At 44.3% G+C, this 142,512-nt stretch overlaps 4 protein-coding genes, 1 long non-coding RNA gene, 1 other non-coding gene and 1 pseudogene across 15 annotated transcripts in view; 3 read left to right on the forward strand and 4 right to left on the reverse strand.

Moving 5' to 3' along the window:
- Positions 1–1,522: 1,522 nt before the first annotated feature.
- LOC125355121 lies at positions 1,523–24,077 on the reverse strand. The gene is made up of 3 exons (XR_007211594.1): positions 23,493–24,077; positions 12,133–12,137; positions 1,523–1,533 (listed from the first exon to the last, which is right to left on the reverse strand). It is a non-coding gene; the product is annotated as an uncharacterized LOC125355121 (long non-coding RNA).
- LOC125355119 (cytochrome P450 4X1) lies at positions 12,079–35,798 on the forward strand. The gene is made up of 13 exons (XM_048351250.1): positions 12,079–12,264; positions 13,501–13,642; positions 14,794–14,835; positions 16,785–16,912; positions 20,305–20,432; positions 20,513–20,667; positions 23,934–24,034; positions 25,241–25,431; positions 28,311–28,444; positions 30,358–30,422; positions 31,991–32,073; positions 32,803–32,973; positions 35,662–35,798. Exons 1-12 carry the CDS (start codon positions 12,088–12,090, stop codon positions 32,969–32,971), a joined length of 1,515 nt encoding a protein of 504 aa, XP_048207207.1. The 5' UTR covers positions 12,079–12,087; the 3' UTR covers positions 32,972–32,973; positions 35,662–35,798.
- An 8,501-nt stretch (positions 35,799–44,299) lies between these two features.
- On the reverse strand, positions 44,300–53,384 carry Pdzk1ip1 (PDZK1 interacting protein 1). 2 transcript variants are annotated; one of them, XM_048351252.1, is made up of 5 exons: positions 53,263–53,384; positions 48,729–48,905; positions 46,615–46,723; positions 45,007–45,102; positions 44,300–44,667 (listed from the first exon to the last, which is right to left on the reverse strand). In XM_048351252.1, the coding sequence occupies exons 2-5, from the start codon at positions 48,793–48,795 to the stop codon at positions 44,595–44,597; spliced, it is 345 nt and encodes a 114-aa protein (XP_048207209.1). In that variant the 5' UTR covers positions 48,796–48,905; positions 53,263–53,384; the 3' UTR covers positions 44,300–44,594. The 2 variants fall into 2 exon arrangements, with proteins under 2 accessions (XP_048207209.1, XP_048207208.1); XM_048351251.1 differs by lacking the exon at positions 53,263–53,384 and having other exon boundaries at positions 48,729–48,947.
- On the forward strand, positions 49,914–50,020 carry LOC125355786 (annotated as a pseudogene).
- Positions 53,385–71,145: 17,761 nt separating the features above from the next.
- Tal1 (TAL bHLH transcription factor 1, erythroid differentiation factor) lies at positions 71,146–83,368 on the reverse strand. 6 transcript variants are annotated; one of them, XM_048351259.1, is made up of 5 exons: positions 83,278–83,368; positions 80,374–80,522; positions 76,819–77,274; positions 75,443–75,537; positions 71,146–73,979 (listed from the first exon to the last, which is right to left on the reverse strand). In XM_048351259.1, exons 3-5 carry the CDS (start codon positions 77,271–77,273, stop codon positions 73,531–73,533), a joined length of 999 nt encoding a protein of 332 aa, XP_048207216.1. In that variant the 5' UTR covers position 77,274; positions 80,374–80,522; positions 83,278–83,368; the 3' UTR covers positions 71,146–73,530. The 6 variants fall into 6 exon arrangements, with proteins under 6 accessions (XP_048207216.1, XP_048207218.1, XP_048207217.1 ...); XM_048351261.1 differs by having other exon boundaries at positions 83,302–83,352; XM_048351260.1 differs by lacking the exon at positions 83,278–83,368 and adding an exon at positions 82,120–82,398.
- A 9,468-nt stretch (positions 83,369–92,836) lies between these two features.
- LOC125355856 lies at positions 92,837–92,943 on the forward strand. Its single transcript, XR_007211777.1, has one exon. It is a non-coding gene; the product is annotated as a U6 spliceosomal RNA (small nuclear RNA).
- A 3,034-nt stretch (positions 92,944–95,977) lies between these two features.
- Positions 95,978–142,512, reverse strand: part of Stil (STIL centriolar assembly protein) — a 50,988-nt gene continuing 4,453 nt past the window's right edge. Inside the window, exons 2-19 of one of the 4 annotated variants that reach the window (XM_048351255.1) lie at positions 136,492–137,199; positions 135,816–135,965; positions 135,126–135,212; positions 132,679–132,786; positions 129,932–130,044; positions 129,326–129,513; positions 127,341–127,588; positions 124,854–124,937; positions 122,644–122,730; positions 120,392–120,542; positions 118,827–118,936; positions 115,814–115,928; positions 112,862–113,830; positions 110,207–110,363; positions 105,501–105,732; positions 101,737–101,956; positions 99,747–99,997; positions 95,978–97,405 (exon numbers count right to left, since the gene is read on the reverse strand). In XM_048351255.1, coding sequence (XP_048207212.1) covers positions 96,625–97,405; positions 99,747–99,997; positions 101,737–101,956; positions 105,501–105,732; positions 110,207–110,363; positions 112,862–113,830; positions 115,814–115,928; positions 118,827–118,936; positions 120,392–120,542; positions 122,644–122,730; positions 124,854–124,937; positions 127,341–127,588; positions 129,326–129,513; positions 129,932–130,044; positions 132,679–132,786; positions 135,126–135,169 — 3,858 coding nt within the window. In that variant the 5' untranslated portion in view covers positions 135,170–135,212; positions 135,816–135,965; positions 136,492–137,199 and the 3' untranslated portion in view covers positions 95,978–96,624. Of the gene's footprint in view, positions 97,406–99,746; positions 99,998–101,736; positions 101,957–105,500; positions 105,733–110,206; positions 110,364–112,861; positions 113,831–115,813; positions 115,929–118,826; positions 118,937–120,391; positions 120,543–122,643; positions 122,731–124,853; positions 124,938–127,340; positions 127,589–129,325; positions 129,514–129,931; positions 130,045–132,678; positions 132,787–135,125; positions 135,213–135,815; positions 136,147–136,491; positions 137,200–142,512 lie in introns of those variants that run through there. The other 3 variants (XM_048351256.1, XM_048351254.1, XM_048351257.1) reach the window with 3 other exon arrangements.

Consider the following 142,512-nt stretch of genomic DNA (forward strand, 5'->3'; position numbering starts at 1 on the left):
TTTTTCTTGTCTTTAGTGACCTGCTCTCTCTGTTGGGCTCTGATTATTGTAGTTTATTTCTGTTTCTGTCTGTGTGTCCTGTACAATTTCTGTTGGGTGGGGTTCCCCTCTTAGAATTCGCTGTAGGGCTGGTTTTTTATTCACATACTCCTTTAGATCCTCTTTGCTATGGAAAGATGTGGGTTTCCCCTCGAATATGAATTCTAGCTTCGCTGGATATCTTATTCTGGGTTGGCAATTGTTGGCCTGTAGGACTTGGATGGTGTTCTTCCATTCTCTTTGCGCGTGGTAGATTTGTGTGGATAGGTCTGCTGTTATTTGGATCCTTTTCCCATTGTAATAAATTTCTTTCTGGGGCTGGGGATATATGGCCTAGTGGCAAGAGTGCTTGCCTCACATACATGAGGCCCTGGGTTCAATTCCCCAGTACCACATATACAGAAAATGGCCAGAAGGGGCACTAGCCTTGAGCAAAAAGAAGCCAGGGACAGTGCTCAGGCGCTGAGTCCAAGCCCCAGGACTGGCCAATAAATAAATAAATAAATAAATAAATAAATAAATAAATAAATAAATAAAATTTCTTCCTTCGCTTTGGCTGCATTCAAAATTTGCTCTTTATTCTTGAGATCTGAAGTCTTGATTATTATGTGCCTGGGCGAGGATTTTCTAGGGTCTGGTCTGCCAGGCATCCTATGGGCTTCGGTTACCTGGGTAAGGGCCCTTGTGAGATTGGGGAAGTTTTCTGCAATCACTTTATTGAAAATATGTTGAAGCCCTCTGCTCTGGTATTCAGCTCCTTCTTCTATTCCTTCTTCTATTATGCGCAGATTATATCTTTTGTCTTTGTCCACTAGCTCCTGGATTAGTCTGCCCTGGAGCTTTACCATTTCTTGGAGTGGGGTAATTTTCTGGTCCTTGTTGGCTGCATCATCGTCCAAGAGAGAGATTCTAGATTCAATATGGTCAATTCTTTGTGCTGTGGATTCAAGTGTGGAGATTATGGATGTCAGAGAGCTATTTATGGTTGCCAGATCAGCTCTGATCGTGGAAATTTCTTCCTTTAAAGAGTTTTATTTTAAATCTATTTTTTCGTGCATTTCACTTCTCAGGATGTTAAGGTTTTCTTTAACGGAGGTTTGCACTGTATCCACTTTTGCTTTAATTTCTTTTCTTTTTTTTTTTTTTTTTTTTTTTTTTTTGGCCAGTCCTGGGCCTTGTACTCAGGGCCTGAGCACTGTCCCTGGCTTCTTCCCGCTCAAGGCTAGCACTCTGCCACTTGAGCCACAGCGCCGCTTCTGGCTGTTTTCTGTATATGTGGTGCTGGGGAATCGAACCTAGGGCCTCGTGTATCCGAGGCAGGCACTCTTGCCACTAGGCTATATCCCCAGCCCGCTTTAATTTCTTTCTTGGCTTCCTGAAGGTCATTTGAGACTTCTATTCTAAACTCCTGGAATTGTTTTCTGATTTTGTTCCTGAGGCTTTCCATCATTTCTGCTATCATAGCCTCAGTTGCTTTTTTATTCTCCATCTCCTCTTCAGTCGTACTGCTTTTTGGAGCTGGCAAGTTGGCTTTCCCTTTCATGTAATTTGTAATATTTCTTTGTGATTTGCGCATCTGGAGATCTGTAGGTGGCTTCCTTGGGTTGGCTTTGTGCTGGTTCCCGCTGGTCCATCAGTGGGAGACTTGTTTGTGTCCTGGCTCTGGGTTTGAGTTTGGCTGTTGAACCTTACTGCCCAATGGGTGAGCGTGACCGTCTCGGTTGTTGCCGGGGTGGTCACCCTCACTGCACTTGGGGGTGGGTAGGTTCTGTGTCTTTCTCTGAGGGATAGTGTCCTGCCGCTGTGTTGTGCTGACCCTAGCATGCCCCTGGTGGGGGTTTGCGGGTTGCTGATTCAGCGTGGCATGGAGGCTTTTCTCTTCTTTGGTTCTTTTTTCCACTCGGTACCTTGGTCAGAGGAGCTCACCTCTCAGATTGAGATTTGCCGCTGAGAGGCAGCTCACCCACCTGTGTGGATTGCTCCTGTCGAAGCAGGTGTTGCTGTTGAGGGGTGGGCTGCCCACCTGTGCAGGGTGTGCCTATCAGAGCGGGTATTGCAGCTTGCTTGCTTGTGCGCTCCTGCAGAGGGTTGGACAGGAGATCCTCCTGCTGGAGGGCTATCACGCTGGCCCACACTGGCTCTCCTGGGGGCGCGCACATGTGCACTCTAGTGCTTCCTTTGGGGACTTGCTGCCCCGAGTTGTTGGAGGGTGCTTGTGCCCTCTCGCGAGTTTGCTGTGGGGGTGGTATGCGTGGGCCCCAGCAGGATCAAGTGTCCAGGCACAGGTTGGTGCCCACAGACTCTCTGTGCCTTCGCTGTGAGAGGGGGGGGCGTGTGTTCGGGCCCAGATGTCCCTGCTGTGCTGGTGTTGCACACCAGCAAGCCTGTGACTGTTGTTCAAAAAGTCCATGAGGACCAGGTGCCTCAGGTGGGGCTTCCAATGCCTACCAGTCCTCAGGCCCCTGCTGGGGAGGGGACGGGGCTGGTGCGGCCAGGTTCCGGCTCCTCTGCTGGGGCTTTGTGGGGGATGCTTTGGCGCTGCTCCGCCTCTGTTAGTTCCCGTGTCCTCTCAGAGGTCTTAGCACCACCAGATATGGGGCTGCTTTATTCCCTCAGGGTAGGGAGGGGGAGGGAGGGAGCTCTAGCTTCTTTGTAGGTTTTGGGTCTCTGGTAGAGCTGGTCTCCCGTTTGGGGGGGGAGTGTAATGTGGAACTTACTGGTCCTGGTTGTGTGTGTGTCCTGCGCTGCTGTGGGCTTTTCGGGGCTGTGGTGCTGGGGTGTGGTGATCGGTCGTTTGGTGGTGGTGGTCCTGGCTCTCCCCGTCTGCCCTGCGGGTTCCCCTACTGCTTACATCTGATCCCGGCCGTTCAGTCCCACAGCTCCGGTCCCTCACCGCCGCCGTCTGTCTCGGGCGGTCTGCACTCCATCTGGGGTCTGTGGAGCTCCTGCTGTCTGGACTCTGCGCTCCTGGCGTGACTTTTTGACTGTTGGTTTGCCGGCGCCGGGTCCCCTTTTCCCCCAACTACTTTCTTGCTGCAGAGGTGGCTTGATCATAGAGACCAATTCATGTGAACATCTCAGTGGAAGGCTGCAGCAGCTGGAAGATTTGAAAAAGCCTTTTTTACTGTTTTTGGTTTTTGTTGTTGTTGTGGTTTTGTTTGTGTATTTGCATGTATTTGGGAGAGTAAGGGGAGGAACAAAGGGCAATCAAATGCAGCAATAGTATTCAATGGACACTATGCTGAAAATGAACTATAGAACTTGTGGGTAGGGATGGGAGGGGAAAACTGAGACAGCGTGAGGGAACAGTATGTTCAGCCAATTACTGGGAAGAAGTACTCAGCCCTGGAGTAATCCATACTGGAGAACCAGTGTATGGATGAGCAATTTGCTCAAAGCCTGTGAAAGTTGATTCGGTATTTGACAGATATGCATAATCCTAATCCTAATGACCCTTCTTATTTCTAATACTACAGGGCTTATGGACATTGTTATTCTAAATTGAGCCTTTGTGAAATACAGACCACAGCAGCCCCTTTTGTAGCAGTTTATCTTCTGTTGTTTCATTGAGTACTTTTGTACAACAGGAACAGTTCAAGTGGTTTGTTGCAAATCAAAATAGTGGGTTTTTTTAATACTTGCAATTTCTAGATCATTTTTATTTTTTCTTCTATAACTGGACTACATGGTTCTCTAAGCAAGGCATATAGCACTTACATCTTATATCAAGTTTTGACAAAGGGAAAGTTGAAAGGGGGATATTAACATTAACGCAAAGTAAAAACCAGAGTTAAGAGAGACTGTAAACATCGAGTCCATATATATGTATATATGTGTGTGTATATATATATATATATATATATATAACTTTTTAAAGGGCTAGTATAGCCATTCATGTATCTGACTGAACAGTTGGTATATGCTAGACATCAAGAAAACAAACCCAGACAAACCAACTACTTGCTGCAGTGGTTCTGGGACTATAGACTTTTTTTAACCAGAAAGGGTGATGGGCTGGGTTGAAAATGTATAAAAAGAAAAGTATGTACCATTGAAGAATTTTGGCAGCTGAAAAGCATAACACTTGATATTAAATTTTCATGAGAACATTCTAAAGTCTCACTCCTGGACAATCGATCAAGCATGATTGGCCCAGAGGCTAGCAGAGGTCAGCCTGAAGATGGGGTCATTTTGGTGAAAGGCAGTCTCACACAGAAAACTTCATGTCCTTCAGATCCCATAGATGTAGGACTAGAAAGACTGAAGCAAAACATCAGATAGGATTGCGTACCTTACGCAGAGAGTGGACTGAATAGATTCTTCTTACATCACAGACAGACAACACTGAGGTACGTATCTATCTGTTCTGTTGTTCACATGTTGAAAGAGTTCAGAATCACTTTTATGTAGTCAGTTCACAGACCAGGATAAAGAGATGACTCCTCCATAGCAAGCGAGGACACTTAGGAATTTTTCTACTCATTGTAGCAGCTGTTGTAGTTCTTGGTCCTTCTTTAGAACCATCCTCCTCAGGAAAAAAAAAACAAAAACAAATAATACCTTCCTTTATAAGTCCAATTCTTGAACTAGGATGAATGATTGACTGCCATGGGGTGTGGTACTTAACCTACCTACAGTGTTCAGAGACTCAGACTGTTGGTGATGATCTCAGCTATGGGGAATACTCTCGACTTAAAGTAGATTCTGCCTCCGTTGGGTCATTTTAGGGCCCTCGCTCAGAAACACTCTCCACAGTCTTAACCCTGATCAAACAAGGGCTTGATCACAGTCCAGCACTGAACTCCATGGTGTGCAAAACTTTTTTTTAACAGATTTTTACTACAGTGATGGGTTAATTGTGGTTTTCCAAAGTCATATGTTAAAGGGCTCACACTTTATTCATTCATTCATTTTTTTTTTAGAAAATCTAACTGTAACCCATAATGTTAAAATGTGACATTATTTGGGACAGATGGTCTTTACAGAGGCAATCAAAATAAGATGAAGTCATTAGGATGGACTCTAATTAGTATGATAATGTTTTATGAAGTGAGAAATTTTAGACACAAAGGTATGCACGGAGAAAAGAAATGTGAAGGGACAGAGGGAGAAGATGATCATTTACAAAGCAAGGAGACAAGTCTCCTCTGGAATCTTCAGGAGGAACCAACACAGTAAATACTAGGCCCTTTTGCTCTCCATACTGTGAGACAATACATTTCTGTTATTTTAGCTACTCAGTCTAAGTTATTTTTGTATGGCAGCCCAATCAAACTGGTATAATTACACAACTCTCCAGGTGATGCTGTGGTCAAAGATTGTGAATTTAATCTATTTTATTGAAGAATGAGGAAAGCTGTGTTAAGTAATATAACCATGTAATTGCATTAAACCCAACTCTCCCTGAACTCTCATAGTTGCTATTATCGTATTTCATCTTTTTGTTCTAATCCTTACCTGTGTGTTGGTAAATTTAGCCTTTAACATTTTGTTCTTGGCTTCTAGCCTACATTATGGCTCATGTCATTTTTACAAAGAAATGAAAGTGCAGGAAAAGAATCCATGAGTTCTTATAGGAGTATGAATGGGTGATAGTTCAATTAAAAATCTTTTTTTAAAACAAGGAATAGATATCATCCTGGGATAATGCAAGGGAAAGTAAAAAGAATGTAAGAAGGCTGAGGATACAGGGACATTCCATGAAACCTGAGGTCAGGGAAAGCCCAGGTGTATAAGGGACATAGTAGGGACTCTGAGCAGCTGACCCCAGCTCATGCTGTTCAGGTCACTTAGAGTGTCCTCCCCTAGAGTCTACCTGCACACCCCAAAGGTTCAGGTCAATGATCAACTGATCATCAATGATTTATGCAAAGAACTTCCACAGTCAGGACCTGGGGCAGTGTCAGAAACATAGAACATTCCTTAAACTACTCAATGAGTGAATGAGGAAGTAAAGGAAATAAAGAAGGGGTGATGTGTGTCTTACATACAGGTGTCTGATTTAGTCTACAACCTTTCTGACCCTGTCACTGTGTCAGAAGCCTACATCTTTGTGTTCTAGTTTCAGCCTAGTTCTTGACACAGAGAAATATGATTTCTAAAAATGCATTTGTATCTGAAACTTAATAAAGTAAAATGCAATAGAAAAAATAGATGGTAAATGTTGGACCCGGGTGACTACAATCGTCGTCAGGACACGGGGGATGCAAGGTGAGTGAACCAATGCATACTTTATTTCAAGAGGGCCAGGGGTTTATATATCATTAGAAATCAACTTACAATTTTCAGGGTAAAGGTTAACACAGCATGTTATCCATTACATAATTACAAGAATTTGAGGAACACTATTTCTGGGAAGAAGGAAACTAACACAGAAGTTTATCTACTACAAAAGTTTATTGCTTCAAAGAGAGTTTACTTATTTAGGGCTAAACTATTTACTACCTAGCTACTATTTGCTCAGGACCTTGACCAGGGCTCTATTAACCTAGAGGAGATTTCTCTGTTTATTATGGGAAGAAACTATCCTGATTACTGAGAAGGGAGTTTGTTATTTGCTAAAAAGAAGCTATCCTATCTATAATGAGTAACTACCACTAAAGGCAACTGTGCAAACCAGTCTACTCAGGGAGACTTTGTATGGGGAAAGGGGAGATTCTCCTGACAAAAGGTGGCATCCTTTGGCCCGCAGACACAAAGAAACTCCTAACTGGGAATATGTTCCCAGGGGCCTGTCAGTATGCTAACGCAGCATCGAAGTGACTGTGCCGAGGCTAAGTCTTCCACTTGGTCAAGAGAAATTAATTCTCCCACAGGTAAATATTTCAAGCCAGTAATTGAACTACCCAATACTCTCTTGTCTTCCAATGGTAATAGCATCTGATGGTAGCTATTGACTTTGAGGAAGTGCTTCATGCTAGAGTAAACTCCATTAAGTAAAAATATGCTTGTTTTTAGAAATACAAATTTTGAGCATAGTGACCCCAGTTCTTGTTTAATCATACTTACCAATCCAGAGAACCATACATTTGTACATATCAGGAGACTTTGGGTCTGAAAGAAAAGTAAGAAATTAATAGGAACCTGGTAATAACCCAATAAATCAGTTAGTTCTGAGACAGCTATGGTTGAAGCCTTGGGCTGCCATGAGTTCTTGATGACTCATAATTGGCAGTTTGTCTCATGTTGCCTCCTACTACTTCTCAAGCCATCTATCTCTTTTCTGACAATTGAGCTTCGAAAGACAGGCTCTATTTACCAGCAGCTCCACATTCCTGGAAGTGGAATAACGATTTTCTGGCACCCAAAGGCCATAGGCCAAGAATACAACCTAGCCTTGTGGGTTACTACATTGGGCAGTGGCCTAATCACCCCTTTACTGAGGAGAGAGGAAACCAGAGATTTTGACAAGTCCGTGTGGGTATGAAGTTTGGGTTTCAGATATGAGGCAATATATATGTGACATATTATTTTGGTTTAGCTTGAGATAGAGAGAAAGAGAAAAATTTAGCTGCACCCAGTAGTCTGAAATATGGTTGGTCAATTGATGGACTATGCTCAGAGTATATACTTAGACATGTATGTGTTGTCTTTTGAAATGTCACAGACCCAGGGCCCGAACCCAAGAGGGAAGATCGGCTTTAGGTGGGATGGGGTTCATTCTTACCAGATTGTCCTAGGGCCAACCTCATGCAATCAGGATCATAGACCAGAACACATACTTTGCTACCCCAGAACCACAAATCACTTGGGAATTTCTCTACTCAGGAAAGAATCTGCTGTAGTTCCTGGTCCTTTTTCACTTAAGAGAAAAGATAAATCCTTAAAACTTATATCATTTTTTATTCCTAGCTTTCAGACTGCAGTGAAGGCAAGACAACCATGGGACACAGTTCTTGAACATTCTGCAGAAGTCAGGAACTTGGCACTGCTTCTTATGTTCGTTCAGCATATGCTACCATCCAGACATTGGCTGTCTCTAAGAATAGCCCTGACCCAGGTCTGTGGACTTGTCAAATGGTGCCTCTGAAGAGCTGTGGATGTTAGAGGCTCAGCAAGTCCCACAACCCCTACCCCATTTCCTCCTAATTGTGACCATGCAGAGAAGAATTGAAGCTACTGTTTCTCAGCCCTCAGGCTTTTACTCTTCCGACTGTCACTCAACACTCCTGTGCCAGGCATAATGTTGAGGACTGGAGGAGATAGTGTGTCCAGCTCCCAGGAGCTCACAAGGGAAGGTGTGGGAAGACTGCTGAAAGAGAAGCAGACCCCCCTACTCAACAGACCAACCCAACCTCAGTCTCCCGTGCCTGCTGATCACCGTGCAGCTATCCCTCTCATGTGAGCCTGTGGTCTTTAAGATGTTAACCTATAAGTCATCTATTCTGGAAATTGTCACTGTCTTGGGCAAACCTACCTCCAGCAAGGTGAACTCTTTTCCTGTTGCCTGTCTTCTCAAATTTATAATAACTGTTAATATACATCTAGCGCTCCACAGGGCAGGTATTCTATGTTCCCAAGCAGGCTCAAGGCCAGGCAGAAACAGTGGCATTGAGGAATTGGGGCAGGGAATCATGTAGAAGCCTGATTGTTTTAAGAATAGATGGAGGAACTAGGACTACACAAAACTAGAGAGGAAGGGATTCAGGAAGCATTAGTCACTGTCCTCTCGATGTAGGGCTGCCTGTTTCCCATTCTCAGACTTTCCTACCTCCAAAAAGTGGCCAAGCCACTGTCTGCAAAGATGGTGCTGGGCTGTCTTGAACAGCAGCAGAATCAGGCAGAGCAGAGAGACCACTTGGAGGAATTCATTTATGATCATGAAACTGGTGGGGCTCAGTGAAAAGGCACTCATAGTACAATGGCTTCTGTACCATTGACTGTCCATTGCAGTCACTTACCCTCTCCTATATCTCCTGCCTAAACCCTGCTTGACAGCCCTGTGCACCAGCAGGAGAGAGAAGGGTAAGGGCAGAGTTTGATGTCACAGCCTAGAATTGATTAACTTGAATGAGCCACCTTAGGAAACAGTGACAGAAAAAGTGTTAATGATTGACAGTGGTAATGGCCCATATGATCTGTCCTCTTTTCACATTATTCAGAGATGCTTAATGTGTACCTACATGGTACCAAGAAGAATGTTAAGTGGTAGGGCAGAGAAACAGAACTAAGACCAACTTTATAGGAGTAGCAGTCTAGCTTGCTAAATATTCAATAAGTGTGCTATTTACCCTATTACCATGATCATACTGATGAGAAACCAATTCCAGAGAGGTAAATGATGTCAATGGGAAAGAACCATTGAGAGTCCAATGTGACATTGGAAACCCATGTTTTGTATTCCAATGCTGCCTGCCTCAATTGCTGCTGAAATGTTCCTTGAGGTCTGTCACATCTACAATCTAGCAGCTGTCATGGGTGGAGCACTGTACTTGGACTAAGGAGGTTCAAGGCCCCCATGAGCCTTGCTACCTTGTAGGCAGCAAGTGAACTTCCCTGAGCCTCAGTGCCTTCCCATGTTAGGTGGGAAGTGCTGGAGTGTACTAGGTGGAAGATGCTAGGTATTTGGATGAAGTGCTGGAAAAGGATCCAAAACCCCAAGACTATCATCTAGAAGAATTCTGATACATAAGGGAGGGAAAGAATTTAAATTAAATAGATATATGCATGTATTCATTCATATATAGAGAGAGAGACACAATGGAATAATTTAAAATTCCTACTTGGTGCTTTGAACTCGCTTTTTTATGATGTTTTGCTGTGGTTGTTTTGATATTATATTGGTCCTTATTGATTTCTGTGTATATCTGATTTAGGTAAATGTGAGCGCTCTCTCTCTCTCTCTCTCTCTCTCTCTCTCTCTCTCTCATTTTCTTTCATAGTTCTGCTTTCCCCTCACTTTTTTCTCTCTGTAATCACCATGTGTAAACCATAACACCTATCTTTTAATAATGAATTTTAAATTTTATTTTTTCTCTCTCCTATTCCTCTTCCTGATGTATGTTTTCCCTCTATCTGCAATCAGGACTGCTCTGATTAAAGTATAATATATGCACATCTGAAATACTATGGTGAAACTGCTTGGTATAATTAATACACTCTAAAAAAAATTGAATGACAAGAAAGCAAAGCAGTTCCTACTGAGGGCAGGTATCAGTGAGAGAATAAAAGGTGAACAGAGAAGGTAAATTAGAATGAATATGGTTGAAGTACTTTATTTGTATATATAAAAATAGAACAATAAAACCTGTCAACATTGTTTTAGAAGGGATGACGAGTAAGGGAGATTGGTAGAAAGGTATGATCAGAATATATTATATGCACATATAGAGTTATCACAATGGAAACTCCGCTTTGTACAACTAATATAAGCTAATAAAAAATCCTTTTTTGGTGGGGGGGGGTCAGCTTTTCCAGGTACCTCTGGCTCACATCTGTAATCCTAGTTACACATAGATTGAAGGAAAAGTTGAGAGCACAGGAGATTTGGAGTTGGCTTCACTCGGGGAGAAATTATAGAGGAAAGGTCAGTGAAACAGAGAGAGTATATGCTACCTTTGAGCCTTCCTTAGGCTCCTAAGTAGAGTCAAAATGTTTCCCACAAAAGGACATGGGGTGGGGTGGGATTGAGGCAAACAGGCCCCAATATAGATTGCTCAGGCCCCAGAGAGATTCACACCATCAGCACAAACCTAGGTGGTGCTGAACAGTTGTGTATCTCTAGGCTTTGACACTAGAACTACCTCGGAATTCACTCACCACACCTTGTTACTGTCACTCGGGTCACAAAGGACCCAGGAACCGGACCAGGCTAGATAGCATGAATCAAACAAGCCTTTCCTGCTTGAGTTTGCCTCCAACCCCCTTTATCTTTGGTTTATTTTTTCAAGTATCTTTGTGTTGCCTAGGCCAGCCTCAGTTTCGATCCTACAATTTCTGCCTTACATATATAGGCATGTGCTACCACACCAAACCTCTATTTTAAATCCTCTCAAGATGACATACTATCTAACACAACATAAATGATAAGTTGCATTGTGTGTGTGTGTGTGTGTGTGTATGTGTGTGTTGGTACTGTGGCTTGAACTCAGGGCCTTGCACTCTTGCCTGACTTTTTCACTCAAGGATGGTGCTGTACCACTTGAGCCATACCTCCACTTCCAGCTTAGTGCTGATTAATTGAAGATAAGAGCCTCACAGATTTGTCTGCCCAAACTGGCTTCAACCTTTCAGTCTCAGATCGCAGCCTCCTGAATAGGTAGAATTACAGACATGAGCCACCAGCATAAGGCATATCATTATTATTTAGAGACTAATGACAAGAAAAAAAAGTCTGTACCTCTTCAGTACAAGATTTCTCCAGGCCCAGGACTGAGACTTGTGGGGTAGAGCCTAACTTGGAAGGGCATATGGTTGGTATCATTCTCTGCTGTTATCATCTTCAAATTAATAATTCTTTTGATCCCACATTTTCATTTTGCACAGTGATCTGTAAATCACGTAGTGGGCTGTCATTGTACCTGAATGGGGTAATAACTGCATCTGGTGTGATGTTGTGCATCTCTTCCCAAGTCAGGGTTCATTGTCTTCATACAGAGAGCTTGAAATAACCCAGGGAGGGGATGTAGGTAAAAGTAGCTTTTGTGACAAAGAAGACAAAAAAAAAAAAAATCTCAGTCTGAACGTTATTTCAAAATCTAAATTCAAATCTGCGATTGAGAGAGGTATGACTTAGAATATGACACCCAGCAGGTCTAAGAAATCTGCCTGAAGCAAGAATCAATTAGTCCTCCAATATAGGATTGGAGATCCAGGAGCAGGAGGCACGCCTGCTCCTCCAACCCTGGCTTCAGCTGCCCCTCCCATCGCTCTTCCTCCTTCCCGGGATTCCTGGGGCTTAGAGACCAGAGGGCCCTGTAGGAACCTCTCCCCTCTCCTCTCCTCTCCACCCAGGGTCTGGAGAACGCGCACGCGCCCTGTAGACACCCCCCCACCCCCACCCACTCCCCAACATCCGATTCCTGGCGCGCGTTCGCGAGGCGCAGAGCGATGGAGGCCTCCTGGCTGGAGACGCGCTGGGCGCGGCCCTTGCACCTGGCCTTCGTGTTCTGCCTGGCTCTGGCGCTGCTGCAGGCCATCAAGCTCTACCTGCGGAGACAGCGGCTGCTCTGGGACCTGCGCCCCTTCCCCATGCCGCCCACCCACTGGTTCCACGGCCACCAGAAGGTAGATGGAAAGGAGGGGCCGAGGCGGCTGCTCCCTTCCCTTCCTGGGGACCGGGTCCTGCACCCACAGCTCAGCCTCTTCTTTCTCTAGAGATTCTCTGCATCCCTGCAGGAAAAGGGCACGGGGAGGAAGCAGTGCGCTGCAGGGATGGATCTAGAGGGCCTGGACCTTGAAAAAGAAAGCCAGGTGTATCATTCTAACCGGAGGAGACAGACTATCTCCGGTTGTCTCACCCATAGTTCTGCATGTGCCACATTGCAACATGCCTTCTACATACGTTGTTTAATTTTTGTTTTCTGTGTGTGTCTGTATGTGTTTGTGTGGGTGTCTGTGTGGGTGCTTGTGTCTGTGTGTGTACATGAGCGGGGAGAGAGAGAGAGAGAGAGAGAGAGAGAGAGAGAGAGAGAGAGAGAGAGAGCTCCTGTGTGCCTGTACCCAAGCTTGAACTCAGTCTTACCATCTTGCTTAGCCTTCTTGCTCAAGACTGGCAGTCAGTCAGTTGAGCCACACCTCCACTTCCACCTTTGCCCTGGTTATTTGGAGATAAACTTTTCTCCCATTTGTCTGCAGGGGCTGGCTTTGAACTGTGACTCCAGATCTCAGCTTCCTGAGTAGCTAGGATTACAGGAGTGAGCCACCAGCAAGCACCTGATAGTTCTGGTAGAATGTTGTATTTAACTTTTGTTTTAGTTCTTCAGAACTAGGTATAAGACCATGATTGAAAGCAAGCAAATTGTGTGTTTTTTTAATTTTTATTATCAAACTGATGTACAGAGAGGTTACAGTTTCATACGTTAGGCATTGGATACATTAGCAAATTGTTTTTGCAAGAGGAACTTTAGCAGTTTGGCAGGTACGAGGATGTGAAGGCTGTCACATCCTCCAGTCATTGTCCAGAAGGTTACTGCTGTAGGTAACTGGAGCTTATTCTTACTGGAAAACTCTGTGTACTTCAGAGTTATCCTGCCAAAAAAGAAAGGGAACTGGAGTCACTTTATACCAACTACTGTCAGTCATTCACCACTGTCAGTGGTGTTAAATCCCCAGCACTATGAATGTATGCAGAGTGTACAAATAAGGAAAGTACCTACCCTCCTATAGCAACATTACAGGTACCACTTCAGTATATGTGGGAGTGCAATGTCTCTATTGTTTCCTGACTTACTTTCCTTCAGATAGATACCCAAGAATGGTGTCACTAGTTTTCTAATTCCTCTTACTTTTTTGACATTGCAGCTTCTTCAGGAAGATACAATGGAGAAACTTGATGAGATTGTCGAAAAATACCCTTGTGCTTTCCCTTGCTGGATTGGGCCCTTCCAGGCATTTTTCTTTATCTATGACCCAGACTATGCAAAGACACTTCTGAACAGAACAGGTAAGGAAAGGAGCAAATCTCAGGAACCTAATCCTTTGAGGAGTGAGATGACATGACCCACAGGCAGAATCTGAAGCAAAAATTAGTATTATGTCTTTAAGAGACCCTAGAATAAGTGCATAGATGGGCCCAGTGGAGGAGATTTTCATATGTTCTCTAGTCCCTTGTCTCTTCCTGACCCTAGGGCTCATTATAGCCCAGCCTGGCCAGGAATTTTCCAGCCTCACTCTGTGTTCAAAGGAAATCAGAAGACTCTGCCTCTACTGGCTCAGTACGTCACATTGGCTGCCAGGGTGTTCATTTACCACTCCAGACACACTGGTTTCCCTTTCTGTGTGGTTCTCACCCTGTTCTTTTGAAAGGCATGAATCATCCAACCCAATTTCAGAGCACCTATCATGGCCTAGTTTATAGCACAAAGCTAAAATGGCCAGCTTTTGTTCATAAAAGCCTCATATTCTAATCTTCCTTTCTGTGCATATCCTTAATAAACCCTAGTAAGAGCTAGGCACCAGTGCCTCATGCCTGTAATCTTAGCTACTAAGGAGGCTAATAGCTGAGGACAGAGATTCAAAGCCAGCCCAGAAAGGAAAGTGTGTGAAACTCTTATCGCCAATAAACTTCCAAAAAAAGCCAGCCATGGAGCTCAAATGGTAGAGTGTTAGCTTTGATCAAAAGAAGCTCAGGGATAGCACCCAGGCCCTGAGTTCAAGCCCCAGGACTAGCATAAAAACAAACAAACCCTGGTAAGAGGAAACAGCTTTTCCTTGAATGTCTCCATGTTTCACAGTCCTCCTGACCTGTCTCAAGTTCACCCTCATAAAAATTGTCAGACACTTGCACATTAGGGTCACAAGAACATTACAAAGCAACCCTCCTCTGGAAACTTGGTAGTCTTCCAGCAATCTGATTCTCTTGGTAGAAAGAACAAACAGAGGAGAATCTACCTATGGTCCTCTCTGCCTCCTGGGACTTGCTATTCTCTGGAATTGAACCAAGACTTATGTTTTCCCCCTGCTTCTAAGTGTTGGCTCCCTTTTGCTTACTGTTCATGCTAAATGCAAGAAAATGAAGAAAACCTTCCCTGTCTTGAACTGGTAAAGAATTTTCCTTCTAATACTGCCTTTTGTTTCCTCTGTTTGACTCTGCAGACCCTAAATCTGACCTGCACAAGTTCATGACACCATGTCTTGGTATGTGCCAATGAAACAGGTAATCCACTCTTGTCCCAAGTCCTCTTTCTGTTGAAAAGAATCAGAAGAGACTCAGATCTGAGCTCAAAAGCATCAAGAGTAAGGTAGATCTATAATGAACATCTAGAGGAAGGTCAAAGAGAGCTCAAAGGTCAAAATAGCAAAGCATCCTCAAAAGACTCCTGATCTAGTGATCTCTTCCTAGTCCCGTTTTCAAGGCAGCACATGTGAGGTCCTCCCCTCTTTCTTTAAAATTGTAGCGTGGTTATTCTATTCTGTTTTTATTCTTTTGTCTCTCTTGTTTCCTGAAGGGTTTTTTTTTTCCTTGTCCTTTCTTTTTGGAGTCTTCCTATTTCTGTATGTCAATCAGTGAAACTTTCTCTAAAATACATTTTGTGAGTAGATAAAGTAAGGATTTTGTCAAGTAATTGGTATTTATGTCTGACGAGGACAGAATTAAATGAAAGAATATAAGTTTCTGTCTCTGCAACAGATTCGAATCCAGCCCTTATCCCAATAAACTAATCAAATGTAATTTTTTAATTTAAATTTTTTTTTGCCAGTCCTGGGCCTTGGACTCAGGGCCTGAGCACTGTCCCTGGCTTCTTTTTGCTCAAGGCTAGCACTCTACCTCCTGAGCCACAGCACTACTTCCAGCTTTTTCTGTTTTATGTGGTGCTGAGGAATTGAACCCAGGGCTTTGTGCATGCTAGGCAAGCACTCTACCACTAAGCCACATTCCCAGCCCCTGATTTTAAGGGAAGCAATTTAACCTCTTCATGCCTCAGTTTCCTTAGCTTTGAAAATGGGGATAAGTGTCACTGTTTTGGCAGCTTGAGATAAGTGAAACACATATTTCTAGCACATGCTGTTATGGCTGGCATTGGAAGGGCACTAAGCCATACATCATGAGCCTGGTATATTGTAAGCTCTCAGTGAATGTGTCAATCAAATGTTAAAGTTACTTCAAAGCCAAATTCTTAATAACCATTCTAGTGATTGACGATTGAGATATTTCCAAACTGTGCCATTAACAAACCAGAGCTCTAGAAAGAGAGATCTGGAAACCAAATGGACATCTTTGTCTGGTTCTTGATAAATTTATTTTCACAGTTTGGCTTATGAATTGGTTTTCAGTGAACAAGAAATGAATGCTTATGTGTTTGTCCCATGAACTAGGGAGGGACTAGGTAAAATATCTTATATATACACTTTCATTTATCTTCATAACATGGTATTTATTGTCACACCTGATTGCAGAGAAAACAGCCTCCGGAAGTTTAAGTAACTTCCTCAATGCCTACATGGTTGTAGTTCATGATTTTAGGGTTAGCATTCTCATCTCATCAGGCTAATCAATGCATCAGACTTTGAAACTTTCTCACAGTGTTAAGTATATCCATCCAGATGCAGGCAGTAGTCAAGGCTCTCACCATCTTAATCTGCAAGACGACTGTAGGTTACAGTCACTCCGTGCTGTCTGTGTGCCTCCTCTCAACCTCTCCTTTGTCGGGGGTTTTTCCACACACACACACACACACACACACCCGCGCTCCCCTGTCCTGCGGGGGAGACGGGAAAGCGTACCCCACGCGGGCGGGTCAGAAAGAGGGTGCGGGGGCTGGTAGGCCACCACCCAGCCCCCTTCTCCACAGGGGACAATCAGGCAGCCTGGAAGCCCGTTGGCGGAGCCAAACTCGTTTAATCAGGAAAAGATCTCTTCTTTTACACAGGTTTGGGGGCGGCGGAAGGGGAGGGATACGTGCACCTAAGTAGGCTGTGATTTGATGCCTGAGCTGTCCATCAGGGTGGAGCTCCTAAGGGGCGGCCTACATCTACATCACGGCCCTCAGGACCGCCTCTTCCCCTCAATGCCAATCTGAATCCCCAACACTCCTTCTCGCATAATCAAATGCCATGAGATTTTGTGCCTTTTTTTTTTCCTCAAGGAAAGGGGCTCCTGAATCTCGATGGGCCCACGTGGTTCCAGCACCGTCGCTTACTGACTCCTGGATTCCATTGTGATGCCCTGAAAACATACGTGGATGTAATGGCCCATTCTGTGAACACGATGCTGGTAAGTGAAGTGAGCACTTGGAGCGCTGGGCCACTGCACGTGCTTCCAACCAGGACTGCAGTAGGCGTACTTGCATGAATAGTGAAAATCAAACTTTCTAGAAACGAATCATGTACAAATATTCATTAAGTGTCTCTGTAAGCACTTGCTGTGTTCTTTGGGTGATTTTTTTTCGAAAAAGGAAAAAACAGAAGGCTAAGAGCCAATGGCTCATACCACTAATCCTTGCTATTCAGGAGACTGTGATCTGAGGATTTCAGTTTGAAGCCATCCCTGGAAAGAAAGTCCGTGAGACTCTTATCTGAAGCTAACCACCAAAAAGCAAGAAGTGGAGCTGTGACTCAAATGGTACAGTGCTAGCCTACAGCAAAAGAAAACCTAGGTAGAGCATCTAGGCCAGAAGCAAGGAAGGAAAGGAGGGAGGGAGGGAGGGAGGGAGGGAGGGAGGGAGGGAAAGTAAATCTGACCCTATGTCTAAGATATCTCTGAGATTCTCTGGCAGTAAGCCAAGTACAATCAGAGTAAATGATTTTACAGATTAAAAATCCAGAAGCATCTATTGGAACCTTAGTCTTCAGGAAAGACAATATTTTCATTGTTGTTGGTCATGTGGTGCCATCTCTGAGCTCTTCTTCTCAAGACTAGTGCTCTACTACTTTGAGCTACAGCTCCACTTCTGGTTTTCTGGTGGCTAATTGGAGATAAGAGTTTCATGTGGACTTTTCAGCCTGGGCTGGCTTTGAACTGTGATTTTCATATCTCAGCCTCCTGAGTAGCTAAGATTATAAGCATGAGCCACAGGAACCTGGCTAAGCTGGAATTCCCTACATAGCTAATATAGATGAGAGAATTCTAAGCAGAGTGAATGACCTTTCCTGCTGGCCATGAAAGACTGAGCAAAGGATAAGTGTCTCTGTTAGAGTCACAGATTTGAATTTCTTCTTATAGTAGTTGCAGGATCATGAAGTGGTGACCTATACCTTCCAAAAGAATCAAGAGGACAATGCATAGGACCATTTTTTGTGGATGGCTTCTGATTTAGAAATGAGTTTTATTCCAAAGCTTTATTTTGCTTTGCTTTTTAATCTGTAAATCGCATTTCATTTAAAACCAGACAGTTGGGGCTGGGGATATGGCCTAGTGGCAAGAGTGCCTGCCTCATATACATGAGGCCCTGGGTTCGATTCCCCAGCACCACATATACAGAAAATGGCCAGAAGTGGCGCTGTGGCTCAAGTGGCAGAGTGCTAGCCTTGAGAAAAAAGAAGCCAGGGACAGTGCTCAGGCCCTGAGTCCAAGCCCCAGGACTGGACAAAAAAAAAAAAAAAAAAACAGACAGTTGCCACGCATCGGTGTAATCCTACCTACTCAGGACACTGAGATCTGAGGATCTCAGTTAGAAGCCAGCCCAGACAGAAAAGTCTTCTTGAGACTCTTATTATCTCCAAATTAATCACAAAAACTGAGTTGTGGCTCATCAAAGTGGTAAAGCACTATCCTAGAGCAAAAAGAGCTCAGGTAAAGAACTCAGGCCCTGAGTTCAAACCCCTCAACTGACAATAACAACACCAACAATAATAATACCAGACAATTAATTAATACAGTTTCTTTATAAGCTTCAAATTCCACAAAGTTACACTTCCTTCTCCTCTTATCAGCAAACCCATCTTTGTTCCCCAAGGCACAACTGTTACAGTTCATCAGCTAGGTCCTAAAGCCAAGTTCATGGAAGCAGGTCTAACCCCTTTTTGTTTTATGGTGAAAACATGCATGTAAGTTCTCAAGGCAGAAAAAACCAGAAAGCACCAGGTACAGTCCAGAAGGAAAGGAGTATATCTGTATCCTCTTCTGGTTCTGGTATTGCTAAGTGTTTGGTACAATTTTGTATTTGCCAGTGGCTATATTTGGGTTTTACCTCTAATTTCTAGGAGCCATTTCTGCCCTCCTCATCTCATAGTTCCCTGAGTTCCTCAAAAATGAAAGTTCCTCCTCTACTTTTTTCCAAACTCACTACTTGTACCCATCAGAGCATAGTTTATTTATGGACTGAAATATCACACTAAATCTCATTGATGTATACAACTTAACACGTTAATCAAAATATATGTTAGAGCCAAGCGTGGTGGTACCCACCTGTAAACCCAGCTACTTGGGAAGAAGAGGTAGGAGTTTCTGTGTTCTGAGGCTGGAATGGGTAAAGGCTGGAGACTCTCTCTGAAAAATAAACTAAAGTAAAAAGGGAGCGGGGCTGTGGCTCAAGCAGTAGAGTACTTGCTAGGTGAACCCTACTCAGAGTTCAACCCTTGGGTTCAGTACTGCCAATAAATATAAATAGTTTAAACTTTTCAAATGCAAGCCTTCTAAGAAGTCAGCATTTAGGTAAATGTTTTGTTTGGTTGTGGTGTGTGTGTGTGCACATGCACGCACGCACCATTGCTGGAACTTGAACTCTGACCCACTGCCCCCTAGTATTTTGCTCAATATTGATACTGTATCACTTGAGCCAAAGCTCCATTCCCAGCCTTTTGGTGGTTAAATGGAGATCAAAGTCTACAGACTTTCCTGCCCAAGTTGGCTTTGAACCAGAAACTTCAGATCTCAGCTTTCTAAGGAGCTAGCATTATTGCCATGCATGAGCCATTGGTGCTTGGGTAGACAACATTTTTTAAATACCCTTCACCATTTATTCAGTCTTCAAGTCTTTATCAGTCTTAGTGTAGCTACTATTGGCACTCAATAACTACTAGTTTGAACTGAATTTAAAATTTCAATGTTTTACATAAAATGTTTTTACATAAAAGATACTGACATTTATTATAACTGAGGATGGTGGAGTTTAGAAAAGTCAAGCAAAGCAGCTCAGGCACCATGGAGGTGTGCGTGGAAGCTGGTTGAGAAGTTTGTGCTTGCTGGGAACCAGCTCTATGCAGCAATTCCTCTTCCTTCCTTCTCTTGGTCCCTGATTTCTGAGTCTAATGTGTCATTTGAAGATGTTCAAATCTATTGTAAGTGGGCTTATGGTGGCTAAGAGTAAGGATGGAATACCTAGCATGTTAAGGACTGAAAGAAAACCAAGCCTTTGGGGGGGTCAATGGGGGGGGGAGGAAAAAGAGATGGCCCTTTGTATGGCCTCTGGTCTGTTTGGAAACAGAATTGTGTCATCCTTGACCATTTTCCAGATGTGCAGTTTGTTCCATAGTTTTCTCTTCCAGCTGCATATGCATTTCCCTCCTTCATACCCAGAGTAAGCGCAATGGCTTATTTACTGTCTGACCTTTGATTCCTGTGTGTCAGGGCTTTGTCCTTTAGATCATTCTGGCAGGGTTAGGCAGGAGCCTGAAAACAAAGGCAGACTGCTGATGGCATTGATGTTGATCTTGACCTCCTGCCAGGAAAAGTGGGAGAAGATTTGCCACACTCATGACACAACCGTGGAGGTTTTTGAACACATCAACCTGATGGCCCTGGACATTATCATGAAATGCGCTTTCAGCCAGGAGACCAACTGCCAGATAAACAGGTCAGTGACAGGAGAGCGTGAAAGAATTTTTGATGACCTAAGCCAGTTATTAACACATTGTCTCAACTCTTATCTTCCAGCACCCATGATTCTTATATAAAAGCAACATTGGAACTTGGGAAAATTATGTTTTATCGCTTGTACAATTTCTGGTATCATTATGACATAATTTTCAAATTCAGTCCTAAGAGCTGTCACTTCCAAGAGTTAAGCCAAGTGCTTCATCAATACACAGGTAAATAAACAAGTATTTCTTAGGTTGGGCCTTGACCATTCGCACTGTTGCAAATGCATTTTACCTCTCTGAAAGTTACTAGTTGAAGTCAGTCTGAAAGTCTGAACGAAAAAGAACTTTTCTTTTTCTTCTTCTTCTTTTTTTTTTTGGCCAGTCCAGGGGCTTGAACTCAGTTGCCTAGAGGCTGTCCTTGAGCCTCTCTGTGCTCAAAGCTAGTGCTCTACAGCTTGAGCCACAGCGCCATTTTCAGCTTTTTCTGAGTAGTTTATTGGAAATGAATCTCACAGACTTTTCTCCCCAGGATGACTTTGAACCATGATCCTCAGATCTCAGCCTCCTGAGTAACTAGGATTGTAGGCATGATCCATTGGCATCTGACCAAATTTATATTCTTCATGAAGCTGTTGCATGGACACTGCTCAATAAATTGCAGCTTGAGACCTTTAGAAATAGTTTGCATTAGGAAAATGGAGGAGAAAAGGGAAAAGAAAAAGGAATAGACTGGATCCAATTCTCAGGAAGCTAAGACTGTTTATTGAAGCATAACAGTGAGGGACACAGACCTTCCTGTATCAGTGGTTGTGTGAGAGGTAGATTTGGAGTTGGGCTTATCTGGGTTCTGAGCAAGGAGGCAGAAGCTAATGAAATCATACACTATGTAGTCTCAGACTGACTTCTTCCATCTGGCAATATACATTCAAGGTTCCTTCCATGTGTTTCCACGGCTTGATTTCTTTTTTAACTACATACTAATTTATTATCTGCATTTACCACAATTTACCCATTAACCTACTGGAAACCATCTTGAGTTTGGATAATTATATTGGATAATTATTTTAGTAATTAGCAAAGCTAAAAGCAACACAATACATCTATGCTGGGTTTGTATAGACGTCAGTTTTCAGCTCTTTTGGATAAATAGCAAAGGAAACAATCATTAGATGACATGCTAAGATTTTATTTTGCTTTGTGAGACATTGCCACAGTGTCTTTCAAAGTGCCTAAATCACTTTTAATTCCCACCATGAGTTCCTGTCCCTAGCAACATTTGATATTACTGCTATATGGGAGTTTAGCCGTATGATGACATATGGTGTTGAGCATCTTTTCATTTACCTGTTTGCCATCTATGTGTCTTCTTGGGTAGCATGTCTGTTCATATCCTCTATCCATTTTTTTAGTTTGGGCTATTTGTGTAAGTCTTAAAAAGTCTCACTGGGTGCGAGTGGCTCATGCCTATAATCCTAGCTACACAAGAGGCTGAGATCTGAAGATGGTGGTTCAAAGCCAGCCCAGGCAGGAAAGTCTGAGACACTCTTACTTCCAACTAACCACCAAAAAAAAAAAGGAGCCATAAGTTGAGCTGTGGTAGAATGCTAGCTTTAAGCACATAAGCTCAGGGACAGTGCCCAAACCCTAAATTCAAGCCCCAGGACCAGCATGCATGTGTGCATGCATGTGCGCGCATGCGTGCACACACACACTAATCCTTTGCACATTTTGAAATTTGGGATACTAGTCCTTGATCCAATATGCCATTCGCAAAGACTTCTACTAGTCTGGGGTTTATCTTTGTTGTCTCTTAACAGAATGGTTCTTGGAAAAAAAAGCTCTTAAGTTTTCATAAAGTCCAGCTTACCAGTTCTTTTCTCTCAGGAATCATGCTTTTGATGTAGTGTCTAAAAAGTCACTTCCAACATAGATTTTCTCCTATGTTTTATTCTAGGAAGCTTATAAGTTTGCATGAAAAATTAAATATATGATCTATTTTAAATTAATTTTTGTGCAAGTTAGAAGATTCTCTGGACTCTCTGGATTCTCTTTTTCTGTACATGTCCAGTTAGTAGCCCAATTTGTTGGAAAAGTATATATTTGTCCATCAAATCAAGTCACCTTCATCCTTTTAAATCACAGTTTACTCTATTTGAATAGTTCTGTGTTTTTACTGTGGCCCTTTTATCTATTTACCATTTCCCTCACCACTAACACACCACCTTGATTATTGCGACTTTAGAGTAAATCTCAGAGTTGAATAGTATTAGTCCTCTAGATTGGTTCTTTAATGTTACATTAGCCATTCCAGGTCTTCTCCCAGCCTTATGCCCATAAAGCATTAATAATTAAAATGAAGCTATTAACTAGGTAAAAAAATCATTTAAATAAAAGAACAAGGGGCTGGGGATATGGCCTAGTGGCAAGAGTGCCTGCCTCGGATACACGAGGCCCTAGGTTCAATTCCCCAGCACCACATATACAGAAAACGGCCAGAAGCGGCGCTGTGGCTCAAGCGGCAGAGTGCTAGCCTTGAGCGGGAAGAAGCCAGGGACAGTGCTCAGGCCCTGAGTCCAAGGCCCAGGACTGGCCAAAAAAATAAATAAATAAATAAAAGAACAAAATAAAAAGAGCCCAAAGAGAAAATACAAAAATTACTAAGGTACAATGACAAGCTTGGCACTGGTGGCTCACATCTGTAAGTCTAGCTGCCTCAGGGGGCTGAGGTCTGAGGATCATGGTTCAGAGCTAGCCTAGGAGGGAAAGTCTGTGAGACTGTTATCTCCAATTAAACACCAAAAAGCCAGAAGCAGAGCTGTGGCTCAAATGGTTAGGCACTAACCTTGAACACAAAAGCTCCGAACAGGCTCCAGGCCCTGAGTTCAAGTCCCAGAACCAGCACCAAAAAAAGAAAAGAAAAAAGGCACTAGCTAGGTCTAAACAGATAAAAGGGGGAAAAGTCACAAATTCACAAAGTAAAACTTGACAAGAAGAAAAAACTCTTGATACACAGAAAATGTTTTCATAATATACTACTTTTCTTTTAGTCCTACCTAAATGCTTTTAAAAGCTAGATGAAATGGAAAATTTAAAGTGACAAAAATTCACCCCAAGAGAGAGAAAATTTAGACTACTTCTGTAGAAAGGGGAGTTTCAAATGGTAGTTCTGTTTTGAATTTTTATTTGGTGGTTTCCATGAAGAGAAGATTTTAAACTAGAAAGAAATCAATTTGAAATTGCATTGCTTACCTGATGAATATAAACTATCTGCCTTGTGAGTTCTGTGTGTCTTTGGAACTTTTATCAAATGCCATACATTCGTGCTAAATAAGCCATCTGTAGAAAGTAATCTCTTTAAGTGTCATGGACCAACCCTAGCCTCTGGGAAGTGGGCAAGAGTTGAAAGCTATTCATGGCCCCTGCATTGGTTTATCATTTATCTGACTTTGATTGGCTTTGCTGTCACTTCGGTAATTGTGATATATTCTTCTCAGAAAAGATAATCTGGGACAGAACAAATCCCCACAGGACTGGAATGAAGCAGGATAACACTCAGAAGGATCAGGATATGTTGGATATTGTTCTTTCTGCCCAGGTAAATGTTCCAACTGTCTAAGTCTGCCCAAACAGCTAGTCAGTTGTGTAGAGTTTGGTGTGGAGACAAAAGCAAGACTAGCCAACTAAATTTGACAGTAGTTTGGAGCTGAAGGTGTGGCTCAAGTGGTAGAGTGATAGCCTTGAGCAAAAATGCCAAGCTCTAAGAGAATGAGGCCCTAAGTTCAAGCCTCGGTACCAGCACAACAGCACTATGAATAGAGAGATGCCAATGCAGTTTGAGGTAAACTGAATTCTGCAACTCTCCCACTAGAGGGAGTCAGTGATGACTAAATGATTTATTTGACAGGATTAGAGAATGATAATATAGTACATGGAATATAGAGAATCCCAGGAAGTGGGTCACATACTCAAACATGTAAAATGGGGAGCTTGTATTTTTTTTAAATCTAGATATGTTGGCTGGAAGAGTACCAGTCAGTTCTTAATTAGTGATTGATAGATCCCACATATGTTGCTTTATTATTGAACGTTGGCTTTTTTAGCAAAAAGGAGGACTATTCATGCATTAAGTGATGACCCACTGTCAAATAGTAAAGCTCTAATTGATCTCTGAATGAATCTCTAACCTAACTGACCTTTGAATAAAACATACTCATTCACATGTACTAGGTATTACAATGTCAGTGTTTATAGGTATACAGATATATGTTAGTATATATGTTTATGTGTGTATATGCAAACATATGTAAACTATATGTAATATGTAGTTATACATAAACAATGTATGTATAAACTACATATACCTACATAAATGCATGTACTTACATATGTGGGATTTATTTGTCATTTCTGGGAATCAAACCTAATACTGTGCATTTATAGGCAAATGCTGTACCTCCACATGGAACTGTGCTCATTAACTGTTGTGGAATCACCTTGATCTTTGTGCTATTACATCCAATAAACATGTATTTAACACACACACCCCAAAAAAAAGCTGGAAAATTTTTCCTCTAGATATTTTGATGAAAATATCAAAACCTACTTTGCAAAAGCCTGCTTTTCTTATCTAACATTGAGCTCTAGACAACAACAGTGTGGCTCATTATTGTTTGCTGAACTGAATTAAAATTAAGATTCTTTAAAACTTGAAAAATAATTTCCCTACAACCATTATTTGATTTGTGCTTCCAAGTGTCAGTAAGCTGACATTTCATTAAAATGTCTCCATGGTCCATCCTAGGCTGAAAGTGAAGACAGCTTCTCAGAGGCTGACCTGCGCTCTGAAGTGGCCACATTCATGTTAGCCGGACATGACGCCTCAGCAGCCAGCCTGTCCTGGCTCCTCTACTGCCTGGCTCTGAACCCTGAGCATCAGGAGAAATGCAGGGAGGAGGTCAGGAGCATCCTGGGGGATGGGTCTTCCATCACCTGGTAAGAGCTGTATCCCTGAACATTTTCTATTTTTATCCTTCTCCTTGGATTGTGTGTGTTCGTGCGCACATGTGCGTGCAATGATCTTGAGGCTGGAAGTCAGGACCTTGTGCTTTTGCTTGGCTTTTTCATTCACCTTGCACCACACCTCCACTTCTTTTTGCTTTTTGCTGGGTAATTGGAGGTCAGAGTCTCGTGGACTTTTCTGCCTGGGCTGACTTCCAATTTCAGTCCTCAGATCTCAGTCTCCTGAGTAGCTAAGGTTATAGGAGTAAGCAAAGAGCAGGGCTTGCTTTATTTTTTGCCTGATACCTTAGTGATGGCAGCTCCTCAAGATATGTGTTTGAGGTAGCAGAAAAGGTGGGCTACTTTTCTGTTCTCCCTCAAGAGAACCTTATATCTGTCTGTTGTGTTTTGCAAAAGAAGCACAGTCATCCAGAAATTTTCTGTCATCGTTTTTCCTTTCGCCCAAGTCTGACACACTGGAAGAGAGGAGGTTTGTGTGTCTGTTCTTAGAAAGTGCAATGCTGAGTTGATTTCCATAGGTTTCTAGTACATTGTTAGATCAGGCAGTGCCTCACAAAAGCACTTTGTCTGTGGTTGGCTGTGAAATGACTGTTGCTGTGAGCAGAACCAAGTAGGGAGCCTCTATCCCGCCTAGCAGAGCAATCATTTTTACTCATTCATTGGATTTGGAAAGACTGAATATCACCTTCCAACATAAATTAAATATTTTAACATTGACTAGGGTAGATGTCTTCATGTCTCAAATATTGGCTTCTCATTCTTTTTTCTTTTTTTTTTTTTTGGTCGGCCACAGGACTTGAACTCAGGGCCTGGGTGCTGTCCCTGAGCTTTATCACTCAAGGCTAGTAGTGCTCTATCACTTTGAGCCACAGCTCCACTTCTGGTTTTCTGGTGGTCAATTGGAGATAAGAGTCTCACAGACTTTCCTGCTAGGGCTGGCTTTGAACCATGATCCTCAGATCTCAGCCTTCTGAGTAGCTAGGATTACAGGTGTGAGCTATTAGTACCCAGCTTGCTTTTCTCATTCTTATTTGGCTGAAAAGTAAAAATAGTAACTTAAGTCTCTAACAAGTGAGAAAGCAAATACCCAGATGATCTGTTAACTGCACATACTTTAAAGAAAGAAAGGGAAACATATTACAGAACAAAATACATTCTTCCTCTGTAACATGTACATGTTGTTAGTTAGTGAAATTTGTATGTATATTCTGAGAATTTATGGGTTTTCTAGACAAGTAATAACACATTGCAAAGAGCAGTTTCTAAGAAAGTTGTCCAGCTTCTCTCTTTGAATCTTTGTCAGGTAATTTGTAAGTTGGCTTAAAATTCTTCTCTTTTTGCACAATGATTGGCTATAGTTGTTTTCTTTAATTATGCAAAGTGCCATGGTAAGCAGCTTTATCCGTTTTTATCCTTAGCTTGAGGAGGAAAGCACTCAAAACTAAAATTTCACATTACTGAATGGCCAAAACCTACTTTCAAAAATACATAATCAAAAAGTGTTAGAAATACTATTAGCCAAATAGTATTATTTTTATCAAAGGTTAAAATGCAGATTGAAAAAAAAAATTTGGCTGGGCACTGATGGCTACCACCTGTAGTCCTAGCTACAGAGGTTCAAAGCCAGCCCAAGCAGGAAAGTCCATGAGACTCTTTTTTTGTCTTAAAACATTTTATTGAATGCAGAAATTCTAACAAACACATTGCAAATGTCAGTTGTGGTCTACTAGCACCTATTTACAGAGTTCTATGCAAATCAGACATGTCACTAACATTTTCAATGTAAAAACAGAGCACACTGCTACAGTCTGGGAGTGCTGAGTATTTCTCCCAATCCCACAGAGGACATACTTTAAAATGAGACAAAAACAATGACATCAGTAACAGCTGTTTTCCACAGGTCTCCATGAGACTCTTATATCCAAAGAACCACCAACAATCCAGAGGTGGGCCTGTGGCTCAAGTTAAAGCTCTAACCTTGAGCTTCAAATGCTCTTAGGACCAGTAAAAATAAATAAATGAAAATGAAAAAAAAATCATTCTTCTGCTGATACTTCAAACTTGCTCTTGGGCAAGTTCTTTTCAACTCAGAGGCAAAAATCTTGAGCAAGTCTTATAAAAGTCCCTTGCTGTCTATTTAAATCACAAGCCCATTGTAAAACCTTCCAAAACCTTCCAAAGTTTAAATGTCTTCCCCTTCTCCAGCTGGGTATTTCTTTGGGCCTGGAAGCTGCCTACCATGAGGGGTTTGTAATTGACTTATTCTTACCAACCAGTTCCTTCTCTGCTCAAAAGTTGTGACTCTTCCAGAAATGATTCCAAGGGGCAATGAGAGTAGGAAAAGGGAACTGGCTCCTGGTCATGCCCACAGCTTATGTGCTATTCTCTCACAGGGTTCATTAGTGGGTATCACAAAGATTCCATCACTAGAACTTTCCCTTTTTTTTCCTTCTCTCTTTCAAACTTCTTTCATCTCCTGTCTTCATTCCTTAACATTTCTTATATGTTCTTGCTCTATATGGTGAGCTAAGGTTTGCAACATTGGTTTTGAGAAATCTCCTTGGTAAACCCTTTTGCCTGCAGCTTAGCCAGTATCAGGAGACTTCACCTCTGGAACCTCAGCTGATCTTCATATAAACGATAATGTACCGCATAAATGCATGGCAAAATAGTTGTACCCTGAGGGTGACATTTTCAAGGAAAAGGAAAAATGCCAGTATTTACTCAGTGGATGAGTCTGAATCTCTCTTTCCCTCTCTTCCTCCCTTCCTCCCTTCTTCCCTTCTTCCCTTCCTCCCACCCTCCCGCCCTCCCTCCTTCCCTTTCTCTTTCTCCTTTCTTTGTCCTCCTAGGGATCAGCTGGGTGAGCTGTCATACACTACAATGTGCATCAAGGAGATGTTTCGATTGCTTCCCCCAGTCCCATCCATTTCCAGAGAACTCAGCAAGCCTCTTACCTTCCCAGATGGACGCTCCTTGCCTGCAGGTCTTTTGCATTTTTTTTTCTAATTCCTAGAGAGCATGAGACGCACTCTTGGGATCACAGTGACAATGATTGGTGGGTTTTTAGCTCCCAAGTGGGCTGCTTCGCCTTTGGGCTAAGAACTCTGAGGATAATTCCTTTTTCAGATGTGAGTTTTGGTGACTTTCCCAGGCTATATAGGCAGTTTTAGTAACTCTAGGCCCAGAAACCACAATTATAGAATCTCACCCAGGGTTTCTTCCATTGTGAGCTATGTCTTTATGATAATCTTTCTTGGGCTGAGTATGAGACTCATGGGAAATGAGTGTCATTATCTTAATCCTAACAGATACCTCTACAATGCTTTACGTTTTTATAAACACTTAAAAAAAAAAACTTCTGATGTGAGCTGGTCTCATGTCTATAATCCTAGCTACTTGGGAGGCTGAGATCTGAGGATCATAGTTCAAAGCCAGTCCAGGAAGGAAAGTCCTTGAGACTCTTATCTCCAATTAAAGCACCAAAAAGCCAGAAGTAGAGCTGAGGCTTAAGTGGTAGAGTACTAGCCTTGAGCAAGAAAACTCAGGGACACCACCTAGGCTCTGAATTCAAGCCCCAGGACCAGCACCAAAAAAGCAAACCTTCTAATGTGGTAAAAATCATGGGAGGAACCCATTATGCTAATGAGGTTAATTGACATGAACGTAGAGATTTCTAAGCAGGGCATCTAGAAGGCAGGGTTACATGAGACAGCCTTCCCCTTGCCTGTTTTAGTGTCCTAGTAAAGCCTTAGGAAGTAAGATAGGTCTGCTTGTGACAAACACCTACAATCTGTTACTATAACTTTGTTGACAGAACCTGAACTAATTTATCATATTTATTTCTATGCCAAAACAGTGCTCACATTCTCTCTCCTCTCCTTCCTTCTTTACTTCTTTCTTTCCTTCCTTCCTCCTTTCCTTCCATTTTCCCTCCCTTCCTTCCTTCCTCTTCCCTCCCTCCTTCCTTTCCTTCCTCCCTCTCTCTTTCTCTCTCTCTCTCCCTCTTCCTTCTTTTCTCCCCCGATTTCTCTCTCTATTTTGCATGTTGGGGTTTGAGCTCAGGACTTTGTACTTGCCAAGCAGGTGCTCTACTACTTGGGTCATGTTTGCTTTCATTTCTCTAGTAGGATCTCACATTTGTACTTAGGCCATGGACTAAGATCCTCTTATTCACATTTCCTGAGTAGCTGGGGGTGACAAGCACATGCCATGCTACCCAGCTTTTTATTGGTTAAGATAGGATCTCATGAACCTTTTGTGCAGATAACCTCAAACCATGATTCTCTTCATCTCTGCCTCCCAAGTAGCTGGGATTATAGGCTTGAGCCACCATACCCAACTGTTTTTTTCTTATCCCAACCTCCATAAATATTTCCCAGAATTCTTCACCTTCCATGAATGAAAAGCACCAATGAAATTAGCTACTGGGTCTTTGTAATGGCATTGCAAGTCTGTTCTACATGTAGCCATACTGTCTCTACTGGGTGCTCTAGTCTATTAACAGATACTGAAGTAACTTCTTTTTTTTTTCTTCAAATTTTTATTATCAAACTGATGTACAGAGAGGTTACAGTTTCATATGTTAGGCATTGGATACATTACTTGAAGTTACTTGAAGAAGTAACTTCTTGATATGGCCATGAAATCAACACAGTCTAGCAGATGGATATGACACCAAAGGTTTCTGAGGGTAGAATCCTAACTTGTTGGAAACAGATTGAAAACAAAGGTACAGACCCAAGCTTCATCCTCCCTGGTGGCATCTGCTTTGGCACCCAGCTCTGATAAGATCTAGTTCTTTCCTTCTAGAAGAAAGGCCTTACAGAAGCATTATACAACAATAGCCCACAACTTTCCCTTTCTCCCACATTCTCTTTTCTTTCCCTCCTGCCTCAGGAATGACGGTGGTTCTTAGTATTTGGGGTCTTCACCACAATCCTGCTGTCTGGAAAAGCCCCAAGGTAGGACTCTTCCTTGGGCCTGCTTTTGGTAGATAAGCTTACAAGTAGCTCCATGGTTAAAGCAAATGACAAAGGGCAAACCAAAATGAACATAAAAACCAAAAGTGTATCAAACTTCCCCACCAATTGGAACTGTCCTCTTTCCCTGTTCCACTTTACCTGGTTAGATAAAGTATCTCCACATTGTCATAATGTTCCATGATCCCCTTTAAATAGCCATCTATTTTAGCTACTTAGCTGTCAAATGGTACCAACCATGCACTCAAATATCTGCAGGACTGTGGACAGTTGATGGAGTCATTGGGGCAACTCAGCCTTTCCTTTGCTGGATGGAACAAGATGGCACACTTAAGTTGCCACGCTTAAATTGGCACACTTAAATTGCTTTGTAAAGGAATTGTTTATGGACAGGGTTTTGGAAAAGCAAATTAGTATCTTCTAAAAATGCTTGCCTCTTGTAGGCCTTCTGTAACTTAGGGAGGATGGAGGGTGACAGAACCTGGAGGGAGAGCTTGAGGAGAAAAGACCATCAGCCAGGATCTGTGGTTGAGATTCGGACAGCAACATGAGAAAGCTGATAGGAAGAAGCCAAGGAACCAGGACCCCAAATTCTCTCTCTTTCCCCTCTAGATTCCTGCCAATGCCCTTTCCAAACCCAATGGGAAACTACCACACAGAGTGGTTTCCTGGATCCCAGAATAGTCTGAGAAAGAGGGGAAAGAGGATCTAGGGAGGTAAAGAGAAGACGAGTAGTCACCCTGAGTTCCTTCATTCCATGTTCTTGCAACTCTTAATGTAAGTTTTCCTTAACATAGCCCCTGGGATTTATGATCATGACATGGAATTGGAAGCTAGACTACTGTGAGCCATTTTGTTTTGACTTCTCACTGGGTGAGTTCTTAGTCCCAGCATGAAATAATATCATTCTTGCCACCATATTTTAATCTGGCTAGCACACAAATCAACTAGGGACCCCAATAAGGTCTGCAGGCCTAGTGGTGCATTGTCCAACAAAGCACTACCAGCCACATTAGGCTCCTGAGCACTTGAAATCTCACTAGTTGAGAAATAAGTGTCGATTTTGAAGTGAAATATAGTCTTCTTCTATTGTTTTTGCCAGTCTCAGGGCTTCTGCCTATATGCTATCCCTGAACTTCTTTTCCTCTAAGCTAGCACTCTACCAATTGAGCCACAGCGCCACTTCTGGCCTTTTCTGAGTAGTTTATTGGAGATAAGAGTCTCACAGACTTTCCTGCCTTGGCTAGCTTTGAACCATGATCCTCAGATCTCAGCCTCCTGAGTAGCTAGGATTAAAGGCGTGAGCCACCAGTGTCTGGATGTGAAATATATTTTTAGTTCTTATTTATATTGACAACATGTTGGAACCATAGCAATTTTTTTGTTACATAATTCTATTATTAAAAGTGACGTCATCTTTCTGAAATGTGGCTATCATATGTGTAAGTACGTATGTAGTTCACATTTCTATTGATCAGCACAAAGTAGTAGCTCAAGAAATGAGTTTATGGTGTTATTTTTGGGGGGTGGTGGTTGTCTTTTCATTTCAGGTCTTTGATCCCTTGAGATTCACTAAGGAGAATTCTGATCAGAGACACCCCTATGCCTTCTTACCGTTCTCAGCAGGACCAAGGTGAGGACAATTTGCAGATGTTTGAATACATATAAAAATATTTAGTTAGAAATTGCTCGTTCTCTCTAGCCCCTCAGCTCCATAAATTCCTCCCTGGAACCCCATCTTCTCACGAGGTATGGGCCTCATTGTGCCCCTGAAAGTCAGTCAGTCTCACAAAGATCAAGCCTATCTTCTATCATATACTAGCGAGCTCATGGCGTAAGTATTGCTCACAGGCTCAGTAAGACGCATGTGCACATGCACACACACACACACACACACACACACACACACTGCAAAAGAAACAGTTCTCCCAGTAACTCCAGCTGCCACCTTCCTAGAGAGTCCTTATAAAAATAATATGGTTAACGTCCTAAGGTCTCTAAGACATTTAGTACAAAAATGCTGCTACACAAGCTAGGCACTGGTGGCTCATGCCTGTAATTCTAGCTACTCTGGAGGCTGAGATCTGAGGATCATGGTTCAAAGTCAGCCCAGGCAAGAAAGTCTGTGAGACTCTTACCTCCAGTTTACTACCAAAATGGAAGTAGTGCTGTGGCTCAAGTGATAGAGTGCCAGTCTTAAGCAAAAAAAAAAAGCTCAGGGACAGTTCTTAATCCCTGAGTTCAAGCTCCAGGATAGGCACACACCCACACAATTGTTGCTAGACAGTGAACTTCAGGCTTGTTATTGTAGAAATGTATTAAAGCGTCGGAAGAAATAAGACTTCTCCCCTGCTGTCTGCAGGAGCTGCATTGGACAGCAGTTTGCCATGGTGGAGTTAAAGGTGGCCATCGCCTTGACTCTGCTCCACTTCAAAGTCACTCCGGACCTCACCAGGCCTCTCGCCTTTGCTCACGACATTGTCCTCAGACCCAAGCATGGAATCCATTTGCACCTGAAGAAACTCTCTTAATGGTAGACCAAGTAGTGATGACTATACTTGGTTTTATGTTTTGTTTTTGTTTTTTTGTTTTCTTGTGTTTTTTTTTTTGGCCAGTCCTGGGCCTTGGACTCAGGGCCTGAGCACTGTCCCTGGCTTCTTCCCGCTCAAGGCTAGCACTCTGCCACCTGGGCCACAGCGCCCCTTCTGGCCGTTTTCCATATATGTGGTGCTGGGGAATCGAACGGAGAGCTTCATGTGTAGGAGGCAAGCACTCTTGCCACTAGGCCATATTCCCAGCCCCCTATACTTGGTTTTAAAGTGGAGATGACAACTAATGGTCCAAGCAAATACAGAGGAGCCATGGGGGTGGGGGGCGAGGGTCGGGGGAAGACCAGGTGGGAGGGGTGGACAGAACTAAAGAGCTGCACAAACCCATTTTGAGGCAACACAGGTAATACCTGGATCTGTTGCCATGTGACTTTGAGAGACTTCAGGTTTTTTTTTCTTTCTCTTTCTAGTACTAGGGCTTAAACTCAGGACCTCGTGCTCACTTGGCTTGCTTGCTGGTGCTCTACCACTTGAGCCATGCCTCAAGCCCAGCTTTTTTTTTTTTTTTTTTTTTTTGGCCAGTCCTGGGCCTTGGACTCAGGGCCTGAGCACTGTCCCTGGCTTCTTCCCGCTCAAGGCTAGCACTCTGCCACTTGAGCCACAGCGCCGCTTCTGGCCGTTTTCTGTATATGTGGTGCTGGGGAATCGAACCTAGGGCCTCGTGTATCCGAGGCAGGCACTCTTGCCACTAGGCTACATCCCCAGCCCTCAAGCCCAGCTTTTTGTTGGTTGTTTTGGAGATGGAATCTCTTGGACTTTTTGATTTGGGCTGAGTTGAGCCTCAGTCCTCAGGATCTCAATGTCCTGAGTAGCTAGGATTACACATGTGTCCAGTTATCTTCTTTTTTAAAAAAAATAGTTTCAGAGTTACATAAGTAATAAGTAAATGTCCATATGCTAAGTGTAAAAAGTTTCCAACACTCAAAAGCATGTAGAATATAATTTAAAGCTCCCTTTCAGCTGGGTGCTGGTGGTTCACACCTGTCACTCCTAGCTCCTCAGAAGGCTGAGATCTGAGATCACAGACTAAAGCCAGCCTTAGCATGTTCTTTTGACATGTCCATATATACCTGAGACTCCTCTCTCCAATTAACTACCAAAAAGCCAGAAATGGCGCAGTGATTCCAAGTGGTGGAGCTCTAGACTTAAGCACAGAAGCTCAAGAACAGCATTCAGGCCCTGAGTTCAAGCTCCAGGACTGTGGTGGGAGCATGCATGCACGCACGCATGTGCGTGCATGTGCGCGTGCATGCACACACACACACACAAATCCCCTATGTGTGTGTTCTTACAGATAGAATCATATCCTTATTTTTTCACCCTTTTTACTTCATAAGAACCTACCTCTTTCCTTATCATGGACTCATAGCTTACTATAATATATGGATGCACTATAATTGTTTAACCCTTTTTCTTACTGGATAGTTAAATTATTTACAGTTTTTTAATGTGCTTATCGGCCATTTATCTTCAACTTGTTTTCTGTAATTTGTCTGCAAGTCATCTATATTTGTTTTCCTTTGTTCACATCTTCTATTAGCTTCAATTTTTGTACAAGGTTTCATTTTGACATATCCATATATCTATAGATATATGCCTTGATCTACTTGTTTTTCTATAGTGTTGTCTTTTTATTTGCATATATACATATATATATATATATATATATATCCTTTTTACAGTACTGAGGATTGAACTCGAGGCCTCATACTTTCAAGGCAGATTCTGTTCCACTTGAGTCATGTCCTCAGCCTTTTTTTTGCTATACTCATTCCTGGATAAGTTTTCACATTTTTGCCCAGGACCAGTTGGTTTCTTCCCCCTGCCCCTTAAGTCCCACCTCTCTCAGACATGTTTTATCTTTCTAACATTCATTTTGTTAAATTGGCTCTTACTGTTAAAAGGAGTTACACCATGGAAACCCACCTCTGTATATACCATACCTCAATCAGTTTGATCATGTATATGTGCATATGGCCCTGTATGGGTTGTCATATATGTATATAGATCTAACTATCACATATGAGAGAAAACATGTTTTTTTTATCTCTCTGAGTCAGGCTTACTTCAATCAATATGATTTTTCCAGGTCCATTATTTCTCTGCAAATGACAATATTATTCTTCCTGATGAATGAATAAAGTTCAGATATATAAAATACATATATATGTATATATAATGCATATATATATATCACATTTTCTTGACCCATTCATTGGTTGAAGGGCTGTTTCCACCACTTGGCTATGGTGAATTGTGCTCTGGAAACCTGGGTGTTCAGGTTTGTATCTTGGCTTAAAATATTTCAGATAAATGCTTAAGAGTTGCATCACTGACTCATGGGTACTATTTTCAATCTTTGAGGGATGTCCATAGCACTGTTTTACAAAGTGATGAGTGTGGGGTACAATGAATTGCAGAGGCTCTGCTTGAGCTCAAGAAGATTAAAATGCCTTCTTGGAAGTTACGCAGGACACTGCGGAGCCTCGTGATGCGGTTGATGGGAGAAGCATTTTGGTGCTACCTTTCCCTTCTCCCTTGCAGACTGTTTTGCTTTATGTCATTATAATTAGAATGAACACTTATTTTTGTGTCATTTCTCCCTACTTCAGAACCCAAAGAAGTTTTTTAAAGGACCAATGAAGATCAGACGGTCAGGGATGAGAAAGGAAAGAGGCGACTGACTAGACACGGATGATCATGTTACATGATATGATTCTCCCCTCTTTTTCCAGAGGACCCTTTGCCCCTACTTGAAATCCTTTTAATACATTTGCTGTCAATCCTGGACACCATTATGAAGTGTTCCACCAGTCACAAGATATTTTCATTATATCTTGCCTCAAAAAAAAAAAAAAGGTGGAAGTTAAACTTGAGACAGGAGAAGGCTAGTTCTGAAATCGCAAACATCTAACTTCCAACCAGGCTTTCTCTACTAGTTCACACTCCTACCCCATCAGCTATCCCATCAACGGCCACTCCACCCAGACCCTAGTCTGGGCAGACTCTCCTTTATGCACAGGTAAAGCGGTCCTTGCTGGTCCTGCACTGATCTGCCCAGCAGCTGTGCACATTCTGCCCTCTTGCTGTTGTTAAAGATACTGCGAGCACTATAGAGAAGATGGGAAGGAGGGGGCCCAAAACAAATATGACAAAAAGGAAACAGTTTTTAGAAAGAAGCCTCAAAGCCATCTGGATTACCCACATTCACTGTATCCCTAACAGCTGATTAAATGTAAGTGGATTCCACTCTTAGGGAAGGCAAGAGAAAGCATATACTTTGGATCTTCCAAATCACTAATTCTTCAACGGACCTAAGTAACTCTGAGTCTTTTCTTTAGAGACACAATGGCAAGGTCATCCAGGGGCAGCTTTGGAGTGCAGAGATCTGGCTAGGATGGCCAGGAACTGGGAAGTGAAAGAGAACCTGCAGCACAGTGAGCCTGGTGTCTTGGTGGCTTCAGAAAGGAAAGTCTGTCTGCTTTCCAGATAGAGGAACCCCCTGCCTCAGCTGATCCAGCTGGGCTCCATATTAAAGTCTAAACCTTTTCCTACCAAAAAAGACCCTGGAAAAGAGACCAACCCTCAGCTGAGCCATGTAACATTGCTGAGTATAGGCTGGACAAGGCTGATGGACAGAGGACACAGGCAATGGCTGGCAGGCAGATACTGTGTGTGGTAAGTGCATAGCACGGCAGGTCTTATGCTAGAGCTTTACACTGGACGACTGTCACCATAAATACGAAATGCATCTTCATTTAGGGTCCACTTGGGGATAGAAAAACTGAGACCCAGAAAGGCTGAATGATTTGTCTAAGGTCATGTGGCTGATAGAAGTGTCTGTGCCGGGACTGGCTAACACACATGCACTGAGCATCTGCTCTAGTCAGGTAACGTGTCCTGGGAAATGCCCAGTCCTTCAAGAGCTGGCAGATCCAGAGCACAGCCCACAGGATAAAGAGTGAGGTGCAAAGAGGTGTCAGAGTCATCTTGACAGAGACAGGGATGGCCAAGAGAAAAATAGAAGCCCTGGACATGAAACATGATGGGAAACAGAAGGGGAAACAAGAGAATTAATCAATGTCAAATATGTGACCCAAAAAATGGGAGAACAGCTGCTCTGCTGTGGAGGAAGACGCTGAGTCACAGTGTCGCCATCTAATGGCTTCTCGAGATATTGCAGGGAAGACAGTCACAGCACTTGCCATAATCTCTCTCTCTCTCTCTCTCTCTCTCTCTCTCTCTCTCTCTCTCTCTCTCTCTCTCTCTCTCTCTTTCTTTTTTCCTTTTTCCCTCGTGAGGCTTAAACTCGGGGCCTAGGAGCTTTCACTGAGCTTTTGTGCTCAAAGCTAGTGCTATACCACTTTGAGCCACAGTGCAACTTCCATATATATATAATTATTATCAAACTGAATTACAGAGAGGTTAGTTTCATACATTAGGCATTGGATACATTTCTTGCACTGTTTGTTACCTCGTCCCTCATTCCCCCCTCCCCCCTTCTTTTTCTTTTTCTTTTTTTCTGGTGGTTAATTGGAGACATGAGTCTCACAGACTTTCCTGCCTGGTCTAGCTTTGAGCCACATCATCAGATCTCAGTCTCCTGAGTATCTAGAATTACAGACATGAGCCACCGGCACCTGGCTTACCATAAGCTTTCTTACTAGTTCATCAACTCTTCACCACACCTCATCATCTTTTTACCCCTAATTTGCAGTATATAGTCACTAGGGTATCTTTTTAATAATTGATCCAACATGACATTAGTATAAAGTTGGCAGATGAAACGGCTCACACCTATAATTCTAGCTACTCAGGAGGCTGAGCTCTGAGGATCAATGTTAGAACCAGTCTGGCAGGAAAGTCTATGACACTCTTATCTACAGTTAATCACCAGAAAAATGGAAGTGGAGTTGTGATTCAAGTAGAAAAGCACTAGCCTTGAGAAAAAAAAAAGGGGGCGGGGCTAAGCAACAGTACCCAGGCCATGAGTCCAAGCATCCCTAGTAACTGGCAAAAAAAAAAAAAGACCACACTACTGTGTTTGCATTTGGGGACAGTTCCTTCTCAGCCTTCTGTTCCAGCTCACTATCCTTGAGGTCTGGCACAGTCTTCTACCAGCCTCTCCCCATCCTTCGCCCTCATTTTACCCCCCCCCCACACTCCCCTGACCCTTTTCCCTCATGCCAGCAACACCTCCACTGTACCCACACACAGCTAGAAGTGGCCAATTGCTGAGTATTTACTTGCAGAATCTATGTTCAGATCGTGCCAGCCTCAAAGATACAGCAGAAATGGGTGTAAGCAGTTTTAGTGTGTTGATGTCTCCAAAGCTGCAGGGGAGCAGATGGTCTGCATGTTCTGTCCTTACCAGCCATGCGTGGCTGGCCTGCTTCTTACCCTCTGCAGACCATGGCCCCAGGCAGGTACTATCTCTTCCTGTGGGTTTGAGTTTCTTTGGGCTAAATGATTGTAAGAATCTGGCTAGTTCTGAAAGCTAATTGAGCTACTTCCCTTCAATAAGAATAAACAGCAATATTAACTTAAAATAGTTAATACTTATTATACACTGTGTGCTAGGTAATATTCTGGGGTGGCTTATTTATTTATTTATTTTGTTTGTGTGTGCACACACATACTTGCTGGCACATTGTTTGGTGGTTAATTAGAGATCAGAGTCTCATGGACTTTCCTGCCCAGGCTGGCTTTAAACCACCATCCTCAGATCTCAGCCTCCTGAGTATCTAGAATTATAGGAGTGAGCCAGTTCTGTGAGAACAGCTTCTGTTCTGTGTCTCATGTGCATTGTTTCCTTCATTATTCATCCCCTAATCGGTAGGCGCTATTTACTGCCCCAGTATACAATACGCCAGAAGTTGGTTTGTCCAACCTCATGCTATGTGGCATGTGGGCTGCCCACATTCAGGGAATGCCCAGCTTTTGCACAAAACCTCTGGCTCAGCCTTCAACTGTATTCCCAACCACCCCTCTGGTCTTGGCCTTGTTGTTGTCCCTTGAGCTCCAAGTGGCCCTCAATGTACCTTGTCCCACACACATCCCTGCTGGTCCATGCCACCTGCCATCCTCAGTGTCATCTGTTGGTCTCTATGATGCCTTTGTGAGAAACTGCCAGGGGTGCTCCTCTCTCCAGGTAACAAGAACAGGCTGCAAGGCCTGCTTGGTGGAGGAACCATGCTACAGTGTGGGTCAGTCCAAAGCTCCATATCGTCCAGCTTGCTCTCAGGAGTGATGCTGGGATTCTCTCTCCCTGCCTCCCCCCTCCCTCCGTCCATCCATGCCTCCCTCTATCCCTCCCCCTTCCTTCCTCTTTCCATCTCTCTTTCTCCCTTCCTTACTCTAACTTACTTTTTGTGTGTGTGCCAATACTGGGGCCTGGTGCTCTCACTGGGCTTTTCCTCCTCAACACTGGCACTTGTGCCACAGCTCCATTTCTAGCTTTTTGCTTGTTAATTGCAGATAAGAGTCTCTCAGAGTTGTCTGCCCAAGCTAGCTTTGAATCAGGACCCTCAGACCTCAGGTAGCTAGGGGTTACAAGAATGAGCCATAGACACCCAGCTCTAACTTCTTTCCATTTTGCTTTTCTGGGGAACCAGGGTCTTCAAGGGACAAAGACCCAGAAGTGTTGTCATCCCTTACTCTCTGAGCAAAAATACCCACAAGCAAAACCATTGGGATTCCAGATCATTTCTGAGAGAAGCAGGTGTGGCATGAGGAGCAAGATGGTTAAGTTTCCAAAAGCTTGGCTCTGCCTGAATGTACATTGCCAAGCCTGAGGCATTCACAGACTTGGCCACTACAGCCACAGAGAGGCCCAGAAGCCCTCGCAGTGGGAGGAAGGCCTAGTGACTGTCACCACAAGGGAAGAACCTCAGGACCGTGCCAAGAAAGGCCTCGCCCCCACATCTAAAGGGAAGGAAGGGTTCTGCTGAGCCCTATCTTCTTGCCTAGTCAGTAGCCACCAGGTGGCAGCCAAGGCCACTGACAGACAGGGAGAACAGCTTCGGAAACGGAGGGCTCAGTGAACCAGCCCTGTTCAGAGCCAGTCATCCACCAGGACCTTCCTCCACAGAAGGGCAGGGGAAGAGGAGACATGCACTTGTGTGTGTGAGTGTGTGTGCCCATGTTCACATGCCCTGGGGTGGGAAGGAGAGAGGAACACACATATAGCCAGACAGACTGCTAGAGTTTAGGCTTCTTCCTGTGTGTGTCTCTTCCCCCATCCCGAACTTCCTTTGTCCTTGTAGGAGGCCTGTCCTGGGTGCTGGTGACATAAAGGGATGTGGCCCCATTCCTGCACTTGAATGGAGCTACCGCTGGATGCCACAAGCAAACAGCCAGTGTGGTGGGTCAGCACAGCAGGCTCAACAAGGGAAGGAGGTACAGGCGCCGAAGCCACCCAGAGATGGGGTGAGGGAGGGGCACCAGGAAAAGAGGCTCTGAGCCCTGAAGGAAAGCTATTTGAGAACCAATTTTATCCAAGGATCTGAAAGCCTAGAGGATCCCATACCTGAGAGAGGTGGAGCTGGGATTTGAACCAGTGTCTAGGATTCTCATGCTCAAGTTTTTGGCCACTTGAAGGCACACTGACAGCAGCTGAAAACCAGGAGGAGAACTGAGCTGCAGAGTCCAGACCTCCAGCTAGGTCTGGGCAAGGAGCAGGTGCCTCCCAGGACACATTCTGATGGCTCCAGCCACCAGAGGCTGGCTCAGAAGGACAGAGAGCTGTGACTCCACCCAGCCCACCCCATAACTCTTTCTCTAGCCCCCCCCCCTCCGGGGGGAGGCCCTGCCCAAAGCATATGTATGGTCTTTCTGCTTGTTACACTGAGCACAGGAGACCTTGAAATTCTTCTTGACCACGTTCACACAGCTTTTGTCAATACCAACCCCAACTCCTCTTCACATCCAACCGAAGTCCTTGGTGCCTCCAAAGCCATTCCTGTGCAGGAGGTGGGCCTGGGAGGGGGGGTCCTTTCCTGTCTATAACCTATCATGCCTGCCCTGTGAAATTCACCTGTTTGAAGTGGGAAAGGGGAAAGAAAGCTGCAAGCCCTGTTCCAGGGAGCCAGAAGACCAAAACTTCCCCAAACAGTCCAGAAGATTCTGGTCCCACCCCACCCCCAGCCCACTGGGCTTCAGGCAACTTGCAGCACCCAGTCCAGCCTGGCAGAGCTGGTGGAAGGAATCCGTGGGAGGAAGAGTTGCACAAAGTGAGCTTCTGGCGAAATATGGGGCCTTGCAAGCCAAGGAGGTAATTAACATCAGGAAAACTGCAGAGAGTTGAGGGACTGATGATCAAGGAGAATGCTCTGGAGTCAGAGGAGATGCTAAGGGACAGAGGTTGGTGGACTGTGAATTATGGAGAGGGAGAAGAAGAGAGAGGAAGAGGAAGGGCAGAGAGAAGAGGTGAAAACGGGGCGGGGGGAGGAGGGAGAAGAAAGGATGGGGAGGGAGCAGGAGAGCAGAGATTTGCTAGGACCACTGTTCTGCATTACTGTATTAGGAGCAGGGGGCGGGGTTCCTCCCAGGCTGTCACTCCGGAATCCCAGAGCCCGCCCAGCCCACTCCAGCCCCGCCCCCAGTCCCTCGGAGACCGCCCCACGGACCTTCGGTGCCGCCCAGTAGATGATGGGGGCCCAGCTGGTGTGTTATCAGCCTCCTCCAGGAGCAAGCCTGAGCCACTGAGCGGCTGCCAGCCTGAGATTAGGCCCCGGGAGGGTCATTAAGCAGCCGCCCTGGCCCGGGCCCAGTCCCCCATCCCTTCCTTGATCTGGCCAGCGTGGCAGGTGGGAGACAGCGATAAGGCTTGGGGGTCTTGGCGGTTCTGGGGCGGGTAGCTCTTAGGATCTCAGTCCCTGGGCAGGGTAGGGGCAAGGGGTGGGAGTGTGTGTAGGGGGAGGGAGTAAGGTCAATGCCAGCAGGGGTGCACATGGCCCCCACCTATCTCCTCCTGCCCAAACCACAGGAAATGGAGAGTGGAAGGGCTAAGGAGGCCCTTAAAGCAGGGGACCCGGCAGAAGCCAGAGGCCCATCCTGGCCACACCTCACAGGTGAGGCTGCAGCCCCTGCAGGCCAGGGGGTGCCAGAGGAGAAACCAGCTGCGCCTTCCGTGGACAAGCAAAGACAGAGGTGGTGGGAATGTGGCTTTGCCCAGCCAGCCATCAGATCCAGGCACCCAAAAGGTCCCAACCGAGGGGCTGGGAAGGAAGAAGGGGCCTCTATGACTTAGCAGAGGTCGGCCTTCTGGCAGTCTCTGTCTCTCCTTCAGTGGGTGAGAAGCTAGGCTGCCTGGTCACCTGCCTCTGTCTTCCTCTTTAATCAATGAAGATTTCCCAAAGGAGGAAGAACCTTGGCTAGGCCAAGGGAAAAGCAAGGCAGATTTAAACCAGCAGAAGATGAGAAGATGTATGAGTCATGAGATGCCTAAAAACCTAGATTATGAATCACGGGAGCAACAGCCACAATTTATAAAGCAGAAGCCCAGAGAGGGAGGTGACTTGACTCTGACCACACAGCAAGGCCAAGATGGCCTAGACCAAAGACACGGGCCATGTGTGCTGCAGGATGCATCCCAGTGCTCAGTGACCTGAGGAGGGTGGTAATTTCAAGTGGGCCTTCCTGAGCATTCAGGTAAGCCTGGATAGATAGTAAAGGAATAGCTGTGTCACTGAAGCCAGGTAGCTGTGACAGAATGAGTCAGGTGACTCACCCAAGAATCATCTTGGGGCAAGAGGCACTGCCTTCTAGCCCCACTCTTCAGATTTGGGAATGCTTCCCAGTGAGAATGGCTCCCGTTGCAACTCTAGACGGAGAGAGTGAAACAGAAGCTTTCATTTAAGACGGTCACAGCTGGGCATGGGTGGCCCTAGCAACCCTAGATACTTAGGAAGCTGAGATCTGAAGATGGCAGTTCAAAGCCAGCCTGGGGCAGGAAAATTCCATGTGACTCTTATCTTCAACTAACCACCAAAAGGCTAAAAGTGGAGCTAAGCTCAGGGACAGCACCCAGGCTTTGTGTTTAAGCCTCATGACCAACAGCAATACCAACAAAAATCCAAAGAGTCATAGAGGTGGACCCCAAACAGTCAAGCACTCAGGCATCCCTCCTCTCTGCTCTGCCCCCCACCATGTGATTCCCTTTAGGACCCCATTGTTTAACCGCCACACCATCCCAGGATAGGGAGTCGAATCAGAGTGTTGGTGAGGGCATCACTTCTGGGAGGAGACTGACCAAATCCCCCTCAGAGGGGCAGAGCTCAGGGTGGATAGAAGTTGTCTTAACATCACACAGCAAACTGGCAAGAGACCAAGGAGACAAATTTGGGCTCCATGATCACAGCCTCAGACTTTCCCGGACAGTCCTATGCCAAAGCCTGGCACCTAGGAAATCTGGGGAGAGTGAAAGATGAACGCAGTATAGTGCAGGCAGTACAGAGGTTGAGTGGTGAGCATGCATAAGGAAGGACTGAGAATCTGGGTGGAAGGAGGTGGGAGACATGGGCTTCCAGGAAGGGCTGTGCCTGAAGCAAGAGCAGAGTGACTGAGTTCCCAGCCCATGGACCTCTGAACCCCTCTTCCACCCCCCAAGTAGAAGGAACCTGGGATACACCTTGAAACTGACCAGTATTTGGAGTAGCCTGGGGGCACTCGGGTCTGTGCCTTGTCTGGGAAGCTTTCCTAACTTCTCTAGCCAAAGGAGGGTGAGTCTCAAAGGGACAAGGATGATCACCAGGCCAAGGTGGGTTCACCTGTCTCTGGCCTTCCTGCCTCTTCAACATCTCCATGCATGGGAGAGACCCCAATTCTGATCCCTACTTCTTTTTTTTTTTTTTTTTTTTTTTGGCCAGTCCTGGGCCTTGGACTCAGGGCCTGAGCACTGTCCCTGGCTTCTTCCCGCTCAAGGCTAGCACTCTGCCACTTGAGCCACAGCGCCGCTTCTGGCCGTTTTCTGTATATGTGGTGCTGGGGAATCCAACCTAGGGCCTCGTGTATCCGAGGCAGGCACTCTTGCCACTAGGCTATATCCCCAGCCCCTGATCCCTACTTCTACACAGCCCTCAGCCTCTCCATCCTGGGCCCCTTGACTCCAGCTGTCCAGTGAGCTCAGAGCCTCCTGGGTAATCTCCAAAGCCACCCTGACTGTGTGTGGCCTTGGAAGGTGATTGTCCTGACTGAGAAAGGGAGACAGGGCCAAGCTGCAAGTCTGAGGGCTGTTTCAGAAGCTCAACCTGGAAGTACAAAAGGTCTTTATTTCACAGAAATAAGGGCCATGTCCACAGATGTGGGGAAGATAGGAGGTGGGGTGGAAAGTATTGAGCTGGCTGGCCTCTTCCATATTGGAAAAGAGACCCCCAGGGAGGCTCCAGAGCCCCAGCCTGGCTGTAGCCCCAAATGCCCGTAAGTCAGGTGAAGGCTGAGGGAGTCGATCTGTTATTGCAGATTCCTGCAGAGAAGGGGCTGAAAGGTGGTGAGCGTCACCACTGGCACCTGAGAGGCCCCAGCTGAGGGTCATAAGCCAACTAAGTCACATGGGTGTGCTGCGGACCTTGCCCTCCTCCTCCAGGACATTCTCGTAGGCATTCTCGTGCTCACTGGACCTGAAAAAGGAGAAGACAGGGCCTGGTAGGTCACCGAGTCTCCCATCCCCTCTTCTTCCTGCTCCCTTTGCACTTACACCACATCTGGGCTTGTGTATCTAGATTGGAAGGCCCTCAACACCATCCCCCTAAGCCCCATCTCCTACTTCTTGGGGAGGGGGCCTCCTCCATTACAGAGCCCTCTCCCCACTTCAGCTTCCTCTCCCTCTGTGGCCCTATGGTCCTCACCAAGTGAACCTCACTAATCTTATCATCCCCTTCCCCATGGGAGCTCCCACCCTCCCCCATTCCCTATCACCCCTTGAGCACAGGGAGGGCATCCCTGCACCAGCACCTCACCTGAAGCTGGAGGCCATTGAGGAGTACTTTCCGTCCATTCCCACCAGGACTCCATCTGCCTTGTTTCCAACAGTCATGACCACGTTCCCGAGCTCCCTGGGGATGAGGGTCACATATAGGGCTCATCACTACCACCCTCAAACCACCATCCTAGGGACCCTGGGTCCTGCTTCCCAAAGCCCCGAAGCAGAGGCATCCCTGTCCAGCAGGGCTCTGCCCATCACATGCTTCTGGCCTAAATGATCTTATACTTTTCTGCCTACTCTATAATGAGGGATCAGAGATTGGAGAAAGACTTGTCCTAAGTGCAAGGCCTCCTTCCACTGCCTCTTCAAGTCCTCTAGCTCAGCATCCCCGGAGCAGACCCCAGAAGGTCTCAGTGTCTGCTCCAGATTAGGAGCAGATGTGGTCAGTGGCTGAAAGCAGAGCTGGGCCCAGTGGAGAAGCAAAGCATTTCCTACAGAAAGCTCCTCATCTCTTACTCAAGAGTGAATTCCCTACAGTGTGGGCTCTCCCCCCATGCCCAGAGACTACTCTGGGCCAGAGGGGCCCTGCTATCTGTACCTCTGACCCCAGATATCCCACATACATATTCAAAGTTAAACTCAGTAGTCACCCCCAAACCTGCTGTCCCTTCGTGTTCTCTGCCTCAGTGAGGTTCCTAAACCCCTCCCTGGTTTCTAGTCCAACTACTGTCTCAGTCCAGCTATCACAGGTCCCCCTCTTAGACTTGTCCCCTCTCTACATTGCCTCTGCCACCTCTAGGGCCAGACTATCTAGCTATGACTTCCTGCTCACTAGCATGCATCTGCCACGTGACAACCAGTGTACCTGCTGAGGCCACATCACGTGCTTAAAAGCATCCTACTGGATTCCTGTGGCACTAAGAGAAAGCCCAAGGTTCAGGTCATGGGTGCCAATTGGCCTGGGTCCTGCCCACCTCACCAGCCTCATCCTGGGCATCTCTGTTCCTCTCTCCAGTCACTGAGTTACTGTGTCTCCATTGCAAGCCATGCAGAGCTGCTGCTGGCGCCCAGACCCACCAGGTCACCTTTGTGAGAGCTGAGAAAAAATGGCCTATTCCAGATGCAGCCTTGCCCAGAGGGATCTTGACCTTTGTGCCCAATTGCCGTGGTGCCAAACCTTTTACTCAGAACCCAAGTGTGCTCTTCCCATGTCTCTGTGTTCCCTGACTCCTCTCTGTGCTTTAGGCTTAGGGACAAGTGTGCAATCAAGGAGGCCTTCTTTGAACTCCCTGGACCAGCTCGGGCCTTGAGGTGAACCCTGCACTTTCCTTCAGCTGCCCTTGAACTTGGCATTGCTCATCTAGTCTGTGAGACCTCTTTGATTGGCAGCTGACTCTGGAAGGATGAGACTTTCCATTTCAGAAGGAAGGCAAGGGGCTAAAGAACACAGGTCTTGAAACCAGCAAGCCTGAGATCTAACTCTGACTCACACACTTGCCCTATGAGCTTGAGACCCACTTTCCCTTCCTCACAGCAAGAAGACCTGATCCAGGATTGCTTCCATCCATCTAGAGGAGGAGAGTGGTGATCCCAGGGGCCCACTAAAACCTGCCCATGCCCAAAGTCCTCGGGCAGCACTCACGGCTCATCCTGGCACCAGAAGTGGTTAACAGCGAAGACAATTGCAACAAGGACCAAAAACACAGCCACAGCAATGACCCCCTGCATCCAGGGCTGGAGGTTCCCTAGACCTGGAAAGAAGAGGGGAGCTGAAATTACAGAACTCACGGGGAGGGAGGGGCTTCTGCCTCCAATGGCTAGGGCCCATGTGGGAGGCAGTCGGCCACTGCAGGACCACAGAAGGGGTGTCTGGGAACCCCATCTGATTCCACTGGGCCTGAGAACTGGATGGACTTGGGGAGCACAGGGGTCCAGAGGAAGACAGTTGTTAGAGAAAGGCCTGAGCAGTGAAGGAGGAAACAGGACTCAGTGTCTGAGATCCAGACTGCCAAGAGCCACATTTCCTCCACTGGGGTCATGTTCTGGACCCCCCAGGGAGTACCTGGGGCCCAGCGACCAAAGGGCAGTCTCCTGGATGGCTGGTCTAGGCCTTGCCAGCTGGGAGTGGGCCCTCTCCTCCTTCCTGGCTGGCATCTGGAAGATCCTGTTCTGTAACAAAAGGTTTCTCTGGGAGGAGCTGGGCAGCATGAGGTCAGGGCAGGCAGCTGCTCAACTAGTTGTACCCAATGATATAAGACAAGAGGGGGCAGAGATAAGATCCAGGCCACTTGTATTCTTCCAGCTGGGTGCCCAGGGTACTAGAGCCAGATAACTGATCCAGGCCCTAACCATGTATGTACCCTGGACACAAAATGCTATCTTCCAGATTTCCCAGAAGTCTTTGCCTTCAAACCACTGGTATCTTCTAGGAGCTTTCCCCTTCCCTGAGGCATACTGTGCCTCATGAATCTGTAAGTCCTCATCTGACAGAGGAAAGATAGTCAGCAGGCAGGTGTCCAAGGAGGATGAAGCCACCAACAGGCTTCTGAGAGATCCTACTTCCAGAGAAAACACCTCGATCCCTAGAACTATCCTAAGTGACGAGAGGTATAGGCTGGGCATCAAAGGTCTCCATTCTGCCTCATCCTCATCCAAAAGTCCTCCCTTGAGTCTACCCTAAAGCAGTGAAGGTCCTGCCTCTTCTTGGAGCTCCCTGAGCCTGCCAGGTGTTGGGAGGGAAGCTTGTGGCGCTGTCTGGTCTGTGGTCACATTAGCTCATTTAGCTCTAGTCCAAGCCTTGTAAGTAATCCTGTGAGGGCCCTTCCTCATTCCTCCAGGTCTTGCAGCCAATTCCCTCCATACACCAGAGACCACAATCTCCTGCTCCCCCTGCCCTATGGCTCTAGAGCCCAAAGTGCAAGGGGCAGAGACAGGAAAGATATTTGAGTCCTGTCTCTTCTTGCCCTGCTGTGTGTCCTGTGTAAGTTACTTGGCCCCTCTGCTCTCCAGAGGGCCTCTGAGATGAAGAAGAGAGAACCAAAGCAAACTCACATGAGAGCTCAGGAGAGGGAAGCATCTTTGTCAGCTGGCTCTGGACCCATGACTCATTGCAATCACCAGGCTCTGGCCACAGAGGCAGCCAGGCAGTGTGGGATGGATGTGAGAGCTTGCAATGGGGTGCTTCCCTGGGTGCAAAGCTCTTCCACACCCCTAAGTGGGCAGCAGCTCTGGGAGGTAGGCAAGGTGGGGCTTACAGTCCTCATTTTATAAGACTCTGAAAGGGCTGTGGTTTCCTCCTAGCCAAGATAGAGCTGGGCAAAGAACTCAGATTGGTGGGGGGGAAACTGAGGCAATAAGCATTTAGGTCAACACTATGGTCAAAGTCCTGAAGCCACTGGGCTTGCCCCTGAGTAAGCCTGCTTTGAGCCTCATTTCCACCCTTCTGGCAGCTCTGGCCCCCTGCTCTAAGGGGAGCCCATGGACACTGGCATCTCTAGGACAATTTCCTCCCCCAAATCCTTGACCCAACACATCCTCTGCTACCCTCATTCATGGGAAACAAACCACAGGGATCCTGGTGCCAAGGTCTGGGCCTAGTCCCTCTGCTTTGTCCAGTCCCTGCTCTTCCTCCAAAGTCAGGTGTCCAGGGTGGTGAAGAAAGTCAGAACTCCACACCATCTTCCCCTGGGTCACCAGGGCCCAGCCAGCCCCCCTCCTCTCAGCAGCCGCTAGGGAACTCCCCCTGTCCCAGGCTACCTTGCTGACAGCTCACAGATGGCACTGCAGTGAACAGGCCCAGAACCACAAGGCTAAGAGCCAACATGGCTGCAGGCGGCTCTGGGATCTTTCGTCGTCTGTCTGCGGTGTCTGCGCTCTTGGAGCTGCCTGGAAGAGTCTGGAGTGTTTACCTGAGGTCAGCCCGGTAATCTGGCTCTGGAGGAGATAGAACTGGTTAGGAAAAGGGTGAGGGAGGGAAGATGGGAGGGAGGAAGGGAGGGAGGTGCGGAGGGAGGTAGGGAGGAGGAGAGGGCGGGCAGTAAAGAGAAACTGCCCTCCTTCCTTCCCTCCCTTAAGAATGAGCCTGGCCTTTCTGGCCAGGGCCCAGCCCCTGAGCCAGCATTTGAGGTTACCCTTCAAAGGCCAGGTAAGGAGCTGGATATGAGGACAGTCCTGGCCTCCTGCAAGCCCCAGAATCTGTGTCTGAGTTCACCTTTCCTGGTCGTGGGGCCAGTCTCTGGGGAAAAGAGTGACACATTGTCACTCCTACCTTGGAGAAGCCCAGTGGGTGGGGCTTGGGAGAAGGCTGGCAGCGGAATTACATTTTTGCTGGCTGTCTCAGGAAGCCTGGGGAAAACCCCCAAGACCCAGGGAAGTCTCAAAGCTCCCCGCTTCCCCTAGAGCCAGTTTCTGTCTTGTGTCCTGATACCTCCATCCAAAACAGACCCCTGTGACACAGCCTGCCTTCATGACTGCCCCCCCCCCCAACTCCTGAGTATCCTAGTAGCTCCCTAAATACACATCCTTTCACAGCCCAGTTCAGCACTAACTCTGTGGTTCCTGGAAAATAAGCAAGGCCTCCCTTGGACAAGATCAGAGGCCTCCACACCCACCCTAAGATCCACCTCCACCTGTCATAAGAGGCAGGGGGAGCACTGCCCTACTATGGAGGGCAGAGGAAGACTGCTCCCAGGCATCAGGGCCCAGTCTATAGCCAAGCCTAGCATTGAGAAAGCTGACCTGTCCCCCAGACACCGGGGACTCCAGACACAGCTAGACTCCTCGGAAGAGGCAAAAAATTCCCATCAGGGTCACATGGCACCAAGCAGCCCAGCAGCTCAGAATCTTAAGGTGACCCAAGCATCTGTTGGGGCCTAAGGCCAAGGATCACACACACTGGGCCTACTCACCCCAACTACCACAGGAGTACAGGACGTTAAAGATATGAGATCCAGGCCAAGTTCTTTTCCTCATGGGAGCTTGATGCACAAGGGCTGCAAACAGTAGCCTCTCATACAAGGGATGTTCTCTAAGGGACCTTGGAGACAGCTTTTCTAGCAGGTGTTTATGCTGTGGACCTTATTATGCCCTTGTCAGTCTGGGCTCCACACATGTTTCCAGGGCATCTATGAAAGGCCTCAAAGCACAGCAGCCAGAGTTCACTTTGACAAATGGATACAATTTATCATAGCCACCTCCACCAAGATGCAGAACAGGGACCAGAAGGTTAAGGCCCCCTGCAGGGCCAAGTTCAAGTTCCCTGACTGACTACCAGCAGGTCCACATCCCAAAGACATCGGGCTTTAGCAAATGTAATGGAAATTATTTTTTCTTTCAACACTAGAGTGTGAACTCGGGGCCTTGTGCTTTCTAGATAGGCACTTTACATGCCACCTCTAATCCTGTTTTACACAGGTTATTTTTGATATGGAGTCTTGCTTTCTACAAAGGCATACACCTGGGCCATAACCTTTCTAATTTTCTCTTCTCACCATAGCTGGGATGGAAAACACATAACCATTACTACCAACTTCTTGCACTGATATAGAATCTCATGGATTTTTCTGCCTGGGTCAGCTTAGAGCTACTGTTGTCCCATTCTCAGCTTCTCAAGTAGCTAGGATTACAGGTGTGAGCCACTAGCACCTGGCTAATGCTAATGAATCTGAAGACTTGGGCTGAGAAGTAGGTGGGGTCAAATACATGCCATGATTTGAGGGGCTCCCTCTGTGCTTCCCACCATCACCATATTCAGCAACAAATACTGCTTCCTGTTGAGGTAAAAAGCAAAGGAAGAAAGGAAGATAGGAAAAGTGGGGAGGGAGGCAGGAAGGGCGGAAGAAGGAAAGAAAGAGAGGAAGGAAGAAGAAAGAGAAAAAGAGAGAGAGGAAGGAAGGAAGGAAGGAAGGAAGGAAGGAAGGAAGGAAGGAAAGGGGAAGGGGAAAGGGAAAGGAAAAGGGAAGGGAAGGGAAGGGAAGGGAAGGGAAGGGAAGGGAAGGGAAGGGAAGGGAAGGGAAGGGAAGGGAAGGGAAAGGAAGGGAAGGGAAGGGAAGAAATGCTAGCAGACTAGGAACGGTTTCAGAGATGAGTAGTTCCAGAAGCTAGAGCCTGAGTAGGAGGCCTCTCCATAGCCTGGTCCCAGCCTGCAGTCACCAAACTACTGCTCATAGGGTCTTTATTGTAGGACTAAGACTAGTGTGCCAGTGGTAACCTTTCACCTGCTCTGTGTGTGTGTGTGTGTGTGTGTGTGTGTGTGTGTACATGTCTGCCTGTATGCATGAGCAATGGACCCATGAACCATCCAAAACTATGCCATTCTAAAGGGACCAGTGATGCCTTGAATATATATGAATCCTGTTTTCCACACCCACCCCAACTAAAGGTCAGAATCTCTGGGCATACTCGGGAGAAAATTTTCTGTGTGTTAATGAACAGCCCAGGAACAGCTTGTTGGAATGTAAGGAATGGAACTGGGTTTCATAAACACCCACCATGCCTTTTTTGAAGGGTGAGGGGGTTTGAAGCAGGGCAGTCTCGAGGTCAGATCTACATTTGGGAAGGGGCTTCAGGGAGGAGATCTGTGGAGGCTGCCACAGGCCACAGCCAATGAGGAGACCTGGAGTGGGGGCAGGGCGTCGATCTGAATCCTGTTTAGGAGGTTGAAAAGCCAGGGTGTGGTTTCTAGAAAAGTGACTAGGTAGGGAGAGTGTAAAGGAGGTGACTCCCAGGCTGTTTCTGGTGTGGGCAGCTGTGTGGATGGCGTTGCTTCAGAATGGGAGCAAATGGCCAAACTATGTATGTGTGTATCAAAATTAGAGAAAGAACAAGGGACTAGAATGCAGCCCCAACATATAGGTGTCTCAAAGGAAGAGGAGACAGGATAGGAGAGAAAGACAAAACCCCAGAAAAGTGGATGTCCCAGGAACCAAGGGAGGAATTATGTAAGGAGAGGCAGACAGGGAAGTCCCTGCTGTGACAGGGATCCCATCAGCCAGAAACATCCCCCACCCCCACCCCCACTCCAGGTTGGAGAACAGCCCAGTCTCTCCTATCCTCACCCTTTAATCTTTCCATACCTGCAACCCTAGGGAAAGGCAAAGACCCTCTGGACTTTGCTTTGGGCTCAGAGTAAGAAGAAGGTGAACTGGAAGGATACCAGGAGCAAACACATCTTCCAGGACAAAGTCTCAGATACTGGAGCAAAAGACGTTATCCTAGAAAAGAGGATGTAGATGGACAACTGGCTTTGAGAATGGTCCCTGGTCCCGGGAGGTCCTCACACAGCTAGCTGCTCCAGCAACATTAAGTTCTTCCCTCCTATTCCCAGTCCAGCTCCTATGGGGAATCATCAAGCCTCCTCCATCTAGCTGCAGCTCCTCTACTTAACTTCCAGAGAAGTTCCAGAGGGCCAGAATTCTCCCAGCTGCTTCTTTTCTGCCATTCTACTTTCTGCCAGCAGGTGGTATTGTATAGCTCCAACCCTAGTCTAGGAGGGAGGGCCAGGGTCTGGGCACTTTCTATCCCTTCCTAGGGTAGAAAGGAAGGCCAACCTTAGCTTGTAAATGGTCACTGATGTTAGAAACAAGGCACTTGGTACGTCCTGGGCTGTGATGTGAGACAGAATGAAATAAGTTAATGAAGGTATCCTCTGTTGGTGGTGATGCCGAGTATGGTTGGCCGGGCAGAGAAACTGGGTGGGGAAGGCTGAGAACTCAACCTGAGAAAAGCATGAGGACACATGTTTAGAACATGAATATGAAAGCTTCCTTCACTCATTCTTTTTTTATTTTTTTTCCAGTCCTGGGGCTTGAACTCCGGGCCTGGGCACTGCTATCCCTGGGCCTCTTCATGCTCAAAGCTAGTGCTCTACCACTTGAGCCCCAGCACCATGTCCAGCTTTTTTCTGAGTAGTTGATTGGAGTTAAGAGTCTCACAGACTTTCCTGCCCAGGCTGGCTTTGAACCACGATCCTCAGATCTCAGCCTCCTGAGTGGTTAGGATGGCAGGTGTGAGCCATTAGCGCCCCAGTTCCTTCATTCATTATTATGAGGTCTCATACCTGCTGTAAATTCCTGGAGATTCAAATGATCCTGCTTAGCTCCCTTATGGAGTTCTCATGGCCCTTCAAATCATGTCCATACTTCTTCTCAGGGGTCTGAGGAATGGGACAATCAGACCTCAACCTCCCGTCCAGCATTACCTGGTCCCAAGGCCTCTAGCAGCAGGGCTAGGCCCCTCCCCCACATGCTGTGCCCTGTGCCTAGAATTCTCCTCCCTGCTACCTGATGTTTACCTGGAAAAGTGATCCACCAAGTCTTGCTTTAAATGTCACTTTCTTCCAGAAGACTTGCCTTCCATTCCCCACCTTCACACCCCGTCCGAGTCTCCACTGGCTGTCTCTTCTCAGCTGTTATTGCAAATTGCAACTCCCTATTGATTTGTGTGCTTGCTCATTTAATAGGTCTACTGGGAAGGAAGATATGTGTCTTTTTTTTTTTTAACCTCCAAGCACTGGGCACAGTGCCGAGGCACACACTGAACAAATGTTCTGTGAAATTAAATCTCAGTATAGCCCCTGCCTCCCTTTGGCTTAGAGGATAGCGAAAACTTAGAGAATGATTGTTGAGTGAATAAGACATTTCAGCTCCACGTAGCCCTCGTTTCTCTCTACCTTGCAGCTGTGGATCAGGCACTGAATCTGATTCACCCCTGTGTGTAAGGGAGAACACACAGTCACTGCTCCTCCACACAGCTGTAACTCTGGGATTGAGGCTTAGCCATCCCTAGAAGTGTGCCAGAGTAGGCCAGAGACCAAGACAAATACAGAGGCATCTACAGAGGAGATCTAGCACTTCCAAGTCTGGAAGCCTGGAAGTCCACAAACAGACTCCAATCAAATTTTGTATTTTGATAGGGTTCTAAGAAAGGAGGCGGTTTAAGGCTCTGGGGAGTCCCTGTCCTCTCCCACTTGGAATTTCATTCATCCGCTCTCCTACCATTAGCACTCCCTTCCTAGGGGTCGGTGGACAGAGCTCATGACACCTGAACCAACATTTGTATTTCCCTAACTTCTAACTAAAGCCTACCATTTGTTTCCATTAGGAATGAAGGCCTCAAAACACAGCACTCTGATGTTTTCCTATCAGCACCTAATCCTGGCAGATATCTGGATGTGTCCTTATGCTTACCATTAGGGTAATGCAAAGCATTACAAACCAAGATCTTCCATAAGGCCATGCCATTGAGTAATTATTGAGATACACTTAAATTACTACCTCACATATGTAATTAATTATCTTCTTGTCATGCTATGCTTTTCTTTTCTTTCTGCTGGTCCTCAGAGTTGAACTCAGAGCCTGGGCACTGGATACTATGTTTTGCTCAAGGCTAGTGCTCTACCACTTGAGCCACAGGACCATTTCCAGTTTTTTGGTGGTTAATTGGAGATAACAGTCTCATGGGCTACTTAGGCTGCCTTCAAACCTCAATCCTCAAATCTCAGGCTCCTGAGTATCAGCTAGGATTACAAGTGTGAGCCACCGGCACCTAGCTTGTAATGCTTTGCATTTTATATCACATCTATAAGAAATGTTTTTCTGGAGTTATGGCTCAACTGGTAGAACATCTACCATGAACAGGAAAAACAAACAAGAGCACCAAGCCTGGAGTGTAAGCCCTAAGCCCCAGTCCTAGCACTGAAAAATATAAATAAATAAAACATTTCACTGAGAAAGAGTGTATAGGATTCAATAGCACAAAGCGGATTAAGAAATCTTGACTCTGGAGCCTAAGACAGATCTAAGAAAGATTGGCAACTCTCTAGACAAAGGCTTTCTGGGGCACAGAGCTATGACTCTGGTCAGGTCAGATGGATGGTTGCCCTTCCCTCAGGGCCCCCCAGTGCCAGGAACTAGAAGGGACAGAAGCCCCAGTCTGGTGCCAGCTGAGCTAAAGAATGCACTGGCTGTGGCTCCTGGGGCCTAGGCGACTCCACTGGGCCAGGGAGATTTATGGCCAGGACCCCCCAGTAAGGAAGATCCATCAATTCCTTTACTGCCTCCTCACCCAGCCAATGCCAGGAGCCCCATGCCAGCAGACGGCCCAGGGCCAAATCCTTCCCTGTGTTCCAATACAGCCCTGTTGCCGCACTCAGGGCTCTGGGCCAGCAGTGGAACCACGCTGGGGAGATGGCTTCTAGAATCACAGAAGTTTCTGTCTTGCAGGCCTACCTGTCATTTTGCTTTTCATTTTTCAGCTGGAAAAACTGTATCCCAAAAAAGGACCAAGTGATGACCATGTGGTCAATTAATAAAACAGGTAGGCTAGGTGCTGATGGCTCACACTTGTAATTCTAGCTACCCAGGAGGCTAAGATCTGAGGATCATGGTTCAAAGCCAGAGCAGGCAGAGTCCACAACACTCTTGTTAGCCAGCAAACAACTGGAAGTAGAGGTTTGGCTTTGGCTCAAGTGTTTCAACCTTGAGCAAAACAGCCAAGAGACAGCAACCAAGCCCTGAGTGTAGCCCCCAGTACTAACACACACACACACACACACACACACACACACACACACACACACGGCTAAGCCCTGACATCCCTATATCCAGCCCAGGGCTCAATCCCTCTGCTCATCACCCACTTACTGGTCATAACCAATGACACCCTAGCTTGCTTTCATCCACTTATTCAGCACATATTTAATGTGCTAGAGGACTAGAAATAGAAATGAATAAGATAGACCTTACATTGTACAGCCTTGAAATTGCAGTTGTGTTAAATGTTTCAAAGCAGGTGCATGGACCCTAAGAGTATGTGAATGTGGATACCTCTAGTGTGGAAGATCAGAAAAAGATAGTATTAAGTCTAAGATTAATCCATTCATTCACTCAACAGATATTTACCAAGAATTTTCTGTGGGCCAGGCACTAGTCAGTATGCTAGGGACACAGCACTAAGCACCTGAAGTCCTTGCCCTTAAAGAGCTGATGATCCAGAGAGATCAAACTAACAGGAAACAAACTAACAGGTGGATAAAATAGGTCAGATAAGAAGGTGGGCATTCATGGCTCACACTTGTAATCCTAGCTACCCAGGAGGCTGAGATCTGAGGCTCTTAGATCAAAGCCAGCCCAGGCAAGAAAGACTGTGAGACTCTTATCTCCAATTAACTACTAGAAAACAGGAAGTGGTGCTGTGGCTCAAGTGGTAGAGACCTAGCCTTGAGCTAAAGAGTTCAGGGACAGCAGCACCCAGGTTGAGTTCAAGCCCCACAACCAACAACAACACAAAAAAATCAGATGATATTAAGGCTTGAATGCAAAATATCCCCCAAAAGGCTTGGATGTCAATGAGTTTGAAGAAGTAATCAGACCCTGACAGCTTGGTTCTAGTCAATGAATTGCTCTCTTGACAGATTCATAATATAATGACATTGTTAGGAAGTAGTGGGAAGGAAGAGATGGAACCTAATTGGAGGGATTAAGTCACTGAACAGGTTTTTGAAAGGTGTCTTGTTCCCAGCCCCTCCCCCCACAACCTCCATCTCTGCTTCCTGGCTTCTGTCAGGCTTCAAGAATGTCCACGCTTTTACTTACAAGAGTAAAAAACAAAAAGCCACTGTAGAGTTTGGAGCAGAAGAGACACAGTCTAGCCACCAGGAGAAGGCTGGGGAGGCTGGTTGAGAGGCTCATTCCTGGCTGGAGACCAGAGCAGAAGCAGCACGGTTCACAGAAGCAGCGGGAACTGTGGGTATGTGGACTGAGGCTAGGTGTACCTCAAGGATAAAGCCACCATGATCTGGAATATAAGAGGAAAGAGGCCAGCGGTGCTCAGCTCAGGTAGGCCAGGATGGTGATGACTGCAAGAAGCTTTTTTGAGTAGGAGGAACAGGGTTCCCAGGTTGGCTTGGACATGGTAAGTGTGAAGTCAGAGTTGAGGCCCAGTCTGGAGCAATGCACATGGAGATGTTGATGCAGCCAGGGAGACACTCCCCAGGAACCTAGGCTGTGATCTGAGTGCAGGGTTGGGGAGTGAGAAGATATGTGGACACGGTTGGATGGAGTGGCTGAGAGCAGGGAATTCTTAGAGGGGTTTGCAATGAGAAGGCTATGGAAGGGACCCAAGAGCTGGATCATGTGGTCCTTACTTGTGCCTAATGCAAGACCATGGTAGTGCTTTAGGCAAGAACTTGACATGGCCGGGGCTGGGGATATGGCCTAGTGGCAAGAGTGCTTGCCTTGTATACATGAGGCCCTGGGCTCGATTCCCCAGTACCACATATACAGAAAGCGGCCAGAAGTGGCACTGTGGCTCAAGTGGCAGAGTGCTAGTCTTGAGCAAAAAGAAGCCAGGGACAGTGCTCAGGCCCCGAGTTCAAGGCCCAGGACTGGCCAAAAAAAAAAAAAAAAAAAAAAAGAACTTGACATGGGCTATCTTGAATTTCAGCAAGATCTTCCCAACCACAGAATAATGCTCTGGGAGGCAGGGAGCAGTGAGGCAGTCTCAAAAGGATCCAGGAAAAGAAGGGTGACACTTAAAATCATGTGTGAGAGAACTGCAGGATGGAAGACAGCATACAGTGTACAATGGCAGAATAGGCCAAATGCTTGGGTGCAGGCAGAAGCTAGAACTTCAGAGAAGAGTCAAGGTGCCACCTAGTGATCTGACTCAGACATGGATGCTGGCGCCAGTTTTTTAGAATGGAGAAAACTAAGAACAGGTTGAGGAGAGAGAGAGAGAGAGATCGTAGGACACAAAGGGGAGTTGAGGTCGGAGTCCCTGCGGGTGCACAAAAGGAACTGACAGTACCAAGCTCCTCACTTACCACTAGCTGTGTGCCCTGAGCCAGGCTCTCCACTGTTTCTGGGCAATGCTTCCCCAGCTTGGCCTGAGAAACACACATCTGAATGAGCCATGCAGGAGTTACGTGGTAAAAGCTAGAAGCACCAGATCTAAATAGGTTTTGTTTTTTTGTTTTTGTTTTTGTTAAACCCTACTTCCATGTCCTAAACCCTCCTCTTTTTTCAGGATAGAAGCCCCAGCAGGGCAGGGAGAGGCATCAGAAGGGCACGGTGCCAGCCGCATGTTGCCTACGCTTTGCTCCGTCTGGATACCACACTCCAGCCATCTGATCCTTTTATGCTTACAGCTTTGTCTAAAAGGTCAAACTTCAACCTTTAAAAGAAAAAATGGCTTTAAAGGCTGGAGCCAGATGCAAAAGTTAAACAAAATACAATTACAATTTCACTGCCTGGGGAGGGGGGACTTAGTTAAAAAAAAAAAAAGGATAATATACACTAAAACATTAATGAATGACCTAGGCTGATTTTATCTTCTTTTTTTTTCTTTTCCCCTTGTATTTTTTCCAGAGTTTCTATCATGAGGAATGTGCATGGGGTAGGGGGCTGGAAGACTTGTCATTTTAAAATAAACAAGTAAACCTAGCCAGGTTTTGGGGGGCATACTTGTAATCCCAGCATGGGGCAGGGAGGTACCCACTGAGAATCTGGGATATTGTGAGGACTTGGGCTTTCACTCTTTTTTTTTTTTTTTTTTTTTTTTGGCCAGTCCTGGGCCTTGGACTCAGGGCCTAAGCACTGTCCCTGGCTTCTTCCCGCTCAAGGCTAGCACTCTGCCACTTGAGCCACAGCGCCGCTTCTGGCCGTTTTCTGTATATGTGGTGCTGGGGAATCGAACCTAGGGCCTCGGGTATCCGAGGCAGGCACTCTTGCCACTAGGCTATATCCCCAGCCCCCCTGGGCTTTTACTCTTGAGTAGTCAAGAAGGGAGGTTGAAGCAAGAGAATTACAAGTTCAGGGACCAGCCAGGCACTGGTGGCTCACACCTGGAATCCTCCCTAATCAGAAGGTTGAGATCTGAGGATTACAGCTCAAAGCCAGTCCAGGCAGGAAAGTCTGTGAAACTCTTATCTCCAATTAACCACCAGAAAACTGGAAGTGGAGTTGTGGCTCCAAGTGGTAGAGTTGCCTTGAGCAAAACAGCTCAGGGACAGTGACCATGCCCTGAATTCAAGTCCCACAACTGACAAATAAATGAATGAATGAATGAATAAATGAATAAATAAGTAAATAAAAGTTCAAAGGCCAGTCTGGGCTATATATAGTAAGCAGCAGGCTAGCCTTGATGACATAGTAAGACCCTGTCTCCATACTAAGCGAACAAACAAAGGAACAAGCAAATGAAAGTAAAACCCAGAGCATCTCTTTGCCAGAGAACCAGTCCTGTGTAGGCAGGGCTTCAGGAGAGACCATGCCTGGAAAGCCTTTGGCTCTGTGCCTGGCACTAGTGGGTTCTCACTGAATGGTTGCTGATGGCCACGCCCTCTTGTGCCACTGCGTCATGCCTTTCCCTGACAGTTACCTCCCAGACTAGACCACTTCCTAAAACGATTAGAGTGAACTCCTGAACTCATGTCCTCAAATACTGTCCTCAAATTTTTCCCCTTGGCGTTTGTCACCCCCATTCCTGGAGTCGCCTTTGACTTTCTCCTCACATTGGACTCCCCCTTCATTAATCCTCTTGGATCTTTTAAAATATAGCCAGTCTTCTAACACTTCATGCCACCTCCAACTGTTGTGTCCTAATCAAGCCCCCTCACCTGTCACTAGGCGTATTGCAATTACACACACACACACACACACACACACACACACGTCTCCCACTTTTGCTTATGTCCCCATTCAGTCTGTTCTCCATATAGCAGCTAGAAATTTAAGTCTGGAGCTGGAAATGTGGCTCAGTGGTAGCATGTTTGCCTAGCATGCATGAGGCCCTGGGTTTGATTCCTCAGTGCCACATAAACAAAAATAATAATAACAAAATTCAAAATAAATAAATATTAGAAATGTAAGTCTGACTACATTCTTGACTACTCAAGAGTGAAAGCCCAAGTCCTCCCAATGTCCCAGAGTCTCAGTGGGTACCTCCCTGCCTCGTCTCTCAATTTTCTTCCTCACTCCAACCATACCTGCCTCCTTGCTGTTCCCTGCCCATGCCAGGTACACTTGGGCCTCAAGGCCTTTGCATTTGCCATTCTTTCCTCCATTATACTCTTTCTGATATTCGCCTGGTTTCCTGCCTCGTGTCCTTCAGGTCTTGATGCTAATGCCACCTCACCATGGAGGCCCTCCTGTTTATCCTTTCCCAAATTACAAACTCCCCACACACATTCTATTCATTCCCTTGCTTAGTTCCAGTTTTCTCCTTGACGTTTACCCCCAGCAAAATAGTTACCTTGTTTATTCTCTGTCCACCTAGAATATAAACCCCATAATGTAAAGGAAGTCTTGTTCATTGCTCAGTTCCCAGTGCACAAACAGTGCCTGGCAACCATGAGGTGTTCAGTAAATACTTGGCTATATTTAAAATGCATCAGGACTGATTGAGCAGTGATCAACTCTAGGCCCCCTCCAATCACACCAGCAGGGACCTACCTTCCCTTGTGTCTTCTCTGAATAGGAGGGATGGAGGAGGGAAGGTACAGGTAGTGAGCACAGACACCAGACCCTTCTAGCCCAGAGATGGGGCCACAGAAACTCTGAGCTGAGGGACCAATCAGTGGAGCTCCTTTCTGTGGGGATTTCAACCTTTTGTGCACCCTGGGCCTCTTGGGCCACATGGTAGAATCTGGGGCCTGGGCACTGTCCCTGAGCATTTTTGCTCAAGGCTAGTATACTATCTCTGGAGTCACAGCTCTACTTCTAGCTTTTTTGATGGCTAATTGGAGGTAAGAGTCTCACAGACTTTCCTGCCTTGGCTGATTTCAAACCAAGATCCTCAGATCTCAGCCTCCTGGGTAGCTAAGATTACAGTCATGAGCAGGATCTTTCCCCCGCCCCCCGCCCCTTGAGTCATAGGGCTTGAACTCTGCCTGGGTGCTGTCCCTGAGCTCTTCAGGGTAGTGCTCTAACACTTTGAGACACAATGCCACTTCTGGTTTTCTGGTGGTTAAATAGTGATAAGAGTCTCACGACTTTCCTGCCTGGGCTGGCTTTGAACCATAATCCTCAGATCGTCACTTCCTGATTAGCTAGGATTACAGGCGTGAGCCACTGGCATCCGGTGAACAGGATCTCTTTTTACATGCGTAGCTTAAATGGATAAAATAAAATACATAGAATTCTAATGAAAACTAATAGTACTGAAATATAATTACCAAGGCATCTTAAAATGTATTATATGTGTTCCTCTTTGATGATTAAGTAATGATATCTAGCAACCAGTCTAACATCTAGCATAATTGCAAGATGCAAATGATCATAAATGATATTTCAAAGTAATCTACCACAATAGGATGTGATTTCCACTGGTGAAAAAATTCACAGACACTACTTGCTGTGATTTGCTACCTAGGTGAGTAAAGGTAAAAATCTACATTTCAGAGCTTGGTGAAGGTAAAAGATGTAAGCCACATGTGGTGGTGTAAACCTGTTATCCTAGTATTCAGGAGAGTGAAGCAGGAGTACCTTGCATTTAAATCTACCCTTGGCTAGATACAGGGCATCTCTAAAACACAAGCAATAGTAATAGTAATAATAAATAAAGATGTAAGCTTCTTCCCTAGTCATGCTCGTACTTTGCCTGAATTCTCTCCTCAGACGTTGTAAGTGTCCCTGGACCTAAACTGGAGAAGCTACACTGCACACCAGTGGCTCATGGCCCAGGAGATTCCTTTTTCCAATTAACCACAAAAAAGCTGGACATGCAACTGTGGTTCAAGTGGTAGAGTGCCAACCTTGATTTTAAAAAAAGAAGAAAAAAGAAAAGCTAAGCCCAGGCCCTTAAGTTCAAGTCCTAGTATCAGCATACACACACACACACACACACACACACACACACACACACACACACACACACACAGGGTTGGGAATGTGGCCTAGTGGTAGAGTGCTTGCCTAGCATGCATGAATCCCTGGGTTCGATTCCTCAGCACCACATAAACAGGAAAAGCCCGAAGTGGCGCTGTGGCTCAAGTGGTACAGTGCTAACCTTGAGCAAAAAGAAGCCAGGGACAGTGCTCGGACCCTGAGTTCAAGCTCTAGGACTGGCAAAACAAAACAAAATGAAAAATAAAAAGTAAAATAATAATAATTTAAAAAAACTAGAGAGGCTTTTCTCTGGAGGAGTCCCATATGGGATGCTGGGAGGCCCAGTCCCCATCACCCAAGGTGACTTTGGGCACGTCATCACTCATGCCTCCCCATCTCTGCATGATGTGATGGTCTATGACAATCACCCACCTTGAGGGCTGAGGAAATGGTTTGGTAAGTATTTACTAAGCACCTCCTCTCCCCTCCACACACACATCCTGATGGCCAATGACACACTGCCTCATCACTAAGCAGCTCACAGACGAACCAAGGGAGGCCAGAATGCAGGTATCCATGCCTGGCAAACAGCCCTCAGATATGGCTCAAGAGGCTCTGCATTCAGGAAGTGGAGGAGGCCATCTATAAAGGCATCAGCAGACAGTTTTGGAGACAGTCTAACACCAAGATCTGTTCTTGATGATGGAGGATATCACAGGCACAAAAAAAAATCTTAGAGTGGGTGAGTCAAAGAATGGGGGGGATAGGATGGTCCTGCTTTCTGGATGCTTTTTTCCCCCTTTGGTCCTGGGCCTTGAGCTCCGGGCCTGAACCCTGTCATTAAGCTTCTTTTGCTCAAGGCTAGCACTCTACCACTTGAGCCACAATGCCACTTCCGAATCTCTAGGACTTTCCTTCCTGTGCTGGCTTCGGACTGCAATCCTCAGATCTCCCCGTCTTGAGTAGCTAAGTGTGAGCCACTGGCACCCAGCTGGAGGCTACTCTAAAAGGAGGTGGTTCTATAGGAGGACACTGTGGGAAGCACAGGGACAATGCAGTACCATCTCTGTCCCCACTCCTAGAGCACTGGGAGCCATCAAAGTGAGTGATGGCAGACTAATCATGTCCACTTGGGTCTGAGGAGGGCCCATTTTCTCTCCCTGAGGACTCTCCAGCAAGGACAAGTGCAGGACAAAAGCATGCCTCCCCCTCCTTGCCTGTGTCTGCTCTCATTAGCATGGTGCTGAGCCTGCCAGCGGCTCTCTGCCTCCCACAGCAGTGCAGCCAGGCAACTGGACTCACCAGCCGCCTTTGGCACAGCCCCAACCCAGCAGATGTGGACCCTGAAGGGGCCTGGGGCCAACACTCCCCTCCAGAAAAGCAAGCCAGCCAACCACTGCCTGATCCTGTCTGTCTGCCCCAGGCGTCTCCTTGTATTGTCACAGGGAAGCTGCAGCAGCCATCAAAGCCAAAGGGAGCAAGCAGGGAGAAGCCCTGAAGCTCAGAATGAGGCTTTCCTTTCTTCTGTGGGAGCAAGACACGGAGGGTGTCAGAGCTCTCACTGTTACCTGTGACTCAAACGGCACAGCAGAATCTTAGCTGCAGAGACCAGGCACCTACTTTAGCTGCCTGCAGGCACTGACCTTAGCTTACTCCTTTAGAAGGAGCCTTCAGCAGACAGCGGAAGAGGCAGGCTTCTAGTGTGCCAGCCAGCCTCCCAGGCCTGGAAGTCTTGATCATGGAAAGGCAGGTATGAGAGCCCTGAGGTCCGAGGCCGACCGTCCTAAGAGAAATTGGCTAGGGGCTTGGGGCTGGGAGTGCCTGTGTCTGTGTGGATCCCACCTATTCAGGGGTAATGGGAGGGGGCGTGAGAGTGATGGGCAAGCCTGATAGCCCATTGAACAGCGGCACCCAGGGGATTGCTGGGGAAAGGGGCGGAGTGCTAAGAGACAAGCCTTCACCAGCCTGTGTGGGAACGGCCAGAGGGCAGAAGGCCCAGCCCCCTTGAGATCCTGCAAAGCCTGGGACCCAGGGACACTGAAGATCCCAGGCTGTAAGGGGTGAGCTGGAAAGAGCTGAGGACCCTGGGCCCCCGACCCCCACCTGGCTCAGCTGGCTGGGCTGTCAGCAGGCATAGGGTGGGAAAGAGTTTTCATGCTGGTTCTGTAGCTCTACTGAATCTCAGAAAGACAGGGGTCTTGGGGGATTTCATCATGGGATAGCAAGAGGGTAGGGACTGAGCAGGGGGAGGGGATATCTTCTGTCAGATCACCATCTGCACGACTGAGATTAAATCAAGAGAATAACACAGAAACCAAAGGAATAATAAAAACTCCCCCTCCCATAGATGGGGACCATCCTCTGATTTCCCCCTCAGAGAAGTCCAACCTAATGGTTCAGGATGTGAGGTGCCCATCTGCAGTATGGTGCTATATTCAGGGGTTCATTTGAAGTGGGGCGAGGGCTGGGGATATAGCCTAGTGGCAAGAGTGCCTGCCTCAGATACACGAGGCCCTAGGTTCGATTCCCCAGCACCACATATACAGAAAAAACGGCCAGAAGCGGCGCTGTAGCTCACGTGGCAGAGTGCTAGCCTTGAGCGGGAAGAAGCCAGGGACAGTGCTCAGGCCCTGAGTCCAAGGTCCAGGACTGGCCAAAAAAAAAAAAAAAAAAAAGAAAAAAGAAATGAAGTGGGGCGAGGGGCTAGCTCCCCAAGCAGCCAGGAGTAGGATTCTAACCAGGTTTCTTTTGGTTTGGTTTGTGTTGATACTGCAGTTTGAACTCAGGGCCTCATGCTCTTTTTTGCTCAAAGCTGCCACTCTACCATTTGAACCACATCTCCATTTCTAGGTTTTTGCTGGGTCCGTTGGAGATAAGAGCCTCACAGACTTTTCTGCCCTGGGCTGGCTTCAAACTGCAGTCCTCAGACCTCAGTTTCCTAAGTAGCTATGTATGAGCCACCTGCGCCCTCTAGCCAGGTTTCTTTCTGAGCCATTGGACTTCTCTAAGCCCAGGGGTCCTTATCTGTAAAATGGGTACGTGTCCTCTGCACTGGGTTTGGGGGGAGGAGAAGGCCATCAGCAGACATCAGCTGCAAAACAGAGTACGGGACAAGCTCATTCTTGGGGCCTCAAATCCTCTTTCTGAGCTTCCTAAGCCTGGGATCTAAGACATCCTTGGGCCTGCTCTCCCCAAACCCTGCTCTTCATATAGGATCTGTCCACAAATCTCTTTGATCTGACAAGTCAGTGCCCCAGATTCACTGTCCTTTGAAGACTGGCGTTTTCATAGGAATAGAGTAAAATGGTACAATAGGTACCTAGCTTGGGAAAGTGTGTTGGGGGAAAAAGAAAAAAAAGGAGAGCCAGTTGGCACTTGGTTCTCAGAGATTCTGGGCTCTACAGAATCCCCTACCTTCTGGTCCTGGATCCTGCAATTAGCCTTTACTTCTCACAAACACATGCAGGTCTCTGATTCTGTAGCGGTAGCAAGCTCTTCCTGGCCTCTTGCCAGGCATTGCACTGTGTTCCAGAGACATCAACTCTCTGACTTCTCACGGGTCGCCATAGCAGCTACCCAGGGTCCCTAAAACACAGGATCTGACCATCCTCCGACATGCTCACAACCTTCCATGGTCCCCTGCTGCCCTCCTGGCATTCAAAGCCTGGCCCCAAGGCCTCTTCAGCCCTAAAACTTCCACCACAGGTACATCAACCGCACAACCCATCCTGCTCTTCCCAATGTTGCATCTCTGCCATGCTGTTCTTGCCACTCAAACACCTTCCCTCTCCACATACCTAACAAATTCCTGCTCATCCTTCAAGAGCCAGCTTCCTCCAGGAAGCTTCCAGGACCCCTAGCTGAGTCAGATTCCTCTCTTAGACTTAACACATGGCTGCAACTATCTGATTTGTGTCTCCAGCATTGCCCAGTCTAGCAAAATGGACACTATTAAGAGAACAGCAACTTACAGGCTGTGAGTCTAAATCTTTGTTGTTCAATCTCGGAGCCAATAGTCACACTCAAGGCTTCAGGTTCTTAGCTGCAGCCTAGCTCCGAGTTTATATTTTTTTCCTCTCTGGGCCTGTTTCCCTATCTGTGTATCCTGTCCTTGGAAAACTGGCCTTCCACAAGAACTTTTTGATCTATTCTATCACCCATTGCTTTGGATCAGGTCCACGAGAACCTGGAGAAGTAAATGGACAGCTGGGACCCTTCTGACATGGAGGCTGAGGGACTCACCTGCCTCCTTGTCAGGCTCCAACAGCTCCAGGAAATAACCCAGAGTCCACAGCCTGTCCAGCATGCTTCCCAAATAAGTGTGTCCCTCCACAGGCTTCACCAGGCCTGGGTAGATCTAAAGACCACATATTTCTCCCTCCTAGAGTCAGAGAAGCCCGGACAACGCCTGGGGGAGGAGACGCTGCAGGGCCTGGTCCACAGGGGCGGGCAGAAGTGGAGAGTCAGACCTGGCTATCAGCACTGCCCGTTCTCCCCACTTCCTCTCTTCGAACGGATCACATCCTGTTATTGTGTGTGGACAGAGAAGGCCAGGAGCTAGGGAGGGAGGCAGGGTGCAGACCAACTAAGTGGGGAGAGGTGGAGAGAGGAAGGAATGTCACAGTGGCCCACCACTACTTGATGCCTGGTAGCCTGAACAAGAATAGGGGACCCAGGAGAGGGGTGTGAAGCAGCTTGAAGGGGCCTGCCTCTGCTATAGAGAAAAGATGCTGGGGCTCAGGACAGAAAATAGTACCTCTTGCATGAAGCCTCCCCCAGCCTTCCCCACAGGCCCTATAAGATCTATAAACAGTTAGGACCTCCACAGCCAACACCAGGCCCTCATGGCCCCTGGCTTTCTCAGACAGCACTTTGGAGCCTCCAGGATTGTAATGTTTCACCTCCCTTCCCTTGCATGGCCTCCACCCAGTCTGTGAGCCCTTGCAGACAGGACAGCTTGGTCCCTGTTGGTTCTTCAGCCCCATCTTAATCTCATTAACAATGGCTCTTTTCTATAAAACACAAGCTCTTTCTGTATATTCCTTTGAAGTTCTGTGGCAACCCTGCAGGCAGCAATTAAAGCTCAGATAGGTACACTGACTCACCCAGAGTCACACAGCCAATACATTAAGTTGTACTGCTGAAGCTTCCACCTAGGTGATTCTGACCCCAAAGGGCCAACCAAGTTTTTTTGGTAGCCCAGCTATCTTTTCTGCTAGGTCCCACTGAGGTTCTAGAACCTCTGTTGATGAAATGTACCTACTATCCTCACTGCCACCTAGTGCTGCTCACAAGCTCTCCACTGCCCATGAGGATTGGTCCTAGCTCAGAGCAGACAGCTGGGATAAGCTGAGCTGCCATCTTCTCCCCTAGCATAGCCAGGGCCCATCTGCTCCAAAGACATGAGCTACCTATTAATAGTCTCTTCTTCCTTCCTGTGGGATCTGGTAGACTGGTCCTGGATGTAGACTCAAATTCACGTCGTATATGTGAGAGACCTTGGAAATGCCTTTATCTTCTCTGGGCCTCAAGTCTTCTCCTGGCTGACCCTGGCATACTCCTTCCCTTACTCAGATTTGTGATTGCCAAGATCTGTTGCTCTAGGGCCTATGTCCTGGTCTGTAGGACTGCCTGGTCACAAGGGCAGTGGAGTGAGAGGGGCGGAGCCTGCTGCTAAGCAATGGTGAAGTTGTTTTTCAGACAGGGAAGAAAGTCATAGGCATGAGGAGGCTGGGCTACTGTGAGATAAATAGCTCCTGATTCCCATCACTCCACACCTCCCCTACCAGGCCTAGAAGTGATAACCAAGCTGGCCTTAGCCCAGTCTTAGAAAGCTTATGTCCTCCTCCCTCTCACCCCTGTGGGAGAAGCAGCCCTGGCAGCCTGGGGGGGGGGGGGGGCTGTCTATCTGCCCTTCATTAGCCCAGGGCAGAGCTGTCTGCCTACCCTCACACAACAGCCCAAGACACTGAGCTGTCCCCATGACCCCCTCAACCTCCCCTCCACCTGCCCAGGTCAGAGCTGTCAACCTACTCCTTACTAGCCCAGAGAAGCAGCCCAGGTCCTAATAGTAGGGCCCTAATCCCATACAACTGTGGCTTCATGCAAAGAGAAAGACATGTTCTCTCTCCTTTCCCTTCCTCCCTTCCTTCCTGCCTCTCACTAGCCCAGAGCAGAGCTGTCTACCTGCCTGCAGCAGCATTCTTTATCTCTTTCTCTCCACCCCCCCCCCCCCGCCCCAACTCCACCATGGCATATCTGTTCTCCTCACCCCTGGAGCATGGCTTCTTGGCAGGAGGCACTGGAGCAGGCATGGGTATAGGAAGGCCTCTCCAGCCTCCATCTCCACATTCTTTCCTTGCTGGCCTCAGAACTGAGCTGGGAGCTCACGCACCAGGGGAGCTCTTCTTTGTAAATATTGAAGGGCATTTGTGCAAGTGGAACTCCCCAGACATAGGGCTTGACCCAAATGCTCTCATTCTCAAGGAGACTCGTTTCAGTGCAGACAAACATTAAACCACACAGGTGGGAAAAGCCACCCTAAAGGAAGCCCTGTGGGGACCCAAGGAGGTATTGAGGACAAGTCAACCAAATGAAAGAAAGGTGGGAAGAGAGGATGGATAGGTCATTATGGGGAAATATATATGGCACAAAAGCCAAAAGATTATCAAAACAATGCTGTATAGAACAACAGAGAGAACAACGGGAGCTGAGAGAATGAAGGAGTGGGGAGAAGTAATGCTGGGCAAATCAAGTGGGGCCTAGGGTGAAATCCTTTCCCTGTGCCTCAGGACAATACGTATTGAGCCTGGCCTACCTGTCACTCTGGGAAACCATGTCGTCTCTGGGCCTAGCCTCCCCATCTGGAGACAAGGACAGTAGCTCACATGGCCCTCAAGGGCCCACATACTCTGTAACCTGCTAGCGTCTTTCTCTGTGACCACGCGATTTATGAATTACTTTCTCCATGACTACGGGATTTATGAATTCTTACTGCCCTCATGATGTGAAATGCCTCTCCTCCTCCTGGAAGACAATTCCTTGTAGGATTAGCTGCTCCTCTCTTCTCCCCCCCAACCTGGGTCCTGCCTTTCCCTAGAACAGTCAGCTTGTCACCACCACCCCTCCCTGATGCTGCTCTCATCCGGCTGTCAGTCATTTCCATGTCTATAAAGCCAATCAACATGTTCATGCCTTTTCTTGCTTGACAGCTGAGCTCACTGGACTTGGCACACCATTCTGCTCTAGTCTCCAACACTACTTTTTCTGTGTTCTTTTTCTTTCCTTCCTTCCTTTTCCCTTTCCTTTCTTTCCTCTCTCTTTCTCCAACCCACCTCCATCACCAACCAGCTCTCCACCCGCCCCCCCTCCCCCCCCTCCCCCCCCCCCCCCCCCCGCTCCCAGCTGTCTCTGGCTCATCCTGGGGGGAAATCTCTCAGTCTCACCTGCCCAAGTTCCTCCTTGTCCTGGGCCAGGGAATACACATTTGGAGTTTGCAAAAATTGAAGAGCTTCCTACCAGCCAGAGCTTGACCTCCAAGCTGGGTCCTGCCTTTGTCTTCCTGTTAATGGAAGTTCTCTGAGGGCAGAAGTCGCCAAGAGCTCCTGCATATTATGAAGGAGTTATCTGCAAGATCCTTAAATTCCCCTCAGCAAAGCTCTGAGCATTAATCTCTCATTTTCTGACATTTTTTTTACAAACTTGTTTATTGTAGTTGTGGTGTGTGTGTGTGTGTGTGTGTGTGTGTGTGTGTGTGTGTGTGTGTGTTACTCTCTCCTATGATGGAATTTAAGCTCTGAAAAATCAGAGATCCTTGTTCAATGCCATATTCTTCAGCCCCTGACCCCATGCCTGGCCAATAGCAAGTGCTCAATAAATGCCTGCAAAGTGAATGAAGGCAGTATGCACACTCAGTTGGAGTCCATCCTACTGAAGTCCCTGAGGATCACAGTCCATGTCTGGTTGTCTCTCCAGACCCAGAGTCCTGCATCAAATCACCTTCTAAGCCTACAGAGAAGTCCTCTCAGGTTATACAAAGCCCGCCACAGGTGGCCCCCAAAGCCTTTGCCCTCTGTGCCTGAGCCCCCAGTGGTCAAGGCCTAAGAGCTGCATCTTGTTGTGTCATCAGAGAATCTGGAGCCACCTATGGAGACAGCTTAAGCTGTCTTGAATCTTTGTTGGAAGCAACTACCTCAGCCACAAAAGCTGATCCTACCCAAAGAGAAGGAAGCTATTGGAGCTGTGAGCTGAAAACATGGACAAAGGATACTAAGGGGAAAAAAGGGCCCCTCTGGGAGGCCAGGCAGGAGGAGAAAAAATGCAAACCCTGAGGGAGAGCCTTCTTCCTTTGCATCAGGCCTGCTTGCCAGGGTAGGGACTTCCCACTTCCTAAAGAAGACAGCCAGGTCCTAGAAGTATCCCTATTTCAAAGGAGACAGGTTCTTAGGCCCAGGGGAACAAAGAACAAGCACGATGCCTGGACCCTTTGTAAAACTTTTATTTAGAAATCTCCCCCATATAACCTTATGTATGTACACACATCATCATCAGTATCATCATCATCAGATGGGCCTTTTTGCTAGAGTCACAGCCCACAGTGTTGGCCTCTGAGCTGTACAAAGGTCAAGGTACCCGGAGCAGTTACTCCTCTTCTGCAGAAAAATGCAGAGACCAACACAATTCATCACATACAGTACGACATTGACGGAAAGTGCTGGGCCCGCCACGGGAACAGTGCGCTATGTACACAGGCAGGGGAGCCATCGGCAGAAGGTCATGTACCACTGAAATCACAAGTATGGCTAGACCTGCCCAAAAGGTTGAAATAGCTGTCGGCTGATTATGAATGCTGTGCCCTTTCATTGTACTTTCGGAGAAAGGATAAAAGCTGTACCATGTTGTTATTTGCCACTGCATGTAAAACAACACAACTTCCTAAAGGATGTGATTCTCTGTTCTCATTACATTTTTGTTTCCCTCAAAACATTTTATGCACAGGTATTCTGAATATATTATTCCTGGGATGCTGCAGTTTATTCATGGGTAGGAGAAGGCAAAGGAAGGAGAGGATGTTACAATTTTTCTTTAGTTCTTACAAAGACATAAATAAAACCTCCCACTAGCCAGGCCCATATGGGACAGCTATGTTCCATTTTCCATAGTCTGTCCATGTTCTTTCCATTCTCACTGTCTCTTGCTTTAGGCTGAGACAGAAATGAAAACAATCTGGATGAATTAAGAGGGCTGGGAATGTGGCTCAGTTGTAGAGTGCTTGCCTAGCATGCATGAAGCCCTGGGTTCCATTCCTCAGCACCATATAAACATAAAAATCTGGAAGTGGCACTGTGGTTCAAGTGGTAGAGTGTTAGCCTTGAGCAAAAAGAAGCCAGGGACAGTGCTCAGGTCCTGAGTTCAAGCCCCAGGACTGGCAAAAACAAACAAACAAAACCAAAAAAAACCAAAAACTCAGCCTGGAGGATCTAGAAAACTCAGGCAAAAGCAATTTGTCATCTCAACTACCCAATGCCAACTGTCCACGGTTTGGACTTAACCTCCCAGCAGGTTTGGTATGGAGAGGGCAACAGAGCCTTTTTTTCTGATGCTACATCAAAAAGAATCTAGAATCTCATGAACGTAGAATACCATGCATGCTAGTCAAGTGCTCTACCACTGAGCTATATATACCCCAGCCCACAACAAAGTTCTTTATGGTCTCAAAACACTTCCACTTTCATTACCATATTTATTCAAGAGAGGACCAAGCCAGGTACTTATGAGAAAACTGACAGATGCCTTATCCTAGTCACATTGTTAGTCTGCAGAGGTAACTAAAAAGCTTGACTTAATAGAATGTATAGTCCATCTCATAAAACCCAACTACCCATCCTATCACATTAAACTGGAGTTCATTCATTCCCAAGCCAAGATAATCCACTAGAAGTAAGCACAGCCTTAAAGCCTAGAACAGTGGTTCCATCTTCATCAAGGTGAGATACTGCCAAGCATCTCCCAAGCACTGGGGGGGGAAAAACTCACCTTCATGTTCATTACAATAGTTTAGCGATTCTGAATTGAGATGCAGAATCAGAATGCTTCAATTAGTCAGCCATATTGTCCCCAGGCCCAAGAACTGGACCTCACAACCTAAAAAGGGGAGGGGGCAGGGATCATTCCTTGCTTGCTTAGGGTTGTTTTCAAGGCCCCAACATGGTAGAAGCAAGCTACTGGGTTAAGGCTCAGAAGAGGAAAGGTTTCCCACAGCCTCAGTGATGGTCCTTGCATGACAGGAATTGGCCATTGGATATTTTCACTAGGAAGAGTTTAGTGGAAGGGTTAGGTGACTGCAGAGTACAATGAAAGATCCACGTGACTTTAGTGTGGTTTATTCCATGGGCTTGGAATAGAGTAGGCCTAGACTTCAGAAAACCATGACCCAGCATCTCGATCAACACAGGAGATAAACAAGGGGGCAGTGGTCCATACTACAAAAGGATGCTCCACTTTACAAAAGGGCTTATAGTAGTTACTTCTTTTTTAAATGAATGATTAAAAAAAAACAACTTTCTATACAACTTTTGGCAAGGGCATTCCTATTGCATTAAATCAACTTCCCAGCTGCACCTTCAATGAGTGAAAACTGCACAATTAAGGGATCTTTAAGGTCCTGCTAATGAATATGTATATGTCTGGGTCTTAGTCAGGGCCTGGTCTCTCACTGGATTCTTCAGGACATACAGTAGGGCTGCATATCCTGGGTCACATCAAGGCCTAACTAAAGTCAAGCAAAACTTCCAAATACAAAGAATTGGACAGAGTTAGTGCTCAATTCAGAAGGAAGAACAGACCAGCAACCAATAGACATCTTGCAGGAGGAACCTCCCTCTGGGCCTCGAGAACACATATGGGCTGCAAGTCTCCCAGCACGAACCTGTGCCATCAGCACACTGCCATCTGCTCACCAACATCAACAGTGATGTGCAAGAGCTGAACTTGTTCCATTTCCCTTTCCCTTCCCTTGCCTTGGCACAAAGCCCAATAGGGCATATTCATCTCCATAGCCACAGGATAGGAAGGCAAGTGTCAGTGGGAAGAAAGCAGGTTTCTGATCCCCCAGGATAAGAAGTCAGAGCTTCTGAATTTCCTGACTCTCTGGTCCAGCTAGTCCAGAGTAGGCTGTCAGCCAGGCCCTGAAGAAGGCACCTCGAGGCTTGTGAATCTGCAGCCGCTGGCAAGCTGGATAGATCAACACGAGACTGGGGAAAGACCGGGCTCAAAAAAATGGACAGCTCTTGGGTACCTATACATTGGGACAGAAGTAGCCACAGAAGCCACTCCAGTCAGCTCAGGAGGGATGAAAGGCAAGGCAGAAGTTTCTGGACACCTTAGGTGACAGCTGACAACTCCAGCTTTCAGCAAAGACAGGGCTCCAAAACTCCAGGCCAAAAGCAGTGACACTTAGGCCCCTTATTTGGGAAGTCTTAGGGACTTTGGGGAAGGGAGAAGACCGTGCCATCTTCAGAAAAAGTACCTACCACTCCACTCCATTTTCCTGTTCTCCCTCTGAGGCAGGAAATAGAAAAAAGCCAGCCTAGGGTCAGTTAGGGCTTGCTCAAGTTCAGACTGGAGGGAAGTTCGTCAAGTCCACTGCCCTGCTTCTTAGCCCATGGTGCCCAATGGTCCACCATCCCTACGGCCTAAAGGCCCCTGTTGGCTGGTCCTGAGCAGTCCCAGTCCCATCACCGTGGGCCGGCCCCATCAGCGGCAGGCAGCAGCGAGGGGTGGAGGCTGCGGGCGGTGTGTTTGGGAGCTGGCTCCTCTGTGTAGCTGTCCGGACTAGCTGCCCCATCCAGGGAACTGCCACAGCTGGAGTTGGGGGAAAGCACGTCCTGCAGAAGGTCATCTGTAGGTGCGCCACCCCCAGCCCCTCCACCAGCAGCCCCCACCACAGGGTCCTTGCCAGGCTTGGCCCGCTGGATGCCCTCCTCCTCCTGGTCATTGAGCAGCTTGGCCAGGAAGTTGATGTACTTCATGGCCAGGCGGAGGATCTCATTCTTGCTGAGCTTCTTGTCTGGGGGGTGTGTAGGAATCAGTTTTCGGAGCTCTGCAAACGCGCCGTTCACGTTCTGCTGCCGCCATCGCTCCCGGCTGTTGGTGAAGATCCGACGGGTGACTTTGGTGTGAGGACCTGGAATCCAGAGAACAGAGGTTAGGAGAACAGGTGGAGGTCCCCCAAAGATCCCATCTACTGGGAAGCACCCACTTCTTCTCCCAAGCCAATCCGTGTACCTCATCTCTGAGATCTTCCTAACAACTCCTCAGACAGTTCTCCTCATCTTTTCTATGACTCTCCATTCTGACTGCATCTGTGCTTGTCTGGGTTGTGTGTCATTTGAGGACACAGTGATGGTAGGGGGAGTTCAAGACCTACTCCAAAGCTTGATCCATACCTACGTCACTGTGATGAGGCTGGTTAGGACTCAACTGTGTGGTCTTGGGTGGGCTGCTTAACCTTTCAGAGCTTCACTATGCTCCTTTGTGAAATACAATCAATGTGAACCTCACAGGTTGTGGGGGAGGATTAAGTAAAAATTGAGTACACACATAACCTACCTACTGTGTCCACAGCACATAGTAGGTATCCAACAGATGGCAGCTACTATTGCTATCACTTATCCCCACTACTTCCACCCTTTGAAATGACTGCCTGAGGACTATTAGCAATATGCTGGTGCTAGGAGTATGGCCATGAATATGATACAATGCTTCAAATTTAGGTGGAAAGGGGACTTACTCTCCCTTCATAACTTCCCAACAGGTGGGGGCAGGGGTGTCAGAACCTACCCTAAGCCAGGCTCTAAGTAAATACCTCATTTTCCTCTCCGAGGAGCAACACGAGGAAGCTGGCATTCTCCCAGAGCCCCTCCAGGTGCACCCCCTTACTCTGCCAGCTCAAGCCTCAGTGCCTTTCATAGGAACCCCAGATTGCCAGAAGTCCTGACAGCCCCAGGAATTTGCCAAAGTCCTGAAGCTCTGAAAAGCCTGCTGCTCAGAGCCCGGGCCCAAGCTACACTGGATCCTCAGGAGGAAGAGGATGAGAGTCCTCTAAGTCTCCCATTTCTCCATCCCCTCCCCTAAAGTTTGGGGCCATCATAGTAGTGCTGAGCTTCCTCTGGGGAAATCAAAGACCCAGGGTAGACTCTGGCAGCCAGAAGAACTCCAGGTCTCAATCCCAAGCACGTGTAATAGGGGAGGGCATAGAACCCCTTAAAGAAGAGACCTGGGTGTAAACCTTTGAAGGCACAGTTCCAGACAGGGAACAGATTCCAGGCTTTAAGTTAACTTGAGAGGCAATGCAAGGACTCCCTGGGGGTCACAGGTTGAGGTTGGGGACTTGGAACGTCTCTGCCCTCCCTCATATATATCTTTGCCAGCATGTAGAACTGGAGACTAGGCAGGGCACTAGAAGTGACTACAGCCTTGGCCTAAATTCCACTGCATCCCCCGCCATGTCGGCTTTGGCAGTTTGGGATGCCAAGGTGGCCTGTTACCTGTGGGAAACACATGCATAATGCCAGCTTCCCCCCCTATTCCCCCAGAGGGTTCTAACCAGTGTGAGGGAACAGTACAAAGTGAGCAGTGTAGACTCACCATCGGTAATCTCCATCTCGTAGGGGGAGGGTCTCCTCTTCACTCGGTTGTTTGTAGTAAACATAGGGAAGGCATCAGGCTCCCCAAAAAACCCACTGTGGAGGGATTACAACATCACATTAAGGTGGGAAGCATGACTCTGTAGTCTCCTTTCCGTGTGTCTAAAGCCCCCTATCCCTGGAAAACAACCCTGCTCCTTCTGCACTTGACTTGGGGATACAAGAATGAACAAAAATTCACGCAGACATACATACAAGCAAAAGACGGAGCCACACATCCCTGCATAACACACACACACACACACACACACACACACACACACACACACACACACACACAGCATCCTCCTCCAAAAAAGAGCATGCAATCTACTCAGACACTCAACTCCCTGCAAAGGTACATCTAGTCTTCATACCTAATGGTATACAATTCTAGCACCACATAGGGGCACACTGTGCCTTCCTGCCAATCTCAAAATACAGTTCCTGGGGAGATTAGACACTGGGTCCCCTTCCTCATAAGTTCTCTGGGCTATCATACCACCCTACAGCTCTTTCTCTCTGCTTGCCCTACCTGCTGCTCCTACCTTCTCTGCTTCACCCCATCCCAGTCCTGTTTCCCCTCACAAATCACAGTGGCTGGGCAAGGGTAGAAGTCCTTATGCCAACAGTACAGTGCAGAGCCTGTACTGTGGTCCCAGGAACCACAGCTAGGGACTAGGAGCAGAGGGGCGGTAGTGGGGGAGCTATCTGTCCTGGGACAAGGAGGGCCAGCAGAAATTCAGATGCAGGTGCTAGTGGCTCCAGCCTGATATTTTAGCTATTCAGGAAGCTGAGATCTGGTGATCATGGTCCAAAGTCAGCCAGGCCCAGCAGGAAAGTCCTTGAGAGGCTTATCTCCAATGAACCAGCAAAAAGCTGAGAGTGTAGGTGTGGCCTTGAGGGGAAAAGCAAAGGGATAGCCCCCAGGCTCTTAGTTCAAGCCCCAGCACAAAAAAAAAAAAAAAAAAAAAAGGCGCGGGGGGGGGGGGGGGGTTGGATGGGGGGAGATGTTGTCTGCAGCCACCCACTTCCATATAGATCCTTCTTTCCTGCCTGGTCCACGCGGGGAGTCCCTCCTATCTCCTCACTAACCACTTGGCTTGGCACACCGGGCGCCACTCACACCCAGCCTCACACCTGCACCCCCACATCCCAGCGCGCGCCACACGCTGGCTTCCTCTCCCACAGGGGCGCGGGCTCCAGCTTCCAGGCTCAGGAGCTTCTTCTCTTCCTGCGCCCCACTGGGCTCAGGCAGTGGCCTGCCTTCGTCTGCCCGCCCTTCCCCACCCCCACCCCCCAGGAGCAGTAGGGGTGCAGGGCCCGCCCGACGCTCACCTGCCTAGCGAAGCCAGCGGCTGGCCCAGGCTGTAGAGCAGCGCGCGGCCCGGGCCGGCGGGGGCCGCCAGCGCCGGCGGGCTCAGCTGCACCATTCGGCCGTCCCCAGGCAGCTCCGCGGGGACCGAGGCTGGCGCGGGGGCCGGGGCGGGTCCGGGAGGTCGGCACAGCTCGGTGGTGGGCACCCGGTGGCGCGCTTCGCTGGCCGCCGTGGGCGCCGCGTCGCGGCCCTTTAAGTCCCTGGTGGCGCCGCCCCCGCCGGCGGGGCCGCCCCCCGGGCCGCCGCGCGCGCCCAGCTCGATGACCGGGGGCTCGGCGGGGGCTGCGCGGCCCGTCTCCTTGGCGACGCCGTTCAGCAGGACCAGGTGCGGGGGGGCCATGCGGGTCTCGGCCGCGTCCGGTCCCTCGATCGGAGTATCACTGGGTGCCGCCTCGCTGGGCGGCCGCTCGGTCATCCTGCGTACAGACAGACAGACAGACGGGCGGATGCCCGCTCTCACAACCGCCCGGGCCCACCTGCCGCGACGTGGAAAGCAGCTGACGAACTTAGGGCCACATGGACGGCGCACCCCCCAAATCCCCCCACCCCCGCACCCCGCGTCCTCAGCTTGAAAGGGGGGGGCTCTCAAGATTGGAATACAGGAGTGGAGGGGTACCCTGGAGGCACAGATAGAGAGGACCAAAGGCACAGAGATGTTAAGACCTGGGAAGAAAAGGAATACCGCCAGAGAAAGAAAAATCGAAGGGAATAAAGGAGGAAGGAAACGTACAAAGGAGAGAGAAAAAGATCACCCGGTCTCCCCTCTCTAGCCGCAAGGGAAGGGGAGGGAACAAATCCCCCATCGACCTCGTGCTTCCCGCCCCAGCTTTTGGTTTTGGCGGGGAATCTATCAGGCAAGGGTGGGGTGCTTTTAGAACCACCCTACACCTCTCAACAACGGCACACACCACACGCATACTCTACAGGGCACCCAGAAACTTAGTGGAGGTGAAAGGAGGAAATGAAGGCCCCTTTCTGCCAGAGCTGGCAAATAATAACCTAGAGAATCAAATTCTCCTCACCCACAGAGTCCCCTAGCTGGGGGAGGTGTCTACACTGAGTAAACCCTGTCATTCTGTGCACACCTACCCTACCCAGAGAAGAGATACGGCCCAGAAAAGAAGATCCTGGCCCTACAGTCCAATATGCTCTGCCCCATTTTGCTCTGCAGATCTCCCATCTGGAAAAGAGGCCTGGCTGAGGTGGTGCCCCCCATCCAAATAGTGCTCCCCAGACCACTAGGGTTCTTGGCTCCCTCTCCAAAAGAAGGAAGCATCAAACAGGCCTTAGATTGATCCAGCGCCTCTCTTCCCCCCATCCTGGTGTGTCCTCTAAGAGCTTACTTCATGCTAATCTCATTCTCTCTCCACCCCCCCCCCCCCACACACCGTGAAACCTAGAAACTTCTAGTGCTGAACATTCATGCTCTCAGATGAGCACAGCCACTGGGCTTGTCACAACAATGCTAGCTTTCTTCCATCACTCCCATTTCATCCAAATGGAGCTAGGCACTGGCAAGAACCAAAGCAGAAAAGCCCAGGATCCAGAGTTTGGAGGTACTGGCTGTTATTTTTAAAAGGAGGAAGAGGAGAAGAAAAAGGAAATCAATTCACCAGGCATAGTAAGACACACACACACACACACACACCTATGATTGCAACACTCCAAAGGTGGAGGCAAAAGGATTGTGATTTGAGACCAGTTTGGACTATGCAACAAGATCCTGTCCCAATAGACAGACAGAAATTTTGATTGTATAAATATGTGTATGTAACCAACTTGAGAGGCTTTGTAAAATAAAATAGGATTTCTGCTCTCATATTTATACAGTAGTTATTTAAAGGCATGAGATAAGTAAATGAAAGTCCAATTTAACTCAATGCAAAGTCCATCTAACCACTGGTGGCAGATCTTGAGCTCCCATCCTGCCCCTGTCTGGGGCAGAGTTGTCCTGACGAACCATTTCTCCCACCCTAGAAGGGAAACTAGACACCCTTCAGCCTCCTCCAGAGCCTGGCTCCTTGCCACTAGACACCCACAAGGCAGAGAACTGAGATTAAGGCCACAATGCTATTCTATATCTCCAGCCCCCAACCCACTTGAAAAGACAAAAATCCCTCTAGATATTTGTACATCAGCTGCAAAGCTAATGGGTCTGCATTGCTTCATTGAAACTGAGTCTACTAACAAAAGAGGTGTGTTTTTTTTTAATGTCTATATACATAGAATGCCACAAACAAGATTGCGGCCTATGCCAGCCATCCTAGCCTCCCTCCTCCCACTCAAAATGCATCTGAAATATCCCATCCCCTGCTGATATGTACAAATTTGAGGTTACCTCATTGCCACCACCATCAGTGTTGCACTCAATGATCAGTGCTTCAGTCTCGGCTTTGAATCAAGTTTCACACGTTCACTGCAATCACTAACTGAGCTCCAGCTCCCTTCTGACACATTTATACCCCTGATTAATTCTGCCGCAGCAGCAAAAGCAGGTTCCCAAGGGACAAGGAGAACACATACTCCAAATGAGTTGACCCTGGCCCCAATGCCCTCTCCCAATGCCTATAAATATCCCTATTTCCAAGGCTTCTAGCAACCACTCCCTACTCAGGAAAACCCTGCCTACTCTTCAGAGACCAGAATGGCCCCAGCCGTGGGTCTGTGCCAGGAAAGAAGCCACCAAAGAGGTCACAAAGCACCTATGGTTATCTGCCCCTAAACTGCATTACTTGGTCTTCCATTAAGATTGCTGAAAGGAAAGCCTGGGTTAACTTGGTTATTTGCTTTTATTTGGAGGAAAGTAAAGAAACAGCAGGAAGGTTTAGGACTGGGTGTCACTTGAAGAGGGCATTCCGTCATTACAACTATACCCTCTTTGTGCAGCAGAGACCCAGCTTGAAGCTCACAATTCTGGATCCACACTATCGTGGAAATCTTTGCAAATTAAATAGCTTCAGCGTGTTGCGGGCTAGAGCCACAGCCTTAGACGGGGTCTCAAGTCCTTCCTTCCGCAGAGCACCCTGGGAGAGCCCCCCAAACCATCAGCACTAAAACCATAAGTCCACTGCATAGCATCCTCCTCGCTCGGCCACCCTAGGCCTCCAGGCCTGCATCTTGGCCCACACAAGCCTGGTTGGCTCCAGCCTTCCCGCCGGAGCTGGGAGGTGCAGAGCCGGCACCACCCGGATATAGCAGCAACAAAGTTACCGGCTTTGTGAAACGTCCGCCGGACCGGACGATGGGAGCGGCCTGGAGGATTTAGTCCAACCAGCTGGTTTTACCCGAGGCCGGAAAAAGGAAAGGGCCCTGCTGCCCCGAGGCCCCGAGGTAGTTCGTAAGCAGTCAGATTCCCAGCCTGGATTGGTCCTCTCCTTGGAGGCTGGCATTCCAGGCTGGGCTCCCCTCAGTCCTGAGCTTCCCCCACCCCAGGCGGGAACCCCAAGGCCTTCCTGCAGCCTGTTTCCACCGACGTGGCCACTCATCCCCCCCCCCACTCCCACGCAGAGCCTCACCTGGGGCATATTTAGACAGACCGGACCCTCTGAATAGAACCTCCACTTCTCCGCCGAGAGGGGTCCAGCTTGGGACGGGAGAGGCAGCTTTCCCCCCAACTCGCGGGAAGGCCAGGAGTGAGTTAGGCTGCGATGAGGTCCTGGGCGGTCTGCCGCGCCCAATGCGAGTTTCCAGGAAAGATGGGGGTGGAGAGAAACAGGGAGGGCGAGAGAGAAATGGGGGGGGTCAATAGCTGGGAATTACCTCATGTGCCCTTGCTTAGCCAGCCCAGGGAATCGGGAACCGCTTTCCGCCCCCAACCTGCAGGTGTTTGGAACCCCCTCCTCCCCGCCCCCGTAAAAAAAAAAAAAAAACCTACACCTGACCAATCAGAAATAACTAGTCCAACAACAACAACCCCCGCCGCCGCCCCCCCCCCCGGGCCTGCGGCCCAGAACATTTTCGACCCCTGCAACCGGGGTCGGTCTGGTTCACCATGGCCGAGTTTGGTCCAGGCAGGGGGCTCGGTTGTGGGCTGCCGGCCTCGGTGGGAAGCCCTAGTCCTCAGCGTTACAGGGCTGGGGGTGGGAATCTGGAAAGGCGAGACCGGACTAGCGGGACCGAACCTCCGAGTTCCCCTGCCATTCTCTCGAGAACCCCTATCCTCTCCTAATTCAAGATGGGGGAGCCCCCCATGCTCTGCCCCGAATCTAAACCCAGAACCCATTCCAAGGGCCGCACTTCCATTCCTGCAGGAAGAGAATCCAAAGAAGAGGTGGTGGGATCTATTCAGGGCCCTTCTTTGCTCCTGACTGACAGAAACAAAGAGAGAAAAGAAAGGAGAGAAGGAAGAAAGGAAAAGCTATAAGATAAAAAGGAATAAAAATTTTAAAAAGGCAGAAATTCCCGCCGCCACCCTTACAAAACGATTTTCGATTTTTCCGGGTTTTGACTGGCAGAATAAGGAGCAATTTTAATAAAAACGCTGCAGCAATAAGGCAAAAGAGAAGGTAGGTTGAAACAAACCGGAGTCGCTGGATTTGCTTTCCTTTTATCTTCCCCCCCCACCCCCACACACACCCACACACTGGTTTTGTTAAATTTGTTTCGCCCAAATTGTCTAGTATATGATGTTTGCAGATCGAAGTATTGGCATGATTGCAAAGCTTCTTTCTTTTTGTCATGGCTTTGGGAGGAAATGCAAAATTAAAATTATATCCCCACGATCCCCCACCCCTCCTTTCAACCCAATGTGGAGATTTTCTTTCTCTTCTAATCCAAATTGAGGAAAGGGGGGAGTCCATCCATTCTCGTTTTCGTTGGGGATTAAAGTTTGCTTTATGATTGAATTTCTCTCGTAGCCTCTCTCCATTTTTTCTCTCCCCACCCCAAAGCCAGCCACTTGGAAACCCCAGCCGAGGGGTGTGGGGAGACGGGGCTGCTTTGTTCTCCCTCTGAAGAAGCTAGAGCGACTAGCTGCTGTGCTTCTGGACGATTATTAACCTAAAATGGATGTTGATGAGGGTTGTGATGAGGGCATTATTAGCAACCACGACCACTGGTCTCAAGCAATCCTTCCTCCTGGAGTTAATGCATTCTCATCGGGTCGTCGGCCTGGCCACGCATGCGACCGGCGTGGCATCCACGTCGGGAGGTCTCTCACTCGAGGAGGGATGGGAAGATTCCCTGAAGATAACCCCGAAAGCCCCCCCACCCTCCCACACGCCCACTGTACCGAGTCTGGCAAACGCGCCCATTGTCCTTACCGGGCCTCACCCCCGGGCGATGGCGGCCGCACCCACGAAACCGACCAGAAGTGGGCGAAGCGGTGGTGGGGCGCGAACCCCAGCCCGCCGCGACCGGCTTCGCAGGGCGCCGGGCCTCGGCGAGCGCTGCTCAGCTTCAGGCTGGGAAGAGCCGCCCGCTCACCACCGAACCCCACCGACACCGCGGCTCCGACTGGCCTTGCGGACCGGGCAGCCGCCGACCGGGCTGTGTTCAGCCATCCAAGTCAACACTGGCTCCCGAATACATCATAATTTGGAATAAAGTGTGAAACCCCGCTCCCCGCCCCCCACGCCGACGCCCCCACCAGCGTCCCTCGGTCCCTCGCCCTCCCTCCCCCCCTCTCCCGCCCCCCAGCGATTTGCAAATGCACCTCTAAAGGACACAAGCACACAACTCACGCTGGACGAGACCACACATGATCCAGCCCCGGAGGACGGAGACGCCAAGCAGCACGACCCGACCCTACCCCACGGGCAGCCGACGCGGCCAGATCCCCGGACTGCCCCACACCACACAACGAAACCCACCACACGCAGCCGCTGGCCGACACACGACATGGCACCGTCAGGATCACGCACACCCGACACAACAACCAAGCCGCCCCAACACGTCTCCAAGCCCGCGCAACCCAACCACCCAAGGCCCCTGTCAAGGAAGGTGTAATTCCATACAACGAATAAAAGGCAGAAGGACTTCGGACAGGCTCGAACCTACACACCCACACAGTACAGGCACGATCACACTCGGACACACAACCAATCGCCTCCCCCCCCCACAAGACCACCCTTTAGGAAGCCGTCCACACTGCCCACGGCACACGCAACTCTCACAATCCCACCGCGTGCACACCACCACAGAGAAGAAATGGAAACCAACCACTGCCTCGCGCATTTCTGTATATTGCGTAAGGAAAAAGGGGAAGGAAGGAAGAGAGTGTCCGAGGCGGGAGGGGCGGCGGCGGCGGCGAGGGCGGGAGGGAGGGGGGCCGTCAGTGGAAAATGCCCCCCCCATCCTCGTGGAAGGAACCCCCAAGACAAGGAGCGAAGGCTGCTTTCTGCCAGGTGTTGGGCAAGAAGGAAGAAATGGACCGGCAATTCCGTGGGAGGCGGCAGGTCGCTTCTCCCCACCCCACCCACTGAAAAAATGGCCCGAATGCTCACGTTTCTCCCGTACGGGGGTGCGCGCGTGGCCATTTTGAGGCCTGCTCCTGGTTGCGGAGGCCTGGCCCCTCCCGCCACCCCGACCCCCCCTCCCGTTCCCGCGACCCCCCACCCCCCTCGCGCGCCCTGCGCGGGCCCCGGCGCGCTCTAATCCCGCTCACGTTCCAGGCCTCCTTAGCATGGGCCGGGGCGCGCTGGGGCCGTGTGCGCCGCCGAGATAAGGCGCTGCCGCGGGTCCGCCCGCCCCCGATAAGCGCCTCGGCCATTATGGCCCAAATGATTCATTTTAATTTGGCAATTTCACCGGAGGGAGCGGGGACTGGTTGCACGGCGCTGGAATCGGCTCCGGGAATGCGCTGCGGAGAGAACTCGGCGCGCTGTCTAGGACCCTGCGGGCCGGTGCAGCCCCGTTTCTCACCTCCGGGCCTCTCGGGAACCCTGGCTCCCCACAACTGCACCCCCTCCCTCCCTGGACCTTCCACACCATCTCTGTCTCTTACACCACCCCCGCACCCTGTCCGTGCCTCAGAAGATCACTGTGACACCGGAACCATCAGCCCCAACCTTTCCTTATTCTGTCCCTCCCAGGTCCTAGACTTCGTGTTCGATGGCTAATTTCCTTTTTGGCCGAAAGCCTGCCCCTCCCGACCCTGCACCCCTATTGCGCCTGGTTCTCAGACTCATCTAAAATGGAGAGGGCACTTCAGGGGTAGATGTTAATAGAGTGATTAAAATATCCATTCTTCTTGGTGTCAGGAAAACCTCAAAGTCATGAATATCGCTTGGTTCCCCCCTAGTGTGTTTAACATTGGTTTTGCTACTGAATTATGCTAACATAATTTTGTTGCTGGGATACTGTTTTAAGCCTTCTACGTGTGTGTTGTGGCTTGATCCTCAAGTCCTGGGGCACTGTCTCAGCTTTTCTGCTCAAGGCTGGTGATCTACCACTTGAGCCACACCTCCACTTCAGGCTTTTGGGTGATTAATTGGAGATAAGAGTCTCAGACTTTTCTGCATCCGCTGATTTCGAACAGAGAGCCTCAGATCTCAGCCTCCTGAGTAGCTAGGATTACAGGCTTAAGCCACTGGTGCCTGGCTCTACAAATACTTTTTAGTCTTCATAAACAAGTGGTAGTATAATACAGTGGGTAGAACACTCACCCAGTATTCTCAAGCCATTAGTTCCTATCCCAGCACTGGAAGGGTGAGTTAAGAGAGAGAAATGCCTCTTGATATCTGTGCCTTTTTAAGTCTCATTATGCTTGATTTGTAGATGAGACACTGAAGTGCTAAGGGTAAAAGTAACGACCCAAAGTGACATTTCTTGTGAGTGATGGAGCCCAGTTGGAAGGAAATCTAGCTAGCACACAGAGCTCAGCTGAAGAAGGGTTGGGAAGGCTGGAATTAGGCTCAATTCATTCCAGGGACCAAGGTCTGTACTAAGGGGTAGGACCTCAAGTTCATTGCTACTGTGTGCTTGGGGCTCAGCTCATGGAGGGTTTAGGCTTTATTTTTCATGGTATAGAATGACCACCGTTTCAAATTTTAAATTACCTAGCTCTGAGCCTTAGTTTCTCCTGAGTTTTTTTTTCTATCTAATAAAGCCGGGAACATTAAAGAAAATGATGTTTAAAAGGTGGTGTGGGCAATGGAATTCTATGCTTCTATCAGAAAGAATGACATTGCCCCATTCGTAAGGAAATGGAAAGACTTGGGAAAAATTATACTAAGTGAAATGAGCTAGACCCAAAGAAACATAGACTCTATGGTTTCCTTCATTGGTAATAATTAGTACATGCCTAGGATAGTCCTAGCAGAAGATCACGACAGCTGGATAGCTATGTACATATGAACACATAAGATGAGGCTAAGTGAAATGAACTCCAAGTTATGGAAATAAGTGGTTTAACATTATTTTGAATGTACCATGTGAAATTGTGCCTTTTTCTTTTGTCTTTCTTCTCCATGGTTTTACCCTTGATGTCACAGTAACTGGTTTTGGTACCCTGGGTATTGTATATATGTTTATCAGAACTAGGGAAGGGGAACATCAAAATGGAGAGACAATGGTTAAAAGGTGAGCCAATGCAACAGCAATACTTAGAAGACAATATGCTATAAACCAACTGTACATCTGGGTGGGGGAGAGTTGGGTAATGGGGAAGGTGGGAGAAAAATGAGGGAGGAGGTAACAAGTTTGATAAGAAATGTATTCACTGCCTTACATATGAAACTGTAACCCTTCTGTACATCAATTTGACAATAAGCAAATTAATTTTTTAAAAAGTGGTGTGGATAGCTCAACAGCTACGTACATATGATTACATAAGATGAGGCTAAGCAAAATGAATTCCAAGAGATGGAAACAGGAGGATTTTATTATTGTCGGTATGTTTAATGTACTAGGTGAATTTCCTTTGGCATACCCCCTGTGGTTACTATATATGATTTTGGCACACTGGATATTGTATATATGCTTACCTGAACTAGGGAAGGGAAAGGAAAATGAGGGAGGGTATAACAAATATGACAAGAAATGTACTCACTACCTTATGTAACTGTAACCCCTCTTAGTCACCTTGTCAATAAAATTTAATAAAAAAATAAAAATAAAAAGTGGTGTGGGAAGGGTTGGTTATATATAAAACCTTGTGTAGACTATATATGGCCCAGGAAAACATCATATACACTTGCATGGGAGAGCTGGTTGTCATTATAGAGCAGGAAGTTAAGGCACAGTGAGGTGTGACTTAGCCACATCTGGTCACTACTATGCAGAGAACAGCCAGGACTCTACATTCCATTGTTCAAGTCACAGTTCACAACTCCACTCAAGATCATGCTAGGCTGTTTTGTCCCTCTCTCATTTCTGGTTTGGAGCTCCTCTTGGAGCTTGAAAGCTGGGGGGAAAGCTCCTAGTCTAGTTATAGATAGAGAGCCAGTCAAGGACTAATCTGAGAGTGTAGTCCCCTAAGTTCTACCCTCTCCTGGGTCTCAGGAGAACCGAAATGGCACATAGTACAGCTCAATACAGCTCTTTGTCTTCATAGTTCCTCTGTGTTCTCTGGTGAAACTCAGCCTGCAATGTGGGTACAGGTGACTTCCATAGAATCTTGTGATGGAAGGGCCACTGTGTCCCAAGAAGAGCTTTATCCTGCCCCCTCCTCCCCTAGAATCCTTGCCTTCACTTGACCACATCACTTGGAAGCAGTGAATCATGTAATTGTGAGTTTGAAAACCATCTCTGTCCCCTTTGCATAGAGGGACCCTTGGACAAATCATTTTGGTCTCTAGTCCTTGTGAAAGGATGCTAGCCATGCCAGTGTTGGAGAGCCAAGGTGAAGACTGCCCTCCTGAGAAAGGGAGATCTGAAACAAGCACTGAAGCAGAAGGAACAGAAAAGAATATGAGTAGAGCAAGCTGGAAGACAAAGGAAAGATTTATTTTTTTGGGGGTGTGGGGAGGGATCGTTTTGTTTGCTTGCTTTTCATAGTATGCTTTGGAGGATCAAATTTGCCTTTCTAGGAAGCCCTTTGCATGTATCTTGGAGTTGGGATGGGGGTGGGGAGATGGAAAGGAAAATGGCAGACCAGATCTGGAGCCGATGGTTGGGAAGGGGAGATTAGCTCTTGCCCTACAGTGTTGGCAGAAGAGAGAACTAAAAGGGGTGAAGAGAAAATGTATGCAAGGTTTGTAGGAACTTGGTTTGTAGGAACTGAGTGTTGGGAGAGAGGGGAAATTTCAGAGAAACCCTTGGGTTTCTCTATTTCTCTATTGGGGTTCTCTATTTGCAATTTTCCCACAGGTTATTTGGATGAAGATTCCTTACTGTGTATGTTTTTTTTTTTAATGACATGAACATACCATGAATAATAACTCGTGCTTTGTGACACTTCTAACACATCCAATTATCTACTGTAGTAACCAAGGACTCTCCCTGGAGCCTTTAGTTTCAAATCTATGAAGCATAGAACCTATAATTCTCATTTCTTCTCCACCTCCTCCTCCTCTTTCTCCCCCTTGTTCTTCCCCTCCACTTCCTCCTGCATCTCAACATTTGTATTACAAAGGGAATTCCCTTTGCGTTCTAAATTATCCCATTAAGGGCACATTTCAAAGTATCTTAGTCACTGAAGAATAAGTTTTTCTCAGAACACGTCTTCTCAAATAATAACTATGACTTACAAAAGAACTGCGGTATTGGGTAGATGGTTATTCCTAGGGAAGGCGAGTCTGGAGACCCTGCACCCCCCAGGAAGAATTAGGCGTTTGGCTTGACTTCCCTGAATGTAAATACCTTCCAGCCCTCTCCCCCCCCCCCACCCTCCACACCCCCTCCCACCGCCAAGGGCAGTGGTGAAGAACAGGTGTCAAGGCTTTGATCGCCTCTATTGCACAGGGGGCTTCCAAGGCCGCTCTCTGCAGGGCAGGCTATGGCGTTCCCCTCCCCCCCCTTCCGCAAGTGCGCTGCTCCTTGGTCAGCGAGGTGAGGTGCAGGTTCTGACAGTCCAGCAGCAGTGCCTGGTCCCTACACCCCTGCCCGGGGCTGGGGGCGCGTGACGTCTACCCCCTTTCCCTCCCCTGTTTCCGACAGTGGAAAAACGGAAATGGTGCGCGAAGCGGGGCGCCTCCCGAAATAGCATCTGGGGCCTGTCGGTCAGCCAGTCGTCCTAGCGTCCTAGCGTTCAAGAGCCGGTGACGCGGCCTGGCCAGGAAATGCCACCCCTCCTCCACCGTCCCCAAACTGGAGCCTCCATAGGTCGGGCAGGAAACCCAGAGCTCCTCTGGGTGGGGGAGTGGGGGTGGCGACAGGGAAGGGGCCGTTGGACTCCAGACTGCTAAGTCTGGAGCTTGGGTGGAGAAAGCCAGAGGACAGAAGATCCTGGGGAGGCTTTGACTTGAGGCCTTGCCCCTCACCACCACGGTGGCAGCCTGGGGTCTCCCCACACTCCAAAGCTCAGGCATTAAAGTTCATCCCGGTGTTTCTGTCTACCTGGGTACTGACTCTGGGTGCTCTGGCTCCTGAGTTTGTCCTCTGAAGGGATCCCATTACAGTCAGGCAGATGGACTACAATTTATAGTGTGTGTGTGTTGGTTTTTTTTTTTTTTTTTAATGTGCCCAGTACCACCCTAAGCTCTTCATAGTGATTCTGCTAATGCTGACAGCAAACCAATGAGGCAGGGCCTCCTAGGATTTTCATTCTGAAGCTAGCACAGAGAGGCCATTTCCAGAGAATGCCCAGCAAGTAAGTAAGTGGCAGAGACACAGTTCATACCTAGTTACAGTCTGGCTTCTGGGCAACAGAGCAGACTCAATAGACAGATGGGACTGAGCTCCTGTTCCTGCTTCTCCACCAGCTGGGGGAGTGAGGCAAGGTACTCTCCACCACTTCATCCCATTTTCCTCATCTATGGAAGGAAGGTGATCATTGTCTATACCCCCTGCAAGAATAAAAAAAAAATTGTAGGGATTATTCTTTTTTTTTTTTTTTTTTTTTTTTGGCCAGTCCTGGGGCTTGGACTCAGGGTCTGAGCACTGTCCCTGGCTTCTTTTTGCTCAAGGCTAGCACTCTGCCACTTGAGCCACAGCTCCACTTCTGGCCGTTTTCTGTATATGTGGTGCTGGGGAATTGAACCCAGGGCCTCATGTATAGGAGGCAAGCACTCTTGCCACTAGGCCATATCCCCAGCCCCTGTAGGGATTATTCCTGAGGACAAAAATGTCAGTTTAAGTAGATGACATTTTATCTCCATTTTTGTCTCCATTTTTTGTCTCCCTTCTCCTGGGACTATTTATTCTGAGTAGCAACTAGTTGTTGAAGGTTGCTAAGACAGGTCCTTGATGCAACTGTATATATCCAGACCCTGGCCAGGCCCCTTTGGCCCTGGAAAGGGATTGTTAAGGAATTTGAGTTCATGCCCATCTTAGCCCTACACCTTCAAGGAAGAAGGAGGAACAGTGGACATGGGCTCTGAAGCTAGATGGCCTGAGTTCAAATCCCAAGGCTCCATTGCTTCAAGGGACATAAAACTCAGGTTAAGATCCTGGCTTTTGGAACAAAATGGCCAGGGCTTAAATCCTGGTTCCTTATATTGGCTTGGTGACCTTAGCACAAATTACTTAATATCACTGTTTCTATTTTCTCAGGGCCTTGGACTTGCTCAGTTGATGTGGAGCCTCCAGCCTTTCCTGTATCTATTTTCTCTTCTGTATAACAAAGAATAAAGTAATAGCTATCTCTTTGAGCTGTAGTGAAGAATATGTGAGTTAACAACATGTGTTCAGCAAAGACTAATTTCCTCTTCATGAGTTATGTGATTAAATGGGAGAATGTACATACTACTGCTTTTTCCTAGGAGCCTATTGATCCTTGATGCAGCAAGCTCACATAGCAGGAAGTTTCTGGTCTTTTTTTTTTTTTTTTTTTCTGAATAGGCCTCTGATAATTATCACATCACCCACTCAACCAACTTCAACGTGTCTGCATATGAAGCTGGACATTTCCTTACTTACCATAAAGGACAGCTGTGTGGGCTAAATGATCAATGTTACATGAATATATTTCGGTAATGTGTGCATAAAGGCCAGTCTACAATAGCAGGGTCTAGCCATGCATTCTTGTTCTTCATTGTGCCCCCCGAAGTATAGCATGAGGCCCCCAACACAGTGGGAGTATATAGTTCTTTTCCATGTTTTTCACTGGATAAAGGGACCGCACATGGTCCCGGGCATTGAAGAGCTCCTAGCCAGGGAGCACAAAACCAATCTACAAGCTGGTTATAATGAATTCTCTCTCTCTCTCTCTCTGTGTGTGTGTGTGTGTGTGTGTGTGTGTGTGTGTGTGTGTGTGTGTGTGTGTGTATTAGGTAGGTACATAGGCATGTCAGTAATGGGGCTTGAACTCAGGGCCTGGGTGGTGTCTCTGGACTTTTTTTGCTCAAGGCCAGCACTCTACCATTTGAGCCACACCTCTTTTTGCTGATTAATTGGAGACAGGAGTCTCAAGGATTTTCATACCTGTGACACTTAGATCACAACCTCCTGAGTAGCTACAATTACAGGCATGAGCCACACCAGTGCCTGGCTCTATAATAAATTCTTTATGAAGACAAAGAGAAAGTGCTATGGCGTTTCAAAGTGGGAAAATATCCCTTCCACTTGAGGATTCCAGGATTCCTGCAGGTTGGGGAGAGGATGTGGGGGGATGGGAGCATGTAAGCTGAGTTTTGAAGGGTATACTCACTTTTGAACTGGTAGAGAGTTTAGAGGCAATGGAAACAATGGGAGCAGAGACTGGAAACTTTACTGATTTTTTTTTCTTCCCTTTGTAGCATGGCTGAGGGACCAGAGAGGACCTGGGTTTGAATCCTTGATTCCTAACTTGCCCAGTCAAATCTCAGGGCAGATGGCATGCTCTGGGAGGCTGGAGGCCTGAGCTGCAGTAACTCATCTCTGTAGGCACTGCACTGTGTGAAGTGGAGGAGGATCTCTCTTTCCGTGTACAATGAGGACCAAGTGATTTCTAAGGGCCCTGTAGCTCTGACACCCTTGGATACCTGATGTCATCTTTTCCATTACATTTTAAATTAGCACCCCCTGCTCTCCTGGCCCCAGACCTCCCATGTAGAAGCAGGACAACAGAGCTCTCACCAAATCCATCCTTTTCCTGGATTTCAGCCTCCAACCAGGAAGTGGGAAGGCAGGATTTCCTGTGAGGATGTTCTCAATAACCCAGACAGTTCCTGCTAGGGGAATGGAAGGGGTGATGGGGTGATGGGGTGATAGAGATTATCACTCTGACCTTCACACCCACAAACACCCTTTTTGTGGGTTTTATATTTTTCTTCTATTCACTTGAGCTCCTTAAAAATGAGAAAAGTCCAAGAAATGGTAACATGACATTTTTGTTGTTGCTGATGTTTTTGCTTTGGGTTTTTTTTTTTTTTTTGAGGGGGGAGGTTCACAAAGGGGGCACACAGAAAGGGAGAGGGCAAGGGTAAACAAATAAAATCATGCTATTTCATATATACCATGTGGAAAATGACTTATGGCAGGAGACGCACACTGGAATAGAGTGAAGGAAGTGGTGAGGTTCCAAAAAAGAGATGTACTCATTACCTGACCTATGAAATGGTAACCCCTCCGTAAAACATTTTTTTCTGTTTTTTTTTTTAAATTGTTGTTATAAAGGTGAAGGGTTACAGTTACATAAGTCAGGTAAAGAGTACATTTCTTTTTGGACAGTGTTAGCCCTTCCCTTGCTCTCTCCCAGTTTCTCCCTCCAGTCCCTATTCACAAGTTGTGTAGTTCATTTTTAATATAGTGTCTAGCGAGTACCACTGCTGCATTTGTTCACCCTTTGTCTCTACACTTCTTGCCCCCTTTATCCTTCCAAAGGATGTCTTTCTTTTTTTTGCCAGTCCTGGGGCTTGGACTCAGGGCCTGAGCACTGTCCCTGGCTTCTTCCCGCTCAAGGCTAGCACTCTGCCACTTGAGTCACAGCGCCACTTCTGGCCATTTTCTGTATATGTGGTGCTGGGGAATTGAACCCAGGGCTTCATGTATACGAGGCAAGCGCTCTTGTCACTAGGCTATATCCCCAGACCAGGATGTCTTTTTTATTTGCCTATTTTCTCCAACTCTTTTTTTGGAAAACTTTCAAATCTCCTACAAATTGAAAAGCCCGTGCAGCAAATATACTAACTTTAGGCTGAGAGATAGAGTTACACGTGGCTTCACAACTAGTGTTCCTCAAAGTCCTATGTGAACATCATCAGGTACTTAACACGAACCCAGCGGTACAGTCAGCCACACACCTAGACTGTGTTACAGTCTGACCCTCACTTTGCCCTGCTCTGTACAACATCTTAATAATACCAATAAAATTATCTTTTTAAATATGGAGAATGTATAGTTTAGAGCTGGAGAAAGATTTGCTGATATCCCTTCAGACAGACAGGGTTACTCTATGTTATGATGGAGGAAATGGAATTCCCTTTTCCTTTCTCTATGGTGAAGTATGCTAAACATGATAAAAAGGAAGGAAAACTTTTCCCTACTTAGGCCTGTGAAAAACTTTCAACATCTTTCATAGTCTGACTCCAATGCTGTCTCCTGCCGGAAATCCTTTCTCCTCCTAGACTTTCAAGCCTTTGCTCATGCCCTATTTCTTTTTTTTTTTTTTTTTTTTTGCCACTGTAATCATGCCCTATTTCTTAACATTACAATCACGGTACACTGGCATCCCATAGGAGTAACCCTTCACCTCCCAAGATTAGGAAACTAAAGCTGGTGACTTGTCCAGTATCAGAACTTGGGACATAGTTCCAAAAACTCAGCTATTATTCCTGATTCCTGGTTTAATAGTTCTTTCTACTAGCATATTTTCTTTCCTAGGCTTGTTCTCTGCTCTATCACTCCTACTACTGCAGTACTATCCCTACTCAGGTCTCCACTCTTTCACAGCTGTTCCTTCAATCAGTAATATAACCTGATCCTTCCCTTTCTGCTGTTCCCAAAGATTCAAGAAAAATGGTGCTCACTTCGGCAGCACATATACTAAAATTGGAACGATACAGAGAAGATTAGCATGGCCCCTGCGCAAGGATGACACGCAAATTCGTGAAGCGTTCCATATTTTTATGCAAATAAAAACCCTGAGATACCACCTCACCCCAGTTAGAATGGCCTATACTCTGAACTCAGGCAACAACAAATGCTGGAGGGGGTGCGGGGAAAGAGGAACCCTTCTCCATTGTTGGTGGGAGGGCAAATTAGTACAACCACTTTGGAGAACAGTATGGAGATTTCTCAAAAAGCTCAATATAGACCTACCCTATGACCCAGCCATACCACTCCTAGGCATCTATCCTAAACAGCAAACCCCAAGATATCAAAAAGACATTTGTACTTCCACGTTTATCGCGGCACAATTCACAATAGCCAAAATATGGAAACAACCCAGATGTGCCTCCACAGACGAATGGATCCAAAAAATATGGTACTTATACACAATGGAATACTACATAGCGATTAGGAATGGTGAAATATTGTTATTCACAGGGAAATGGTCAGAACTTGAACAAATAATGTTGAGCGAGACAAGCCTAGAACACAGAAAACAAAGGGGCATGATCTCCCTGATATATGACTGTTAACAAAGGGAGATGGAGAGACAGTAGAGACCAAGTCTGTGAAACCAAAAACTGCTTGTCAAATAGTATTCCCCACAGGATTGGGGCAGCGACCCAACAGTATGTAACTAAAACCAAACAACTACTCAATATATAAAGGTCAAAAATTGACCTCTCAGGGCAATAGCTCAAAAGCTATGTATGTACGTTCATATAAGACTATTGTCGACATATGGTCTAATATCGACATTACATTTAAAGCCCTAGGTGAACTTTCTTGGGTGTGGCCATGTGGCTACTGTATATGTTCTTGATACATTGTATATTGTATATATGTCTACCTGACCTAGAGAAGAGATAGAAAAACAGGGCGTAAGATATCACAAGAAATGTACACACTGCCCTACTATGTAACTGTACCCTTTTTGCACAACACCTTGTCAAAAAATTTGTGTTCAATTAATAAATTTTAAAAAAAGAAAAAAAATGTTACCATGCTTCTTGAACATTCCCCAAATAACTTCTTCCCCAGCTCCTCTTTTCACATCTTACCTGACTATATTGCTATTGTTTGCATATTTTTCCATCTTTAGGTTGAGTTCCTGTAAGGCATGGCTGTTTTTTCCCTCTTACATTCAGCATCTAGTTCAGGGCCTACCTCGATTAACTTAACTGTTGAATAACAAAGTATAAGACAGGTGCTGAGGCAGGGAGTGAGGGTGGAAGAAGTGGCAGCCCTTGGGACAGAGCCTGTGGAGGGAGGGACACACTGCTGGTACACTGGTTGTCAACAGTGTTTGACTTTAGCTCATTGATACTTGATGTTTCAGTACCTGTAAAGAGGATGTATGCTATGTATTTCAGTAGGGGTTTGTGAGGAATATATGAACAGATATGTGGGAAAGCACTTTGAGAAGCGTTCAGCAATCTACAAGTCAGATTTATACTGCAGGCATAAAGGCTACTCACCTGAGGGGCTCAGAAAAGTTCTGCCCTTATTAACAATGCCTAGGAAACATGCAGAAACGATTCTAGTTTCCTGGAGTCCTTAAGACAGATAGTATGTTTGCTATCAGACAGTCACTGAATTAAACCCCTGAATATTATCTGGGGGATAAGAGGGTTGCTTCTTCGGGATGCATGAGCAAATAATGAGATACAGTACGCCTGTGAATGAAGAAAATAAAATGCAACTCATTGAAAGCTATTGCATAATGGGGACAGTGGGGATAAGGATAGTGAAGGGGTCAATCTGATTAAAGTACTGTAAATGAATGTGTGGAATACCTTTGAACAATTAGTATATGCTAAAAACAATGCATAATAGGAAAGTTATATAGGTCCTATATAGGATATAGGAACTAGAGTGAGGGCAAATGGAGAAGGTAAAGGTCAAATATGGCCAAAATACTTCACGTACATATATGAAAACAACAGAGGAAGTTGAGGTTGGTTTGGGAAGTAGAGATGAACATGACAGGGGAAGTGTCTGATCACATTGTATGCAGAGATGGACATGTCAAAATGGAACAACTGATACTAATTTTTAAAATGTGAGGAAAAAGGATAGTAGCTGTGTGACTATAAGGCGGTAAAATTTCATAGATGTATATACCTAAAAGTAAACAAATGCATGTAAAAACTTGTGAGTTGAAGACCTACCACAGTGTAGGTGTGCAAGGTTTAATCTCCAGCCCTCTGCAAGATGCTTGGAAGTTATTAATGTGCTAATGTCAGTTTCCTACTTTTGAGCTTTACTGGTTTTGTGAGGTATTATCACAGGAAGGCACTGGGTCAAGAGCACACATACCTGAACCAAGTGTAAATAGTGCATGCATTTGTAATCCCCACATTCAAGAGAAAGAGGCAGGGCTGGGGATATGGCCTAGTGGCAAGAGTGCCTGCCTCGGATATACGAGGCCCTAGGTTCGATTCCCCAGCACCACATATACAGAAAACCGCCAGAAGCGGTGCTGTGGCTCAAGCGGCAGAGTGCTAGCCTTGAGAGAGAAGAAGCCAGGGACAGTGCTCAGGCCCTGAGTCCAAGGCCCAGGACTGGCAAAAAAAAAAAAAAGAGAAAGAGGCAGGAGGATCTCAAGTTTGGGGCCAGCCTGGGCTGTGTAGTGAGTGCAAGGCCAGCCTTGAACTCGATGGTAGAGCACTTACTTAGTATGCATAAGGCCCTGGGTTTAATCTTCAGCATCACAGAAGAGCATATGAGGGGCTGGGAATATGGCCTAGTGGCAAGAGTGCTTGCCTCCTACACATGAAGTTTGATTCCCCAGCACCACATATATAGAAAATGGCCAGAAGGGGCGCTGTGGCTCAGGTGGCAGAGTGCTAGCCTTGAGCGGGAAGAAGCCAGGGACAGTGCTCAGGCCCTGAGTCCAAGGCCCAGGACTGGCAAAAAAAAAAAAAAAAAGAAGAGCAGATGAACTGGTTTGGTTTTTTTTTCAATCTTTGTGGCAGCTGAAAAAAAAGAAGGATAAACTATAGCAGAGGGAAAAAAATGACAAGGGTCCATGTCGACATTTTTATTCAGTTCTATTTAAAAAAATAAGACATTTGAAAAAACAACAGTTTACAAAAGGTAACTTGAATTTAATTATTTTCTTATTCTGTGACAGCTAGTGCTATAGGTTCAAGATATCACATTAACATCAACACACCAGATTGAAAAATTTTATTTCCAGAGTTTAACAATATGCATCTTAATTAAGAGGAAACACTGCCATTATAGGTCTCAAGTTAGTAAAAAAAAATAACTTTCCCCTTACACTCAAGGAGGATTGGTTTTGCTAATTCAGCCGAGGTCATGATAACTTGGTACTCTGGTACTGGGTAGAGAGATGTGAGAAGCTAGGAAAATGGATTTCTTAAAACATAGAATAAAATAATACTTCAGACTGAGAGGTGAGTAGCATCTGTTTACCTTCATGTGCTCAAATAACTGATCTTGAGGGTTTTTTGTTTTAGGTTTCAGTGATGTTGAAAAGCCCTACTTGAACAAGAACTTGGCTTTCCTACAAGCCAGTCATACACCATCAAGTCACTTGTTCAGCAATTTGTAGTTGACGGCTGCCAAGAACAGATGGGCTCCTACAATGATGAGGGATTCCCAATCTACAAAGACTTTGTCTTCAAGTATGGAGACATCCAATCCACATCAGTAAGGAGGGAATCAGAGATTTAAAACAATTTTGGCAACTGCCTAAGACGCTTTACATCTAAAAAGGTGCCTACTGAGTTTATGCTATTCATTTGCTGTAAAGTTTCAGAGGGTTGCAAGCCTTCAGGAAAAGCAAGACTGTCCTTTTCATTTTCTTTCTCTGGATGTTGAGTAAACTCTGCTTTTCCAGATCGCAAGTTCACCACAGGGCTTAGTTTAAGGTTCTTTAATAAGAAATGGGGGTTCCCATTTAAATGCTGTGTTCCTTTTGGCCGAACAACTTCATTTGTAATGTTTCTCAACACTGTATGTGTGTCCTCAGACTCACAGTCATAACAATGAGGTATTTCATGGGCATTCCTAGGAAGCTCTTTTTGATGACTAAGTGGCGTAGGGAAGGATGCAGGATTCTGATTTGATAAATGGTCGTGCTTGCTGTTTGCATGGATGGAAGGCTCCTCTTCGTCTTCACTATTGTCACTGCTTTGTATTAGTCCATATCGCTTCATGTATTTTTTCGTTGCAAATGACATGTTGTTTGGTGAAATTAAGCTAAGGCCCACAGTGCTTCTGTCTGCATTAATATGTAGAAGGCTAAAAGATGAATCACAGTTATTTTGGTTTGAGCGAGTGAGAGACAGCTGTGAGAGCTGATTTTCATTTAAGTATTTCAGAGCTATAGCATTTGCCTCCATGCTCAAATCCACCCCAGTGGGGCTTACACCGCTCATGCCAGCATTAGCAAATGACATGTAGTTCAATCCAGAGATCACTGCTTCTGGGCTGATGCATGCCAGCACACTGAAAGACACAAATTAGTCAATCATCTTTTATCTTATTCTGAGTAATAAGAGTTTCATTCTAAATGTGTTTCATTCTGTGAAAGTAACAAAGGGTTTCAGCTTTAAGCTCATGGTGCTTCTTATCTGAGCACTCAGACATTAAAGTCTTGATGGTCCAGATAAAAATTCCAGGAATAAATAGTATAATGTAGAAAGCAATCTATGATTCACAGATTGAAAGTGAAATACAAACTGATTTGTCTACACACACACACACACACACACACACACACACACACGAACAAATACTAAGGCATTTAATATTATTATGTCACTTAATTTTCAGCTATTAATCCCGAAACAGCACAATACTCAATGTAAATTAAAATATAAAAGTAAAATCAATCACAAGACACATCCAATGAACCAAGAGTATAGCACTGGTAAATTGCTCAGAAAAAGATATCATAGCTATAATCCCAGCACTTGGAGGCTAGGGTCAGGAGGATTTTGAACTTCAGGCCAGTCTGGGCAGGTAACTACATCTTGTCTTGAGCTCTACTTCCAGCCCAGACATTGTCATTAAAGAAGAGATTTAAAAAAGAATTTCTTGTGTTGGTGTAAGAACTGAAGGAAAGATATTATATGAAAAATAATAGGCAGACAGACAGACACACACACACTTGTCAGTGTTGGCTGACTTGTCTTTTCCTTTATGTTATATATATAATCACAACAGCTGCCAGTTGTCATTGAGGCCTTACATGTGCCAGTCACTCTGCTAAAGCTATTCGGGCATCAGTGTACTTCTTCCTTACAGTAAGCTTTCTCAAGGAAGTATGGCCTACCTATTTTGACCTTATTGTCTCCATCGCTTCAGTTTCTTTATTCTTCTCTTCAACACTTCCCATTCCCCTCCCCTTATTCTCCCTTAGCATTGAGTACTGTCTATACATCCAGTGCACATGTCTAGCTCCCTCATAAGAGCCAAATAAGGAAAGGACTTCTGTTTTCCCCCACTGAATAATCTTCAGTGCCTGCCACATAGTAGGCACATATTTGGTAAATACTGAATAAAAGAAGTGGGTAAAATGATTATGTTTATGCTAAGGAAACTGAAGAATAGATCTTAACCATTTCTCCAAAGTTGAAGAGTAGTTAAGTGGCCAGCAGAAAGGGAACCCAAATGTGTCATCCTGCCAGGGTTCTGTAACCACTGATGCACTGCACCTTGCGTTTTGCTAACAGTCTTTTCTAACTATTTGTTATGGCAACAATAATCTATAACTTTCTATATCATACCATGAAAAGCCTGAGCTATTTTACACATGCTAGCCACAGCCTACATCCAAAGGCACACAAAAAATTCAACACGTATCAGTTATTTTCATTCTTATGAGCACCTGAAATTTGGAAGAAGCAATTTCCACCATTAGTATCTCCTGATACCAAACAAAGCGTGCTCGATAATGCTAGGTTTTGTAAGTAGCTCCTTTAATGTTCTTGGTACTTAGTGACTTGGGGTCTATTTCAGATGTTCCTAATTTATGTAGACTTTAAAAAAATATTTGTTAGTTTTTGGCAATACTGGGCCTCAACCAAGGCCTCAACCTTGCTAGGGAGATGATTGGTCACTTGAGCAGTTTTTGCTTTCATTACTTTTTTTTAAAAAAAGAATTTTTCATTTTTTCCAGGGATGCCCCCGAAGTGAAATATACCTATCAATGCTGCCTGAATAGCTGGAATACAGTTGTGTAAAGCCACACCTGGTTTATTTATTGAGATAGGGTCTTGCAAACGTTTTGTCCAGGCTGGCCTGGAACTGTGATCCACCTGATCTCTGCCTCCCAAGTAGCTGGCTTGCACTACTATGCCGAGCCTTTTCCTTGTTGTTAAAAGGATTTAACAAAACAATATCAATCAAATTATTTCTGTAAGTAATCTTCTCTCTTAACTAAAAGAATCTAAAATGTGAAGATGATCTTTCTATTCATCCCATATACACGAGGCCCTATATAAATGATAATCAAGTAATCTGAGGTAAAAACTTATGCCTTTTCTCAGCTTTCTATAATTTATCTAAACTCTGTTCTATTTTTTCTGGGTGTTGTTGTTGGCTGTGGGGCTTGAACTCAGGGCCTGGGCTGTTCCTGAGCTCTTTTATTCAAGGCTACTAGTCTACCACTTTGAAGTCACTTCCACTTTTCTAGTAGCTACTAAGAGTCTATGGACTTTCCTGCCCAAGATGGCTTTGAACTATGATTCTCAGGTCTCAGCCTCCTGAGTAGCTAGGATCACAGGCATGAGCCATCAGTGCCTGGCTTCTATTCATTTTTTTTTAAAGCAAAATTGAACATTACCTGGCATGATCTACTTTATGTGCATTTTTCTTCACTTTAGTGGGAGAATCAATTTTTACTCCCAGGCTTCTTAGTTGTTTAAGAGTTGCATTAAGAACACAATCTTTGTCCACCAATCCTGAATTGTGATTATTTTTCTTTGTGTGATAAACATTTTGGGTTCTGGTACATTCATGGCTGATAACCACTGCTTTAGTAGACGGCTGTTCATTTTCATTGGAGGAGTTACTTAGTAAGTGGTTCACTTGATCCTGAGAAAAAGACAAAGGGCATGTTTAAAATATATTGTCAATCTTGGGATAAACAGTTACATAATATACCATAAGGAAGGCCTGGTGAAAGTAACAAGGTATTATCTTCTCAATTTCACAGTATACATTTGCAAGTTTTTTTCTTTTTCAAAGGATCACAGTTTGAGGCCAGTTCAGGCAGAAAACGCCTCAAAACACCATCTCCAAAATAATCATCAAAAAAGGCAGGCTGGAGGCATGGCTCAAATGGCAGCTGATAGAAAAAGCCAGCTGAGCAATCTTGAGGCCCTGAGTTTAAATCCTAGTACCCAAACAAAGAAAAAAACAAACAATAAATGTCAATAGGTGCAGTTGTGGACACATGTAATCCAGATCTTGAGAACTTGAGGCAAGAGAATTGTGAATTCAAGGTTGGTCTGGGCTACAAACTGAGACCCTGTTTCAAAAAAAGAAAGACAAAAAAGTGCAAAACAAAAAGCAAACCCAAACAACAAAATAGAACCCCTACAAACTATCAACATCAATATATTTAAAATCATTTGAGTAATATTCCAAGTGTTTGCAAGGATTTATGCTAAGTTCTTTAAAAACAAAAGGGTTTTTTTTTGCTGGTCTGTCCTGGGGTTTGAACTCAGGCACTGTCCCTGAGCTTCTTTATGATTCAAGGCTAGCACTCTACCACTTGTGTCACAATACTACTTTGGCTTTTCTGAATAGTTTATTGGAGATAAGAGCCTCAGACACTTTCCCGCCTGGAGTGTCTTTGAACTGTGATCCTCAGATCTCAGTCTCCTGAGTAGATAGAATTACAGGTATGAGCCACTGGTGCCTGGCTAAAAGCTTAAGTTTTAAGTCAGGATTTCAATCATAAAATGGTAGTTAAAAATTAGACCTTCATGTTAGTTTTAGAATTAGGCCCCTTTCTTTGTTCATTTTTTAAAAATCAGAATGACTTGTGATAGTGTGTGTGTTCCTGAGATTAGTGTATATGTCATTCACTAAGCATATAGGACTAACCCCCATCTAGGATCTAGCAGGCAAATAATAAATACCAGTTCACTGCTGAATAAATAGGACCTTACTATGAAGAATGTTTAATCAATACTAATAGAGAAACCTGGTGTTCCAAATATCAAGAATTTGGGCAGAAGTGACAATCAGCACCATTTCAACCTTCAAACCCCAGCTTAAATTCTAAGTTTTCCAAGGCCAGATACCTGTACAAGTATTTATTCTAGAATAATGGAATAATTAATGTTCCCTTAGCACTGTCTGATATAGCACATAGGAGATCTGGTCTGAAGGTCCATTAATAGATAACGGGTTCGATATATAATATATGGGCAGAACCGAACATTATGCATATAATTCATTCTGTGCTCCCTTTGTGTGACATGCTTCACCTGTTGAATGCTGGTGTTCCTGTCTTGTGTTATTATCTCCCTCCTCTCCCACCTTGTGGTATCACACACAGAGACTTTATATTCATGTTTACATTATCTACTTAGTCCCCTTTCTAGGACTAAATTAAATATTTAATAAATACCTGTATACCTGAAATAAAATCAATTTCTCACAGTTTATGAAAACCTAAAGGAAATAAATGATATATTGTTAACTAGTTCCAAAAATCTTTCTACCTCAACTTTCCAATCAAGTTAAATTTAGGAAAAATCTACTTTGTATCTCCTATATTAAATAACCATTTCACAAATGATGAATTGCTCTGTATTTCTTACCAACAAGTTCTGGTAAATTTTCTGATTATCTGTCGGTTGAGGAGGCAAGGAATCCATTACTTGCTCACTTTTTGGTCTCCCAGACATTGCAGTTGCAGTGTTGTCGTTGGCGCCCTCTGCCGGTCCAGTGTGTAAGCACATGCTCACGCTCTCTGCCAGCAAAGCATTTGGGAAGAACACAGGCACCTCAGGTTCTTTGCTTACCTCTGAAGAAGAGCTGCTTAAAAGAATTTATAGCGTAAACGTTAGTTAACTGTGTATTTTAATTTTTTGCCAGGGCTGGGGCTTGAACTCAGGGCCTGAGCACTGTCCATGGCTTCTTTTTGCTCAAGGCTAGCACTTGAGCCACAGCGCCACTTTCAGCTTTTACTATATATGTAGTGCTGAATCGAACCCAGGGCTTCATGTACAGGAGGCAAGCAGTCTACCACTAGGCCATATTCTCAGGCCATAACTGTGTATCTGAAACATATTTTTCAAACCTAATTTTCAAAGAAAGAGCTAGGACTCAAGCAGCATATGATTTGTGTTTCTTTTGTTAATTACCTCTAAGTAGCTGTGCAGAGGTTTCAACTCAACATGTCAGTTTGAATGTAATGCATCTGATCAGTGTCATGCCTTCTACCATTCTTCCCCAACTCTCCCAACCCCACCTCCCCTCTCCTTCCCAGCTTCATTTTCATGTATAAATATTGAATATTATGATTGTTTTCACCTAACCTTCCTCTCACCATTAGTCTGACCCTCCCTCCTCTTGACTCCTTCCCCCCAACAAAGGTGCCAGTTTCCTGGTTATTTTCAGTTCTTTTTTTTTTTTTTTTTTGGGCCTTTGACTCAGGGCCTGAGCACTGTCCCTGGCTTCTTCCCGCTCAAGGCTAGCACTCTGCCACTTGAGCCACAGCGCCGCTTCTGGCCGTTTTCTGTATATGTGGTGCTGGGGAATCGAACCTAGGGCCTCGTGTATCCGAGGCAGGCACTCTTGCCACTAGGCTATATCCCCAGCCCCTATTTTCAGTTCTTAAATGATGTATGTAAATATATCACCTTGATAGACTGCACAAACTGTTTTTTTTTTTTTTGTAGGAAGAGGGGCTTGAACTCAGGGCCCTGGCATTGTTCCTGAGCTTTTTTACTCAAGGACAATGCTCTACCACTTTGAGCCACAGCTCCACTTCCAGTTTTTTAAGGTAGTTAACTGAAGATAAGGGTCTCACGGACTGCCTGGGCTACCTTTGAACTTTGATCCTCCTGAGTAGCCAGGATTACAGGTGTGAGCCACCAGTGGCCCTGCTAAGTTATACTGTTTTTAATATGTTTAAAGGCTGGAGAACATCCTGTTTATTTCTTCTAAACCTGATGCATTGAAAAAATTTAAAGTATTAAAAACTTAAAATATATTATTTGCTCACCTCAAGTTTTGAAATAATAAAGATCCTTATCAAATAAAAGTTCAAGAGGTGCTATTTATAACCATGTTCTACACTTGGTGGTATTTCTTTTCTTTTTTATCCTTTGATATATTCCTTTCAATTTTATACAATGAGCATTTATTACTTTAAAATTTTTAAAATACATACTTAAAAATAACTAGGGAAAGTATTTCCTTTTAAACATTTTTTTTTTTTTTTTTGGCCAGTCCTGGGCCTTGGACTCAGGGCCTGAGCACTGTCCCTGGCTTCTTTTTGCTCAAGGCTAGCACTCTGCCACTTGAGCCACAGCGCCCCTTCTGGCCATTTTCTGTATATGTGGTGCTGGGGAATTGAACCCAGGGCCTCATGTAGAGGAGGCAAGCACTCTTGCCACTAGGCCATATCCCCAGCCCTTTTAAACATTTTTATTAGTATATACTAATTGTACAAAGGGATTTCACTGTGGTATTTCCATAAATGATATAATGTGCTTTGAAAAAACATTATTTCTTCAGGCTGGGTAGAGAGCTTTTCTAGTATGTACAAGTATCAAGGTTTGATCCCTAGCAATGCAAAACAAACAAATCTCTTGTTAGAACACTAATCTTTGGCTACTGTAGAAACCCCTATGTACAATTAATATATGCTTTAAAAAGTAAAAGAACAAAAGAGGAGAGAATCATAAAAATGTAAAACAGGCTATGTTAGGGGACAAGTGCCAGAAGGATGGGTGGGAGAAAATAAGAAGGGTGACTATAGCTGAAGTACTTTATGAAACTTACTGAAATTGTTTTAAGAAAGTAGGAGAAGCCTATAATCCTAGCTATTCAGGAGGCTGAGATCTGAGGATCATGGTTCAATGCCAGTCCAGGCAGGAAAGTCCCAAAGACTCTTATCCCCAATTATCCCCCAGAAAACCGGAAGTGGAGCTGTGGTTCAAAGTGGTAGAGTGCTAGCCTTCCGTAAAAAGAGCTCAGGGAAAGCATAAGGCTCTGAGTTCAAGTCCCAAAACAGACCAAAGAAACAAAAAAAGAAAAGTGGGAGAAAGGATTAGGAGAGAGAGGTAGGGGTAAGAAATGCAATTTCTGTGCCAGGTGTGGTAACATGTCTATAATTCTGGCAATTAGGAGGTAGAGGAGGATTGAGAGTTCAAAGCTATCCCATATCAAAAAGGGGGGAAAAGAAGAGAGAAAAGTAATAATAAGTATTAGAACAAGTGTTATTATGGGCCAAGCATTGTTTCATCTTACATGATCTGTACCAAAAAAACCCTGAGACAGCTATTATATATTATTCCCATTTGATATATAAAAACATCGAGTCACAAGAGTAGGTAGCAACCTGAACCAAGTTAGACCAAACTTGAAGAAAATAAAAGTCACAGACAATTTAATATCTAAGGAGAACCATTACTAGCATTATGAAGAATTTTTCTTGATTGAATCATAGTTTTAGAAGCTGTTTTTTAAAACCTAGTATTATATCTTGAGTATCTTCTCATTTTACTAAATATACTTTTATGTATATGCTAAATATACATTTTTCTGTTGGTGTTGTTTTTTGATACAGTACTGGATTTGAATGCAGATCCTCCGGCTTGTTAAGTCCTTTCTTGTTTTAGTTTTCAAGTAATGTTTTTGCCAGGCCTGGTTTGGACCATGACCCAACCACCTACAACCTCTCACGTAAGATGGGCCCATAGAGATGTGTGAACACTCACTCCTTTATATCACTACACTCAGCTTGTTAAATAAGATGAGGTCTTACTGACTTATTCAAGTTGGTCTTGAACTGTGGATCCTCCTGATCCTTGCCTCCTATGTATCCATGGTTACAAGCATGAGCTACTGAGCCTAGCCAAAAAAAAGTGTTAATCTTTATGGAATTTCCTTGTATAGATAAAGGATGACTTTTCTAACTGTAACTCTTTGATTATTTCTAACTATTCTACATTGTATTTTGTTGTTTTTTGTTTTTGGTGCTGCTCTTGGGGCTTGAATTCAGGGCCTAAGCTCTACTTCCAACTTTTTGGTGGCTAACTGGAGATAAGTCTCACAGACTTTCTTGCCCAGGCTAACTACAAACAATGATCCTCAGATCTCAGCCTCCTGAGTAAGCTAGGATTATAGGCATGAGCCACCATGTCAAAAGACTGGATTTTAAAAGTCTTGACCTCAAAAAAATTTCCATTGTGAAGTGCTAAATTTGTTAAGCAGCTTGACTTAATCATTCTATACTATAAATACACAAACATATAAAAATTACATTCTATTTCATAAATATAAGAAGTCATTATTTGTCAATTAAAAACAAAATGTAAAAAAAAACAAAAAAAACCCCTCAAAGACATCTTACTTGGATCCAGGAAGTGGCTGATTAAGTTCTTCTTCCATAACAACATTGCTCTCTTCAAAACTGGGAATGTCAACTGCTTTTAATGAAGATGCACTGTCTGGAAGACTTGTGACTTCATTATTAATATCAACAGAAAAGTTCATATCCTCACTGGAAATCTTGGTATCATCTTGCTTCAGCTGAGACGTGGGCTCTTGACTGTCATCTGCTGTATTCCAAAATAAGCTAGCACCTGGAAATTAAATGATTTAACACACTGAAACAAATATTCACCTACAAAAATGATAAAACATGGAAGCTACTAAAATCAGCTATATGAGCAGCTATTCTATTTTAACACAATTGCTTATAACTGTTTTCAGACTGTATTTTCTCAGAAATGTCACAAACCGGTAGGTAAAAGACAGAAAACCTGGGGCAGAGGGAAAGGGTTCTTTCTGCCTTCTGCTTCTTTAAAGGGGGGTGGGGGGTTGTCTTTAATTTACATATTAAGGCTCTGATGGCCAGTTTTGGTGGTATACACTTGAATTCCCAGCATTCATGAAGCTGAGGCAGGGAGATTGAGAGTTCAAGGCTACCCTGGGCTGTATATGGATTTCAATGCCAGTTCAAGCTTTACAGCAAGATCCTGTTTCAAAACAAAATAAAACATAGGGCTAGGGAAAAATATACAAAGTAACAAATCCCTAGGTTTTCCAGGTTTTATGTTAAAATGCTGCATTTAAAAAACATATTAGAGATGCACCAAGTATATCAGGCCAATATTTAAAAATGAAATGCTTTAGCTGGGTGCTCAGTGGCTCACACCTGTAATTCTAGCTATTCAGGAGGCTGAGATCTGAGAATTGTGATTTGAAGCCATCCTGCATAGGAAAGTCTGTGAAACTCTTATCATCACTTAACTACCAAAAAAGCTGGAGGTAAAGCTGTGGCTTAAATGGTAGAGTGTGAGCCTTGAGCAAAAGAAGCTCAGGGACAGTGCCTAGACCCTGAGTTCAAGCCCCAGGACCCGTACCCATGTGCATATGCACACACACACACACACACACACACACACACACACACACAGAAATCTTTCCCATATTTATGGACCACTTGTACATATTTTCAGATCTTTTTCATATACTAGTTGCTTATATTTTTTCATTAAATTAACCCATTTTAGTTTTACCTTGTCTTATTCTCTTTTGTGAAATCATAGATCTGATATACTAATTATATGTTTTCTAGTTCTCATAAGAAAAAACACACTTACGAAACAAACTATTCACCTGCCTATTACTCCAATTTTTCTTTTGACCCATGAGCTACCTGCATTCTGTAATTTGGGAAATATTGCTATATACATAGTTGTTTAAAGAAATGGTTAATTTTTTTTCAAGTTTCCTTTATTTCTTTTTCTTTTCTTCACCCCTGCCCTTGGGACAGGGTCCTAGGCCTCAAATCCTCAAACTTTCTGCCTCAGTCTCCTGAATGCTGAGATTACAGGCATTGTGGTATGCACCATACCAGCCCTTTAAAAAATGATTTTTTCTTTGAAGATTGACTTTTGTGATTTTATTTTAAAAAAGGAAAGCAAGATTTAACTTTGCATTCATTCTTTTTCCTTAAAGGACAAATTTTGAAAAGTTATATTAGTCCTACCTTTGATTCGTGACTGTGTGTGTGTGTGTGCACACGTGCGCGCACACACACGGAGACAAGAATATGTAGGATTGATGTACTTCTTTAATAGTCATTACTTCAAATAACTATTAATTTTTAGTGGGATGCTAATAAATTATGCTGTAATCCAAGCTACTCAGGAGAATCAAGTTTTTTTTTTTTTTGGCCAGTCGTGGGCCTTGGACTCAGGGCCTGAGCACTGTCCCTGGCTTCTTCCCGCTCAAGGCTAGCACTCTGCCACTTGAGCCACAGCGCCACTTCTGGCCGTTTTCTGTATATGTGGTGCTGGGGAATCGAACCTAGGGCCTCGTGTATCCGAGGCAGGCACTCTTGCCACTAGGCTATATCCCCAGCCCGAGGATCAAGTTTTGAAGCTGGCCTCAGCAGTGAAGTCCAAAAGACTATATCTCCAACTAACCAACAAATGCTAGTCTAGCAAGAAAGCCAAGAAAGTGCTCTAGGCCCTGAGTTCAAGGCCAGGTACCATCATCAAAAGAAGCCTGAAGAAACAAAAAATAACTTGTATAGAAAGAACTCTGAACGTCAATATATGAAGTTTTCAAATATATGAACCTGTATCTGTTTGAAACCTTGTATTCAATCTCAGAAAACCATTTAAACACAAACGTCTTTGTCATTGATTCAGCAGACACTGCTTCGGTGACTGAGTAGGCCAGAATCCAGATCCCAAAAGCTTATAGTCTAATGATGGCCATGTATGAGGAAGTTTAATATAGTGAACACAGACAGTAAAAAGTTTTAATGGCACATAGAAAAATACTTCACTTTTTGCTATGCTTACTTAGTTCACAGTACCCACAAGTTCCTTTAATACTCTCCCCAACACACACACACTTCCCTAAGAACTGTTACCTTTGCAATCAACAAAGGTGGGACTCCAATAGATAAATTCCTCTGTTTCTCAACACCCTTACCACTGAACCAGTTGTAATCTAGCATATATAGCATAAAAACTCTAGGTCAGTTACATAAAGCTGTGAAACCAGATTGCAGATAGAACGGGGTGAAAAAAGCCAAGTAGAGTCCTACTTGGAGCCTAAGCTGTACTCTTTTCCTAATCTTCAGTTCCATTCTTGGCCCCGTATTAGCTCAAGATGGTTTATGTTACTTACAGTCAAAGAATTTTCACTAATACTAAATAGTACCCGGGGTTGGGGTCCTCGGCCCCCAGCGCTTCTCCTGGCCAGCGGGAGAAGCAGGGAGCATACTCCACAGAAAGAGCCAAGATGAGGCAGAGTCGCAAAACCGCCCGCGCCCAGTCCCGCTTACGTTTAAGACGGGACACTCCCCGTGACCTAAAAATATGCATCTCTCCCTCATTGCTCCTCTCAATATGATAGCTTAAAAAATACGCAAGTTCAAAACCAATAGGAATTTTTGTTCTTAATTTTCTCTCTTAAATGTTTATTCTGAGAGTTGCAGGTATGGTTTTGTTGGTGAGAATTCCAGACAATGAGGGAAAGAGTTAGATACTGAGTTCAAGTCCTGTTCTCAGACAAAAAACCAAGTTTATTCTGTGGCATCAAATCATCATCTGTTTTTTCTGCCAGTCTTTTATCAGTCCATTCATACTCCTATTTTCTTGACTTTTAAGAATAACTAGATTTCCCAAAGTAGCCCAGTCTCTAGATTTTTAAACTGATTTCCATATTCTCTTCCGTACTTCTAACTTATTTTTAAATGTTACTACCATTAGTCTTAATTTAGTTTTAGAATAACTGTAGATTTACAATAAAGAATAAAGTTTCTGTATACCCTAACCTAATTTCCCTTGTTGTTAACATCTTACATTACCAATATACATTTACCAAAATTAAGAAGCTAACACTGGTACATTAGTATCAAATTAAACTCCAAGCTTTATTTGGATTTCATTAATTTTTCAACTAATGTCCTTTTCCTGTTACAGGATCCAATCTAGGCCATCACATTGTTTTCAGCCAGAGTAATTTTCAGTCCTCATTCTTCAACTGCTTTATCCAATTAGTTATCAAATCTTATCAGTGTCCTACATGGCTTTTCATACTACATGATTTTTCTTCCTAATTCCTCTCCTCCTCTCCTCTTCTCTCTTCTGTCAGTCACAGTTTAAAATATAAAGCAGTGAAGCCAGACTCAAGAAAAAACACATTTACAAACATGAAATATTCATCTGTTTATTATCCCCAAATTTTCCTCTCTCTTTCTCTACTCACCACTCCCCACCTCCTCCTTTTTTTTTGGTGGTACTGGGACTGAATTCAGTGCCTTCACTTGCTAGGCAAGCACTTTATCACTTCAGCAATGCCCCAGTTCCTTTGCTTCAGTTTGTATTGAGATAGATTCTCACAAACTTTTGCCTGGGCTGGCTTTGAATCAAGATCCCCAATCTATGTCTTCTGAGTAGCTGGGATTACAGGTGTGAACCACTCTTGGCCCTCCTTTCCATGCTTCTTATTATTTATTTTTAATTTTAAGTTTTTATTATCAAACTGAATTACAGAGAGGTTACAGTTTCATACATTAGGCATTGGATACATTTCTTGTACTGTTCGTTACGTCGTCCTTTCCATTCTTATCCCTTCCATAGTTACAGCTAAGAACCCTGCATCTTCTCAGTGAGCCTGTACCTAATCTGTCTTACCATCCCTCAATTCCTTTCAAGGTGCAGACTCACTAACAACGCATAGATGAAACCTTTCCAACTTCTCTCAAACCCAGATATTTCTCTTATTAGAACTGTGTTCAACCCAGAAAAGTAATAAAGCCCAATAACGTATATGTGATACAATTTTGTTCCTGCTTTCAGGTGCAAGTTTATTTCATAACGAATAAAATTAAAAGGAAGTGGAGCTGTGGCTCAAGTGGTAGAGTGGTAGTCTTAAGCAAAAGGAGCTCAGGGACAGTGCTTAGGCCCAGAGTCAAACCGCAGGATCAGCAAAAGAAAAAAAAAAAGAACATAATTACACACTAAAACTTATTCTCTTAATATCTGTTTTGGATCTACTGGATTGAATACCAACGAATTTTTTTTAAGTTACCTGTGCTCACAGCAATGCTTACACTTTTTCTCAAGTGTAAGCCAGGAGTGTCAGATGGTGTTTCCGTGGATACCAGCTCCACTGGTCTTGCATCTTCAACAGTGGCTGTCTTAGAAGAGCCAGGCTTCAGAGACTGTGCTTCCAATAAACGCTGAATCTGTATCAATCAGAAACATATTTTAACAATTGACGTGGCAATAAAATTGATAGCAGAGTTTGAAAACAAATTACAAGGTGAGCAGTTATAAAGAGCTCACTTTTAGCTATTTTCTCACATTACAATTAGATCATACCATGAAACTTCAGTGTAGAGAGCTATTAACATTACTTATTAAGAAGCACTTCACAAAGCCAAGGATAAATTAAAAAGTGAAGCATAAAAAATTGTCATTTATGTAGAAGAGTGTAAATGCCAATACTTCAAATTGACATGTCTATTTCCCATATAAATCAAGTGACAATGGAGTTAACTCAGATTCTGCGTAACTTTCTTAGAAAGGTTAACTGGAACTGCCCACATGTGGCTATGCAGAAGCTAGAAGCATTAATAAGCAATAACTAATAATTTCTGAGTTGTTTCTTGTTTGTAAGAGACTATACTACAGCTATTTTTTTTTTTGGTCAGTTGTAGGGCTCTGGGCCTAGGCGCTGTCCCTGAGCTTTTGCTCAAGGCTAATGCTCTACTATTTTGAGCCATAGCCCCACTTCTGGTTTTTGAGTGGTTAACTATAATCTCATGGGGACTTTTCTGCCCAGGCTGGTTTCGAACCCCAATCCTCAGATCTTAGCCTCCTAAGTAGCTAGGTTTACAGGTGTGGGCCACCAGTGGCTGGCTTCCACAAGCTTTTATGATTTAAAAAAAAAAATTCCATGAAGAGTGTATTGCTGTTACAAAGATAAGAAAACAAGAGGTGGGAGCTGGGAATGTGGCTGAGTGGTATAGAGTGCTTGCCTAGAATGCATGAAGCCCTGGGTTTGATTCCTCAGTAGCACATAAACAAATAATGCCAGAGGCAGTGCTGTGGCTCAAGTGGTAGAGTGCTAGCCTTGAGCAAATAGGAAACCAGGGACAATGCCCAGGCCCTGAGTTCAAGGCCCAGGGTTGGCAAAAAAAGAAAAAAAAGAAAAAAGAAAACAAGAGGTGCTCAAGGTTACTTGTTCAGATCCTACACATAACAGAACAGTGGCAAAACTTAGGTTCAAACCTCAAAAGCCTCTCACCCTCCTTTTAAAATTGAGATGTATTCTATATGCCCATTGCTAATTCAGTAGTTATTAGATTCACAAAATATGAAACCATCACCACAAATAATTCCGAATACTTTCATCACACTTCAAAGACTCTATTACCCATGAAATAGTCACTCCTCATTATCCTTCTCCCCAGGACCTGGAAGCTACTTATGCTACCTCTATGAATTTTCCTGTGCTGGATATTTTATTTTAACAGAACCACGTGGCTGGCCTTTTCAATCAGCCGAACATCTTCAAAGGTTTAACTATGTCATGGGTTTATCTATACTTTTAATAGCTAAAATTCCGTTGTATGGATATAACACATTGTGTTTATCCATTCATCATTTGACTGACAACTATATTGTTTACAGTTTGGGCTCATAGGAAAAATGTTGCTATGGGCATTTACATATAAGGTTTGGGGTGGAAGTTTTTAAAAAATTTCTTTTGGATATATACTGGAGTGAAGCCACCATTTTTACATACTGTGATTTTCTACTTCCTATTAATATTACTGTACTTAACTATTCTCATTAATTTTAATTAAGTAATGTATTACCAATATATTAAGGTCACTAGACATACATCAAATCAATAATATAACATGTATCTGTAGTATTTTGTAGCACAGATTTTGGTGTTGTGAAAATTTAAGTCTTATTCTGCTACATTTTGGACAAGTGAATTAACCATTGTAAGCTTCAATATCATGTAAAACATAATGTGTGATACTGAAGGAGTATATTAAAAGAGATGAATTGGGTGTACTATATTTATGCATATTGTACATGTATTTGTACAGTTAGAGGATCATGGAAAAAATATGTAGACTACATTTCAAATTATTTCCCCTGGTTTGAATACTATACAGAGGAAAGATGCTAATAAGGAAAGAAAAAAAGTTTAAGACATACAGACAAAAATGCTCAGGAAAGACATAGTTAAGATACTAAAAGCTTCAAAGGAAGAGAACATTTCAGAATCAAGCAAGTGAAACAAGTTCACTAGACACATGGAGAGGTTCTGGATTATTTAAGGTACGGTAGGCTAAGGGTTAGTATGCAAACTAAAGGACTGGCAAGCTAGAGATATGTCAGCAGTTGCATTTAGTCATATATAAAAATTTAGCAAATTATTATTCAAAAAAGAAAAATGCGATGATTTTTATAAGTTAGGATATGTTCAGATAAAGAGAAAGAAGTCTTGCTTTCTAGTCCTGGTTTTAATATACATAGCAAAGTGGCATCTAATATCCTCATTTTATTTATTGGTAAAATATGAGGAACCAGAATTAAGTTTCTCAAGTCTTTCTAGCTCTGATATTCTGCAATTCTATTAAATATAATCACTAAAAGATTCAGTTTTTAAGAAATCACATTAATTCTAAGAATCTGACAAAACAGAAAGTTCCAGGCAAACCTGGGCCTGAAGTAGTCTCAGCTGTCTGTCTTGCTCTGTGACAAACCGATATGCATCTGGAGATAGTCCCATCATTCCGTTATCTAACCCAGTCCTGGGTGTGTGCACACATACTGGACAGGGCTGTGGGTTACATGAGTCCGAATGTGGAGGTCCTGTCACTGGAGACGGTTCTACGTTGTTGTGAGGAGAACACATGCCCATGCTTCCTTGAGGTCTCGAGGTAATAGGACTACTTGAAGAATAGACTGCGTGATGGTACAGAGCTGGACCCCCACTTGGGTGAAACAAACAATGCTTTTGAAGGGCTGCAGATGGGAGGTCTTGAATAGATCCTGCTGTATTTATTCCTTGCCAAGAATTGATTGTATTGTACTGAACATGGCCATGGTGCTGACAGCAACTGCAAACATTTGTGGGGTAGAAAGATGGTGGTGAGGGAGAAGGTATCTGAAGTTCCATTGGTCTTCCTGAATTAGGTGGTGAGAACACACAATTGTGTGGGTGGGACTGTGGGGCAAGAGAAGACTGCCTAGAATTAAATGTGGAAGTTCTTCCAGAATAGTCTTCTTTTTGTATATTCTCAGAAGAAACTGTGTGAAGTTTCTCAGATATGTCAGGAGGTGGCACACTGAGAGAAGATGGTTTGGTACTGTTATTCCTGAAATGGGGGTTCCCTTTCATACAGGGAGATGACTGTCTTACGTGGCATTGTCTCAAAGAAGCAGTGCCCTGGCTTAACTGATTGGGAATCCCTTTCAAGGAAGGCTCTCCAGCTTCAATTTCTGGGCTGTGTTTCTCATCATAAAGCTCAGGTTGCAATGGCTTCAAGTATTCAGAATGATTCACCAACAAAGGAAGATTTTCAGTATTTGCCATTTTCAATGAATTAGACAGGTGATTTGACTCTATGTAATTGCCATCCAACACAAGAGAAAGTTCAGGAACTGATGGTTGGATCTTAGAAATCTACAAGAGGGGAAAAAAGGAAATTTTAGAGCAACATACATGCTTCACTTTCCTTGGGCCAGTATTTCCCAAATATTCTATTAAAAAATTCTTCATTATTAGTCCAAGGTACTTGGGAAGCTAAGACCTAGAGGATCATAGTTCGAGACCACATAGTGCAGAAGAAGAATTCATGCAACTTCATCTCCAAAATAACCAGAAAATGCCAGGTTGTAGACTAGCTCAAGTAGTAGAGCACTAGCTGAGCAAGCAAAAAAGCAAGCATAAGCCAATGAACTCACATCGGTACTAGAAAAAAAAACAACAAACCCAAACCTAATAACTCCCCAGATTCATTTAATAGTGAGACTGACTTGAATTTATGGGGAGGGAGGGTTGGAAAGTGTGTACCTAGCTGTCCTTTCCTTGAGCTCTGCAGAAGACTAAAGTCTCCATGGGCTTTGGTGACCCCAGCCCTGGGATGTTTTATTTGTGATTGATTTTGCTGTACCTCAGTACTTCCTTTCTCATTTTCTAATCATTTTTGTAATATCTTGCTGACTCTTCTCTTCCTACGTATTGATACTCAAAAAAAAAATGACTCCTTCAAGTAGAACACTGGCTAACATTGTTTAGGTCACAGAATGCAATATAAGAAGCTGTTTTATGTAATTTTTTTAACCTTACTCTGCAAAAAGATTATTACATGCAGAATATTTCAGCAGATCTAGCTCCAAATGTTTATGCATCTTAAATAAGAAGGGATTCTCCAATAAATGGCTTAGAATATTTTTCTACTAAGTGAAGTTACTTAGTTATTTCTTCTGATATTAACTAAAAGGAATGGAAGGGTAAACAAAAAACAGTCTATGTGGTAAATTTGTTTTACCACATACTAATTAAAAAAAATTTTTTTGTGTGTGTGTTTGCTGGTCCTGGGGCTTGAACTCAGGGCCTGAATGCTGTCCCTGAGCTTTTTTTTTCAAGGCTAGTGCGCTACTGTTTGAGCCACTTTCAGGGTTTGTGTTTTTTTGTGGTGGTTAATTGGAGATAAGTCTCATGGACTTTTCTACCCGGGCTGGCTTTGAACTGTGATCCTCAGATCTGTCTTCTTAGTAGCTAGAAATACAGGCATGAGATGCTGGTCCCTGGCTTCTTATTCTTTTTCTTTGGCAGTAGTAGGGTTTAAACTCAGGGTCTCATGTACTCTATCATTTGAGCTATGCCCCAACTTTTTAATTGCTCTTCTTTTGTTATTTTTTTTAACATGATCTCCCATTTTTGACCAGAATTAGCCTCTGGCCTCAATCTTCCTACTAACTCGTGAGCAACTGAGACCATAAACACACACATCTGGTTTGTTGGTTGAGATGGAGGTCTTAACTTTTTGCCCGGGCTGGCCTGGAATGGCAATTCTCTTGGATCTTCTTCATCTCTTGAGTAAGTGGGATAAGAGATGTGTACCAACACACTCAGCCCTCCATTCATTTTTCTTCTAAAAAGATAACGAGTTCAGTTAAGGTAAACAACAATTATAAAATAACCCATTGCTTTGCAGGAATCGAAAAAATACAACAATGGTTATTACTAACTCACATCTGAACACAAGTAGATGTTTTCTCAGAAAATAGTCATAAAAATCAATGTCAGGCAGCTTTGATGATAGTATAGATAAAAGATTCTAAAGCCAAACCTCTCAAATTACAATCTTAGGTTTATTACTCACTAGTTATGTGATCTTGGATAGGTAACTAAATCTATGCCTTAGTTTACTCTAGAAATAATAATTATATTTATTATAAATAAAATACATGTAAATTGATAAGTAGATGTTAGTTAGTGGTAACTAATATGTATCTGTGAAGAATGTACCCTTCTATATAGATTCAAATAGTTAGAATGATATTTAAGTAAGTTTTGGTAGTATTACTGCTTTAAAGTGAAGAGACTTTCAGAGACTAGAGACTAACCACAAAAGTAAATTCAGTACAGGATCAGTAATACCTTCTGACTAACTGGATGAGGACTAGGAATTGGTCTTGGGGAGAAATCTTCATCTTCAACACCAGAGTCATGATCATTTATTGTTATTTTCCCAGGAGGTAACTTTTGGGAAGACCTAAAGAGTAGAAGAAGAGAAAAATGTTCAAGCTGGACATAGTCATACACACCTATAGTCCCAGCACTTAAGAGACCAAAGCAGCAAAATGGTGAGTTCAAAACCAGCCTGGAGTACATGACAAGACTCTATTTCCAAAAACAAAACCAAACCCAAACCTTCAACATATTTTTTCTTTCTTCCTTTTCAAAACTGAAAAGTCCTTAATCAGTAGCATTTTGAACACCTAACTTAGTACCCAACAACCACAGATTATTTTTTAGGTCAAGGTAAATTTATCAGGAAAGCTAATCTATTCCAACTCATGCTAGTCTAACTACTATTTTCTGCTTGATCATGATAAGTTTAACCCTTAATGTTAGTCTAAATCAACAGTCACTGAGAACCTTCTGGTTGATTACATTGAGGAATAAAGAAATAAGACGGTACTAACTGGAAAAAGTTTTATAATGTACTGCTAGTTGTGTATACTGAATATACTAAATATACTGTATTAAACATTGACTGTGCCACTAAAGAATTACATTTTCCTACATATGTGTGGTAGGAAAATACTTTGAGGCACAGAGGTATCACCCTGATTTAACCAGCTATAGTCACTGTATCATAGATGGTAGGTTGCAGCTGAAAAAAAAATTTTTTTTTTTTGGCCAGTCCTGGGCTTTAGACTCAGGGCCTGAGCACTGTCCCTGGCTTGTTTTTGCTCAAGGCTAGCACTCTGCCACTTGAGCCACAGCGCCACTTCTGGCCATTTTCTGTATATGTGGTGCTGGGGAATTGAACCTAGGACCTGCTGTATACGAGGTGAGCACTCTTGCCACTAGGCCATATCCCCAGCCCCACAGCAGCTGAAAATTTTTGACAGGGCTGGAGATGTAACTCAATGGAACATCACTTGCATAACAAATGTAAGACCCAGGATCAGCCTCCAGCACTGCAAAAAAGAAAAATGTTGGTTGAGTGTTATGTAAAGGTCAAAAGCTGAAATTAGGAAATGGAACTGTGGCTCAAGTGGTAGAGCACTAGCCTTGAGCAAAAAAGCTCAGGGATAGTGAGCACAGTCCTGGAGTTTGTCTCCCTCCCCTACCCCACCCCCACCACTGAAATTAGGGTTTAAGATTTCTGAAATCAGGATTACCATATGTATGATGTTTCTGTGCACCCTAAACTAGGTAAAGTCTCAACAGGATGCTTTAAAGAAAAGATAAACCAGAAGGAAACTAAGAAAACAGAATTAATGAGGTCCTAAGAAAGCATTCCATTTCATGCAAGTTGAATTCCTCCTAGAAGTTTCCTTCTAGTATAACAAGAAACCTCAAAGCAGATTTAAATCTCTGACAACAGAAGATATCTCTAGACCAAATCTTGGTTCTCTCTAGAGACACAAAGATCTTCCTGTGTAGGGTAGTACAATAAGCAGTGAGAAGGTCTGCATGTTGGATCTGGTCTGCATCAGTCCTACAAAGCTCTCCTACAAGGTCTAAGAAGGAAAAAGAGAATACAGAATAGTATCTCGTGTGCTCAGTGCAGCATGGCCAAAGCCAATGATCTGAATAGGGGTTATAGCAGTAACCTGCACAAACCTTTGGAAGACAGAAAGGCAAACATGTCAGCAGATGGATGAGAATCCTATCATTGTTCTCATTAGTTCTGGCAATACTGTTAGTCTCCTCCACAATTACATATAACCTTAGCAGAAAAGGGGCTTAAAAAAACCTTTGAATTGACTAAAATTTGTTCCTATAACAAATTTGTTTCTATGAACAAGGCTTCTAAATACTAGGGCTAGAACACAGTACCCAGACATTTGGTCAAATATTACATGAGATGTCTCCATGGAAATATTTCTTATGAGACTAACATTTAAATCAGGAAACTGAGAAAGGTGTACTCTTCATAATATGGGTTGGTATCATTCAGACCGCTGAAGATCTTAAAAGAAAACCAGCAACTTCTCTAAAAGGACAGAAAAATTTGCAAGCAGATGGACTTTATTTTCAAAAGATAACTTTTCCTCGAGTCTTCAGCCTGCTAGCCTACCTTGCAAATTTTGAACTTGCCAAATTTCCTAAGTTTACAGGAGCCAACTCCTTAAGATAAATATACAACCCTACTATTTCTGTTTGTCTGGAGAAGCTTTAGTGATATAAATTTAAATTAGTATCTTCTTTACCACAAAGGAAGAATATAATGACCCAAAAGTCACAAGACCTTATTTAAGATTCTCCTAATGTATGTTAATTAAAAGTTTCTAAACAAACTTGTTCTTTTTTAAGTTATTTTTATGGTGGTTTATCTGACAGACCCATGATTAAAACTACAAGAAAGGAAAGAACAAACAAAAGGGCACTAAACAAAAATAAAAAGATTACTTCTTCTTCTCTTCTTTTTCTTTTTCTTTTTTTTTTTTTTTGGTGCTATCCTGGGGGCTTGAACTCAGGGCCTAGGAGCTATTGTTGAGTTTTTGTGCTCAGGGCTAGTACTCTACCACTTGAGCCACAGCTCCATTGTGATTAATTGGGTCTTATAGACTACCTGCCTGGGGTGGCTTTGAACTGCCATCTTCAGATTTTAGCCTCTATAGTAGTTAGTGTTATGGTATGAGCCACCAGTGCCTGTTAAGAGAGGTACTTCTTAAGCCAGGTAATTTCTTGAATAATACCTTTTGGTTTTCCTGTACAATAAATCAACTCACACGAAGACCTAATTAGAGTTGCCATTTCATTAAAATTGCCATCCAAAATCCTAGTACAGACAAAGCATTCATTTAAAGCAAAGGCACTTAAGGTCATAGATTTATAAACAGTTTTATCAGAAATAGAGAGCCATTTCATTACCCAATGAGTGCATTTAAAAGAAAAAAAGCACACAGGACAATGAAGAGTAACTTTTTTTTACCTCTTAATGGTAAGATCCTTGGAAATCTTGCTGAAAAACTCTGATTCTACATCTTGGCTTTCAGTACTCAGTTCAAAATTGATTGGATTTCTGTCAGAAGGGTCAACATTCTGAAATGAAGTAAGTCATATTTTGAGATCTGATGTAAATTAAAACACCAAGAAACTATATTTAGATGACAAGTAGCTCTGAAGCATGGGGAGAGGGCACTTCTGATTTTTGTAACTGTAACCTCTTTTAGAAAATGTCCACTTTTCCGAATTGTAAGTAAAAATGTAATCCTCTGAATTATATAATTTAATAACTAAGGATTCAATAAATTTAACAAGTATGAATTGAAGATACCATCTAAAGAATGAAATGATAAATGATGCCTCAAAAATATAATTAGGTATAATTTAATTAAAATTTTATTCATAAACAAATATAACTAATAAACAAACTCAAGAAAAATGTAAGAGCTGAGTAAAAACACATGTTTTTTTAGAGGCAGTCAGTGTTTCTGTAATAAAATAAAAGTTGTATTTTTCTTATTGGTATAGCACCTAAGATATACAATAATTTTCTTTAAAAATAATATTTAGCCAGGCACTGGTGGCTCCTGCCTGTAATCCTAGGTATTTAGGAGGCTGACACCTGAAGATTGTGGTTTGAAGCCAACCCAGACAAGAAAGGCCATAAGATACTTAACTCCAATTAACCACCAGAGAACCAGAAATGGCACTGTGTCTCACAGTGGTAGAGCACTAGTTTTGAACAAAAGAGCTCAGGGACAGCCCCCAGGTCTGGGAGTTCAAGCCCCATGACTGGGGAAGAAAAAAAAAAAAGATCTTTAACAGTCATGCATCAGGCTGGGAATATGGCCTAGTGGTAAAGTGCTCGCCTCATATACATATATCTATATATCTCTCTCTATATATATATCTATCTCAGGACGTGGAGCTGTGGCTCAAGTAGTAGAGTGCTAGCCTTGAGCAAAAAGAAGCCAGGAACAGTGAGTGCTCAGGCCCTGAGTTCAAGCCCCAGCACCAGCAAAAAAAAAAAAGAGTCATGCACCAGGGGCTTTTCTCTGTAATCTTAGCTACTTAGGTGGCTGAGATCTGAGGAGCATGGTTCTAATCAAGTCCATGACACTCTTATCTGCAATTAACTACTGAAAAGCTGAAAGCAGAGCTGTGGCTCAAGTGGCAGAGCACCAGCCTTGAGCAAAAAAAGTCAGAGAATGTGCCCAGGTACTGAGTGTAAGCCCTAGGACCAGCAAAAAGAAAGTAATCTTTAAGGTAGGAGTTGTAGCACGCACACCGGTACTCCCAGCTGCTAGGATGAAATGGAGACCAAAGTAGTGAGACTCCCCTATGTCAAAAAAAAAAAAAAAAGGTTATCTTTAACTTTAGATACTTCTGGTTTCAAAGATGTACTTTTTCTGTGGTCATTATACATAGATGCACTTGAGCCACAACTCCCCTTCCTTAAATTAATATTTTAAAGGGTAAAGGACTATGAATTTGAACAGTCAAAATGTAACCCATAATAGTCATAACATATTGGATACTTAGATCACTTACATTGAAAATACGTAATGTTTCCGTGTTGGTTAATAAGTGAAATTGAAGGTCAGTGGTCCCACCATCGCACGGGAGGCATTCATAAAATTCAGGTTCCTTATGTGTCAAAGAATAGAGAACTATGATGAAATGTCCAGATTCAGAAAAAACCCTGTATAAAAAACATTGTTTAAATGTTAAACAGTGATGATAACAAGATGATACTAAAGTAATTCTTTTTGTTTGTTTGTTTTGGCCAGTTCTGGGACTTGGACTCAGGGCCTGAGCACTGTCCCTGGCTTCTTTTTGCTCAAGGCTAGCACTCTCAGCGCCACTTCTGGCCATTTTCTATATATGTGGTGCTGGGGAATTGAACCCAGGGTCTTATGTATACGGGGCAAGCACTCTTGCCACTAGGTCATATCCCCAGCCCTGATACTTAAGTAAATTCTTATGTAAGCCTCCAAATTTAGTTGCTAGATCAAGTGAACAGTATAACTTTTGGAAGAAAAGTGGAAAGATAATTTATATTTCCTTTTTAATTTAAAAAATGCATTTCATTATGTAATATATATGCCTTATAAAAACATCTGACACAATGAAAGTGAAAGACACCACTCATTCTCCTATTTAGTGGGTATACTTCCAGAATTGGGGCATTGTAGTACATACCTGTAGTCATAGCTATATGGGAGGTTGAGGTAGAAGATCATTTAAGCTAAGAAGGTGAAGACCCACTTGAACAACATACTAAGACCATCCCATCTCAAAACATTTCACCCACTATCAGCACAAAAAGAAAAAAAAAATGTTGTCTCATGCTTCTGACTGCACACAGAGACAGAGTGCTTTGAAATTCATTTGACTGCACATTTTTACTGTCAATAGTAACTTACAACAAGATAACATTGATGACTAGGAATGTGGCTTAGTGCTAGAGTGCTTGTCTAGCATGAATGAAGCCATGGGTTTGATTCCTCAGTGCCACATAAACAGAAAAGGCTGGAAGTGGCACGGTGGCTCTCTGTGCTTTGGGCACAGAGAGGCTCAGGGACAGAGTCCTGGCCAAGCCCCAGGACTGACAAAAAAAAAAAAAAAGATAATATTGATAATAAAACTTAAGAACACTAAATCATAGCAAAGAATCAATAACATAACAACTTGTTCTGGTTTTATCAATAACTAACATTTAACTTTTTTTTAATTGGTCGCGGGGCTGGAACTCAGGGTCCTGTCACTGAGCTTTTTTGCTCAAGACAACTTTTGAGCAACAGCTCCACTTCTGATTTTCTAGTGGTTAATTGGAGGTAAGAGTCTCACAAACTTTCCTACTCTGGCTGGTTTTGAACCTGGATTCTCAGATCTCAGCCTCCTGAGTAGCTAGGATTACAGGCGTGAGCCACTGGTGCCTGGCACATTTTACCATTTTGTTTTTTGGGACAGGATCTTGCTACCTAATCTAGGCTGGCCAAGAACTATCTATGTAGCAAAGCTATCCTCAAAGTTTTGATCCTCTGTCTCCCAAATGCTGGGATTATAGGCATGTGCCACTGAACCTGACAAAACTATTTTGCAAAGGATGAAATAAAATGTAAAAATTCAAAGTATAAACCCAGCTGTAGCACCAGGCATAGCAGAACATTGTGGAGGTTATTCTAATATTCAGAAACTGAGGCAGGGGAAATCCTGAGTTTGAGGCTAAGCTCCAGGCCAGCCTGGGTTCTACTTAAGACTCTACCTCAAAAGAAAAAGCAAACAAGCTGGCATCAGTGGCTCATGTTCGTAACCCTAGATGAAGGAGGTTGAGATCTAGGGATCCTGATTGGAAGCCAAGCTGGGCAGAAAAGTCCAAGAGACTCTCTAGCCAGCAAAATGCTGAACTAGAAAGACAGGATTCAAGTTGTAGAGCACCAGCAATGAGTAGAAAAATCTGACCAAGAGAGAATACCCTGAGTTCAAGCTCCAGTGCCAATATTTTTTTTAAAGTATTTGAAGAAAATATAAAAGAACACAAAAGATGTTTTATTTCAGTAATATTCCTAGAGTAGGAAAATACTTTCTAAGTAAGCAGAAAAAATGATTTAGGGCCTAGGAATGTAACTCAGTGGTAGAGTGCTTGTCTCACATGTGTAAGGCTTTTTATGTGATCTCCCAGCATAGCAAGCAAATAAATGAATAAATAAATAAATACATACATACATAAAATATTATATACATTTTAAGTGAAACCAGTATAAGATAAATGGAGAAAGATATAATAAAATATTACTTGCCTTTCTTGAATAGAAGAATTGAACACATATCTCAAACAGCAAGCCCATACCTGAGGACTATATATGTGTATAATTCCAGTCAGCCAACTAAAAAAAAAAAGGAAATTAAAATCTATGGTAAAGGTGGATATAGCAGCATATACCTGCAATCTAAGCAATGGGTATCCAGGCAGGAAGACTTTGAGACCTTTCCCCAAGATAATAAACACAAAACAAAACAAACAATACCATCATTTAAAGATTAATATTTTAGATTATGTATTTCTCAAAGTAATTTGGGAGATCTTTGAAAAGTTCTTGCAAATAAGGGATCTAGCAACACTAAAGGGATAACATATAGACATCTAGTATAGCGTCAATACAAATAAATAATAGCTACATATAGATATAATATATCTACATATAAATATATCTACATATATAAATATATATAGATATAGATAAATATATCCACATATAGAAAGAACAAGTATGCGTTTCTTTCTCTCTATCCTCTTCTACTTGAGATGTGAAAGAGGTGAGAGCAGAATGCTAGAATGAATTAGCTTGGAGTGGAAAGATTGGGAATTAGAGGATCCTGAAGTTTGTAGCCTAAAACTGGAGCTGTAGATATGACTCAATGCTGTAACATACAAAGGTGGCCTGAAATACAGCAGGCTCTTAATGTCTACTTAGGAATCAATAAGCCATGGCCAGTACCAGAATCACAGCCTAGAGAATCCACATGCATTCTCATTAGCTTTGCAATGCCATTCCCGCACATGGCTTCCCTTTCCTGTCAATCCAAACAATTCATGGTCCAGCTCAAGTTTATTGTCTATAAGAAAATGCCCATCATTGCTCTATTACAAATACGAATAGGGTTCATTTTCTATAGTTTTCATGTCACATTAACTAGATCATTTATTTTTCTATGTGAATTATCGTTTCACTTTTGATTACAAATTCCTTGAGAAGGAGCTTTACGCAAAACACAATACCATGCAACAATTTTAGGCATGTGGAAAACAATAAATACTGAATAAATATAAATTTCTGAATAATATGTCTGAATGTCATTAACCACTAAATAAAGAGAAAGCTATCAAAATTCATGGAAATCCCTGCAAGATTGTCGCCTGGCAATACATTTTAAGTAGCATTATTTTGACCACTGAGTTCTTCAATGTACAAGACAAGAGGTAGTATCAGAATATTGCAGGTTCTAAAGCTTTTTAACTTCAATAATAAGGATTCAATTTTATCTGTTTAATATACGAGTTCATCCTAATCTAAATCTGGGCACAATCTTATTTTAGCTGATTCAAAATCACGATTAAAATAAGAAAGCTTCCAGGTGCTGGTTACTCACGACTATAATCCTAGCTCCTCAGGAGGCTGAGATCTGAAGATCACCCTTTAAAGCCAGCTAGGGAGGGCTGGGAATATGGCCTAGTGCCAAGAGTGTTTGCCTCTTAAACATGAAGCCCTGGGTTCGATTCCTCAGTGCCACATATATACAAAAAGGCCAGAAGTGGTACTGTGGCTCAAGTGGCAGAGTGCTAGCCTTGAATAAAAAGAAGCCAGGGACAGTGCTCAGGCCCTGAGTTCAAGCCCCAGGACTAGCAAAAAACAAAAAACAAAACAAAGAAAAAAGACAGCTAGGGAAAGAAAGTCTGTAAGGGCTGGGAATATGGCCCAGTGGAAAAGTGCTTGCCTTGTATACATAAAGCCCTGAGTTTGATTCCTCAGCACCATATATATATATATATATATATATATATATATATATATATGTATATATATATATACATATATATACATATATATATATATGAAAAGGCCAGAAGTGGTGCTGTGGCTCAAGAGGTAGAGTACTAGCCTTGAGCAAAAAGAAGCCAGGGATAGTGCTCAGGCCCTGAGTTCAAGCCCCAGGACTGGCAAAACAAAAAACAAAAAACAAAAGTCTGTAAAACACACATCTCCAATTAACCACCAAAGAGCTGGAAGTAGATCTGTGGCTGAAGTGGGAGAGCACTAGCCTTGAGCAGAAAAGCCCAGGGACAGCACCTAAGACTGGCAGGCACCAAAAAAAAAAAAAAAAAAAGCATATTAATCACTAGCTTCTGTGATTTTATAAGATGATCTAAACACTCATACTACAACTCATATTTCATATTTACACACATTTAACTAAAAAGGCTTTCTTTCATAAATAGTATAGTACTTACATTCCCACTAATGGCAGAGAATAAACCTTGGGATCTGATTCCAGTAAAAGTAACAATTTTCGGGTTTCATCCATGGTAAGGTACCTACATGGAAGACATTTATGTAAAAATAATTTTAGCTATGTACTTTTGACCTTTAAGAGGTAGTCTGAGTCATGGAGTATAATTTAGGTAGGGGATATGATTCAAAGGAACAGTCTCTCAGATACATGTAAACACAAAGAACAGAGTTCAAACACTTAACTCTAACAGAGGACTCTAGTAAGAAAGGCTAAAAGAGATTTAATATCTTAAAATTCTACCTACCTATTAATAGGTTTGGGGTTTGTTTTTTGTCAGTGATAGGGCTTAAACTTAGGGCCTGGGCTTTGTCCCTCAGCTCTTCAGCTCAAGGCTACAGCTCTACCACTTGAGCCATAGTGCCACTTCTGGCTTTCTGGTGGTTAATTAGAGATAAGAGTCTCATGGACTTCCCTGCCCAGGCTGGCTTTGAACCTGAATCCTCAGATCTCAGTCTCCTGAGTAGCTAGGATTACAGGTGTGAGCTACTGGCGCCTGGTTTAAAGAAGCACTTTAAAAAATGTTTTATTCCTTAATTTTACTTACAGCTTACTTTAACTCAAAGTGTAAGCCACGTAGGCAATATCAGAACCAATTAGGTTACACTGAATTGAATTTCTTGCTCCTCAAAGTGTTTTAACATCTAGGTAATTTGCCAAGACTTCACACTGAAAGTGCCTGAGTTTGGAGAGGTATTATAACCAACCATTTATGTGCCATATTCCTCCAACTTCTGCCAAAGGGTATGGTAAGAAAAGCCAACACATACTTTCCCCCAAAGAACAATATACTATTTATACTTAGTTACAAAAATTGACAGTAGGGGCTGGGGATATGGCCTAGTGGCAAGAGTGCTCGCCTCGTATACATGAAGCCCTGGGTTTGATTCCCCAGCACCACATATACAGGAAACGGCCAGAAGGGGCACTGTGGCTCAAGTGGCAGAGTGCTAGCCTTGAGCAAAAAGAAGCCAGGGACAGTGCTCAGTGCCCGAGACCAAGCCCCAGGACTGGCTAAAACAAAACAAAACAAAACAAAAATTGACAGTAGATTTTAAGAATATGAAAAATCTGGATGGGGTACAATACTGAACATCTGGCATGCCCAAGGGCTACAGATGAGTAATTCAAAAGGAAGGAAAATTTCTCCTGCCATAGGTACAAAGGGAAACGAACTTTTTGGTCCATTTTAATCATAAAAAAATTCCTTGTCCCAGTTAAAAAGTACTTCATTATTCCCAAAGAATTAAATGTTCTTTCAAATACTTTTTTGAATAACAGGACTCTGACCATTCCCTGATTATAGAAAATAATATTACTTCTTTTGTGTTACTCTAACCAGCAAGCACTACCCCAGTCATATTCTGGGAATGAAAATGAGAGTTGCTTGCTACTAAGGGGAGAAAGTCTTTTCTTCTTCTCATCCTCTTTTGAAGGATAAGACTTGGAGTTGAGTGTACCTTGGCCAGCATTTGTCAGGCCTCTTGAGACCTAACAGGAACTAGGGTGGAGTCAGTGAGACAGGAAGCCAGAAGGGTAATGAATGCCCAGAGCTACCTCTGGTCAAACTTTAAAGCACAGGGTGCATACATTGTTCAACAAGATAAAGTGGATGAGATTCAGGGAAGTAACCCTGCTGAGAACTACAAAGCATGTATTTGAACCATATTTCCTAAGGAACTAAAGGATAGCAAACTGGAAAGGACTCTGCTCCAGTTATGGAAGGAAACCATCCTCGAGTAGCTGGCAAGTTGGTACATAAGAGTATTACAAACTTTTAATTATCTCCTTTCTCTGCAATATTATACCTGCAATGTCCAGCTTCTCTTAGGTTCAATTACTCAGATTACAGTTAAAAAAACAAAAGAAAAGATGGCCTAAAACCTAAGAAAAAAACATCAATTTTAGTAATTTTACCACCAATTTCTCTTTTGAAAGAAACCTCTAAATTCTGAAATAGCTATACTCAGCTGGACTGTGGTTTACTAGTAGGGTATGTGTGAGCCACTAGGTTCATTTCTCAGCACACACAAAAAAAAGTCTTAAAAAAAAAAAAAAAAAACACCAAAAGGGGCTGGGGATATGGCCTAGTGGCAAAAGTGCTTGCCTCGTATACATGAGGCCCTGGGTTCAATTCCCCAGCACCACATATACAGAAAATGGCCAGAAGTGGCGCTGTGGCTCAAGAGGCAGAGTGCTAGCCTTGAGCAAAAAGAAGCCAGGGACAGTGCTCAAGCCCTGAGTCCAAGCCCCAGGACTGGCAAAAAAAAACAAACACCAAAAAACAAACTTTCCCTAGTTATTAACCAAATCATCAGATCTCTGACATATAAACTTGTTGCACAATTATCTCATCTTACATGGATATTCCAAGAATACATTAATGAAACCAACTTTAAAAACTTTACATTAATGTAATCTTACTTACCCATATTTATAGGTGCCTTGAACTTGAGAAATATTCATATTACTACTCAAGTTTCTTGCCAGAGCTGTTGGAATGATAGGAATGGGCTTCACAGGTGTACATTTAAACTTATTTGCTGGAGTAACTGCTGCCCAGTGGAAGTCAAACTCTACACTGTCCAAATTCTCTCTGGGAGTGATCTGAGCTCTGAGAGAAAGCAGCTTGCCACAGTCCAAGGGATCTTTGTTACATACATGGTGTTGCAGGGCCTGAGGAATCAATATTATACAATTATTTTAGGTTTGAAATGGGTCCACATCTTTAATGTTATTTAACACTAGTACCTATACATATATAGTCTGATTTACAGTTATTTCTTCCATGCAATGAAAAGATTATATGACTTACTACATGAAAGTAAATTAAGAATTCTGTTCCAAGCTCCAAAAGATACTTCCAACTTAGAGGTCCTACTAGCACTTCAAATTCTTTGTGGCAGTATTGGGATTTGAACTTAGGACCTTATGTTTGTTTGGTAGGCACACTGCCTCCAGTCCTTTTTAGTACTTGTTATTTTTGACAGGTTCTGGCTTGGTGCCCAGGCACAAGCCTGGGTTTTGACCTGCATTATATTTTGTGTTTCCTGTCATAGCTGTGATGACAAATACATATCACCATGCCCAACTTCTCCCATTGAGATGAAATCTTGTGAACTTTTCTGCTTGGGTTGGCTTAGAACCATGATCCTCTCAATCTCAGCCTCACATGTATCTAGGATGACAGGTACATGCTACTAAGCCTAGCTATTGGTTGAGAAAAGGTGTCATGTCCCGGCTGGCCTCAAACTATAATCCTCCGGATCTCAGCCTCCCAAGTAGCTAGTACTTCAAATTCTTATGTTACCCCTCATAAATATTAACTACATGAGAAAAAATGGATGTAAATTCTGAATCAGCCTCAAAGAATCTCACAGCTCTTTTTTGATTTCTCTCTTGTTACAGCAAACTGCCAAGTATTTACTCAGGTTCATAATACCATTTCTAGTTTTAGTGCCACTATTCTACTGTAGGTTAACACATATCACCCTACTGCACAGACCTAGCTAACTAATCTCTAACTTCTGACAGCCAGCCCTAACAGATTAACTGTTTCTGATTAATATGATAATATTTCCTCTTTTCAGAAACCTTAATGAGCCCAGCAAGGTTTCACACCTTTGTCTCCTACTCTGGAGGCAGAGACCTTAAGATTATAACCAGGCAGTCCTGGGCTGCTCAGTCTCAAAACAAAACCACAGATGACTACCTTAGCCTAAGGCAGAACATTTGCCTGCCTTGTAACACAGTCCAGGTCTAGTTCCATCTCCCAAACTGAATGAAACTTTTTTTTTTTTGGCCAGTCCTGGGCCTTGGACCCAGGGCCTGAGCACTGTCCCTGGCTTCTTTTTGCTCAAGGCTAGCACTCTGCCACTTGAGCCACAGCGCCACTTCTGGCTGTTTTCTGTATATGTGGGGCTGGGGAATTGAACCCAGGGCCTCATGTATAGGAGGCAAGCACTCTTGCCACTAGGCCATATCCCCAGCCCCTGAATGAAACTTTTAAAGGCTACATGTCCCCTATAACAAAGTTCAAATTCCTTAGCCGAATGCACAAAGTTTTCTATAGTCTGGCTAAACTAATAATATTCCAGCTTGATTTACCACAATTCCACACCCTTATAGTTACCTTGAGTAACTTATGGTTACTTACAGTAACTTATAGTTACCCTGAGTAACCTTGAACTTTCCTGTCTTGATCACATGGCTTCCTTTTCTGGAATGCTACTCATATTACCTGCTTAGGATCTCTGCCCTCTAAAATCAATATACTGGATTTGAGATCTATCTACAATCATTCAATAAAAAAAATTACTGAGTACCACTCAACTATGAAAACTTATCAAAATAATTCAAACCACATATGATTCTTCTTTTGATTTAAGAATAAAGTTATCAATGAGTTTTCACCTTAAAAGCTGAACTGAAGTCATCTGCATTGTGAACTGGTATTTCTTTTGAACAAAGTCCTTGAGTATGAACTTTGCAGTTGATCAAAAAGTCCCCAGGAAGAGAAGTAGTAGGGGTTCTTTCTAAGCATTCAGATACTTCTCGCCCAGGATCAAAGCGATCCACTGCCAATGTTACACCTTCTTCATCTGAAGAACAAGAACAACAACTACCGTTTAGCATGATAATTACAAATAAAACATAAATTAAAAAAGCAAGACAATATTTTAGCAAAGCCCTTTGTTCATATCAACGGTGCACTATAAAATATTACTTTGAAAAGTGGTTTGGAACTAGGGATGTAGCTTAATTGGCAGAGGGTTTGCCTAGCAAGAACAGACTCTGGGCACAATACTTAGAACCAAAACCAAACCAAAACCAAACAACCCAGTATGCTTCTATATTCTTACACCTGACTATATTGCAAAGTTTGTGATGGGTAGTTTTACTCTTCATATCCTTGATACATAGTAAAGAAAATTAGCACAAAGCACATACAAGAGCTGTCTCAATCAATAAATATACGTTCTATTATAGTCACAGAAGTAATTCTTTAACATATACTACCTTCATCCACTGTTAAAGAACCAAGTAAAAAGCATGACGTATTGTTTTTATTCTGCTTAGCATGACGATAAGCAAGTCGAATGATCTTTTCAGTCACCGTAAGTTTTGGATTTCTGAAAAATAACATTAGTCTTTAATGAATGTTGTGAATTGGATTTTCTAAAAAAATGATATGAAATGTTATCTAGAATATAATAACATATAACTTTTATAATGTGCACAAAGATCATTGTCAGGATATCCCAAGGTCAAAGGCAAGAAGTAAAGAAGGCCACCTGGAAACAAGAATGGCAATAGCCCATCCAGAGCAACAGATGTCCTCCTGGCACTTGCTTAACTTCAGGAACAAGAGCAGGAATTGACAAACTATGTGGACCATCTGCTTTTGTAAAAAAAAGTTTGATTGTAATAGTCAGACCCATATACTCACACATTATTTATGAACTTCAGATAATAGCATTAGTGCATAAAGAATATAAATAAACTTGGTTTAAATGTTTAAAGAAATATAAGAGGAAACCAAAATATGTACAAGGAATAAGAAACTACAAAAAAAGAGCCAGGTGCTGGTAGCTTATGCCTGTAATCATAGCTACTCAGAAGGCTGAGATCTGAAGATTGCAGTTCAAAGTCAGCTGAGGCAGGAAAGTCCATGAGACTCTTATCTTCAATTAACCACCAGAAAACTGGAAGTAGAACTGTGGCTCAAAGTGGTAGAGTACTAGCTTTGAGCAAAAGAGCTTAAGTAAAGCACCCAGGACCCTGAGTTCAAGTCCCCTCCCCCCAAAAAAGCAGCAAAGAAACTACAAAAAAAAAAGTGCCTGAATTTGAAAAAGAAGCATTCAGAACTTAAAGAAATTATGCATATATATATATATAAATTCAAAACATTAAATAATCAATTGGAGACAGGTACACAGGTATTATTTTATAAACAAATCATACCTATGATAAACATTCTTTCATATATATCTAAATATAAGTAAACAAATGTAGAAGTACATACATATTTTATATATTTATGTATATACACACACTCACATATATATGTACACATATAAATACATATATATATATAGAGAGAGAGAATGTACTTCCACATTTAACAAACCCAAACAGGACTGGGGATACAGTTTGGGGGTAGAATATCTAGCATGCTCAAAAAAAGACTTGCCTAGGCAAATTGTGGGTTAGAAAGCTTGGGTTTCATCCCCAGCATCCTACTCCCTAAAAAGAATACTATGTAATGGGTATTATTACTGATCCTTGGACCCTTTTTTAGGTCACATAAAGAAGAAGTTGTAAAATCTGAACTTAACATTATAGATTGTCTGACTCCAGTTAAACTACCTGAAACCAATGTAGCACAAATCTATGTGATTTATCTCATAGTTTTATGTATGAGCCATCTCCAGGCTGGAGGTATGGCTCAAGTGGTGGAGCACTAGTGCCCAGAAAGCAATGAGGCCCTCAGTTCAACAAGCAAACCTATGTTCAAACAAACAAAACTATGCGCCATCTCATCATTAACTGTCTCTAGCGTTTCCCTACTGTATCCACCCTTCTTAGAATACTTTTTTTTTTTTTTGGCCAGTCCTGGGCCTTGGACTCAGGGCCTGAGCACTGTCCCTGGCTTCTTCCCGCTCAAGGCTAGCACTCTGCCACTTGAGCCACAGTGCCGCTTCTGGCCGTTTTCTGTATATGTGGTGCTGGGGAATCAAACCTAGGGCCTCGTGTATCCGAGGCAGGCACTCTTGCCACTAGGCTATATCCCCAGCCCTTCTTAGAATACTTTTAACAAGTCTTCAAGCACAAAAATCTCAATGGATCCATTTTGTATTACTTTAATTTTAAATATCTCTCTTCTATGTTTAAGACCCAGATATTTCATATTCCTTTTAATCCAATCTAATCTCAAAAATCAGTACCATAGGTGGGTGCTAGTGGCTCACCCCTGTAATACTAGCTATTGAAGAGGCTGAGATATGAGGATATTGGTTCAGAGCCAGCACAGCAAAAAAAGTTCTTGTGAGATTCTTACCTCTAGTTAGCTTTTCAAAAACTGGAAGTAGAGCTGTGGCTCAAAGTGGTAAAGCACTAGTCTTGAGCAAAAGAGCTCAGGGACAGTGCCCAGCTCCTGAGCTCAAGCCCCACAATGGCAATTAATCAATCAATAACTTTAAAAAAATCAGTTTGAGCTTCCCAGTGTTCCACATGCTTAAGCATGATGAGAAAGATTCAGTTTTTATTACATTTTACTCTTTTGAATATGGTAATGCTCAGAATTTTAGATGTTCAGAATTTTCCCAAGAAATTGAGATTATTTCTCATTTTGTTTAAAGGAGCTTTAATGGAAAAAGTAAACAAATATGAACACAGGTTGAACATCTCTTATCTGCAATACTTGAGACCAAAAGTGTTTCAGATTTGGGATATTTGCATATTTAGTGAGATATGCTTGGTGATGGGACCCAAATCTAAACATGAAACAAATTTGTGTTTCATACATACAGCCTGAAAGTGATTGTACAACTGTGTGTTGTACATCTTTATTCTCACTAGAATTTTCTACTTGTGCCATAATGTTGGCATCAAACATATTTGAACTTTAGAGCATATCACATTTCCGAATTGGGGATTAGGGATGCCCAGCCTGTAACTGGTCATAGTACTCAACTTTGCCTTAAACATCCTTTTATGACTTATGTTTATACTAGCTTGGTTTGTAAACAGAAAAGTTCTTATACCTGTAGTAATTAAGATGTAAGTAGACAAAATCTCCAATTGGCATTGGGTTCCAAAGGGCTAACTTCGATGGAGGAAAGTGGAAAGGTACCATCTTGCTTGAAGGAAACCTTATAAGAAAAATTTTAATTAAAGCACAAGGAAAAGAAAACTTGGTAGAAATTTTGTATGAAATAGTTAATTATCTTTGTCAGGCCAGGTGATATGCACTTGTAGCCCCACTTGCTTTTTTTTAAGGTAAAAGACTTGAATTGGACAAAGATGAACAGATGTTGCCACAAATACGGAAAAACGAGAGCACTTATACATTATTGGTGAATCTACAAATGAGCACAGACATTATAGGAAGCAGTGTGGAGTGAAAAATTAAAACACAAGTATGATATGATTCTGAAATACACTGAAATGAAAATAAAATATCAGATAATGCTGTATTCCATTCTCATTGCAGCACTATTCACAATAGCTCAGATATGCAATCAACCTACGTGTCCTCAGAGAAAGAAAATGTAACATATAGTTCTAGAGAATAAAATCCTGTTACCTGTTCCAACTTGGAGGATATACAGCATATTATTTTAAGAGAAATAAGCCAGACAAAGAGCCAAATAGCTCACTCTTCTGTGAATATGAAAAGCTGGTCTCACAAAAGTACAAAGAGCAATGGTTATCAGAGGTAAGGCAGGGTAGAGGGAGGATGATGATAGGAAGACTGGTCAATGGGTACAAAATTAGTTAGAATAAGTACTGGTGTTCTATAGCACAGTAGGGTGGCTAATCAACAGTACTACAGTACACATTTCAAAAAGTGAGGAGAGGGGGCTGGGAATATGGCCTAGTGGCAAGAGTGCTTGACTTATGTACATGAAGCCCTGGGTTCAGCCTAGCATATATAGAAAGCGGCCAGAAGTGGCGCTGTGGCTCAAGTGGCAGAGTGCTATGCTAGCCTTGAGCAAAAAGAAGCCAGTGCTCAGGACCTGAGTCCAAGCCCCAGGACTGGCAAAAAAAAAAAAGTGAGGAGAGGATTCTGAATGTTCTTGCCAAAAAGAAGTGTTTGAGGTAGTGGATATACTAAATACTGGGACTTGATTGTCTCATAATGTACACATTAGTCAAAAACACCACAGTACCTGCAGTACTTTATGTCTATAATCCTAACTACTCAATCTGATAATAAAATTTTAAAGAGAATATGCTGAACTTGCTACACCAACTATACCTCCCAAAGAACAGCAGGTGACAAATTTTCAAATTACAGGTGGCACAGGTGAGATGAGGCACACCTGTAATCTTAGCATTCAGGAAGTGGAGCCAGGAAGAGCTCCAGTTCCAGGACAGCTTGAGCTATATATCAAGATCCTGTCTCTGAAAAACAAAACAAAAGTTGGGAGCATAGCTCAAGTGGTAGAGCACTTGCCTTGCATGCCTGAGGCCCTAGGTTCAATATCTACTATCACAAAAAAATAAATAAATTTAAAAATTTTAAGAAGAGGTGGCAGTGGAATACAACAGAAGGGACAAAATTAAAGCAACAGAAACATGCTAGCCTCATTGGGTCATGTTTCCCATTGTCTTCATCAAGAACATCTGGTGCAAAGGAAGACAGATAATACAGAGAAAATACTGACACCCCATGGGTGTAATTCTAGTTTTTAAGAAAAATAAAATCCACATGTCAGTATTAACTGTCCTTCCCTAGGGGAAAATGGAGCAATACATGATCCAAAGAACCAAATAACACAAGCCAATCTGCCTGGTCCCCAAAGGAATAACAGACTGAGTAAATCAGGAGACAGGTGGCAAGCTCCTCCTTCTTATTCCACATAATAGGAAAGGTTAGGGACATCTGAAGAAACTTGGTATACTCAATGTGAATTGATTACCACTAATGAATCAGTGCTTAGAAAGAAAGAACCCAGTCCCTTTTGCAATCTTCTAGGATGTAAATAAACATTTATGTGGTTTTTAGTTTCAGGACTTCAGGTAGTATTACCCATTAATTAAAAAAAAATCTATGCAATTAAAATAAGTGAGGGAAGAAAGGGAACTAATATTTACCAAGTGCATAGTAGTGTAAACTGATCCTTTAGCTTAATAATCTTACTTAACCCTTCACAATTATCTGTAAAATAGAGATTTCCATTCCGGTTTTGCATGAAGCTTAGTTATTAAGTTGATTAGGGCCCCCCACCTTATATATGGAAGAACTAATCTATGTGCAATAATTTTCCTAATTCTAAAGTATATTCTTTCCTCTTTTTCAAACTACCTTCACAAGTTAAAGTGAATAGTTGTGAAAAAATTATAAAAATACTTCTATGCTTCTTGATGTCATGTGCCAGTTCTAGCCTTGGGGGGCTGAGGTGAGAGGATCATTTGCATTTGCAAGTTTGAGTCTAGCTGGGGTAACATAGTGAAAACTAGTATCGGAGGAAAAATAAGTCTATACCTGGTTTTCATCTGGGCTCTCCCAAGAGGATATACAGGTTGCATGATATTTGCTCAATGAATTATGCAATTTAAATCCTCAATATCCTAGAGAAACAAGAAAATATTATGAATGACAAAAACACAGACCAAATATGATTTAACCACATACTAACAAAATTAGAGGCAAAATTAGTTATATTCGATGTGATAAGAGATTAAAATTAAATGTGTATAGTGCTGATCATTTTCACACGTTAGTCATTCTGCCTAAAAACTAATGTTAAGAGTTGTTTTAGGCAGTGAAATTTTTCATTATATCTCTATAATTAAGCAGAGCACAGACTGTTCTTTAAGTGGTAGGCTAATGTTCAGTAAACGGAGCACTTATCTTATGACTTGAACATTAATTTGTTGGAGAATATATCCCCAGGAGAGGTTGAAATGCACATGCACACACACACACACACACACACACACACACACACACACACACACACACCACACCACACTCCAATGGCACATTAACTAGTTATAGAAAATAAGAGGTATCCAAATTAAGCAAACTGGACAATTACAAATGTATCTGAATTCACCCCCAAGAAATCTAACACAGTTGTAAATCGAAGTAGAAACATTATTCAACGGTTTAAGGCACAACCCTACGAAATTAAAACTCAAGAAATCAGAAAGCACAGATTTTTGTCTCAGCATCTACCAGTTTTATCTTAGTGAGCTAAGTCAGACAGGTAACAGTTCGTAATCCTTCATCATCCCCTTCCCCACATAAATGTTCTTTCCAGGACACCACCTTAGCTGACTTCAGCAGCCCTCAGAGAAGTCACTGAAACGTTCCCCCGAGCTGCTGTACAAATCTGATCAAGTTATTCCCGAGATCCAGAGTCACAGACACTTATGATTCGATCCCACCTCGGCGTTCCAACCATCTCCCCTATCCACTCATGCCAAGGGGGAACTACTTGCATTCCTCCAGTTCCAGCTGGAACAGGCTGGCCCTTCACTCGTCCTGTCCTGAAAAATGCCACCCTCCAACCTCATCCTCGGTGCCATCTCTACCCAGGCTCGCGTAGGACACCGAACTTTCAGGGACCATCCCCCACCCCCACCCCGTGCCAGGCTGTAAGGCGATTCAGGATGTCAGTCCCCAGATTTCCACCGTAACTACTTTAAGTGGAGCGTGACTGACCGCTAACCTCTTCCATAGTACTCAATACATATAATACCCAAGAAATTTGGGGTCCGCTAGATTTCTCCCACTCTCTCTCCTTCTGGTCCTCCGCCCCAGGGAGGAATGAACTCAACCCACTACGGGGCCAGGAACGTTTCCCCCGCCGTCCTTCCTCGGGGCCCACAAAAGCCCTACTCACCGTTGCCTCGCCCATATGGGGTGTGTTTGTTGGATCAAAACAGAGGCCGGCTCCAAGGAGCGCCTCCGATGCCCCGGGCCCCGCCTCTGAGACGTTGGGGGTCGCGGGAACCAAGGCGGCAAACACCAGCTCGAGAAACCAAAGGGCGCGCCGCCCTTCCTGACTGGTTGGAAGCCCCGCCAGTCAGGAGGCGAGGGCGGAGCTTAACGCGATTCGTCGAGTCACCACTACGTGCTAGCATGACAGCCAATCAGAACTCTGCGTGAGTTCCGCGCCCGACCAATCCCAAGGCTCTTAGGAGAGGGGAGGAGTTCCTGAATCAGTGATTTAAAACCTTCATTGTGTCAACGGTTAAGTTCCGGTGTAGGGCGGGCTTTGCGCGCGCAGTACAAAGCCGGGGAGGCTGGATCAGGTGTGGAAGGCGGAAGTGCTTCCCGGACACTGGAGCTTGCATTCGCGAGAACAGTTCACGCCTGCGCTTCAGTCGGCGGTGCTTTTCCTCTTTCTCTTTTTCTCTACTTTGCCCTATTATACTAAAATAGACCCATTAACGATACGAACAACATGAACAGTTCCGCTGGGCGCCAGTGGCTCACGCCTGAGGTTTTAGGATTGTGGTTCAATGACGTCTGGGCTGGAGAGTTTGTGAGACTGATCTCCAATTAGGCACCCAAAAGCTGGAAGGTGCCCAGGCCTGAGTTTAAGCCCCTGGCCAGGTAAATTAATAACAAAAAAAAATGAGTAAACAATAAGCAAACAAAACAAATAAGTAAACAAAATAAGTAAGCCAACAAGTAAACAAAAAACAGCCCCTAAATCCTTAAAGGTTTCTTATAGTAGCTTGCTTCCCTAAGGGCCTCTGTTCTGTGATACAAGTGGCAGTGTGTCTGCTTACCAAGCCGGAGGTCCTGCGTTCAAACTCCCATACAGTGGGGGGTGGGGGGGGTGGGGGGGTGGGGGGGGAGAAGTCACAAGGATCTCTTCTCTCAATAAATTAAGACAAATTCTCTCCCACTAGCAGAGGAGGCTGTGGGGGTGGGGGTAGGGAGGAGTGTTGCTGGTGGCTCTTGCCTGTAATGCTAGCTATTCAGGATGCTGAGATCTGAGCATCCAGGTTTGAAGCCAACCCAAGCAGATAAATCCAAGACTCATCTCACTGGAAGTAGTTGTTGCTCATGTGGTTAGCGCATCTTGAATGGAAGAAGCCAGTCGTGGGGCTAGGAGTCAGGGCCTGAGCACTGTCCTTAGCTTTTTGTTCAAGGCTAGTAGGTCTCTTCCTCTTGAGCCACAGTGCCACTTCTGGCTTTTTGTTTATGGGGTGCTGAGGAATTGAACCCAGGGCTTCATGCATGCTAGGCAAGCACTCCACCATGAAGCCACATTCCCAGCCCAATATTGATATTTTGAGTGCATAATATTCATATTAATATCTGTATGATTATAATTATCTTCATAACTAATGCTGGTTTTGTTTTTGCCTTGTTTTTTTTTTTTACTTAGTCTTGCTATGCAGCTCAGGCTGGCCTTAAAATAGGGTATTTAAATATAATCTATGCACACCTATCACATATACTTTAAATCACTACGTACAATGGCAAATACAATGCAAATGGATAGTGTATCACTTGGGAAGTAATGACAAGATTGGTTGAATATGCACATTGCACACTGAGGATTCAGAGGACCAACTTATATAACATACTCAACAGGCAGATAGACAAGTAGTTATTATCCCTATTTAACAAAAGACAAAAGGTCAAAGATCTCACAAGTTGTGTTGCATCAGAATTCTAAATGCCACTTACTTTGGTAAACACTCTATTTTTGTTATTTCCCACACATTATGAGACTATCTTATAGTCTGAGCTATGTCCTACTTGGAATAGATGACCACTCTTGAAAGAGGGAAAATATCCAGAAAAAGACAAAGGAGCCAAGAAAGATGTACCTACAGACTATCTTTCTCTTTCCTGGAAAATTCTTGGAAACTAGGAAACACGTTTTGAGAACAGGAAGAGTCTCAGACAACAACACATGTCTGGCTGAGCACTAGTGGTTCACACTTGTAATCCTGGCTACTCAGGAGGCTGATGTGTGAGAAATGAAATTCAAAGCAAGCTTGGACAGAAAAATCCATGAGACTCTTATCTTTAGTTACCAGCAAAAAGCCTGAAGGAAGTAGAGATGTGGCTCAAGATGTAGAGCACCTGCCTTGAGTGAAAAAGCCAAGAACACAAGGCTTTGAGTTCAAGCCCTAGTACCAAACAAACAAACAGAAACAATGTGTGTCTGACAAGGTGTTTGCCAACCCAATGATGAGCAACAGAGCAAGTTTCCCATTGGAGGTAGTAGGAGGAATCCCATGCTATGCATTATTCTAGGCTAGAACCTTTGCTGAGGCTTCCAAGAAAGAGTAAGCACAAGAGCTAAGGCAGATTCCAAAGACCACGGTAGGAAGCTGTCAGTTCTTTTTGCAATTGATTGGTGACTTACTCCTGGAGGAAGATCTAAATGACACACTATGTCCAAAAGGTACATGAAATGCAAAGGTCCTAACATGAGAGCTTCCCAGCATCTTCACAAAAGAGAGGGCCAGAATGTCTTGAGCAGAGTAAGTGGGGAGCAGAGTATTGATCACTCAATTGGGTGTTAAGAATATTGACCAAAAAAAAAAAAAAAAAAAAGAATGTTGACAGAACATATAGCATCTCCTTTTAGGACATGCTAAGAACTGTACCCTTACATTCTATGGTGATCTCCTGGAAGATTTTTTTTTTTTTTTTTTTTTTTTTGGCCAGTCCTGGGCCTTGGACTCAGGGCCCGAGCACCGTCCCTGGCTTCTTCCCGCTCAAGGCTAGCACTCTGCCACTTGAGCCACAGCGCCGCTTCTGGCCGTTTTCTGTATATGTGGTGCTGGGGAATTGAACCTAGGGCCTCGTGTATCCGAGGCAGGCACTCTTGCCACTAGGCTATATCCCCAGCCCCTCCTGGAAGATTTTAAACAGAAAATTGTCATAATATCTTTATAAGTTTTTAAAAGGGACCCTATTTGATACATTGAGAATAAGCTGGGCATAGGAAAAAGCAAGGAAACCAGTTAGAAAGTTGCTACAATAACCTCAGAAAGAGAATGATGATGACTTAGACTAGAAGTATAACAATGGAAGTAATGAAAGATTGCTGGATTCAGGGTATACTTCGAAACATAGGATTAATACTCTTTACTTACAGATTGAATTTAGGATGTAAAAGAAAAACCAGTGCCCCTCATAATTTACTGATTTCTTTAATATACTTTTAAAATATGTGAAGGAGAAATAGAAGAATAATGTTGGTCAAAAGGAAAGGAAGATCACAACACATAACTCCTCATTCCTTAGATAATGGTCATACCTTATGACAGTCTCCCAAAGTGTACAGTATGGAAAGAGAGAAGGTAGAAAGGAAGAAGGTATGGGGAAAAAAGGCTGACTTTACAGTGGGGAAACATTATTTCATCCAAGTAATCAATGCCAGCATCAATAATGATAGTTATGTTGATAGTATGTACAATTGATAAAGTATAATGAAAATGACATTTTGAGCTGAGTGGTTCACACTTGTAATCCTAGTTGCTCAGAAGGCTGAGAGCTGAGGATCTCAGTTCAAAGCCAGACTAGGCAGGAAAGTCCATGGGACTGTAATCTAAAGTTAACCACCAGAAAGCTAGAAGTATAACTGTGGCTCAGATGGTAGAATGCTGTCTTTGAGCACAAATATTCAGCGACACTTCCCAGGCCCTGAGTTCAAGAAACCAGGATGGGGGAGAAGAGAGAGAGAGAGACAGAGAGAGAGAGAGAGAGAGGAAGAAAGAGGGCAGGAAGGAGGGAAGAAGAAAAAGAAAGGAAAGAAAAGCAAGAAAGAAAGGGAGAGGAATGGTGGAAGAAAAAAGATAAAGAAGAAAAAGACAGGAAGGAAGGAAGGAAAGAAAGAAGGAAGGAAGGAAGGAAGGGAATGAAGGAACAAAGGAAAGGAAGAGGCACTTTGCTTCTGTGGTCTCCCTCCCAATAACCTATACCTTTGTCTTATTCTTATCAGACAAATTCTAGTAGTGAGAAATCCTATCAAATACTTAATCTATGTCTCAGAACTGTTAGACTGGACATGATAGTACATACTTAACATCCCAACTATGGGGGAGACTGAAGCAGGAGTCTAGCTTGAGCTTAGGCACTGAGAGCCAGCTTCAGCAACAAAGTGAGTGAGGATCCAGATCTCCTTTTTGAACAAGTTAAATCATTAACAGAGAATCTGAGGAATTCTCAGAGTTGAGAGAAGCTCAAAGAGATATGATAACTAAATCATGGATAGACTCAAACAATAAAAAAAAAAGAGATTAGGTAACGCTAAAGACGTCTATACAAAGACCTCAGTTAATAATATTGTACCAACTGGTTCATAACTGTAAAAATATACATACTAATATGGCTTTTTTAATAGAGGAAATTGTGTAGGAAGTATAGGCTCCACACTAAGTTCTCAATTTTTGTTTTTATTGGTTGTTTGAGACAGGATCTTACTACGTAACCCATGCTGACCTGGAATTTGCAGTTCTCTTGCTTCAATCTCCTGAGGGGGGTGGAATTATAGTTAAGTACCAACATGTCTAATTTTAACCTTCCAGTAAATCCAAAGGTATTCTGGAAGGCTAGGAATATAGCTCAATGGTATTGCTATTCACCTCCAGCATAAATAAGTGAAGAAATCTAGCCAGGCATTGGTGGCTCACACCTCTAATCCTAGTTACTCAGGAAGCTGAGATCTGAGGATGGGGTTCAAAGCCAGCCTGGGCAGGAAAGTCTGTGAGACTCTTATCTCCAATAAACTGGGCAGAAAAAGGCAGAAGTGGAGCTGTGGCTCAAGTGGTAGAGGTCTGGCCTTGAGCAAAAGGAAGCTCAAGAACAGCACTCAGGTGGTGAGTTCAAGACCCAGAAACAACACACACACACACACACACACACACACACACACTCATGTACACACAAAGAAATTTCTAAAAATAGTTTCTTAATAAGAAAAAGAGAAGGGCTGGGAATATGGCCTAGTGGCAAGAGTGCTTGCCTCCTACACATGAAGCTCTTGGTTCGATTCCCAGCACCACATATATGGAAAATGGCCAGAAGGGGCGCTGTGGCTCAGGTGGCAGAGTGCTAGCCTTGAGCGGGAAGAAGCCAGGGACCATATGGTGCTCAGGCCCTGAGTCCAAGGCCCAGGACTGGCCAAAAAAAAAAAAAAAAAAGAAAAAGAGAAGAAGAGCTGAAAAACATACTAAGTTTTTTGAATAAACTAATAAACATGCTGGTATCTTCCCACACCAGCATCCTTCAATTAAGCATTTCATTAACACATGGCTCCAGTCAGGATATGCCTTTAATTCTATGCATAAACCCTTTGACCAGAATAAAATCATGATTATTGGTTTCTTTTTAAGATTAGAACAACTTAGTTTTATATTTTGGAGAGCTAAGAAGTGACTGAAAATATGTAGATCCCTATATTTATTTTCTTCAAATGCAACAAGTGTTTGAGGATCTGCCCTAATTCTGCCATTTACTCTATCTAAAATTGATTTTCCTCATTTCATATTGTACATTATCATAAAAATTAATGCACGAGTATTGGAATTAATTAAAGAGTCTGCCCCAACATGACTACTTCTCTGGGTGTACTAACAATTGACATTATTAATAAAGGAGCATTGAATGCCTTATACTCAAAGAGATTAAGAAAACTGATTTGGTAAGCATAGTTAGAAAAAGCATAGTTTAATCAAATTTACAAATGCTATACTAAAGAACCCATTATACACAGTTTTGTTCTAGATAATATGTGGAATTGAAAGGCCATAACAAGCACAGAACAGGGAAGGTACAATTTTATAGGGCAGGTAATAGAGGTTATTATTCAAAGCAAATATAAATTTACTGCTAGGCTGCAGGCCAGGTTAAACAGAGTGAATACATACCATGCTATTCTTTGATC

The sequence above is a fragment of the Perognathus longimembris genome, chromosome 7 (genome assembly GCF_023159225.1).
Source record: "Perognathus longimembris pacificus isolate PPM17 chromosome 7, ASM2315922v1, whole genome shotgun sequence".
In the NCBI taxonomy this organism is placed as follows: Eukaryota; Metazoa; Chordata; class Mammalia; order Rodentia; family Heteromyidae; genus Perognathus; species Perognathus longimembris.

Bases quoted from the DNA above. Each gene is read 5' to 3' on its own strand.
- LOC125355119 (XM_048351250.1), top strand. From the start codon at position 12,088: ATGGAGGCCTCCTGGCTGGAGACGCGCTGGGCGCGGCCCTTGCACCTG. The intron at 12,265-13,500 runs GTAGATGGAAAG...TTGACATTGCAG, and splicing joins GGTTCCACGGCCACCAGAAG to CTTCTTCAGGAAGATACAAT. The intron at 30,423-31,990 runs GTAGGACTCTTC...TTTTCATTTCAG, and splicing joins CTGTCTGGAAAAGCCCCAAG to GTCTTTGATCCCTTGAGATT.
- Pdzk1ip1 (XM_048351252.1), bottom strand. From the start codon at position 48,795: ATGTTGGCTCTTAGCCTTGTGGTTCTGGGCCTGTTCACTGCAGTGCCA. The intron at 46,724-48,728 runs GTAGCCTGGGAC...TCTTCTTTCCAG, and splicing joins ATCTGTGAGCTGTCAGCAAG to GTCTAGGGAACCTCCAGCCC. The intron at 44,668-45,006 runs GTGAGGTGCTGG...CTCCTTTTTCAG, and splicing joins TCAATGGCCTCCAGCTTCAG to GTCCAGTGAGCACGAGAATG.
- Tal1 (XM_048351258.1), bottom strand. The intron at 75,538-76,818 runs GTGAGCGTCGGG...ATCCCTCCACAG, and splicing joins CCGCTGGCTTCGCTAGGCAG to TGGGTTTTTTGGGGAGCCTG. The intron at 73,980-75,442 runs GTGAGTCTACAC...TCTGGATTCCAG, and splicing joins CGAGATGGAGATTACCGATG to GTCCTCACACCAAAGTCACC.